This window comes from Meriones unguiculatus, chromosome 6, assembly GCF_030254825.1.
Source record: "Meriones unguiculatus strain TT.TT164.6M chromosome 6, Bangor_MerUng_6.1, whole genome shotgun sequence".
Taxonomy (NCBI): domain Eukaryota; kingdom Metazoa; phylum Chordata; class Mammalia; order Rodentia; family Muridae; genus Meriones; species Meriones unguiculatus.
The window spans coordinates 74212532-74356710 of record NC_083354.1 but is presented as its reverse complement, the minus strand read 5'-3'; the positions used below and the strand labels follow the sequence as shown (position 1 = coordinate 74356710).

The 144179-nt window shown below is 42.8% G+C and overlaps 1 protein-coding gene and 1 pseudogene across 1 annotated transcript; both read right to left on the bottom strand.

Moving 5' to 3' along the window:
* Positions 1-58345: 58345 nt before the first annotated feature.
* On the bottom strand, positions 58346-64586 carry LOC132654527 (baculoviral IAP repeat-containing protein 1a-like). The gene is made up of 2 exons (XM_060384594.1): positions 63909-64586; positions 58346-58507 (listed from the first exon to the last, which is right to left on the bottom strand). The coding sequence occupies exons 1-2, from the start codon at positions 64120-64122 to the stop codon at positions 58371-58373; spliced, it is 351 nt and encodes a 116-aa protein (XP_060240577.1). The 5' UTR covers positions 64123-64586; the 3' UTR covers positions 58346-58370.
* Positions 64587-72898: 8312 nt separating this feature from the next.
* Positions 72899-131438, bottom strand: LOC132654526 (baculoviral IAP repeat-containing protein 1a-like; annotated as a pseudogene).
* Between the last annotated feature and the right edge of the window lie 12741 nt (positions 131439-144179).

Below are 144179 nucleotides of genomic sequence, written 5' to 3'. Positions count from 1 at the left end.
ACTTGATCTGTCATTTCTGCTCTTCAGTTTATCAGCAACTTTCTCTTGTCATGAGACATAAAGTGTACTATCTGCAGCCTTCTGGGTACCAAGATGATTGAAAATTTGGTCTGCACACTGTCCATTCACCACCATTAAACACAGCTTGAAGTAGGCTTGCTGAGGTAGCAGGATGTCATGAAGTTTCCCTCCCTGACCCTACAGAGGTAGCCTGTGACTTCTGAGGATGTCATTCCCTGGAGAACAGCATGACAGAGAGCTTCATCCTGTCCCACTTTGGGAACTGGAGTCCTGTGATAGATGTTGGCTCTGTCTCAGCTGCTGTCACCTATTCTCACAAGTACAGGTGGAGACCACTAGAAAAACACACCTGACACAATTTCTCTCCCACACATGAACACACAGGTTCATCCACAAATATGTTAATGCTTATATCCTAATGAAGTTATAAGGATGAAGTTAGATGAAGAGAGGGAAATCAGTGTCTGTGTCTGAGCAGGGTAGAGTCCGTGAGCTGAATGTCAAGATGGCTGTTTCCAGGAAAGTTCATATGTAGGGCAGCCCGGGAGAAGTTGCCAGGGAAGCACTTCCCTCCCACCTTGAGCTGAAGTATTGGCTGAGGGTGGGTGGGGGAAGTAGTTGGTCTTGAACTTTCTGTGGGCTCCAGCCTTGAGTCTTAGACCAGGTACTCACTTGACAGTTTCTTTCAGAGGACTCTCTTGGCTTTTGTATGGTGGCCTCACCCCGAGACAGTATATACATGGCGCTATGCAGACTTGCTTGTGCCCACTGAGGTTTCAACTTCTTACTAGTTCTCCTGTTGTGTTACATAAGGAACACCTTAACTTCCTTGAGCCTGAGTCACAGCCTTTCTGGTTTTGCTCCTACTATTCCTAGCGTGCCTATGTACCTGAAGGCCCACACATGCACACACACACACACAATTGCACCTAGATATATGCACAGTAAGTAATGTACAACTTAAATGGAAATGTGTAGAGTGTGCTAGCTTAAGTCGACTGCTCATGGTGTATAGGGTTTGGGAGAGTGTTGGTAGTCAGTGATTATACACACCTTCAAATACAGCACTTGAGAAGCAGTAGCAGGTAGATCTCTGAGCGTAAGCACAATCTAGGGCACAAAGAGAGTTCCAGGGCAGCCTTGGCTACACAGAGAAAACTTATCTTGGAAAACAAACAAGAAATGAAATGTATATAATGTACAGATTTAGGTAGAGTGCTAGAGTGCAAAGTCTTATAGAGTCTCTGCCTTCAGTCATGCTGGGGACAACTCAAGGTGGAAATACAAGAGTCCTGCTGGGAAGAAGCTAACTCCCTTCAGAACCCCAGGCAGGAGGACTCTGTGTAGCATCTCCCACCTGCCCTACACACTATGGCTGCCAGAGCTGACAGTTGCCCCTGTCTTGGGGCACAACAGCAGAGCTTCATCCTCTATCTGGCTGTGCTCACCTGGGTGTGGTCATTGCTTGGGCTCATTCTCTGGTGAGTTGTGTCATGTCCAAGTCTTTGTATGACAAGTTCCTTGGCACACTCACTGACACACACTGAACATGTCTACAGCTATAGCACAGGTGCAGTTCAATGTCACTTTGGGAAATTGGGCCTCATACAGTATCACCCTCCACTCCCCACTATAGCACACAGAGGTTAAGTAAGGACTTCATTCCAGGAATGTGTATGTATTTGTCCCATCATAAACCCCAAACTTTTTTGTACACCTGCAATTCAGTCTGATTTTCAGCCCACAATTGTACACAGAGTTCCTTCACACCAACACCACAGCCTTTGCCTTGGCAATGAGCTATGCTATGAGGCAACAGAGGCCTGACCATACCTCTCTCCTGCTTCTTCCTATGTGCCTGAGTGTAGTGTGAGGAATGACCATGCTTTCCCACACTCTGCTGAGCACACAGCAAAGTGGGAGCCTGTACCTGTGGTGATGAGGTCCTCATCATATTAACACAGCCAGAACATAGATTATTCTCTCATGTAACCATGTGAATATTTGTAGAGGAAGTTATGTCATATCGATGTATTTTCACACATATGGACATGGACCTGCAGCCATGAGCGCACATACAATGTGAAAATATGTCTGTCAGTACAGAATGAGAGGGGAGAGGATTGCCATGGTATTTCCTGATACTGACAGTGATGTTTATTTCCATATTGTATCAGGTATCTGAATAGAAATGAAAAGTTTGCTACTGGCCAGGACTGAAGTATCACAGTTCAGTGCTAGGGGTCGTTTATTTTCCCTGGACAAGCAATGTGTGCTGGACAGATGTGGACATGACAACCTCAGTTTATTATCCTTCCTCACCTAGGCTAGAGGATTGAGTCACAGTCCAGATGCACCTGTGTGGCATCATTCTGAGGCCTCTCTTCCTCAGAGAGGAATCAAATGATTCCTCTCCCTGTGGTCTTTAGAGGCCAGTCCACTGCTATGGAACTTCTGATCCCAGCTGTTTCCTGCTCTTCCTATGCTGAGAATCATCCCTTATGATTCAGTTCCCTCATGATCCTGTCCCGATTCATTCATGTCCCTCACCACATTTAGTCTCCCCACCACACAAAGACCCCAGTGAAGAAGTGGCTCACACTGAGAGAGTAACTCACATGATGAATTTCAGGTAGTGTCCATCCTAGGAAAAAGCCCACAGCTATGCAGACACAGGGGCTTGCTGTGAATCTTAGCCCTCCTTGGTGGACTCCTGAGTTGTCTTCAGGCTGGTCTCACAGAGTGTGAACAGTTGTGAACCACAACTGTCCCTGTGGCAGGGATGAACCCTGTGAAGTCACAGACCTCACCTCACTTCATTCTGAGAAGCACAAAGGGCATCCAGGCTTCTGCTAACTCCCAGCTTGGTCCAGCCTTGTTGTCTACCAGCCTGTTACAAGCATCATTACAAACAGTAGCTAGAAGTATTTCTCAGAGACACCTCCCAGGAATCATGTATCTCCTGTTAGCCCTACCCCACACCCATCTTCCCATAGGTACATTCATCCTTTAGAGGAGGAACAGGGTGGACATGCTTCCTCCTCAGCTCAAATGTCTGAACCTCACACTCTGCCTCACCATCTCAGATTCTCTGTTGCCATTGTGGTTTATTGCTGCTCCTTAGCCTGCAGGATGCCATCATCTCCCCCTTGTATCTGACTCCAATAGTAACCATATCTTGTTTCCTCTGTGCACCATTAATCTCAACTTGAGTTAGGCTGTGAGTTATTAGCTATCCATTACCTGGCATGTCTATGACCCTGGGTATTAGAGGGAAAAGTGGTGATGGTGGTAGTGGTAGTGGTGTCCTGCCTGGACTGTACTCAGAGGGAGGGTTGTCCAGGACACTCACAACTCAGAGGCCTGGGAAGGTATCCCAGCTCTGAGGTAGGACAGTATCCCAAGGGAATCCTGAGGCACAGGAGCCCAGGAACCTCTCTGAGATGAGGACTCCTCAGCAGAGACACAGCAGCTCTCATGAGATGGTTGCCCCAACCCTTATGAGTTGAGGAGTTTTGTAGCCTGAGTGCTGCTCCTTTTCTGATTCTTTTTCCTTCTCTTCTTCCAACAAGAGAGTCACAGCAGAACCTGTCTTAAAAGAAATTTATTGGATGGATGAGACCAGCAGTGGCTGCCTTTGCTCCTGTGAGAAGGCAGAAAGGAACTGGGCAGACATAGCCTTTGCCTAGGATTCATTCAGGTGAGGGGTTTTCTTGGGCAGGGTTGTCCAGAGTTTGGATTTGTTGGACTTTAAGTCCTGAGCTTGGAAAGACAAAACAATGAAAACATAAAAAAGGATCAGCTGTGGGCTGGGGACGGGGGGAAGAGGAGTGCCTAAGGGGAGTATAGAAGATTTTCAGGGCTTTAAACCTGGTGAGCACATGTGCTGGATCTTTCAGAAGCAGAATTCCTAATTGTCTAATAAAGCACCAGATTGATTTCCAAAGTGGTTGTACAAGTTTACATCCCCACCAGCAATGAAGGAGGATTCCTTTTTCTCCACATCCTCTCCAAAATGTGTTCTCACTGGAGTTTGCTGAGACTTATAGCCAAACTTGGGGCAGAGTTCAGGGAATCCTATGAAAGAACAGGAAGATAAGAAGACCTTGAGGGGACTGGAGCTCTAAAAGGAGAACAAAAGATCAAAAAAATTCTGGGCACGGGGGTCTTTTCTGAGATTGATAATCCAACCTAGGACCATGAATGTAGATAACATCTGCACAGATGTAGCCAATGGCAGCTAAGTCTCCAAGTGGGTTCCCTAGTGATGGGAATAGGAACTCTCTTTGACATGAACTCAGTGGCTGACTCTTTGATCACCTACCCCTGATGAGGAAGTAGCCTTACCAGGCCACAGAGGATGACAGTGCAGCCATTCCTGATGAGACTTGATAGGCTAGGGTCAGAAGGAAGGGGAGGAGGACCTCCCCTATCAGTGGACACGGGGATGGGCATGGGAAGAGATGAGGGAGGTGGCTACAGCAGGGATACAAAGTGAATAAACTGTAATTTATAAAATTATGAATAAATTTAAAAAATAAGAGACTAGAACATGGTTTGCATCTAAAAGGGGAGATTTCTTCTCTTGGTTCAAAGCCACTACCTCACTCAACATAATAGCCACTATCATCTTAAAAGTTAAAGGTATAATATGGAAGATTTATACACATCAGGCCTGACTTTCCCTGCAAACTGTTTCTTCTCTGTGTTAGTGCACAGGTACTGCTCTGGTCTCCACACTCAGCTGCAGTCTCAGGGAGAGAGGGGTGTCACTCATACCCCAGTTGTCTGCTTAGGCTTTCATTGTAAAAGGCATGTGAACTTGGGACTGGATGGCTGGCTCAGTAGTTAAGAGAGCCTTACAACTGTCATTGTTCCAGTTCCAGGGTATCCAGCAACCTCTCCTGCTTCTGTAAGCTCCAGGGTTTTTCAAAAGGCATATCCACACATGAGGGCAAAACACTCAGAGAGAGAAAATAAAAACAAATGAATAAAAGGAATTATCTGAAGTCAACACACAGGTACACGGAGTATGTGAACGGCTCTTCAGAGAGGAGACCTGGCTCACCCCTTCAAATCCTGAGCCCAGCAGGGAAGTATGCAGAGGCAGAGGGCACCCATTAAGACATTAACACCCCAGATCAGGAATCCACAGGTTCCTACCAAGCCCTGGTAGGGAAGATAGCTCTCCTTTCCTACCCAGTGGTTCACTAAGTGCTGTGGCTTTGCCTAAGTCTTAACATTGTTTGGCTAGCTAGCTCCATGGGTTCTGTGGAGACAAGGTCTACCCAGGTGAGAAAAATTTAAGCCTGCTTCTCCCACACTCTCCCCAGAAGCCAGGGCACCGTGCCCTTTCTGAACTAGAAAAGTTAACACTGGAGGGGCAAGTGTCCCTTTACAACCTGATGGAGGCGATGGAACTTCTCCTAGGAGAACACACATACCCATGTAGTTCTCACAATGCCAAGCAGTTTCAGGAGCTTCTGGACTCCAGATTAAAGACCTCAGCCCTGGGATTTCATGTGCCACCCTGTCGTTACTCGATACAAGTGTGTCTCTCTCCTCCTGGTGTCCTATTGTTTGTGATAAAGATTGCTGAGGCTGAGCCACTTTCAGTCCATCCATCACCTGTTTGAAGTCTTAAAGGTACACCTGATTTGTTGAACCTGGCTTCCCTCCCCAGATATTTCCAAGGCTCCTTTTTTCCTTTTTGTGTCTGCCAGGCTGTGACATTTTAAAACGGAGCTCTCAGCTTAGTCATGGCTCTACTTCACTGTGGAGTCTCAAGGGGAGGTTGGACTGCTGAAGGAATGGTAAATCATTTTCTCTGTCTATCCCAGAGTGAAAGAATCCTGCTTCCGTTAGCCACATGCTGGCCAGGTGATCAGCTCCAGGTAGGTGTCACCTGGGACAGTGAGGATAGAGAGGCAACAGAGCCCAGCACATGGTGCCTGTAGGTCTAGGCAGTGGGAGACGCCACTGGAGGAGTTGTGTGTGTCCCTAAATGAGCAGGGGTACAAGTAGGGGTGTGGATCTTGGCCACTGCTGATCAAAGACTCATATCTTCACATGTGAGCAGGTCAGTTGGAAGCCTACAAATGTTTCCCTCCTTCCCTAGAGTGAACCACTGGTTAGGAAAAGAGAGCGATCTTCCCTAACAGGGCTTGGTAGGAACCTGTGGATTCCTGACTGGGGTCTTAATGTCTGTTTCCCCCATGCAGTTTGGCTTATTGATTCTTACTGAACTGCAATGCCTCATTTTGGGGTCACTGAGTACTCAAAGAGATCTGAGAAAGGGTATGCGCTCCCCATCTCCAGGAGCCTCCATGCTCCTCCTTTCCTTGGTTATCTCATTGAAGCCCTTACCATGGCCCTCAGATAATTGCCCAGCTTGTCTCTTCCCTGCTGTGCCTGGACCATGCCTTCCCCTGTACTACTCTGAAAAGTTCTTTCCCACCCTCAACCCTCCCTTGTTCACCAGAGCTAGGCTCCCCGCCCAGGCTCCTTTGTAGGAGTACTCAAGTTAACACATGGTGTCATTTCTTCTTCACCCCCTATTGAGTCCAGCACAGGGTTGGGATCACAGCTCTCAAGAAGACAGTTGTCAACAGGCTGATGAAACAAATGCTAGAGATTGTGAGGGGGTGGTCGGAGATTGTGTGCAATGGGAGAGTACACATGGGTTAGCTAGGTTGAGTTAGGTTGTGGGCTGACTCCTTGGATCCATAATAGATGTTCAAGGCCTCTGTTCCTTGCATATTGGAGTTGGTAGGAGCAGGGGGGACATCTTACCAGACACAACACACACATCATGGCTACACAGGAGTGCACATGAGTGGATGTCCAGGTTGGATGTTCCTGTGGGACCCCTAACATCAAAAAAAAAAAAAAAAAAAAAAAAGAATGTGACTCACATAAATGTTCTCTTCAGCAGTTGCTATTTGGAGTAGCCCTTAGGGGACAAGGCTGTGGGAGGAAACTGATTTATATCTCAGCCTGTATCTAAGCCTCCATCACTTCTGGGGAATGTTTTATTTAAGGTCCCATGAACTTGGTTTTCATTATTTTGTTATTTCCTGTTTTTTTTTTTTTTTTCAAGACACAGTTTCCCTGTGTAAGAGCCCGGCTACTCTGGACTTTCTTTGTAGAGTAGGCTGACTTCGAACTCCCATAGATCTACCTGTGTCCTCAGTGCTGGGATTGAAAACCCTGCACAGCTACATGTACTTGTTTTTAAAGTGGAATAGTAGCCAATGAGTACAGGAAGTAGATAACAAGCTACAGCAGAGTTAGCACAGGCCTCCTTGTCTAGATAGTCACTGCTGTTTGGGTCTAGCAAACAGATCGCAGCTTGTATCCAAACTGGACAGCCCTTGCTCAGAAGCTTTGAGGTGATTCTCACTTGCATCCAAGAGGAGGGGTGTTAGCATAACTTTTTATGCTATTTTATTTTGGTTTCTTATGCCTCTTCCTCCCTTCACCCCAATCTCTTCCAACACCTCAACACCAGGTAGAAGAGAAGGAACAATAATAGGGAGACGAGGTGGAGTTATCTTTAGCTATTTCCTGCCAGTTAGGGTCATTGGGTTCCTTAGGGCATTCCAATCTTTGTTTCAGGATTTCTTCAACTTATCTCATCCAACTGCATTCAAAGCAACCAGGAGTAGCAAGGGGAGCATCAGCAGCCTTCTTTCTCTGAGCTCTGTTATCTCTCTGGGCCCTGGCATTTATTCTATCTCCAGAGTCTTCAGATTTAAACTGTATGCTGCTGAGAAACAGCCCTCTCAGCCTGCACCAGACAAATAGTTTACTTCTGTGGACAGTCTGAACCAGTCCCATATCCCACTCCTGGGATCAAATAAAAAACTTGTTTACAGCTACAACAGTGGGCCACCAAGTAGATTTGATTCGGGGGATTGGCCTCCAAGGTGGCCATCTCCATTGGAAAACTGGGCCACTCACATCTCTTTTGACTGTAACCCTCACAGATCCTGCTCTCTGTCCTCACAGAGATGTGGTGAGAATGAACAAGTCATACATAATTAATTAAAATTCAGAGCACAGCCTCACCTACATCCTTGCCCTAGGGTGAGGCCTGTCACTGGCCACATCTCCAGAGCAAGTGCTTGAAAGCACCTTGATGTCAGGGGGTAACACCTACAGACACACCAAAGCCCTATCAGGCCTCACTAGTATGTAGGGTATGGACCCAACCCACCTGTCATTAGCCAAGGAGTTGGAAGTCACTCTGGGGTTTGTCTTTGGTGCTTGGCACTAGGGTGAGGGGTGCACTAGGCAGGGTTGGTGTGTTCGTTTCATGTTGCCTAACCTGAATTTGAGAGCAGGGTCCCTCCTTTTCTTCCTCTGTTTCCACAGCTGCCATGGCAGAAGCAGCAGCTGTAGCCCAGCCTCTGTTGACCCAATTCATGCCCCGACCAGTGGGGCTTCAATGTGGGTTCCTAAGGGAGGAGAATGGAAGGAATGGGGGGGAGGGGACGAGAACCGCAAGGAAGGAAGCCAAGTCTGTTTGTCTGATCAAGGCTTCCGTTTATTAGAAATTTTTACCCAACTTATATAGAAAGAAGGCAGAAAAAGGGGGAAGCTGCTGCAGGAGACAGGAAGAGTGCTTTCATGGGTTAAATATTGTACCTGCAAGATACCATAAGGATGTTCTCGTAAGATATCTTACGATGCTCTAACAAAGGATGTCCTCACAATCTATCACCCATGATTTAGGGTCTAGATTACTCTTTCACTACATAGCTTTAGGTCTCCAATAAATGACCTTTCCTCTCTAATTGGCTTTGGCTTCAGTAACTACCTTTGTCTCCACTAGATAGCTTTGACTTTGGCTTCCGTAGATAGCCTTGGCTCACTCATTGACTTTGGCTTCCATAGATAACTTTGTCTTCACTAGATAGATTTGGCTTTGGCTTCTGTAGATAGCTTTGGCTCCCGGCAATTCAGGTTCTGTTTGTGAGCTTCACACAGGGTTTCAGTCCTGGCTCAGCCTAAGCTCTGGCCTGGGGAGGGCATTATGGATGACTGGATGACAACCCTTCACTGAGCCCTACCTGTCAGACACAGTGTGAGGTTGGGAGCAGAAAGTCACAGTTGTTTGGATGGTGGTAAATCCCAGGAGGTAAGCATGTTTTGCCCAGTTCTTAATTCCCCAAAGACCAGGAATAGACTCCACTGAAAATACATGAGGATTTTTAATTGTATATGTGTTCAAACATGGGACACAAACCCCTGTGGAAACAGGTTAGAAATGCGGCACCACAATCTAGGGGAACAAGATTTTTATAGGGCAAAACTACAAGCAGGGACTTACGTGCTTTGGTATTACATGATTGGTAAGAGAAATTGACTTTTGAAATGATTGGTCCACTAAGGCTGCAAGACCACAAACAGTTCTGGCTTGGTTTCATAGGGTGGTTTCCTAACATCTGAATAATTAGTGGGTGGGGGGAAATGCATTAAATCTAGTTGTTTTTTATTTACCCAGGTGGCTGGAACTTTAAACTTTAAAACAATACCCATTGATTCTTACTTCTCTGGTCTCTCATTCTCCCCTCTCCATGATCATTTGAAGACCCAATCTTCAGTCTTCCAGATATGACCCCTGGAGTCCTTCAGATTTAACTTTCCACAATGAGAGCTCATTACCATTACTCCCTTGCTCCCAAACATTACTTTATTAAAGCCTTCAAGTGATTTAAAATACAAGGCCCAAAGATAAAAATCAAAATGAGTAGGGGGGTCCCTTCAGGGTAGATATAGAGGAAGGAAGCCAAGGAGAACTATTATGCCAGGATTTAAACCATCCTCTGGAATCTTTTCTCTCTAGTGTCTCTAAAGGCTGCAATACTAGCTCCTGGTCCAGCTAAGCAGGTTCCCAAGATAATAGCTAATGCCAGGGAGCCCCTTTTGACTCAGCATTTCAGCCTGTTAGGTGGGATTTTGGACTGAAGACTCTTCTTCAGTTGCTTCAGTGCTGACAATAGGATGGCCATCAGGGGCTAGGACAGCTGAAATGCCAGTCATAGCCTGGGCATTGGAGCACTCCTCAGAAGGATCTGGTTAGTTGATCCATATGAAAAGACATGGAGCCATCACATTGACTGGACTGGTTTACTTCAGCCTCCAGCAAGTTCAAAGTTCAGCTGGCAGTCAGTAGCTGATCCTGGAATAGAGTCAACCAGGAAAAATCTGCTGGGACAAATTCAGATTAGAGTCAGAAGTTAATTTTTTTTTTCTATTAAATGGGGAAAGTGAGGAATCCCAAGTCCAGGGGGAAGACTCATCTGGGGTCCATTGAGCTATGCCAGATCCAGGTCTCATGACTTTTTGATTTCCTGAAACTCATATGAATTTTTAGTTTACAAAAGAAATATTTTTTTAAATATCAGAAAAGTAACATGTCAGCAAATCTAATGTAACAACATTCTGAGAGTAACAGATAAAACTGCATCCAACAGAATGTGTACCAATTCTTCTTAATTGTTTTTTTGTAACTTTTATGAACATATGTGTCCAAGGTCTGAAACTAACACTTTTTCTGTGGGCACAGATGTTGGTAATCAGCCACAAGTGGAGCTCAGCCACTTTTTGTACACTCAGCATCTACTTTAGCCCCTCCCTCCACCCCATACTGGAAAGTTAGGCAGAAATGCATTAAGGGCTTTGGTGATAAACCCTGGACGCTTGAACTTCCCTTAACAAAGCAACTAGAAGGAATAGGTTTAAGACATTCCTAAATGCTATGTCAAAGTCCACCTCAGAAATAGCAGATATTAAAAATACCATAGTAAACACTATGGCTTTTGGGTCAGATATACACATTAGACAGATGTTTTTAACATGATGAGATGCACCTTTAAGTCTATCTCAGAAGACAACCAAAGGAAATTAAAAGCTCAAGCTTATGACTGGATAATAAGTTCCAACAACTTATCAACTCTTGTTCAATGTCAAAACTCTGAACTACTGAAATCTTACAGCAACACAAGCACAACCATAGCAGACAGGAGGGAAAAAACTGAAATATTTCCCATTTCTAATATGCCTTAAATCACTTTTCTATATCTTTATAACTCACATTCACATACCTTAAGACACCTACTTAGGCCTTCCAATCTTTTTTGCATTTACCAACTTGGAACAATTTTTCCAGACCATCAAACAACACTCTCTAGATTCTCACAACCTAAACTCCTATATCCTCAGACCCTACATAAATTCCATATCTTTCTATCCAGATATTCACCATAAGACACAGACAACTAACATGAAGCCTGTGAGCAAGGCAAACCTGTTTGCCTTTCTAAATAAAGGATGTAGTACTTACTAGTTCAAACCAGATAACGAACTGACCAATGAAAGAACAGTGGATCTAATTTTCTATTCTTTAGCTGCAAAGCTACCATTAGCTTTGCTTAGCTTAGCTGTCAATGTGATCAGAGACCTGAGAAGGATAAATTATAAACTAAATAAATGTACTAATCAAAATGACAGAGATGACTAGTTAGTCCATCACCTAGGCAGTGTCCCTGTCTCCTGTGGTCTCATAGCACCAGGAGCAGAGGCAGTCCAGCCATCAGGCACTGAAGGTGAGAGACTATTTCTGTGGAGAATGAGATTGACCTCACTTGGTCCTCAGCAAAGTGAAACAATGAATCTCCAGGTGTCCACAGTTTAGGCTGGGCTGTAGCAGTGGAACAGTTGAGGCAATCTTGCCCAGTGGTTGGCATACCACAATCCACAGTTGTAGTCATCTGTCATTGTGCCCAAATCTTCTCAGAGACCTTGGGGTAGCAACTGCTAGGATATTGGGACTCTCTGTCACAATAAGCTTACACATATTAAAATGTCATATTCATCAGATCTCTGACAAGCTTGAGGGCCAGCATATCTGAGTTAATCTTTGTCTATCTTTATAATCTACTCTAAACTGCATCCTATAAAACAGAATGCTATCATCTCTAATTCTGACATATACCTTAGATGCATGTTTTAGGACTATACTTGGAGTAGATCTATAAAGGCAAACTTCATAGTTACCCATCCTAGGCTTAACCTTAAAAAATATAACCAATGAGCCTAGGTAAAGCTCAGTCTTGTACTCAACTGCAGTCCCTAGCATAACTTTAAATCTGTTCTTTCTGAACTAAAATCAAATCAAAATCAAACACAGTTCATAAAAGGGCTATCAAATCTTGTTGATCCTACCATGTTGCATTAAATTGAACATAAGAAAGGCTGAAGGACAAAAGTTGCAGTTAGCACTAATCAGGGAACTGAACATAGCCGGTAGACCTAAACAAAGATGGCTGCAAAACCTTTAATTTTTCCTTTGTTGTGGGCCAATGCTCTTGCCACACAGGTCTGTTTGATAAACACTTTGGGGGCAAAGCTGTGATATTTCAGCAGTGGCCCCTGTTATAAATTTGGAAACTCAATCCCTGTGATGTCCTGTGCTTGGACAGTGGGAACAGCTTGTGATTGTTCTTGATTACACATATCAATACCTTCCACAGAAGCCTCTACCATTTCACCCTTAATTTCACCATTGGCTGTCTCTGGGATTGCAGGAATATTAATTTGAGTACCCCATTGTTGTAAAAGATCTCTCCCCCACAAATGTATGGGTATGTCAGCCACATAAGGTCTCAATTCCCTGGTTGCCATTCTGGTCCCACACATTTAATCTACTGTACAACACTTTGTCTTACATGAGACAATTTACCAATTCCTATAAATGGTGTAGAAATCTTCTGAAGTGGCCATTCTTGTTTCCAAGACTTTTGATGTCAGCTCCTGTATCTATCAAACCTTATATTTCAACCTTGTTCATTTGTACCATTAACCACTGTTGCCAGAACACAAGATTTTTAGTACTCCCAAAGGCGCCTGTTCTTTCTATGGGATCAGTTTTGCCCTTGATGTAAGGATACAGTAAGAGCTGAGCAATTCTACTCCCTGCAATAATTTGTATCTCCTGTTTTCCCTATACCATGATTGTATATTCTTCCTTACACTCACCATCTACAACAACTGATGCACAGTGAATCCTTGAGAAGTTAATCCACTTCTTCCCAAGATCATCCCTTCTGTCCCTGAAGACAAAGGACCATAAACACCAGTGGTTATTTTGTAACATTCAACTCTTGGTGATAATGTAAGAAATGTATCTGTGGCCAGAACCAAAGCCCTGCTGGATTCAGCATGAGTGAGATCAGCAAATTTTTTTTGGGGGGGTACAATCTTTTATTTATTTTTTTTAATTTTTCATCAATTACACTTTATTCATTCTGCATCCCCCCATAAGCCCCTCCCTCCTCCCCTCCCAATCCCACCCTCCCTCCTCCCTCTGCTTGCATGCCACTCCCCAAGTCCACTAATAGGGGAGGTTCTCCTCTCCTTTCTGATCTTAGTCTGTCAGTTCACATCAAAAGTGGCTGCATTGTCCTCTACTATGGCCTGGTAAGGCTGCTCCCCCCCAGAGGGAGGTGATCAAAGAGCAGGCCAATCAGATTATGTCAGAGGCAGTCCCTCTTCACATTACTATGTAACCCAATTGGACTCTGAACTGCCCTGGGCTACATCTGCGCAGGGGTTCTGGGTTATCTCCATGAATAGTCCTTGGTTGGAGTATGAGTCTCTGGGAAGTTCCCTGTGTTCAAATTTTTTTGTTCTGTTGCTCTCCTTGTGGAGACCCTGAACCTACCACAGAGGGCCTCTGAAAGCCTCTGCCCTTCAGACTATCAAAGCAGATGCTGAGCCTGATGGGCAACTGTTGGGCAGAGTGAATGGAATTTTAGGTAAGAACTGGGAAATAGTAAGAGCTGGAGAGATCAGCAATTTTTAGTTTTGATCTTCCTCCTGGCTTGTCATCTCCTGGCTTGCCATCTCCTGGCTGACCAAAGTAGGACAGCTCCTATTTTTTACTATGGGGCCTCGAGGTGACAGGCCCCTCTGCCTGTTTAATGGTGGCAAGAGGTGACCTTCTGGATCCCATTTAGATATACACTCATTATTCCGATGCTTTCCCTTCTTACAATGCCTACATATTCCTGCGAATATGGGCAAATGAACATTGAAGCCAGAAGCAGTTTCTTTCCTAAGAGTTAAATTTCTGTATTTTTCTGATTTAACAAATGTCTGCCATTTTGAGCTTTGAAGCGTCTAGACTTATAATTTCTTTGAAAATTTACCAAATTCATGACAATTAAAACACCAAGCATTTTGATTTTTGAGACTTGTAGGTTCGGCTTCTTCTATGATATTGGCATGATGTTCCTGAGAGGCAATGCCAGTGGTCTCTCTTATCAGTTAGTGTATTTGGGCTCCTCATGCTCTTAATGGTCTAAGTACTCTGTTGCATTAAGTATTCACATCCTCATAAGCCATGATCTTGTCAACACCTGTCTGGTCTTAGGGTCTGGTATGGTCAATTAAGAGCTGAACCCAATCTCTGTAAGAAGTTGGTGAAGGCTTCTGCAGGGCCTTGAATTACCTTAGTATATGAGGTGGTTGTTTTACCAGGATCCTCAGCCATATCCCACACCCTTACCGCTGTAATATGATATTGTTTAATCACTACATCATCAGATGGGATTTGTTCTCACAAGTCAGCATAATGCCTTTCACCAAGCTGTTGATCTTTACCAACATTTATCCCCCTTGTTATATTTTGTTGTTCTATTTTCCTGACTTCATTCTTTTACCATAATAATGATTTTAATTGCTGACCAGCTTCTAATACAGCTTTCACAAAACCTTTCCAGTCTTGGGGAATAAGTCTGTTTTTCATAATCTAGTTATTTAACATTTGTTTAACCAAATTTGAATGCATTCCATACCATATGATAGAATTTTTAAATTGATTTGATCTAACATTTCTACTGGACTCCATGTCATCTCATTGTTACCTCCCCACTATCATTAGCAGGCATATGTTACACAAAGCCTGGGAAAGCTCATGATGCCTCTGTAGTCACAGGCAGGTCCTGTAGTGGAGCCCTTGGCTCCAGAGCTCTTCTGGCCTGCTGGGCTTCCAGTTTTACCTGGCCCCTTGGAGTACTCTGAACACCTGGCTCATGGAGCAGGGCAAGACAGCAAAAGAGGATAAACTCCCATTTTTCAGTGGTGCTCTTTGCTTTCCAAGAGCTTCAATTTCTACCCATAAACTTTCCCCTTGAACTACCAACTCTGTAATCCTTTCCAGAACTACAGAATTGAGTGACACCTCTGTTCTACCGATCTCCTCTGTCATTCTTTAATCTCCAAAAAACAGAACATAGGAAGAAAACAAATCAACAACAGAAAATTCTGTCTGGGAGCATTTTAAGAGAGAACCTCAAAGCAGCCACTGCTATAAACCATTTAGTGACATCGTGAAACATCGCATTCACTCTTTCAGAACGTGTTGTCTCCTGTGTACAGCTCCAAAACCAAGTTCCCCATTACTCTTAAGCCTTGTCTAAGTGTCACTTGTTACCCCTTTTTATCCTAAACCATATTGGGCACCACCTGTGGCAGAATGCCACCTGTAGCAGTCTTTTCAAAACTCTACTTTAATTGGGTGCTTAGGCCTCTACCTCCCTTCTACTAACCCCCCAACTCTATGTAAGAGAGAAAAGAGGTGAGTGGGGAGAGGGGTTCCAGACCCCTTTACTTCTCCCTGATAGTTAGAGTCAAGGGGTTCTTTTAGGGCTCTATAGAAATCTTTGTCACCTGCAGACACAGCTAGCAGGCTCCTCAATGCTGCTAGACCCCAAAGCATTTCTCTCATTCTGTCTGCTCCAAACTGCGACACTTTTCTGGTCTCTTGTCTCGCCAAATGGCTACAAGCCACATGCCAATACCAAACATCACACTGTCTCTTTTTTTTACCTCATTTATACTCAGAGTCCTAGACCACACTCCTGTCTGTGCCCCACAAGGAAGACTATTAGCAACTGGCAAAGATGATGCCCCACAAATGACAATTAAAAGGTATAGACAAACTATAGCCCAACTGAAATCTCACACTTCAGATTAAAACAAAAGCATAGAAACATAACATACAGAGACACCAAAACTTCCATTACATCTACTCTTTTTCTTTTTCTTTTTTTTCCAAAACCTGGGCCCAAGGAAGAAAGGATGTGAGCCTTGGACTATCTCTAACCCTGAAGAAACCCGGACCAAAGGAAGAAGAGATGTAGGCCTGGGCCAGTCCCTAACCCTGAAGAGACCTGGACCTAAGGAAGAAGAGATGTGGGTCTGGGCCAATCCCTAACTGTGAATAGTCATGGGCCCAAAGAAGAAGTATGGGCCTGGACCTATCACTAACCCTGAAGAGGCCTGGGCCCATAAATGAAGAGGTTTGCGCCTCGGCCTACCACTAACCACAAAGTGGCCTGGGCCCTAAGATGAAGAGGAATGGGGTTGGGCCAATCCCTAACACTGAAGAAGCCTGGGCCCAAAGAAGTGTGGGCTTGGGCCAATCCTTAACCCTGAAGAGACGTGTGCCCTAGGAAGAGGAGATATGGGCCTTGGCATACCCCTAACCCTAAATATACCTGGAACCAAATAAGAATATGTGTGGGCCTGGGCCTATCCCTAATCCTAAACAGGCCCCGGCCCAAAGAAGAGATGAGGATCTGGACCTCTTCCAGACCCTGAAGTGGCCTGGGCCCAAAGAAAAGGAATAGTTGGCCTTGACCAATAAATACCCCTGAAGAACCCGAGGCCCAAAGAAAAAGAGATGTGGACCTGGGCCTATTTCTTACCCTGAACAGGCCTGGGCCCAAAGAAGAAGAAGTGATGTGGGCCAGGCCTATCCTTAACACTGAATAGGACTGAGCCCTAAGAAGAAATGGGGACCTGGGACTCTCCATAACCTTAAGGGGCCCAGGCCTCATGTTGAAGAGATGTGGGCCTGGGCCTGCCCTATTACCTGAAGAGGATTGAGCCTAAGGAAGAAGAGATGTAGGCAACAAGGCCTGAGCCAAAGAAGACATGTGGGCCTAGGCCTATTCTATCCCCAAAGATGCCTGGGCACAAGGAAAAATGGTTGCCTAGGCCTGTCCTTAAACCTGAAGAAATCTGTGCCCAAAAGAGAGATATATGCCTGGGCCTATCCTACCCTTGAAGAAGACTGGGACCAACAAAGTGAGGTAGGCCTAGGCCTATGACTAACCCTGAAGAGGTCTGGGGGCCTGGCCACAAAGGAGAGATTTCAGCCTCGGCCACTTCCTAAACTGAAGAGCCTAGGCCTAAAGAAAAAGAGATGTGGTCCTGGGATAATCCCCAACCATAAAGTGGCTTGGGCTAAAAGAAGAAGAGGTGTGGGCCTGGGCCTGTCCCTACACCTGAAGGGTCCTGAGTCTAAAGAAGAAGAAAGATTCAGCATGGTAACGACCTTTGTGAAAGCCATACAGTCAGATGGGACCCTGGCCTGACCTCCAACTCGACTTGCAGCCCTTGTTTCCAGGTGAGTGGAACTTCTGTGCCTCCACTGGTGTTTGCCCAGCTAGCATTTGGATCCCTTCACCAACTGTCACACATGTGACCTATGAACCCCCTACAGTTCCTCACTGAACACCCATGGGTGACCAGTATCACACAGACCTAGCCATCTTCTGTGGACAAGAGCATGGGTCCTACTCTCCAGAGACCTTTTGCTACACAATGAGGCTTCCAGGAGGCAGAGCCTGAAATGGCTCTCACCTGACAGGATGACAGTTATTAGGAAGGTTGCAGAGAAAGAGAGTGTCTGCAAACAGCCCAGGACACAGCCAGGACGACTCAGTATGTCTCATGGTAGACCCCCTTCCACTGAGTTCCCTGGAAACTCTGAGCACAAGACACACCACAGAGCTCCTAGCCTCCCCTGGTCAGCTTCTGGTTACCATGTAGGGCAGGGCTGGGGGGACCCCCAGGTGTTGGAGATTTGTCTGATGCTAGTTACTGGCCCTCTGTGTCAACCTGCCTAAGTCATTATTCCTGATGGGCTAATTAAACAGCCAATACCTGGACATGGCAGAACAGGTTAGGCATGGCTGAGTTTCCCCTGTTTAGAGACTCCCACAAGGAATCATAGGAAGGACAGAAGGACAGGAAGAGAAGAAGGAGGAGGATGACAGGATTGGTTAGCCTATTTACAAGCAAAGGATCACATATCAAACCCCCTGAAAAAAATGATTATCATTACATTCAAAAGTTGACTTGTGAAAACTCTGCACTTAGATGTTCTATGTCTAATTCATGTAGGAGGCTTGACTAGTTCACACTCTTCTGCATAGAGTTGTTATCTGGGAGAAAAGCTGGTGCCATCCCTGCTTCTGTGCTGCCTAAAACCTAGCATGATATCTACACTTTGATCAGCTCCCTTGTATGCTGAGGCAACCATGAAATAGGATGCTGAAACGGGAAGTTAGGAGTACATGTCTATAAACATTCACCACCTTTTATTCTAGCCTCTAGGTTCCTTTTCCTTCCTTTTTTCCCCTCCTTCCTTCCTTCCTTCCTTTCTTCCTTCTTTCCTTTCTTCCCTCCTTCTTTCCTTTCCTTCTTTCTTTATTCCTTTTGGAGATACCCAAATCCCACATTACACTGGGGCTCGTGGAGCTGCAAACTCAGAATCAAATGGAAACTTGTTGTAAATGGGAAACTTGGATCTACTTCAGACCTAGTGAATCAGAATCACTGGGGAGTGAGTCTAGCAGTCTGTTTTAACAAGGCCTTTAAATCAAGCTAATGAATACTAAAGGACACATCTGGAGGGAAAGGGTGGTGAGTGTCCTAGGTTAAGGTCAGGAATTCTTTTATTTCTAGCTCTGTGCAATTGCTATACATAATGACCTGGCCATTTTCTTTAAAGATGTTGGCCTGGTTTGCTTTCTGTTGTTTTGACAAAAGACAGATCAAAACCAAGTTAGGTGTAGAAAGGATTTATTCTACCTACAATTTTCAGAACATCATCCACCAGTGAAGAATCCAGTGCAGGGACTCCAGCAGGAGCAGAGGCAGGAACCATGGAGGAAAGTGGCACACTGACTTGCTCAGCTTGCTTTTTTCTACAACCCAGGGCCATTTCTCAGGGGTGGCACCACCCACAGTGTGCTGTGCCCTCCCACATCAATCATCAAGTAAGAAAGTACTGCTTCAGGCATGTCTATAGGCTTTGAGGCAATTTCTTAATTGGGGATCTTTCTTTCCAGATGACTCCAGGTTTTATTAATTATAAATTATGCAGAACTTATTTAAAGTTCATTGGTAACTTTTGACTGAAAAAATATGATAAATGTTTGATGGGATACACTTACATTTCAACATTATACAATATGTTCCTTTTTAGAGCATAAATTCAGTATTTTATTTCTTTTGCCTTCATTTATTTACTTTTTAAATATGGAAGCTTATTTTTATTTTTATTTTCTTTTTTATTAATTATATTTTATTCACTTTGTATCCCACCTGTAGCTCCCTCCCTACCTCTATCACACCCATACCCCTTCCCCAGTACACTAATAGGAGAGGCCTTCCTCCCTTTCTTCTGATCCCAGTCTTGTCAGATAGCATCAGGAATGGATGCATTGTCTCCCTCTGTGGCCTGGTAAGGCTGCAACCCCTGAGGGGGAAGTGATCAAAGAGCAAGCCAATCAGTTCATGTCAGAGACATTCACTGTCCCCATATCTATGGAACCCACTTGGACACTAAACTGCCATGGGATACATCAGTGCAGGGGATCAAGATTACCTCCATGAATGGTCCTTGGCTGGGGTATCAGTCTCAGAAAAAAAATCCCTGTGCACAGATTTTTTGGTTCTGTTGCTCTCCTTATGGAGCAATTTAAAAAAAGGAAATCATGAAATCTGCAGGCAAATGGTGGGAACTAGAAAAGATCATCCTGTGTGAGGTATCCCAGAAACAGGAAGACACACAGGGTCTATACTCACTCCTAAGTGGATATTAGACATATAATATAGGATAAACATACTAAAATCTTTAAAACTACAGAAAATACTCAAGAAGGAGGTACCTAATCAAGAAGGAGCATCTGGGTAAGATATCAATCCTCATTCAGAAAGGCAAAGAGGATGGACATCAGAAGAGGAGAAAACAGGGAACAGGAAAAGAGCCTACCACAGAGGGGCTCTGAAGGTCTCTATCAAAGGAGATGCTGAGACCTATAGCCAAACTTTTGGCAGAGTGCAGGGAATCTTATGAAAAAAGTGGGAAAAGGACAGGAGCTCCAAGAGGAAAGCAACAGAATCATTTATTTATTTTTATTATTTTACATCATAATTAAAGCTTTCCTTCCCTCCTTTCTTCCAAGTACCTCCTTCTCACCAAACCTCTCACCCATCCTCCCATCCTCCCTTTTTCCAAGGAAAAGGGGAGGCTTCACATGGATATCAACCAGCCTTGGCATGTCAAGTTGAAGTAGGACTAGGACCTCTTCTCCAATTGTGGTTAAACAAAGCAACCCTGTTAGGGGAAAGGGATCCAAAGGCAGGCAACAATCAGAGACAGATCCTCCTTGTGCTGTTAGGATTCCAACATGAAGACCCAGCTGCATGATTGTTACATATGTGCAGAGGGCCTAGGTCTGTCCCCTGCATGCTCTCTGATTGGTGATTCAGTCTCTATGAGCCCCTATGAGCCCAGGTTAGCTGATTCAGTAGGTTTTCTTGTAGTGCCCTTGAGCCCTTTGGCTTCTTCAATCCTTCCTCCTCCTCTTCCTAACCATTCCCCAAGCTCAGCTGAATGTTTGGCTGTGGGTCATTGCATCTGTTTGCATCAGTTCCTGAGTGAAGCCTCTTATAAAACAGATATGCTAGGTGCCTGTCTATAAATATAGTCAAATATCATTAATTGTGCTAGAGGTGGGCTTTCTCTCATAGCATGGGTCTCAAGCTTGGCCATTCCCTCAGTTTCTGTTCCATATTTACCCCTGCACATCTAGCAAGCAGGACAAATCGTGGGTAGATTTCCCCCTACTGGAAGTCTTGTGTGGTTACAGAAGATGGCCATTTCAATTTCCATATCCCTATTGCTAGGAGTCTTAGGTAGGGTCACCCTCACAGATTCCGGCGTGCTCGCATTGTCCCAGATTTCTAGCTTGTCCCATAGATTCCACCCACCAGGTTCCAGTTCTCTTACCCAGTACTCCTTTCCTCTGTCCTCCCCAAACCTAATTCCTCCTGCTCTCCTCCCCAACCCTTCCGTACACTGTCTCCCCCCTTTATCTACCCCTGATGTTGATTCTATTTCCTCTTCTGAGTGAGATTCAAGCTTCCCTCCTTGGATCCTCTTTGTTAGTCAGCTTTGTTGGTCCATCAATTGTAGCATGGTTATCCTATATTTGATGGCTAATATCTACTTATGAGCATATACCCTGTTGTCTCTCTGGGTCTGGGTTACCTCACTCGGGATCATCTTTTCTAGTTCTATTCGTTATCTGCAAATTCCATGAGGTTTTTGTTTTTAATAGGTGAATAGTATTCATTGCAGCAATGAACCACCTTTTCTTTATTCATTCTTCGGTTGAGGAACTTCTAGGATGTTTCCAGTTTTGGGCTACTAAAAGTAAAGCTGCTCTGAATATAGTTGAGCACGTGACCTTAAGGTTTGGTGGAGCATCCTTTGGGTATATGTCCAGGAGTGATAGAATTGGGTTGTGAGATAGAACTGTTACCAAATCTGAAAAATTACCACATTGATTTCAAAGGGGTTCTACAAGTTTGCACAACCACCAGCAAACTGGGAGGGTTCCCGGTGTTCCACATCCCCACCATCATGAGCTGTGGCTTGAGTTCTTGATCGTAGACATTCTGAAGGGTTTAACATGCAATCTCAGTTATTATAATTTGCATTTCCCCGATAACTAAGGATATTGAACACTTCATTAACTGCTTCTCAGCCATTAGAAATTCCTTTGTTTAATTCTATGTTTATATTGTACCTCATTTTTAATTGTGTTACTTAGTGTGTCAATGTTTAGTTTCTTGAGTTCTTTATACATATTGGATACCAGCAATCAATGCAATGGAGGGTATACAATCTGTTTTTATTTCAAAACACCACATCTATAAATATGTAAACATTTTAGGTGTGAGTTAAAATACTTAGAAGATCAACAGGCACATACTCAAGCCATTTATCCCTTTGGCTGTTTTTATGTAGAAGAAGGTAAGTTTAGTGGATTTGTCACAAAGGGTACTGAAGATAGGCTTAAAGCAAGGTTGTATAATTAATGGAACAAGAATATGACATTTAATGTGTCCTCATTACTTAAAGATTTAGACCAATATTTCTGAAGTCTGTTTTGATGAACACACTTCATCAAATGCACAGCACAGAAACATTTGGTTAAACGTGAAATAATGAATGCTGATTTGAGACTGAGCATCAGAAAGGGAAGGTGCTCAAAAGTTCCACAGGAGAAAAGCTGGTTTAATTTGATTTAGCTCAGGCCTGCCCAAAATGTGACTTTCCCCACATTGTTTTGGTCATTTATCCCTCTGAAATCACAACACATTTTTGTGATGTAAATTGTAGTCCTTAGTCGTGTGTTTTAAAATGGCATATTAATGAGTAGTGGAAAGTCATCTATTGAAGTCATGTCTGTCTCTCAAATGTCAGGGTACAGGGAGGCATATGTGTTGACTGTCAAGAGGGCAGTCTCTGAGTTGGGAGGCCTGCAATCCACCTCAGTAAGGTCACTGGGAGAGGAGGCATGAGATATGACCAGGAGGGTGAGGAAAGACATCATGCTTCATGGGAGAAGCACAATAAAATTGTGCTTTTTTAAAGATGTAAGAAGAAAAAGCATTGCAGGCTAAGGAAATTTTAAAAGGCTCAGTGTGAGGATCTTATTAAAATCATTGATTGGTCTTTGGGTTTAGGTTAGGGTTTTGAAACTGAAAGGACTAAGATTTAAACATCTTCATGTCAAAAGGAAACCTCTGCTCCATTTCATCCAGTCATCAAGTCATCCCAGAAGGCAACATTTGTAATATTTCTGTTTTATGCGAAGGTTGACAGTGTTGAGGATTAAACTGAAGCCTCCTGCATGGCAGGTAAACACAACTGACTACATCTTCAGGTTGTAAGTTTTCTAACTTAAAAGTTGAGTTTGGTTTGTGATGTGCATGTGGTGTATGTGCAAAAGTGTGGGCGTTTACTGTGAATGCACACACATGTGGGGAGTTTTACAGGGGTGTATGTGCACACATGTGGGAAGGTTTATTGTACTGAGGTACATCCCTCTTATCCCTAAAATTCCCAATTCTTATTCCCTGAATAGGTGCTGCATTTGGTCAAAAGGCCTTTTCTGCATCTAATGTGATGAGATGATCATGTGTTTTCCTTCTTTCAGTTTGCTTACATAGTGGATTCCATGTTTTGATTTTTGTTTATTGAGCTATCCTTAATGTCAGGGATGAAGCCTACTTGATCATAGTGAATGATCATTTTATGCATTCTCTGATGTAGTTGACAGGTATGTTGAGTCTTTTGCATCTATGTTCATACGGGAAATTATTTTGTAATTTACTTTGTTTGAGATATTTGTGGTTTGGGTAAATTGATACCTTGGCCTCATAAAAGGAATTGCACAGTGTTCCTTCTGTTTCTAATTCTGAGATATATTGAGGAGTGTTGTCATGATCAGTTTGAAAGGATAGTAGACTTCTGTGCCAAAATAAACTTTTCTGGAGTTTTTGTTATTGTTGTTTAGAAACCTATTTTTCAAAATAGGGTTTTTCTGCCTAGATTTGTGTTGCCCTGGAATCAAATTGTACACCAGCATGGATTTGAGTTCAGAGAGGTTTTGAGAAATTTATTTACTGCTTCTATTTCCTAACAAGGTATTGGTCTATTTCAACTGTTTAACATGCCTTTATTTTACTTTGTTAAGTGCTATTTATCCAGAAAATTATTTCTTATAGATTTTCCAATTTGGTGAAAGGTTTTAAAAACATGTCTTAGGATTCGATGGGTTTCCATGCTGTCTGTGGTCATGTGCCCATTCTCAACTCCAATTTTGTTAGTTTTGACCCTGTCTCTCACCATTTTAGTGAAACTGCGTAATGGTTTGTCATTCTTCTGATTTTCCCAAGCAACCAACTCATATACCCCAGGGATATATGTGAGACTATTTTTCACCATCCATGAGTCTCAGAGACCATCTGGAAGAGGGGTAGAAAGATTTTAAGATCCAGAGGTCAGAGAGTTCAGAATAAAGCAGTGTCTCCTGTATCTGCAGTACTGAACTCAGGAACTCACTCTGAGATCAAGGCAGTGACTATAGAAAGGATCTCACTGACCACACCCCAAAGTGAGAAGTTGTTGACAGTTTGGCTGCTTCTAGAGGAGGCTTCAGGATTATAGGATTCCATTGTGAACCCTAAGATTGTGAACTGTGAAAACCTCTTTTTTCAGGTGTGGAGTGGTTCAGGCATAGCACCCACCTTTAATCAAAGAACTTTCTGTTTATTGTGAACAGATAGCTGTGGTGTGGTTCAGCCCTATCATGTAACTTTAATCCAAAACCTTTCTCTAAGCAGGATTAAAGAAAGTTAACTCTGGAGCAATTCACCTATACCAGAAGGCCACCTGTAGAGATCTTTTTAAAACTCTACTTTATTTGGGGTATTTAGGCCTCTACCTTTCTTCAACCAACACCCCAAAATTAAGTAGGACAGAGAAACTGTTAGTGGGTAGAGGGTGCCCAGACAACCATACTCCTCCCAGCAATTTAGGGTCAAGGGTTTCTTTTAGGACTCTATACATATCTCTGTCAACTACAGACACAGCTAGCAATCACCTCCATGCTGCTGTGCCCTGGAGAGTTTATTTCTGTTTGATCCAAACCAGCACACCATCTCTGGCCTCTGGTCTCTCCAAACTGCTCCATGCCAAATGCCCAGACTGACCGTCACCAAAAACAGCACTTCTTCTCTTTCACAGCCTCATATTTACACTGAGTCCTGGAATACTCCACTCTCTGGGCAGCAAGTGGAAGGCCCTTAGCAGCTGGCAAAGATCATACCCTGCACTTGACAACTAAGAGGTGTGGACAAATTATGGCCCAACTAAAATCCCACAAATTTAATTAAAACAAAAATATGAGATTGCAAAGAAACCAAAATTTCCATTCCAGTAACCAGCTGTCATAGACTAACAAAAAAGAGGGACTTTTGATTTCAAGGCTGTTTAAAGCAGTATGGAGAAGAAGGTGGAGAAGGTGCTTTTGGCTTTTGGCTATTTCCTCTGGGACTTGAGCTGAGTAGAAAGGCTTCTTTCTTCTGGGATATCGACTAGTCAGGAGGGTCAGCAGTGTGCTTTCATAGGGCTAGTTGGCTTTGACCTCAGCATCTGGCTCCTGAGTCTGTAGGGGTAGAATCTAATGATTGGGAGTCTTGTTTTTAAAACAACAGCCCTCTGATGCTGGACCAAGTGGATTGCATTCAGGGTCTGCAAGCTGCTTTCCAGGAGTGGAGGCAGTGCCCTGTGACCCGCAGTGAACCTTCTGTTCCTACTCTACTCCCCAAGCCCTTCATCAGCATTCTTTATCAGTTGGTGCTCATCTGATATCAGCACTGGAAGGGGTAGATAGCAGCCCATCCAACAAGGAAATTTTATCTTGGTGAATGTAAGAGTAGATGAGGGTTCCTGCCTACTTCACCCATTGCACTATTGGTTGTTGTTGTTTCTTAAGAAGGGCAAAGATAAAACCCCCAAACAGATACATTGATCTTGAGAATGAGGTCTGAGCATACAGATATTTGTCTTACTCGTGGAGCCTCCTATATTTGTGAGCAACCATCTCAGCCTGTTCTTAAGTAATTCAAAGATTGAAAGGATCATTTATAAACATAGGAAAAGAGCCAAATTAAACATTTCAGGATGATCATGTTAGCATATGAAACTTGTATTTATATTATATACACAGTGCTAGGACATTTCCAAGAAAGAATGATAGAAGATAACAAGTCTTCAGAAATTTTAAGAGTGGCATAGAAATCGATATATAAATTTGGACACTTCTAGGTAGGCCCTGCAAGGGCTTAAGGAATCTTTGGCAATTCTGTTGGTGAGCATGTCCACAAACATGGCTTCAGAGGAAGATTTCAGGGTTGTTCATTACACATCTGCACTGAAGTTGTGTCTGGGTCATCACTTTGTTAATCCACAGATGACTTGATGTTTCTGGTCAGGTCAGGTTGAGGACCAAAGTCACCAATGAGTACCCAAGGTGTCAGGCAGGACATGAGGGTTTGAACCATAGTCTGGAAGTCTGTGAGGGTGATGTCACACATCAGACACCAGATTTGGTTGTTCTGTCTACAGTTTCCTTTGAGATCTTGTCGTTCACTAACACAGAGAAGATCTCTTGTCTTGGATCTCTTGAAAACAGCTGGAGCCTATAACATATCTGGGTGGGGTCCACACACCCAGCATGCCAAAGTTGCCCACATGGTTTCTCTGCTGTGGTCCAGACATGATGAAGGCCATGTATTCTGTTTGTGGTTCTAAACTGGAGCACAACTCCTGGGTTGGATGAAGAGAACCATTGAAGTTAAGCTGGACCCTGTGGACTCGGTAAACAAGGAGTTGGCAGGACTCATTTGATGTCACTTTATGGCCTTTGTCATTGTGTCATTCTTCAGACATCCACCTCATGAGGTTAAAGTGTGTCCATCCTCTCCAGAGTGGTGTGTTACCTAAGTCAGAGTTGAGGTCAATTTGTTGTCCTTCATTTGTAGTGTTCCAGATAAGAACAGGACAAAGAAGGTTCCCTGGGTGCGGCCCACACACCCTTGCTCCCACAGTGTCCCATGTTCTCTGATGTTTATATGTGGTCCAGATTACTTAAAAGCCATGCTGTTGTCTTGACACACTTGAGGTGAGAATGTTGCCTGTGTTGTTAGAATGGCAGGTACAGCCCACAAACCACACTGTACCAAAAGGATCGTCTAGGTTACTAATGATTGGCATTCATGGCCATGGTCTGATGGCACTCATCAATGGTGAGTCCAGATTTCTGTTAACATTGCATGAAATTGGTCACTAATTAGGCTGTGGTTGGTTTAAGAAAATCAATTAACATAAAGATAATGCCTGGCTTTACACCAGGTCGGGGTCATGGTTTTGTCCATTTCAACTGGTCATTCAGATGAGGGTAGTCTCGTTAAGGCCTGCCTCCTTAGTGGTGAAATGCATCCTGGGTAGGATAGAAAGGGTCAGCCCGCACACCCTTGTTGACAATATAGAATGAGGCTACTTGGTGTTCAAGGAGCTGCCAGGTTTCCTTGGAGGTCATGCATGGTACTACACATGTGTTCATAATCAGGTCATTATCAATGTCTTGCTTCTTGGAGGATAAAATGTTTCCAGATGTCAGTTCATTGGAACAAGAACAAGAATGAGCCCATGGTTCTTCAGAAATACAGAGAGGCCCGAGGGCCATATCAATTCTTATTTTGGCCTAAGACAGTTCCAGGTTAGGGATAGGCTCTGGCCCATTTCTCTTCCCCTTTGGGCCCAGGCCTCTTCTGGGTTAGGGATAGGCCCAGGCCCACTTCTCTTCTCTTTTGGGCCCAGGCCTCTTCAGGGTTAGCAATAGGCCCAGGCCCTTGTCTCTTCTCTTTTGGGCCCAGGCCTCTTCAGGGTTAGGGATAGGCCCAGGCCCTTGTCTCTTCTCTTTTGGGCCCAGGCCTCTTCAGGGTTAGGGATAGGCCCAGGCCCCCTTCTCTCTTCTCCTTTGGGCCCAGGCCTCTTCAGGGTTAGGGATAGGCCCAGGCCCTTGTCTCTTTTCTTTCGGGCCCAGGCCTCTTCAGGGTTAGGGATAGGCCCAGGCCCTTCTCTCTTCTCCTTTGGGCCTAGGCCTCTTCAGGGTTAGGGATAGGCCCAGGCCCTTGTCTCTTCTCTTTTGGGCCCAGGCCTCTTTAGGGTTAGGGATAGGCCCAGGCCCTTGTCTCTTCTCTTTTGGGCCCAGGCCTCTTCAGGGTTAGGGATAGGCCCGGGCCCCCTTCTCTCTTCTCCTTTGGGCCCAGGCCTCTTCAGGGTTAGGGACAGGCCCAGGCCCTTCTCTCTTCTCCTTTGGGCCCAGGCCTATTCTGGGTTAGGGATAGGCCCAGGCCCACTTCTCTTCTCTTTTGGGCCCAGGCCTCTTCAGGGTTAGCCATAGGCCCAGGCCCTTGTCTCTTCTCTTTTGGGTCCAGGCCTCTTCAGGGTTAGGGATAGGCCCAGGCCCTTGTCCCTTCTCTTTTAGGCCCAGGCCTCTTTAGGGTTAGGGATAGGCCCAGGCCCTTGTCTCTTCTCTTTTGGGCCCAGGCCTCTCCAAGGTTAGGGATAGGCCCAGGCCCCCTTCTCTCTTCTCCTTTGGGCCCAGGCCTCTTCAGGGTTAGGGATAGGCCCAGGCCCTTGTCTCTTCTCTTTTGGGCCCAGGCCTCTTCAGGGTTAGGGATAGGCCCAGGCCCTTCTCTCTTCTCCTTTGGGCCTAGGCCTCTTCAGGGTTAGGGATAGGCCCAGGCCCTTGTCTCTTCTCTTTTGGGCCCAGGCCTCTTTAGGGTTAGGGATAGGCCCAGGCCCTTGTCTCTTCTCTTTTGGGCCCAGGCCTCTTCAGGGTTAGGGACAGGCCCAGGCCCTTCTCTCTTCTCCTTTGGGCCCAGGCCTCTTCATGGTTAGGGATAGGCCCAGGCCCTTCTCTCTTCTCTTTTGGGCCCAGGCTTCTTCAGGGTTAGGGATAGGCCCAGGCCCCCTTCTCTCTTCTCCTTTGGGCCCAGGCCTCTTCAGGGTTAGGGATAGGCCCAGGCCCTTGTCTCTTCTCTTTTGGGCCCAGGCCTCTTCAGGGTTAGGGATAGGCCCAGGCCCCCTTCTCTCTTCTCCTTTGGGCCCAGGCCTCTTCAGGGTTAGGGATAGGCCCAGGCCCCCTTCTCTCTTCTCTTTTGGGCCCAGGCCTCTTCAGGGTTAGGGATAGGCCCAGGCCCCCTTCTCTCTTCTCCTTTGGGCCCAGGCCTCTTCAGGGTTAGGGATAGGCCCAGGCCCCCTTCTCTCTTCTCCTTTGGGCCCAGGCCTCTTCAGGGTTAGGGATAGGCCCAGGCCCCCTTCTCTCTTCTCCTTTGGGCCCAGGCCTCTTCAGGGTTAGGGATAGGCCCAGGCCCTTCTCTCTTCTCCTTTGGGCCTAGGCCTCTTCAGGGTTAGGGATAGGCCCAGGCCCTTGTCTCTTCTCTTTTGGGCCCAGGCCTCTTTAGGGTTAGGGATAGGCCCAGGCCCTTGTCTCTTCTCTTTTGGGCCCAGGCCTCTTCAGGGTTAGGGATAGGCCCAGGCCCTTCTCTCTTCTCTTTTGGGCCCAGGCTTCTTCAGGGTTAGGGATAGGCCCAGGCCCCCTTCTCTCTTCTCCTTTGGGCCCAGGCCTCTTCAGGGTTAGGGATAGGCCCAGGCCCCCTTCTCTCTTCTCCTTTGGGCCCAGGCCTCTTCAGGGTTAGGGATAGGCCCAGGCCCCCTTCTCTCTTCTCCTTTGGGCCCAGGCCTCTTCAGGGTTAGGGACAGGCCCAGGCCCTTCTCTCTTCTCCTTTGGGCCCAGGCCTCTTCAGGGTTAGGGATAGGCCCAGGCCCTTCTCTCTTCTCTTTTGGGCCCAGGCTTCTTCAGGGTTAGGGATAGGCCCAGGCCCACTTCTCTCTTCTCCTTTGGGCCCAGGCCTCTTCAGGGTTAGGGATAGGCCCAGACCCTTGTCTCTTCACTTTTGGGCCCAGGCCTCTTCAGGGTTAAGGATAGGCCCAGGCCCTTCTCTCTTCTCCTTTGGGCCCAGGCCTCTTCAGGGTTAGGGATAGGCCCTGGGCCACTTCTCTTCTCCTTTGGGCCCAGGCCTCTTCAGGGTTACTGAAAGACCCAGGCCCACATCTTTCCTTCTTAGCCCATGCCTCATTAGTATTAGTAATAACACAAGCCCACATCTCTTTTTGTTAGAGCCCTGTGTTTTTCAGCTTTGTGGATAATTTCATGCCCACATTTTTTTTAAGTCTTCACTTCTTAAAGTCACAAATCTTTCTAGGCATACCCTTTTCTTAATTTTCCTAAATTGTTTCTTTACTTAGACTCACCCATGTAGCTTCTTATATTTGTATTTTTGCATACTGTCATCCTTTCAGACAGAATACTTGTTTTTCCTAATGATTGAGGTTCTGAATCCTTATGAATCCTCATATAGATGTAAACATATTTCACCTTCATATATAGTCTATATTTTGGGGAAAAATAAAAGAGACATTAGATGATTAGAAGCTTTGTTTTCCTTGTATGTTATATAACTATGCTTTTGTTTTTAATCGGAAGTGTGAGATTTTCGTTGGGCTATAATTTGAGCCCAAATAGACAAATGGATAAGACAGACCACTGGCATTGCCTCTCAGCAACATCATGCCAATATCCCATGAGAGCTGAACCTAAAAGTCTCAAATATCAAAATGCCCAGTACTTTAATTGTGGTAAATTTGGTCAATTTCCAAGGAAATTATAAGGCTGGAAAATTCAAAGTTCAAAAAACCAAGAGTATTAACTCAGAGCAAACAGGCTGATTTTGGCTGCAATGTTCAAATGCCCAGATTCCCTGGAACTTTTTGGCATTGTAAGAATGGAAAGCACTGGAGTAATGAGTGTATTCATTAGGTCATCCTAATGAATGATTAGAGTGATTCAGAAGGTCATCCCTCTTGCCACCATTAAACAGACAGAAGGGCCTGTCAGCTCGAAGTCTAAAAACAAACATATACAGTTTATAAAAACAACTAATTGAATTTTTCCATGTATTGTAAAGGTGTTCGAAATTAATAACAAATATCCTAAAAGCAAACATATACAGTTTCTGAAAATAACTAATTGGATTCTTCCATGTATTGTAAAGGGAACACCAAATCCAGAGCCACCAACATTGTATACTGACGCAAACAAGATGGGAATGGCAGGTTATACATCACACAAAATAAGCAAGGTAATCAAAATCCCATATTCTTCATTTCAAAAATCAGAATTGTATATAATATAATGGTATTATTAGATTTTCCTAAACCTCTTAATATATTTACTGACTCTCAATATGCAGAGTTGTTTTGCATATAGAAACTGATGAATTTGTTCCTGCTAACTCATAGTTAACTGTTATTTATGCAATTGCCCCAAGCCATCAGAAGCAGAAACTATCCAATATTGATTACTCATATTCTGTCTTCCACAGGTTTGCTAGGTCCATTAGCACAAGGAAATGAAGAAATTGACCAGTTACTGATAGGAAATGTATAAGAAGCTTCAAAATTTCATGGAAAAGGAAAGCCATGTTAACAGTAAGACTTACAGGTCTAGAACTCTGGGAGTATAAATATGCAGCAGAGTAACACAGGGTGTGGCATTGAGTGTTGGTGTGTGCAGTGTAGCAGTTTGGAGAGACCAGAAGATGGAAACCAAAAACTGGAGACCAGCGATGCTGTAGCGCTTTGAAGCAGAGAGAGGGAGAGAAACCCTTCAGGGTGCAGCAGCATGAAGGAGACTGCTGTGTCTGTGGTTGGCAGAGATTGGTACGTAACCCTTAATGAACCCCTTTACCCTAAATATCTGGGAGAAAATAAGAAGTCTTGGTCTCCTCTACACATGAAACATTTCTATCTGCTACTTAAGTTTGGTTGGTTGAAAGAAGGAAGGAAGAGGCCTAACAACCCAAATAAAATAGAGTTTTAATATAGAGCACCACAGGTGGCGTTCCACTACAGTTAGACCTGTGGCTGTGCATACAGGAAAACTTGGCTATCCTTTTCTGTCATCTCAAATGTTCTCAGAGCATCACAGACACTTACTACTGAGAGTCCAGATGAAACAAGTCATACATCCAATATTTAGCGGAGAGAATGTTGCGAACGATCCTCTCATTTTCATGAGACTGTCCATGGGATGGTTGGGCCCATGGCACATGTGTAAAGACTGATGATTCTAATTTGTGAGTCCCACGAGAGAGTCTCCACAAGGTAGCACCATGAGGCATTTCCTTCCTTCTTTGAGATACCATGACGGAATATCACAGCTAGTTAGAGAAACAATAGATGTTAGGCCTCCAATGTCTAGAGGATGCCTTGCTAATTAATTGGAGGCTGTGTCCATCTTCACATGACCTCTTTCTGCTGTGTGGGCATACTGTCCCATCTCTCCAGTTATGTTTGACCACGCTCTACCAGGGAGTCGCTGTGGTCCTTGCTACTGACCCTCTTCTCAGGTTCACATCTGTCCTGTATATTAGAAACCCTCAGACCTTGAACTATGCTGTTCTCACCCTTCTTTAAAGGTGTTTGACAAGTTCATACACTGATTTGAGTCACTTCTTCACCCACAGAATTTTCTCCACTGACTTACCTGAAAGGCATCCCTGCCGACCTTGTCCTGGTTCCACTCCAAGCCCTAGCCCACTCTAGGAGGCTCTGATGCTTACAGACCTGGGACACACCCACAATCATGATAATGACTTTCATGTGAGGTCACAGAGGCCAAGGCTCTCTCTGTTTGGGAAAGCTGAAAGGCTGTCCAGGCACACAGTGTCTTTTGGACTAGTATTTGGGGACAATAGATGAAGGCTTCTCTTATAATCATTTCCTATTAAGAGACTCACACCCAGTCCTCTTCTTCCTCCTAGGAACTTTACTTTTGGGTCAAGCAAGGTCAGAGGGATGGGTCATCCTCACTCTAGTGAGCAACACTTAAGACTTGATCTGTCATTTCTGCTCTTCAGTTTATCAGCAACTTTCTCTTGTCATGAGACATGAAGTGTACTATCTGCAGCCTTCTGGGTACCAAGATGATTGAAAATTTGGTCTGCACACTGTCCATTCACCACCATTAAACACAGCTTGAAGTAGGCTTGCTGAGGTAGCAGGATGTCATGAAGTTTCCCTCCCTGACCCTACAGAGGTAGCCTGTGACTTCTGAGGATGTCATTCCCTGGAGAACAGCATGACAGAGAGCTTCATCCTGTCCCACTTTAGGAACTGGAGTCCTGTGATAGGTGCTGGCTCTGTCTCAGCTGCTGTCCCCTATTCTCACAAGTACAGGTGGAGACTACTAGAAAAACACACCTGACACAATTTCTCTCCCACACATGGACACACAGATTCATCCACAAATACATTAATGCTTGTTTCCTAATGAAGTTATAAGGATGAAGTTAGATGAAGAGAGAGGGAAATCAGTGTGTATGGTTGGGCAGGGTAGGGTCTGTGAGCTGAATGTCAAGTTGGCTGTTTCCAGGAAAGTTCATGTGTAGGGCAGCCTGGGAGAAGTTGCCAGGGAAGCACTTCCCTCCCACCTTGAGCTGAAGTGTTGGCTGAGTGTGGGTGGTGGACGTAGTTGGTCTTGAACTTTCTGTGGGCTCCAGCCTTGAGTCTTAGACCAGGTACTCACTTGACAGTTTCTTCCAGAGGCCTTTCTTGATGGCTTGTGTATAGTGGCCTCACCCCGAAACAGTATATACATGGTGCTCTGCAGACTTGCTTGTGCCCACTGAGGTTTCAGCTTCTTACAAGCTCTCCTGTTGTGTTACATAAGGAACACCTCGACAACTTCCTTGAGACTGAGTCACGGCATTTCTGGTTTTGCTCCTACTATTCCTAGCGTGCCTATGTACCTGAAGGTACACACATGCACACACACACACAATTGCACCTAGATATATGCACTGTAAGTAATGTACAACTTAAATGGAAATGTGTAGAGTGTGCTGGCTAAGGTCGACTGCTCATAGTGTACAGAGTTTGGGAGAGTGTTGGTAGTCAGTGATTGTACACACCTTCAAATGCAGCACTTGAGAGGCAGTAGCAGGTGGGACTCTGAGCATTAGAATAATTTAGGGGACAAAGAGATTTCCAGGGCAGCCATGGCTACACAGAGAAAACTTATCTAAGAAAACAAACAAGAAATGAAATGTATATAATGTACAGTTACGTAGAGTGCTAGAGTGCAGAGTCCTATAGAGTGCCTGCCATCAGTCATGCTGGGGACAACTCAGGGTGCAAATACAAGAGTCCTGCTGGGAAGAAGCTAACTCTCTCCAGAACCCCAGGCAGGGGGACTCTGTGTAGCATCTCCCACCTGCCCTGCACACTATGGCTGCCAGAGCTGACAGTTGCCCCTGTCTTGGGGCACAACAGCAGAGATTCATCCTCTACCTGTCTGTGCTATAGCACAGGTGCAGTTCAATGTCACTTTGGGACATTGGGCCTCATACAGTATCACCCTCCACTCTCCACTATAGCACACTGAGGTTAAATCAGGACTTCATCCCAGGAATCTTTATGTATTTGTCCCATGATACACCCCAAACTTTCTTGTACACCTGCAATTCATTCTGATTTTCAGCCCACAATTGTACACAGAGTTCCTTCACACCAACACCACAGCCTTTACCTTGTCAATGAGCTATGCTATGAGGCAACAGAGGCCTGAACACACTTCTCTCCTGCTTCTTCCTATGTGCCTGAGTGTAGTGTGTGGGACGAACATGCTTTCCCACACTCTGCTGAGCACACAGCAAAGTGGGAGGCTGTACCTGTGGTGAGATCATCATTTATTAACACAGCCTCAACATAGATTACTCTTTCATGTAACCATGTGAATATTTGTAGGGGAAGTTATGTGACATTGATGCACTTTCACACATATGGATGTGGACCTGCAGCCATGAGCACACATACAAAGTGAAAATATGTCTGTCAGTACAGAATGAGAGGGGAGAGGATTGCCATGGTATTTCCTGATACTGACAGTGATGTTTATTTCCATATTGTATCAGGTATCTGAATAGAAATGAAAAGTTTGCTACTGGCCAGGACTGAAGTATCACAGTTCAGTGCTAGGGGTTGTTTATTTTCCCTGGACAAGCAATGTGTGCTGGAAGATGTGGACATGACAATCTCAGTTTATTATCCTTCCTCACCTAGGCTAGAGGATTGAGTCACAGTCCAGATGCACCTGTGTGGCATCATTCTGAGGTCTCTCTTCCTCAGAGAGGAATCAAATGATTCCTCTCCCTGTGGTCTTTAGAGGCCAGTCCACTGCTATGGAACTTCTGATCCCAGCTGTTTCCTGCTCTTCCTATGCTGAGAATCATCCCTCACAATTCAGTTCCCTCACAATCATGTCCCTATTTATTCATGTCCCACACCATGTTTAGTCTCCCCAACTCACAAAGACCCCAGTGAAGAAGAGGCTGGTACTGAGAGTGTAACTCACCTGATGAATTTCAGGTAGGTTCCTTCCTAGGAAAAGACCCACATCTATGCAGACACAGGGGCTTGCTGTGAATCTCAGCCCTCCTTGGTGGACTCCAAGTTGTCCTCAGGCTAAGACCACAACTGCTCCTGTGGCAGGGATGTACCCTGTGAGGTCACAGACACCTCACCTCATTTCATTCTGAGAATCACAAAGGGCATCTAGGCCTCTGCTAACTCCCAGCTTGATCCAGCCTTGTTGTCTACCAGCCTGTTACAAGCATCATTAGAAACAGTAGCTAGAAGTGTTTCTCAGAGACACCTCCCAGGAATCATGTATCTCCTGTCAGCCCCACCCCACACCCATCTTCCCATAGGTACAATTATCCTTGAAGGAAGGAACAGGGTGGACATGCTTCTTCCTCAGCTCAAATGTCTGAACCTCACACTCTGCCTCACCATCTCAGATTCTCTGTTGTCATTGTGGTTTATTGCTGCCCCTTAGCCTGCAGGATGCCATCATCTCCCCCTTGTATCTGACTCCAATAGTAACCATATTTTCTTTCCTACCTTACCTCTGTGCACCATTAATCTCAACTTGAGTTAGGCTGTGGGTTATTAGCTATTCATTACCTGGCATGTCCATGAACCTGGGTATTTGAGGGAAAAGTGGTGATGGTGGTTGTGGTAGTGGTGGCCTGCCTGGAATGAACTCAGATGGAGGGGTGTCCAGGACACTCACAACTCAGAGGCCTGGGAAGGTATCCCAGCTCTGAGGTACGACAGTATGCCAAGGGAATCCTGAGGCACAGGAGCCCAGGAACCTCTCTGAGAGGAGGCATCCTCAACAGAGACACTGCAGCTCCCAGGACAGGGTTGCCCCAACCCTTATGAGCTGAGGAGTTTTGTAGCCTGAGTGCTGCTCCTTTTCTGATTCTTTTTCCTTCTCTTCTTCCAACAAGACAGTTACAATAGCACCTGTCTTAAAAGAAATTTATTGGATGGATGAGACCAGCAGTGGCTGCCTTTGCTCCTATGAGAAGGCAGAAAGGAACTGGGCAGACATAGCCTTTGCCTAGGATTCATTCAGGGGTGGGGCTTTCTAGGGCAGGGCTATCCAGAGTATGGATTTGTTAGACTTCAAGTCCTGAGCTTGTAAAGGACAAAACTATGAAAACAGAAAAAAGGATTAGCTGTGGGCTGGGGACAGGGGAAGAGGAGTGCCTAAGGGGAGCATAGAAGATTTTCAGGGCAGTAAACCTGGTGAGCACATGGTGCTGGATCTTTCAGAAGCAGAATTCCTAATTGTCTAAGAAAGCACCAGATTGATTTCCAAAGTGGTTGTACAAGTTTACATCCCCACCAGCAATGAAGGAGGATTCCTTTTTCTCCACATCCTCTCCAAAATGTGTTCTCACTGGAGTTTGCTGAGACTTATAGCCAAACTTGGGGCAGAGTTCAGGGAATCTTATGAAAGAACAGGAAGATAAGAAGACCTTGAGGGGACTGGAACTCTACAAGGAAAGCAAAAGATCAAAAAATTCTGGGCACAGGGGTCTTTTCTGAGACTGATAATCCAACCTAGGACCGTGAATGTAGATAACATCTGCACAGATGTAGCCAATGGCAGCTCAGACTCCAAGTGGGTTCCCTACTGATGGGAATAGGAACTCTCTTTGACATGAACTCAGTGGCTGATTCTTTGATCACCTACCCCTGATGACGGAGTAGCCTTACCAGGCCACAGAGGATGACAGTGCAGCCATTCCTGATGAGACTTAATAGGCTAGGGTCAGAAGGAAGGGGAGGAGGACCTCCCCTATCAGTGGACTTAGAGATGGGCATGGGAAGAGATGAGGGAGGTGGCTACAGCAGGGATACAAAGTGAATAAACTGTAATTTATAAAATTATAAATAAATTCAAAAAATAAGAGACTACAACATGGTTTGCATCTAAAAGGGGAGATTTCTTCTCTTGGTCAAAGCCACTACCTCACTCAACATAATAGCCACTATCATCTTAAAAGTTAAAGGTATAATATGGAAGATTTATAGACATCAGGCCTGACTTTCCCTGCAAACTGTTTCTTCTCTGTGTTAGTACACAGGAACTGCTCTGGTCTCCACACTCAGCTGCAGTCTCAGGGAGAAAGGGGTATGACTCATACACCAGTTTTCTGCTTAGGCTTTCATTGTAAAAGACATCTGAACCTGGGACTGGAAGGCTAGCTTATTAGTTAAGAGAGCCTTACAACTGTCATAGTTCCAGTTCCAGGGTATCCAGCAACCTCTCCTGCTTCTGTAAGCCCCAGGCTTTTTCAAAGGTCACGTTCACACATGGAGGCAAAACATTCAGAGAGAGAAAATAAAAAGAAATGAATAAATGAATTATCTGAAGTCAAGCACATGAGTACACGGGGCAAGTGAAGGGCTCTTCAGAGAGGAGACCTGGCTCACCCGTCCAAGTCCAGAGACCAGCAGGGCAACATGCAGAGGTAGAGGGCACCCAGGTTCCACTAAGTGCTGTGGCTTTGCCTAAGTCTTCCCATTGTTTGGCTAGCTAGATCCATGGGTTCTGTGGAGACAAGGTCTACCCAGGTGGGAAAAACCTAAGCCTGGTTCTCCCACACTGTCTCCAGAACCAGGGCACCGTGCCCTTTCTGAACTAGAAAAGTTAACACTGGAGGGGCAAGTGTCCCTTTACAACCTGATGGAGGCGATGGACCTTCTCCTTGGAGAATGCACATACCCGTGTAGCTCTCACAATCCCAAGCAGTTTCAGGAGCCTCTGGACTCCAGATTAAAGACCTCAGCCCTGGGATTTCATGTGCCATCCTGTCCTTATTCCATACAAGTGTGTCTCTCTCCTCCTGATCTCCTCTTGTTTGTGATAAAGAATGCTGAGGCTGAGCCCCTTTTAGTCCATCCATCCCTTCTTCGAAGTCTTAAAGGTACACCTGATTTGTGGAACCGGGCTTTCTTCCCCAGACATTTCCAAGGCTCCTGTGCTTGGTTCCTGTTTTCCTTTTTGTGATGGAGCCCTCAGCTTAGTCATGGCTCTACTTCACTGTGGAGTCTCAACGGGAGGTTGGACTGCTGAAGGGATGGTAAATCATTTTCTCTGTCTATCCCAGGGAGAAAGAATCCTTCTGCCATTAGCCACATGCTGGCCAGGTGATCAGCTCCAGGCAGGTGTTACCTGGGATAGTGAGGGGAGAGAGGCAACAGAGCCCAGCACATGGTGCCTGTAGGTCTAGGCAGTGGGAGATGACAGCAGAGGAGTTGTGTGTGTCCCTAAATGAGCAGGGGTACAAGTAGGCATGGCCCATTGCTGATCAAGGACTCATATCTTCACATGAGAGCAGGTCATTTGAGAGCCCACAAATGTTCCCCTCCTTCCCTACAGTGAACCACTCGTTAGGAATAGAGATTGCTCTTCCCTACCTGGGCTTGAGAGGAACATATGGATTCCTGACCTGGGGTCTAACTGTCGGTATCCCCCATGCATTTGGGGTTATTGATTCTTACTGAACCCCTATGCCTTTTTCTGGGGTCACCAAGTATTCAAATAGATATGAGAAAGGGGAAGCGCCCCCCATCCCCAGGAGCTTCCATGCTCCTCCTTTCCTTGGCTAACTTACTAAATCCCTTACCATGGCCCTCAGGTAATTGCTCAGCTTGTCTCTTCCCTGCTATAACTGGACCATGCCTTCCCCTGTACTGCTCTGAAATGTTCTTCCCCACCCTCAATCCTCCCTTATTCACCAGGGCTAGACTCCAGGCCCAGGCTCCTTTGTAGGAGTACCTAAGTTAACACACAGTGTCTCCCTAGATGGTTATGTGCTGTTTAGTCCTGTGCTTGTCTCTTCTGTATGTGTATGTGTATGTGCTTTGTGTACTCATGTGCACCTTGAGTCCCCAACTAGACTGTGAGCTCCATGAGGGCAAGGGGCTGTCATTTCTTCTTCACCCCCTATTGAGTCCAGCACAGGCCTGGGATCCCAGCTCTCAAGAATACACATATCAACCGGCTGATGAAACAAATGCTGTAGGTTGTCAGGGGTAGGGGGGTTGGAGATTGTGTGCAAGGGGAGAGTACACACGGGTTAGCTAGGTTGAGTTAGAATGTGGGCTGACTCCCTGGATCCATAATGGATGCTCAAGGCCTCTGTTCCTTGCATATTGGAGTTGGTACTAGCAGGAGGGACACCCTACCAGACACAACACACATCATGGCTATACAGGAGTGCACATGAGTGGATGTCCGGGTTGGATGTTCCTAGGGACCCCTGACATAAAAAAAATGTGATTCAAACAAATGTTCTCTTCAACAGTTGCTATTTGGAGCAGCCCTTAAGAGACAAGGCTGTGGGAGGGTCCTGCCTTATATCTCAGCTAGTATCTTAGCCTCCATCACTTCTGGAGAGTATTTTATTCAAGGTCACATGAACTTGGTTTTCATTACTTTGTTCTTTTTGGTTTTTTTTTTCCCAAGACACAATTTCTCTGCGTAACAGCCTGGCTCCTTTGGACTTTCTTTGTAGAGCAGGCTGGCCTCAAACTCACATAGATCTACCTACGCCACTAGTGTTGGGATTAAAGGCCCTGCACAGCTACATGTACTTGTTTTAAAAGTGGCACAGTAGCCAAAGGCTACAGGAAGCAGATCACAAGCAACAGCAAGGGTAGCTCAGGCCTCCTTGTCCAGATAGTCACTGCTGTTTGGGTCTAGCAAAAAGATCGCAGCTTCTGCCCAAACTGGACATCACTTGCTCAGAAGCTTTGAGGTGATTCTCACTTGTATCCAAGAGGAGGGGTTTTAGCATAGCTTTTTATACTATTTTATTTTGGTTTCTTATGCCTCTTCCTCCCTTCACTCCAATCTCTTCCAACACCCCAACACGAGGTAGAAGAGAAAGAATAATAATGGGGAGAGGGGGTGGAGTTCTTGTTAGCTATTTCCTGCCAGTTAGGGTCATTGGGTTCCTTAGGGCATTCCAATCTTTGTTTCAGGATTTCTTCAACTTATCTCATCCAACTGCATCCAAAGCATCCAGGAGCAGCAGGGGGAGCACCAACAGCCTTCTTCTTTCTCTGAGCTCTCTTCTCTGTCTGGGCCCTGGCATTTATTCCATCTCCACAGTCCTCAGATTGAAACTGTCTGCAGCTGGCAAAGAGCCCTCTCAACCTGCATCAGACCAATAGTTTCTGCTGTGGACAGTTGGAAGTAGTCCCATATCCCACTCCTGGGATCAACTCAAAAACTTGTTTCAGCCCACAACAGTGGGCCACCAAGATTTGATTCAGGGGTTTAGCCTCCAAGGTGAGCCATCTCCAGTGGAAAACTGGGCCAGTCACATGTCTTTTGACTGTAACCCCCACAGACCCTGCTCTCTGTCCTCAGAGAAATGTGGTGAGAATGAACAAGTCATACATAATTGATTCAAATTCAGAGCAGAGCCTCACCTACATCCTTGCCCTAGGGTGAAGACTGTCACTGGCCACATCTCTAGTGTAAGTGCTTGACAGCACCTTGATTCAGGTGGTGACACCTACAGACACACAAAAGCCCCATCAGGCCTCATTAGCATGTAGGGTATGGCCCCAACCCACCTGTCATTAACCAAGGAGGGTCATGAGAGGGAAGTCACTCTGGGCGATTGTCTTTGGTGCTTGGCACTAGGATGAGGGGTGAGGACTGCACTAGGCAAGGTTGGTATGTTCTTTTCACATTGCCTAACCTGAAGGTGACAGCAGGGCACCTCCTCCTCTTCCTCTGTTTCCACAGCTACCATGGCAGAAGCAGCAGGTGTAGTCCAGCCCAGTTCAATTTGTTTGTGAGATTCAATGAGGCTTCAGGCCAGGATCAGCCTGAGCTCTGGCCTGGGGAGGGCATTATGGATGACTGGATGACAACCCTTCACTGAGCACTACATGTCAGCCACAGTGTGAGGTTGGGAGCAGAAAGTCACAGTTGTTTGGATAGTGGTAAATCCCAGGAGGTAAGCATGTTTTGCCCAGTTCTTAAACCCCCAAACACCAGGAATAGACTCCACTGAAAATACATGAGGATTTTTAATTGTATATGTGTTTGAACATGGGACACAAACCCCCTGTGGAAACAGGTTAGAAATGCGGCACCACGATCTAGGGGAACAAGATTTTTATAGGGCAAAACTACATGCAGGGACTTACATGCTTTGGCATTACATGATTGAGTAAGGGAAATTGACTTTTGAAATGATTGGTCCACTGTAGGCTCCAAGACCACAAACAGTTGTGGCCTAGTCACATGGGCTGGTTTCCTAGCAACTCTATTAGTGGGAGGGGGAAAATACATTAAATCTAGGTGTTTTTGTTTCTGTTTTATTTTACCCAGGTGGCTGGAACTTTAAACTTTAAAACAATACCCACTGACTCTTAATTCTTTGGTCTCTCATTTCCCCCATTCCCATGATCATTTGCAGACCCAGTCTTCAGTCTTCCAGATATGACCCCTGGAGTCGTTCAGATTTACCTTTCCACAATGGGATCTCATTACCATTACTGCCTTGCTCCCAAACATTACTTTATTAAAGCCTTCAAGTGATTTAAAATACAAGGCCCAAAGATAAAAAGCAAAATGAGTAGCGGGTCACTTCAGGGTGCATATAGAGGAAGGAAGCCAAGGAGAACTATTATGCCAGGATTTAAACCATCCTCTGGAATCTTTTCTCTCTAGTGTCTCTAAAGGCTGCAATACTGCCAGGGAGTCCCTTTTGACTTAGCATTTCAGCCTGTTAGGTGGGATTTTGGACTGAAGACTCTTCTTCTGAAGTTGCTTCAGTTCTGACAATTGGATGGCCATCAGGGGCTAGGACAGCTGAAATGCCAGGCAAAGGCTGGGCAATGGAGCAGTCCTAAGAAGCATCTGGTTAGTTGATCCATATGAAAAGACATGGAGCCATCACATTGACTGGACTGGTTTACTTCAGCCTCCAGCAGGTTCAGAGTTCAGCTGGCAGTCAGTAGCTGATCATGGAATAGAGTCAACCAGGAAAAATCTGCTGGGACAAATTCAGATTAGAGTCAGAAGTTAAATTTTTTTCTATTAAATGGGAAAAGTGAGGAATCCCAAGTCCAGGGTTAAGACTCATCTGGGGTCCATTGAGCTATGCCAGATCCAGGTCTCATGACTTTTTGATTTCCTGAAACGCATATGAATTTTTAGTTTACAAAAGAAATATTTTTTTAAATCTAATGTAACATCATTCTGAGAGTAACAGATAAAACTGCATCCAACAGAATGTGTATCAATTATTCTTAATTGTTTTTTTTTTTGTAACTTTTATGAACATATGTGTCCAAGGTCTGAAACTAACACTTTTTCTGTGGGCACAGATGTTGGTAATCAGCCACCAATGGAGCTCAGCCACTTTTTGTACACTCAGCATCTACTTTAGCCCCTCCCTCCACCCCATACTGGAAAGTTAGGCAGAAATGCATTAAGGGCTTTGGTGATAAACCCTGGATGCTTGAACTTTCCTTAACAAAGCAACTAGAAGAAATAGGTTTAAGACATTCCTAAATGCTATGTCAAAGTCCACCTCAGAAATAGCAGATATTAAAAATACCATAGTAAATGCTATGGCTTTTGGGTCAGATATACACATTAGACAGATATTTTTAACATGATGAGATGCACCTTTAAGTCTATCTCAGAAGACAACCAAAGGAAATTAAAAGCTCAAGCTTATGACTGGATAATAAGTTCCAACAACTTATCAACTCTGTTGTTCAATGTCAAAACTCTGAACTACTGAAATCTTACAGCAACACAAGAACAACCATAGCAGACAGGAGGGAGAAACCTGAAATATTTCCCATTTCTAATATGCCTTAAATCACTTTTCTATATCTTTATAACTCACATTCACATACCTTAAGACACCTACTTAGGCCTTCCAATCTTTCTTGCATTTACCAACTTGGAAACATTTTTCCAGACCATCAAACAACACTCTCTAGATTCTCACAACCTAAACTCCTATATCCTCAGACCCTACATAAATTCCATATCTTTCTATCCATATATTCCCCATAAGACACAGACAACTAACACGAAGCCTGTGAGCAAGGCAAACCTGTTTGCCTTTCTAAATAAAGGATCTAGTACCTCTACTAGTTCTAACTAGCTAAAGAACTGAACATGAAGAGTTTAAATTAGCCAGAATATAACTCCATTTTGAAATAAAGATTTTGACTGGGAACTGAATTCAGGTACCAAGAAATATCACAGAGTATACACCTGGCAGAAAACAAAGTTAATTTTCCTAGCAACAGTCTACAGGAAATATAACAGAATAAATGCTTCATAGAAAATAGAGACAAACTCCCTGGCAATAATAAATGGGAATTCATTGAGAATCGGATGGGAAAATTCTCCCCAATATTTCAGATATGGTTTAGAAAAATAGCCATTGTGATTGTGTGCCTTTGCCATTGTGATTGTGTGCCTCAGAAAAGGTCACCCTGCCCTGCTAAACTTCACCCAATTCTGTAACGCCAAGGCTTGTGCCCCCCTGCTTGCTGCCATGGAAAACCCCTGCTCACAGAATTTCCCTTTAAAAATTCTGTTCACTTAGAACTCGGGGTCCCACTTCTCTACTGCTGCACCAGTGAGACTTGGGTCCCAAGTTCGATTGCTCTCGTAATAAAGCTCTCTTGCAATTGCATCGAGTCATCTCCTGGTGGTCTCTGAGGGTCCCGTGAACCTGGCATAACAACCAATGAATGAACAGTGGATCTAATTTTCTGTTCTTTAGCTACAAAGCTACCATTAGCTTAACTTAGCCATCAATGTGATCAGAGACCTGAGAAGGATAAATTATAAACTAAATAAATGTACCAATCAAAATGACAGAGATGACTAGTTAGTCCATCACCTAGGCACTGTCCCTGGTTCCTGTGGTCTCATGGCATCAAAAGCAGAGGCAGTCCAGCCATCAGGGACAGAGGATGAGAGACTATTTCAGTGAAGAATGAGATTGACCTCACCTCATCCTCAGCAAAGTGAAACAATGACTCTTCAGGTGTCCACAGCTTTGTCCACAGGTTAGGCCGGGCCCTAGCAGTGGAACAGTTGAGGCAATCTTGCCCAGTGGTTGGCATACCACAATGCAGAGTGCTTGTCATCTGTCATTGTGCCCAAATCTTCTCAGAGACCTTGGGTAGCAATTTTTCACTTTGATCTTCCTCCTGCTTATCATCTCCTGGCTGACCAAAGCAGGGCAGCTCCTATTTTTTGCTGTTGGGCCTCGAGATGAAAGGCCCCTCTGCCTGTTTAATGATGGCAAGAGGTGACCTTCTGAATCCCATTTAGATATACACTCATTACTCCAATGCTTTCCCTTCTTACAATGCCTACAAATTCCGGGGAATCTGGCAATTGAACATTGTAGCCAGAAGCAGCTTCTTCGCTAGGAGTGAAATAACTGTATTTTTCTGAGTTAAGAAAATTCTGCCTCTGATGTCCATCCTCTTTGCCTTTCAGGACGGAGACTGAGGATTTTAGATAGGGTCCTCTCTTTTGCTTAGTTTGTTTAGATGTACCGATTTTAGTGGGTTTATCCTATGTTGTATGTTTATATGAGTGAGTATATACCGTGTGTGTCTTTTTGTTTCTGGGAAAACTCACTCATGATGATCCTTTCCAGGTCCCACCATTTACCTGCAAATTTCATGATTTCCTTATTTTTCATTGCTGAGTAATACTGCATTGTATCGATATACCACAGTTTCTGCATCCATTTGAGGGGCATCTGGGCTGTTTCCAGCTTCTGGCTATTACAAATAAAGCTGCTACAAACATGGTTGAGCAAATGTCCTTTTTGTATACTTGAGCCTCTTTTGGATATATGCCTAGGAGTGGTATGGCTGGATCTTGAGGAAGCTGTATTCCTAGTTGTCTGAGAAAGCACCAGATTGATTTCCAGAATGGTTGTACAAGTTTACATTCCCACCAGCAGTGGAGAAGGGTTCCCCTTTCTCCACAACCTCTCCAGCATATGTTGTCTCTTGAGTTTTTGATCTTGGCCATTCTGATGGGTGTAAGGTGAAATATTAGGGTTGTTTTGATTTGTGTATCCCTAATGGCTAATGAGTTTGATCATTTCTTTAAGTGTTACTCTGCCATTTGATATTCCTCTACAGAGAGTTCTCTGTTTAGCTCTGTTTCCCATTTTTTAAGTGGATTACTTGGTTTGCTGATTTTCAGCTTCTTTAGTTCTTTATATATACTGGATATCAGAAGAAGAAAACAGGAAACAACCTAGGAACCTGCTACAGAGGGCCTCTGAAAGCCAGAAGAAGAAAACAGGAAACAACCTAAGAACCTGCCACAGAGGCCTCTGAAAGCCTCTGCCCTGCAGACTATCAAAGCAGATGCTGAGCCTGATGGCCAACTGTCGGCAGAGTGAATGGAATTTGATGTAAGAAGTGGGAAATAGCAAGAGCTGGAGAGGATAGGAACTCCACAAGGAGAGCAACAGAACAAGAAAATTTGAACACAGGGAACTTCCCAGAGACTCATACTCCAAACAAGGACTATTCATGGAGATAACCCAGAACCCCTGCACAGATGTAGCCCATGGCAGTTCAGTGTCCAAGTGGGTTACATAGTAATGGGAAGAGGGACTGCCTCTGACATAATCTGATTGGCCTGATCTTTGATCACCTCTCCCTGTGATGGGAGCAGCCTTACCAGGCCACAGAAGATGACAATGCAGCCACTTCTGATGAGAACTCATAGTATAAGATCAGAAAGAAGGAGAGGAAGACTTCCCCTATCAGTGGACTTGGGGAGGGGCATGCATGCAGAAAGGGGAGGAAGGATGGGATTGGGAGGGGAGGAGGGAGGGGTTTATGGGGGATACAAAATGAATAAAGTGTAATTAATAATAATAAAAAAATTAAAAAATTAAAAAAAATTCTGCAATTTTGAGCTTTGAAGCTTCTAATCTAATAATTTCCTTGCAAATTATTAAATGAGGTGGTTCTTTTACCAGGCTCCTCAACCAAATGCCATGCTCTTCATGCTGTAACACAACATTGTTCAATCACTACCTCATCAGATGGGATTTGTTCTCACAAGTCAGCATAATGCCCTTCACCAAGCTCTTGATCTTTCCCAACATTTATCCCCCTTGTTATATTTTGTTGTTCTATTTTCAAGGCATCATTCTTTCACCACAATAATGATTTTAATTGCTGACCAGCTTCTAACACAGCTGACACCAACCCTTTCCAGTCTTGGGGAATAAGTTTATATTTCATAGTCTCATTATTTAACATATGTTTAACCAAATTTGAATGCATTCCATACCATATGATAGATTTTTTAAATTGCTTTTGATCTAACATTTCTACTGGACTCCATGTCATCTCATTGTCAGCCTCACCACCATCATTATCAGGCATATGATGCACAAAGCCTGGGAAAGCTCATGTTACCTGTGTAGTCACAGGCACTTCTGCTAGTGGAGCCCTTGGCTCCAGAGCTATTTTGGCCTGCTGGGCTTCCCGTTCTTAGTTCTTACCAGACTCTTGCCCCCTTGCAGGTACTCTGAGCACCTGGCTCATGGAGCAGTGCAGAGCAGCAAGAGAGGGTAAAATCCCGTTTTTCAGTAGTGCTTTTTGCTTTCCAAGAGCTTCAATCTCTACCCATAAACTTTCCCGTTGAACAACCAGCTCTGTAATCCTTTCCATAACAACAGCATTGAGTTGTTACATCTCTAGTCTTCCTATCTCATCTGTCATTCTTTAAATCTTTTAAAAAGCAGAATATAGGAAGAAAACAAAGCAGCAACAGAAAATTCTGTCTGGGGGCATTTTAGGAAAGAACTACACAACAGCCACTGCTATAAACCTTTTAGTGACATCTTGAAACCTCACATTCACTCTTTCAGAACTTGCCATCTCGTGTTTACAGCTCCACAACCAAGTTCCCCATCATTGTTAAGCCATGTCTGGGTGTCACTTGTTAGCCCATTTTATCCTAAACCATGTGGGTCACCACCTGTGGCAGAATGCCCCCTGCAGCAGTCTTTAAAAACTCTCCCTTATGTGACATGCTTAGACTTCTACTAACTCCTTCCACTAACTCCCCCAAAGAGAGAAAAGAGGTAAGTAGGGAGAGGGGGTCCAGACCCCATTACTTCTCCCTGATAGTTAGAGTCAAGGGGTATTTTTAGGACTCTATAGAAATCTTAGGGCTCTATAGAAACCTTCAGACACAGCTAGCAGTATCCTCCATGCTGCTGTATGCCAAAGCATTTCTCTCAGTCTGTCTGCTCCAAACTATGACACCGTCTCTGGTCTCTTTTCTCACCAAATGGCTACAAGCCACATGCCAATACCAAACATCACACTGTCTCTTTTTTAACCTCATTTATACTCAGAGTCCTAGACCACACTCCTGTCTGTGCCCCACAAGGAAGGCTATTAGCAACTGACAAAGATGATGCCCCACACATGACAATTAAAAGGTATGGACAAACTATACCCCAACTGAAATCTCACACTTCAGATTAAAACAAAAGCATAGTAACATAACATACAGAGACACCAAACCTTCCATTACATCTACTGTTTCTTTCTTTTTTATCCAAAACCTGGGCCCAAGGAACAAAGTATGTATGCCTTGGACTGTACCTAAACATGAAGAGGCCTGGGCCCAAAGAAGAAGAGTTTTGGCAAGGGTCTATCCCTTACCCTGAATTGGCCTATCCCCAACATTGAGGAGGCCTGGGACCAAAGAAGTGGTGAGGCCTTGGGCCAATCCCTAACCTTGAAGAGATGTGAGCCTAGGCCAATCCCTAAACCTGGAGAGGTATGGCCCCAAAGAAGAAGAGGTTTGGGACTGAGCCAATCCCTAACTATGTTGAGACATGGGCCCAGAGAACGGATGGGGGCATGTCTATAATTCTGAAGAAATAAGTGCCCAAAAGAGAGATATATGCCTGGGCCTAAAGATTAAGAGATGTGAATCTGGGCCAATCCATAACCCTGAAGAGTCATGGGCTCAAGGAAAAAGATATGTGTGCCTGGGCCTATCCCTAACACTGTATAGGCCTAGGCCCAGAGAAGAAGTTTGGGCCTGGGCCCATCACTAATCCTGAAGAGTCCTAGGCACAAAAAAGCAATAGTGAACTTGGCCTGTCCCTATACCTGAATGGGCCCAGACATAAAGGAGAAGTAATGTGGGCCGGGGCCTCCGCAATAAGAAATGTGGGCCCTGGCCTATCCCTAAACCTGAAGAAGCCTGTGCTCAAAGAAGAAGAGGTTTGGCAAGGGCCTATCCCTAACCCTTAAGTTGCCTATCCCTAACACTGAGGAGGCCTGGGGCAAAGAGGAAGAAGAGGTGAGGCCTTAAGCCATTCCCTAACCCTGAAGAGACCTGGACCTAATGAAGAAGAGATGTGTGCCTGGACCATTCCCTAAACCTGAAGAGGCCTGGGCCCAAAGAAGAAGAGTTGTGGAACTGAGCCAGTCCCTAACTATGTTGAGACCTGGGCCCAGAGAAGGGATGGGGGCATGGGCATGTCCCTAAACTTGAAGGAATCTGTGTTTAAAGGAGAGTATATGCCTGGGCCTATCCTATTTCTGAAAAGAGCTGGGTCCAAGGAAGTAGAGATGTGGTATTGGGCCTGCCCCTAACTGAAAAGTTGCCTGGGACCAAAGATTAAGAGATGTGGGTCTGGGCCAATCCCTAACCCTGGAGAGTCATAGGCCGAAGAAAGAAGATATGTGTGCCTGGGCCTATCCATAACACTGTGTAGGCCTGGGCCCAAAGAAGAATTGTGGGCCTGGGCCTATCACTAACCCTGAAGAGGCCTGGGCCCAAAAAAGAAGAGGTTTGGGCCTGGGCCTATCCTTAACCACAAAGTGGCCTGGGCCCAAAGATGAAGAGGGATGGGGCTGGGCCAATCTCTAACACTGAAGAAGCCTGGGTCCAAAGAAGAAGTGTGGGCTTGGGCCTGAAAGGGTTTCTAGGGACCTGGTCCCTAGAAAGAGGAGATGTGGGCCTTGGCCAACCCCTAATCCTAAAGATACCTGGAACCAAATAAGAATATGTGTGGGCCTGGGCCTATCCCTATGCCTAAACAGGCCTGAGCCCAAAGCAGAGATCAGGGTCTGGGCCAGTTCCAGACCCTGAATTGGCCTGGGCCCAAATAAAAGTTGTTGGCCTTGACCAATCAATAACCCTGAAGAACCCTAGGCCCAAAGAAGAAGAGATGTGGACCTAGGCCTATTTCTTACCCTGAACAAGGCTGGGCCCAAAGAAGAAGTGATGTGGGCCAGGCCTATCCCTAACACTTAAAAGGCCTGGGCCCTAAGAAGGGATGGAGGCCTGGGCCTGTCCATAACATTTAGGGGCCCAGGCCTCATGTTGAAGAGATGTGGGTCTGGGTTTGTCCCTATCCCTGAAGAGGATTGGGCCTAAGGAAGAAGAGATGTGGGCCTAGGTCTATCTCAGAATAACGAGGCCTGAGCCAAAGAAGACATGTGGGCCTAAGCCTATTCTATCCCTGAAGATGCTGGGGCCCAAAGAAAAATGGTTGCCTAGGACTGTCCTTAAACCTGAAGAAGTCTGTGCCCAAAAGAAAGATATATGCCTGGCACTATCCTACCCTTGAAGAAGTCTGGGACCAACAAAGTGATGTAGGCCTAGGCCTATGACTAAACCTGAAGAGGTCTGGGGGCAAGGAAGAGGTATTGGCCTCAGCTTATCCATAACACTGAAGAGGCCTGGCCACAAAGGAGAGATTTGGACCTCAGCCTCTCCCTAAACCAAGGAGCCTAGGCCTAAAGAAAAAAGATGTTCGTGAACCTGGGACAATTGCCAACCATAAAGTGGCCTGGGCCCAAAGAAGAAGAAATGTGGGCCTTGGCCTATCCCTCTACCTGAAGAGTCTGAAGCCTAAAGAAGAAAAAAGGTTGAGAATGGTAAAGACCTTGGTGAAAGCCATATAGTCAATGGAACCATGGCCTGACCTCCAAACTCAACTTGCAGCCCTTGTTTCCAGGTGAGTGGAACTTCTGTGCCTCCACAAGGGTTTACCCAGCAATCATTTGGATCCCTTCACCAACTGTCACACATACGACCTATGAACCCGCTGACAGTTCCTCACTGAACAACCATGGGTGACCAGTATCACACAGATCTAGCCATCTTCTGTGGACAAGAGCCTGGGTCCTACGCTCCAGAGACCTTTTGCTACACAATGAGGCTTCCAGGAGGCAGAGCCTGAAATGGCTCTCACTTGACAGGATGACAGTTATTAGGAAGGTTGCAGAGAAAGAAAGTGTCTTCAAACAGCCCAGGACAGAGAGAGGAGGACTCAGTATGTGTCATGGTAGACCCCCTTCCACTGAGTTCTCTGGAAACTCTGAGCACAAGACAAACCACAGAGCTCCTAGCCTCCCCTGGTCAGCTTCTGGTTACCATGTAACCAGGGCTAGGGGGACCCCCAGGTGTTGGAGATTGGTCTGATGCTAGTTACTGGCCCTCTGTGTCAACCTGCCTAAGTCATTATTCCTGATGGGCTAATTAAATGGCCTATAACTGGACATTGCTAAAGTGTTAGGTATGGCTCCATTTCCCCCGTTTGGGGGAAGAATCATGGGAAGGAAACGAACAGTCAGGAAGAGAGGAGGAAAGAGAAGGTAGCCATGGGTTAAGTGAAGAGAGTACCATATGGGCTGGAAGGTAGGACTCCGGGAATGGCTTGGAAAGGAGCACTCCAGATGAAGGATAAGAAAGTATTTATGGAATTATGGATGGGAGGTGGTCCAATTAGGAATGATTATAACAGATGGAAGGGATGCAGGCTGAGATAGTGAAGGTGGAATTATCTGCCTAGCCCAAAGTGGTACAAGGCAATTATAAAACCTGACAGGTATCTGTGTTTTCATTTGATTGTAATAGCAGGTTAGATAATATCATCATAATAATGATGGAGTTAATAATAATGTATTTAGCCTATACCATGTTTTCTCAGCAACAGTCAGCTTCCCCTGCTTCCCTGGCACCAAGACTGAGTTTGTCCAGTGCCATTTACACCAACCTAACTGATCAAGAATGTGCCTTGAATGGTGGGTCATAGGAAGATCAAAAGCAAGATGAAGGAAAAGTCATGAAGATAATGCTGGACGCTGATATTGATGTACAGCAAGTGAGCATGAAGTGCCACCACAGGTAAAGAGTACTGGTCTTCCAGAAAGATCTTACATCTCGACCTGTGCTGTGCACCTAGCTTGAAGATTTAAAAAAAAACTAGAGCTATGAGTGTGAACAAGGTGGCAGAGATTGACTGATTGATTGAATCACTTTTGTGGTGCTTAGGCATGAACTCAGGACCTCACACAATATAAATGAGTACTACTGAGTACATCTCCAGTCCCACAGCTGAAGATTTAAACACATTCTTTGGGATTAATTTTGGTACAAAGATGGAGGCACTGAGCTCCTCCTTTCAGGGACCTGGCTAGGAGTCTGCCCTAAGGAAGGTGGGTTCACCTTAAGACAGTGTGTATTTCTTCTGAGAATTCCTGACCCTGAGTGCAGTACCTACAAGCTAAGCCTCCATGAGGTTTGGTGGGGTCTGCCTGGGTTCTGAGGCGCATCACAGAAAGGTATGACTACTTCTTTTTGCTCTGTTCTGTCTTTTTCTTTCTGATGCTGGTTAATCTGAAAGATATCCATCCCTCTGCTCCTCAACTAAAGCTATGGATTTTCCTATACATGAGAATCATTAGAGTGCCTGCGCTGTAAGGGACTGACAATATCTACTACAGACAGACTGTGAAGCAACCTGTGGTGAAGGGGAAAGGTGCAGAGATTTAGTCCTCTGTCTCTCATCTCATGTTTCCTCACCGTAAAGAGACGTGTTCCTTTGTTTCCTTGTTTGTGGTCAAAGTCTCCTGTAACCCAACCTGCCATTGAGCTTGATATCTAGACAAGGAACCCTGGAACCTCCCCAGTGTAGACTTACAGGCATGTGCCACATCCAACCAAGCAGGTTTTAATCAATCTATGTGAGATCTCAGAAATTCCAGCCCCAGAATACCTAAATGCATACATTGTATGAGCATGCTCTTAGAAGCACCCATAGTAGCCAGCGTCTAGAAACAGCAAACATGTGGTCAAATAAGAATGGTGCACAGCAGTGAAATCAATACATTCTGGTCACATGTGTTACTATGAATATAAGGCACAAACAAAACTTTGGGGTATGTATATGTAAAGCAGTCCCTATTGCAGAGGATTTCCCCACGGGCTAAGTCCAGTGGCAAATGAAGCGATGGTGAGAAAGAGCAGTACAAGGGAAACTCACCAATTTCCAGCACACTGTTGTTGTCCAAGGTGTCGTGAAGGGCAAGAACTCGGAGACGCTGGAGCTGCAGACACTGCTGGACAATCAGTCTGGCCACTTGGTGAATCCCGTCCCCAGTGGGAAGAAGCAGTTCCTCCAGGTTCCTGAGAGAACCCAGAGCCAGCACTGTGGGTGACACAGCAAGCCATCCTCTGTCCCTGTTCCACCATGAGCAGCTGTGACCCAGGCATTCCGTACTCAGGCCCCACCGCTAACAGTTCCAAGACATCATGTTGTATTAAATAAAAATGTCCTCTAAAGTGGGGGCCTCTCCTACGGGTCTCCCTCCTAGCTGCACAGTGCCTTCGCCCATTCCCCTTGCCATCCCACCTCCAGCCATCACTCTGCAGATACCCATACTTCTCAGTAAAGCACCATCTACCACCATGACAGCCTTCCACCACACATCAGTCCTCCTTAGCGTGACACTCTGCACCGATGATCTCTAAGTCTCAACATTTGTGGCCTCACAGAAAATTTAAAAACCTTTCCAGCATAAACCATATTCCATATTTATCTTCAACTTTCCCCTTCCTAGTTCTGGAATAAAACATTTCTACACAGTCCTTAGTTACCACAGGAAAGATAATATTTAGAACTCAAGTCCAGGGATTTAGGCAGTTGGCTCAGTGATAAAAGTCTTGCCTAGCATGCTGGATACCATGGCACCACACATACATGTACACACACACACAAACACACACACACACACAGAATAAGCTTTGTTTTGCCTCCTTGTTCATCTGAAAGCAAAGCAGGGTGCACTGTTGGCAGCTCTACTGTGCCAGTCATGAAAACTCAGCTATGGGTCTTGCTCTTGCCACATCCATTTAAACCAGCAAATCAGATCTAAAATTTCAATCTCAGTGTGCACCACAGACAGTGGTTATGTGAGCGTGCCCAGGAAACAGGACCATTAATTTGCACTAACTGGTTGGTTGGTTGTTTGTTTGGTTGGTTGGTCTTGGCAATCTCGGAACAGAGTCTCAGCTTGTAGTCCAGACCAGAATGGCTAGAACTCATAATCCTCCTGCCTCATTCTCCCAGTACTCCCAACACATCATAGGCATGTGTTACCACCACTCTCAGCTTCTAGGTGATCTGTCATGAACAGGTTACTTCAGATATCTAGCCACTGAAAGAAATCACACTAGTTCTCTGTAAAGAAAATGGTTGCAAACCGTTAAAAAGAATGGACATCTGAGCACCTGTGTGTTCGTTACTACAGCCAAGCTTCCAGACTCTCTGGTGGCTGTGTGAGGAGCGTGCATGTGTACGACTGGAGATATGGATGACTTGAAACGTATTCAGAGCTCTCTCTCTGTTCATGGCTCAGAGCAGGTGAGACAGCTCAGGGGGAGAGGCATCTGCAGCCAAGCCTGACATCCCAGTTAGACTCCAGGAATCCATATGGTAGAAAGAGAGAACCAACCGATTCCCACCTGCTGTTCTCTGACTGCCACACCCATGCCACAGCACAGCCACACACAAACACACACAATGAACCCCTGCAAACAAACCATGCACAAAAAACTATGAGCCCACACCAACATTTCCACTTTGCTTTTCTCTTTCTGACATATATTTTTCTTGCCCAATTTGCTGTAAGGATAGAGCTTCATAAACAAAGCTTCCCAAATTTAGATCATCACAATGTGTATACAGTAATTTATTTTTAAGGGAACATATGTGGGGCTGCGGAGAAGGCCCCGAAGTTAAGAGCACTTGTTGCCTTTGTAGCAGTCCCATGCACAGTTCCCGGCCTGCACACTGTGGCTGATAATCACCTGGATTCAGGGGACTCAAAACCCTCATCTGACTTCTGTGGCTACCAGGCACACATGTGGTGCACAGAAACACAGGAGCAAACAGAATACCAGAAATGTCTTAAAATTTAATTAATTAAATTTAAGAAGGAGGAAACACACTTCATGAGATGGACTAGCTCTCAGTCTGGGCACAGGAATCTAACACTCACTTCCTCCTGACAGGGTCTGGTGAGGCCTGAGGAGTGGCCTCTCCCTGAGGCTCTTTTTGGTTGACATTCATTGACTTACATCAGGTCAGTGTTGGTGTGTGGGCACCCACATATCACAGAGCATGTGTGGGGGTAGAAGGCAACCTTGTAAGTGCTGCTTCTCCCCTTCTTCCATGTGAGTCCAGGGATCTAAACTTGGTCCTTGGGCTTGGCATAACCCCTTTACCAGCTGAGTCATCTGGCTGCCCTACCCTGCCCTGTCAATGCTTGTAAATTCTCTCTTCAGCAGCGAGGAGACTTGGCTCTCATTATACTCAATGTCTGTTTTGTATAATTGACATGTGATACATGCCAGCCATCTTGGTGCCTGATCCTGATCCTGTTCCTGCTGTTTTAGCACACTGAATTACCTATCCACTTCTACAAACAAAGAAAACTCAGGCTCTCTTTATGCACAATAAAGGCTGAAAAGCATTATGAAGACATAGCTCTCTACCACGTAGCTGAACTCTCTCCCCTCCCTTTATTTAACCTTTTACAGTATTTACCATAAAATCTGATTACTTTCTCAATCATTTCTTAAGTCAAAACTATTTAAATTTGGGGCTAAGGAGATGGCTCAGCAGCTAAGAACACTGGCTTTTCTTCTAGAGAACCCAGGTTCAATTCCCAGCAGATCAAAACCCACCTGGCAGATCACACCTGTTACAGACAGGTAACACCGACAAACATGCAGTCAAAACACCAACGCACATGAAACAAAAATAAATAAATCATTAGAAAAGTATTAAAACTCTGCCTATACTTATCATTGTGTTAATTATGAGTCATAATATAATGTTTTCTTAACATTTAATAAAAATACATATAAACTCCAGAAACATTTGAAACCAAAACAACCTATCATTGGCGTAGATGCTGGAAAATGAAGTCACACAGTGCCATCATGACCGAATTTTCTCCTAAGGTATCAGTGAGTCTAAGAACATTTCATTTAATGAACTCAAGCATGAGGATGAGTGGGCCCCACCTTGAGGGCATCTGGGGATGAGACTGAATACTCTATGATGTCTTCCTAAGGACCCGTGTAGCTCATGCAGCTGACCCTCTGTATCGGCATGTCCACCCACCACAGCTTGTATATTTTTATTACATTTAATTAATTATGTGTGTGTATGTGTAGGTCAGAGAACAACGTGCCTTTCCACTATGCACGTCACAGGGATAAAATTCCAGGCTTCAAGCTTGACATCACACTTTTGTAGTGCTCTGAACCATTTTGCCAGACATGAAATATTTTTAAAGTTATGTCCATGTTGAGCATGTATAGACTTTTCCCCCCTGTCCTTGAAGAACACAATGCTGTTTACATAGCTCTTATATTGTACTAGGTATTGTAGGAACTAGAGAAGTTTTAAACTATTTGGGGTCATATGCAAATACTTAACCATTTTGTATCATAGACTTAAGCATTTTCCAGTGTTGGTATCAGAAGGGGTGTCCTGGAACCAATTGCCATGGATGTTGTACTGGCAGTGTTATGTCGACTTGACACAAACTAGAATCATTTTGGAAGAGGAAACCTCAGCTGAGAAGATGCCTCCACCAGATTGTCTTATGGCCAGCCTCTGGTGCATTTTCTTGTCTGATGATTGATGTGGGAGGACCCAGCTCACCGTGGGTGGTGCCACTCCTAGACAGGTGGTCATAGGTGCTATAAGAAAGCAGGTTGAGCCAGCCACAAGGACAAATCCTGCAAGAGGCACCCTTATGATTCAGTTTCAGCCTTCAGGTTCCTGCTCTGCCATCCCACAGTGATGTAGTGTGACCTGAGAGTTGTGAGATTTAGCCTTTCCTCCCCAAGCTGCTTTTGGTCATGGTGTTTCATTACAGCAACAGAAACCCTAACCAATAGTCAAAGGACAATTGTTCACAACTTGCTTTGTTGTGGGTTCACTGAAGGAGGAAGAGGAGGAGGAGGTAGAAGAGGCGAAGGACAACAACCACACAATGATGACTACGATGACAACAATAAGGAGGAAAAAGAATATATTAAGAAACGCTGATTTACAGACTTACCGAACTTTTCCGACATTTCCTTATCTGGAAATTGTTCGCATTTAAGATTCAACATCTTCAGAGAAACAAAATTTGGCAAGACGGTGACTAAGAAAGGGAAAATAAAATTGAGTTGAGTTAGATAAATTTCCTATGACACAGAGGACCACTGAAACAAAGAGTATTTCAAAAGTGATGAAAGGTGACATACTACTCAGAATTACTATGACTAAGTAGAAGACTCGGTTCTGGAAATGAACCGAGATGTAGAAAGATGTACTTCACTTTTGTGAAAGCCTCACTGAAGATCAGGTGTCATCACAGTTCCCACAACACCAGTTGCATTTTAATCCTAGAGTATTGAAAGACTGTGCACAGGAGCATTTGAGGTCAACATTATACAATTCTTACCAAATGGTGTGGTTTCAAAGCCTTGTCCAGAAAACTCAATCTCTCTGAGTTTCTTGCAGGAAGCAAGCGCAGCCATGAGAGACTCACAATTCAACAGTAAATCACATTTCAGATGGAACACATGAAGATTTGAAGAGTTCTGAATCAATTTAACTGCAAAAGATGAAGGATTTTCAGAAATTAGAGGCGGCCACAAATTTCTATCAGAATTGGGCACTCCATCCATCAGTCCCAGCCACACTGATTAAACGGGCAGTGACACAGTGACGTGGTAACACATGGTGTTCAGTGCAATTTCTCAGTGTCTAGAGCTCAGGCCATGTTGGCCTTGTGCTCAGCTTCTGGAACTGACCTGGGACAAGTTCCTGACTCTCTGGATTAATTTTCTGTTCTCAGAATTCAACATCAAGGCTTGCCATCAACTAGCACTGGCTGCTCTTCCAAAGTTCCTGAGTTCAATTCCCACCGACCACATCGTGGCTCACAATCGTCTATACTGTGATCTGGTGCCCTCTTCTGCTGTGCAGGCATACATGCAGGTAGAATACTGTGTAAATAATAAATAAATAAATCTTAAAAAAACTTTACAGATAATTTTGGAGAGGAAGATGAAGAAAAAGTGAGAAAATATGTGCTGTTTCAGTTACGCTGGTATGTTCAACAGTGGAAGGCAGGACTACGGCAGACCAGCAACTGCACAATACTAGGTTAGGGTGAGGGGGTTGTTTCAGAGGGCTAGGAAGGAAGCCCAAGTATCAGGGAAATCGTGCTTGGTAAAGAGGTAGGAAGAAGAGAAAGAAAGGCTCTGCTTCCTTGAGTGAGGGTGTAGAAAAGCATCAGGCTTATCATGGCAACATGGCTGTGGCTGCGTAAGCAGGCTGTAGTAGCTGAGAAAACTTGCGGAAATCGCTTAACATCTTTCTTTCTGCCTTAATTTCTCCAGCTGCCCAGTGGCAATAATCGCAGTACCTCAGCTCACACACTGAGTGCAAAGAGTGAGTTAATATTTGTCAAGTGCTCAGAACAGATCTTAGTATATTGTAAAAACTCAAGGTTCACAAATAAATCTCCAAGGAAGGTTAGTATTCCCACAGTTCATGCTGTGAAGCCCAGGGAAGGTTTAACTAATGATGATTTAATGGTTCTAACAATTACTAGCCAAGTAGCTTTTCCAGCTGAGACATGAGCTGGAGATCCAAGCACCATCCTTACCTAGTCTGGAGAGGTCAGACTCTGTGGAAGTTCAGATGGATAATTTCTCCATGTGGTGGAGGTTTGGGAAATCTCCAGGAAGGACTGAAAGCACATCTGCTTTGCCATCTAGTCTCACAGACAGTTCTTTGAGGCTGGGAAACTTGTCCAATTTAGCAAAGAGATGATCTGGAAAGTAGCACATAGTTCCCATCACTCAAGGTCCCCAGTGGAAGTTCTCAAGTGTGCTGTGACCTTCAACCATTTTCATGCTTTCAAGATGAAGTTTCTCAGACTTCCTAACATCTAGGAAGCACATCCAGGAAGATACTGCCAGCTGCAACATCTACTGATCACAGAATGTAGGGGAAGCCCTGTGCTGGTCTCTAGATTCACAAAATAAATGAGACATCTCCCCAACCAACAGCATGGGAACAACTGTTTTTGCATATGCAAAAGAACACAGTTGGATTCCCACTTTCAACTCATAAAAAGGTTAAATTGGATTGACAACATATGTAAGAGCTAAAACTATAAAACTCTTAGAAGAAAACAGGTAATCTTCATGACCTTGGATTTCACAATGGATCCTTAGATATGCTATAAAAGCAATAGCAACTTTGCTGAAGGTGTTTATCAGCTGAAGGAGTTCTCTGGTTGAATTTTTGGGGTCGCTCATGTATACTATCATATCATCTGCAAATAGTGACACTTTGACCTCTTCCTTTCCAATTTGTATCCCCTTGATCTCCTTGCTCACTTACTAGAATATGTCTAAGATAAGCAAAACAAAGGGAAAATGGGGTGCAAGATGTAGAAAAAGTGGAGGCTTGCACATTGCAGTGGGAGATATATGGGGTAGCCACCATGGAACACAGTTGGGGAGTTCCTCAAAGGTTAAGCACAAAAAAGATATGGTGGCTCACAGATCTAACCCCAATGACTGGGAGGCTGAGGCTGAAAGATTCCTGTGAGTTCCAAGCCATTCTAGCCATAGAGAGAGACCCTGTTTCAAAAACATAAGAACTATATAAAGCAACAATTCTACTCGTGGGAATATATAAAAACCAATACAGCAGAGCTCAAACAGACACTAGTAACACAAATTATAACTGCAGCATTAAAACTCAGTGTCCACGAACAGATTAATATATAAACAAAATGGCACGTGCACAATTTTAAACCTACACACAAAGTAATATTATTATTATTCACTTATAAAAAGAAATGAAAGTCTAATATATGCTATGCCATGGTAAACTTTGAAAACATTATATGAAGGCAAATGAGCTACACATGGGGTTAATTATTATATGATTATACTTATATAATATATCTAGGTAGATAAGTTTGTTGGGACAGACAGTAAAACAGATTCTACAAAAGACTGATCGAACTATCCCTGATTTTAAGCTGTACTACAGAGTGACAATGATAAAAACTGCATGGTACTGGCATTGAAACAGACTGGTGAATCAATGGAATTGAGTTGAAGGCTGAGAAAAAAACTCAGACACTTATGGACACTTGCTTTTTGACAAAGGAACCAAAACCTTACAATGGAAAAATAATAGCATCTTCAACAAATGACACCGGTTTAACTGAATGTCTACATGTTTAAAATGTAAATAGATCCATATTTATCACCATGCACAAAACTAAAGTCCAAGTGGATCAAGGATCTTAACATAAAGCCAGAGATACCAAATCTGTTAGAAAAAAAGGTGGGGAAGAGCTTTGAACACATTGGCACAGGAGACAGCTTCCTGAACAGAACACCAACAGCTCAAGCTCTAAGATCAATAGTCAATAAATAGGACCTCTTGAAATTGAAAATTTTCTGTAAGGCAAAGGACACTGTCAACAGAACAAAATGGCAGCCTACAGATTGGGAAAAGATCTTCACCAATCCTATATCTGACAAAAGGCAAACATCCAAAATATATCAAGAAATTAAACACCAACAAAACAAATAATCCAATTTTTAAAATGGGCACAGAGATAAAAAGAGAATTCTCAACAGAGGAATCTCTTATGTCTGAGAAGCACTTAAAAATGTTCAACATCCTTAGTCATCTAGGAAATGCAAATCAAAACAACTCTGAGATTCCACCTTACCCTAGGCGGAATGGCTGGGATCAAAAACTCAAGTGACAGAATATGCTGGCAAGGATGTGGAGAAAGGGCACCACTCCTGCATTGTTCGTGGGAGTGTAAACTTGTACAACCACTTTGAAATTCAATCTGGCAGTTTCTCAGAAAATTGGGAATAATTCTACCTCAAGACCCTGCTGTACCACTCCTGGGCATATACCCAAAGGATGCTCTATCACAAAACAAGGATATTTGCTCAACTATGTTCATAACAGCTTTATTTGTAATAGCCAGAAACTGGAAACAACCCAGATGTCCCTCAACCAAAGAATGGATAAAGAAACTGTGGTACATTTACATAATGAAATACTACTCAGCTATTAAAAACAAGGAAATCATGAAATTTGCAGGCAAATATGGGAACTAGAAAAGATCATCCTGAGTGAGATAATTCAGACCCAAAAAGACACACATAGTATGTTCTTACTTATAAGCAGATATTAGGATGCAGGACAAACAGGATAACCATACTGTAATTCACAGATCCAAAGAAGCTAAGTAACAAGGACACAGGGGAGGATGCATGAATCTCACTGAGAAGGGGAAATAGAATAGATAGAGGAAGTGCTCAAAGAGAGGGGACAGGATAGGAGAGAGAGTAATGAGGGACATGCGATAGGGATCTGGTGTGGGGAGAGAAAGAGAGGTGGAAGGAGGACAGAGGGCATGCAGGAGAAGAGAAATCATGGCCTGGGGCATCTCTGAGACAGGCTAGAGACCTACAATAGGGAAGGCTTCTGGGAGGCCTTGGGGGTGACTCTAGTGAGAAACATGGAGACTAAAGAGGCCACCCACTAACCGGACAAGACTCCAAGTAGAGGGAGGGAAACACCAACCCACCTATAAAAACTTGGAACCAAAATTTACCCTGCCTACAAAATGTGCAGGGATAAAGATAGAGCAGAGACTGAGGTATGTCCAACCAATGTTTGGCCACACCATGGGAGAGAGGCAACCCCTAACACTATTAAGGATTCTCTGCCACGCTTGTAGACAGGAGCTAGCATAGCTGGCTTTTGAGAGGCTCCACCCAGCAGCAGATTGAAACAGATGTTGAGGCTCACAGCCAAACATTGGGTGGAGCACAGGGAGCCTTGTAGGAGAGTGGGAGGAAGAGTAGAAGGACCTGGAGGGAACATGATCTCCACAAGAAGACCAACAGAGCCAAATAACCTGGGCACAGGGGGCTTGAGGAGACTGAAATAACAACTAAGAACCATGCATGGAGTGGTTCAAGGCCCCTACTCGTGTGTACATGATGGACAGCTTGGGCTTCATTTGGGTCCCTTAGCAAAAGGAGCAGGGTCTGTCTCTGAAAAAGACTCTCCTGTATGCTTTGTGGGGCTGCCTTGCCTGCCCTGTGTGGTAGAAAATATGCTCAGTCCTGATATGCCTTGATGTGCTGGGAAGAGTAGGTGGGAGGGGGCTCCCCTTTCATAAGGGGGAGAAGAGGAGGGATATGGGGAAGAAGGAAGGAGGGTGGGAGAAGAGGAGGGAGGGGGCTGAGATTGGGATGTAAAGTGAATAAATAAATGAAGAAAGAAAGAAAGAAAGAAAGAAAGAAAGAAAGAGGGAGGGAAGGAGGAAAGAAAGAAAGAAAGAAAGAAAGAAAGAAAGAAAGAAAGAAAGAAAGAAAGAAAGAAAGAAAGAAAATTGGCTAATGAAGGGAAGAGTTACTGTTTAGGGCTGGAGAGATGGCTCAGTGGTTAAGAGCCCTGTCTGCTCTTCCTGAGTTCAATTCCCAACATAAACATGGTGGCTCACAACCATCTATAATGGGATCTGATGCCACCTTACAACATGCTGTTGTACATGCAGGGCACACATATACACAAAATAAATAAATGAATAATTTTTTTAAAAAATCTAAATTAAAAACAATAAAGTTTCTGTTTAATGGAATCAAGTTGCTGGATGGGAGAATTAAAAGGTCCTAAGAAAGGGTAGGGGTGATGGAAGGACAAGAATGTGGATGTTATTTATGCCATTAAATCATATATTTTAAATGGCCAAAACATTATTTTGTTGTTTGTAATTTGGTGTAATAAAATTCAGGCAACAGGACAGGAGCTTAGCACAAAGGGCTGTTGAAAGACTTTACCCAGCAAGGTAAAGGAGATGCTGAGACTCATAGCCAAACTTTGGGCCGAGTGCAGGGAATATTATGAAAAAATAAGGAGACAGAAAGACCTGGAGGGGACAGGAGCTCCACAAAGAGAGCAACAGAACCAAAAAATCTGGGCACAGGGGTCTTTTCTGAGACTCATACTCCAACCAAAGACCATGCATGGAGATAACCTAGAACCCCTGCACAGATGTGGAGCATGGCATCTCAGTCTCCAAGTGGGTACCATAGTAATGGGAACAGGGACTGTTTCTGACATGAGCTCAGTGGCTGGCTCTTTGATCCCCTCCCCTTGAGTGGGGAGCAGCCTTACCAGGCCACAGAGGAAGACAATGCAGACAGTCCTGCTGAGACTTGATAGGCTAGGGTCAGAGGGAAGGGGAAGAGGATCTCCCCTATCAGTGGACTTGGGGAGGGGCATGAAAGGAGATGGTGGAGGGAGGGTGGGAGTGGGAGAGGATGAGGAAAGGGGCTACAATGGGGATACAGTGAATAAACTGTAATTCATAAAAATATTTAAAAATAAAGTGGAAATAACAGTTTAAAATAAAATATTTCTCTTTTTCAAGCAAGCCTGTGGTATTTCTCTCTCTGGCCCAAGCAGCCACTGAACATTTGATCCTCCTGCCTCTACCTTCTACATGCTGGCCTCACAGGCATGCACCACCTTGCCCAGATTGCAACATTCTATAGCCAAACCCAGCTATTTGTGCCAGGCAAGTAATCAACACCTGAGCTTCATCTCCAGCTGGTTTACTTAAAAGTCAATCAACGTTTTTATAATGAGTGAGTTGGTACTTATTAAATTTTGATGCTGTTTCAGAGCCAGGATGTGGTGCCATACCCAGCAATCCTGTAATCTAGTGCTGGGGAAATGGAGGCAGAAGGATCAGGTAGATAACCAGGATAAGGCCAGTCTAGACTACAGAAGACATCATCTCAAAGCATGTCCAACCATGCAACAGGCTGATGAAAAGGAAGCTTTACTATTCATTATAAAATAAAAAAGTTAAATATTTACAGTGATATCAACACGTCAAAATATATTGAAGGAAATAAAATGACGCTCACCTATAATTCAGGAATAAATGGGAAGGATGGGTGGCAATATTTTCCTAGTGTTGTCTGAGTTACTTGAAACCCATTCGAGGATTCAGGGCCTAATACACTGCCCCAAACAGTGAGAGTATTCAGATCTCTCCTATCGAGGCACATTGATGGCTTGTGCCTGAGAAGTTTTACTCATCTAACACTAAGAATGAGAAACCACAGAGTCAGCCAGAATGCTTGTGAAAGCACACTCAGGGATACCTGGTAGATGGTGCATCCCCTCGAACTCAAGAGACTGCATGGCAGGCAGGGTGAGAAGCAGCTCCTGTTCTGCTGTGCTGAGCTCCAGCCTGCACATGGAGCACTTGGTGACAGAGGTCTTATTCAGCTCCAGAGCTGGGCGGATGCTTTCAAGAAAGCCACTGCTGTTGGACAAGCAGAGCTCAATATTCTGTGAAGCTGAGAAAACTTCCATTAGGACCCAGTGCAGTGCTTGGTCTGCTGGCCCATGTTAGCCACTGCAACTTCCAACCTAGGGATCTTGTGTGGCTTGGGTGACAGTTTCCAGTACCCTTCCCTGATGTCTGGGGGGGCCCTGGGTCGGATATTTACATTTTTACTGATGATCTCCTCATTTTCAGTAAATGTTTTCTTCCAATCTTTTATATGTTCAAAAGCACATGTGTAGTCCTTATCTATAGCTGGTGGCTGTAAGTTTTCAAAATATGTCTTGAATGAATAATCTATATGAGAAGACATTTTATTTCCTTTTATGGAAACCTGTAAACTCTTCAACAGTGACAGCCGTTCTGGGTTGTCCCAAAAGTACAGGAAATTCAATATTCTCAAAGCCAGTGTTCTCCCTCGAGGGAATTGCAAAATCAATGGAGAACATGCAGAAACTGTGTTGCTTTCATAAGCAATGTTTAAAGCAATATCTAATAAATGTTCTGAAAGGAATGAACAGAAAGCTTCTGGAGATTCCTGGCACAGCGCCCTAACAAACTCCACCCACTTGAAAATTTCCGGGTAGAGTTTCTTGTAATTCTCATAGTCAGACATGTTCTCCAGCGACTCTTTCTCATCCACCAACTGAAGCAAATGAGACACAACTTCTGGCTTTGCCCTTGATGAAGGGTGGCTAGAGACATACTATAAAAAGTTGTTGTAGGTGGTCAGAGCCTTCAAGGGCGAGTTAATTTGTCTCAAATAATGAATTCCCAGATCTTGGTCTTCCTGTCTGTCTGAACCCAGAGTTCAGTCAGCCTCATGGCAGCAAGAAATTCTTGGAAGAGAGGACTTAAAACCCGGTAGACTGGTCTCAGCCTCTGGGCGGTGAATTTGCTCATCAAGCAGGTGGTCACGTCTTCATCTTCATCCACTCCAGCCTCTGTGAGGTCATCATTGTTGAACTCAAAGCATGAAGAAAAATGCCCCCTCAAGGCCAGCTGTCCACATGAGCACACAGTGGCCTTGAGGGCCTCAGCTGCAGCTTTGTACTTTAAGGACAGGTACTTCATATAGGACTTGAAAACTGCCATATCATGAAAGGGTTGGTCAGAAGGATTTTGAAACCAGTCAGTACAGACTGCTGCCATGAAGAGAGGAGTTTTGTGAATTCCCTGTAAATCCACATTCTGTCCAAAGTAAACCATAAACTCTTGCAGAAGTGTTATACTCTATGAGAAGACTTTCCGTAATACAGAGAATGAATTATAGAAAGGAAACTCTTTGATCTCTAGAATTGTATCCAGGTATGGATGGATAGACCTGGCCCTGTTTGTATGGACAGCGATCAATAAGCAGGTTCGTGACAAGTAGTTTTTGGTAATCAGTGTCTCTAGGGCTTGGGGCGGGGGGAGTCCACCCCATTATAGTCATCCAACAGGAACAGCACCTGGTGTTTTAACTGTTGGATGCTGCTGCTCAGGCACGCTTCACTAACACAGCCTCCTGCATATAGAAGTTGGGCACAGATGATACTGGCCAGACCCTGGTCTGGTCTGGTGGAACTAAGGGAGAGATAGAAGACCAGCTGGAACCTGTTCAACAGGGGACAGCACCCTGATGCCCAGAGAAAAGCTATTTTCTTCAGGAAGGTTGTCTTCCCACTGCCAGCTTCCCCCTCCACACACATGACCAAGCTGAGATTGGCGAAGAACTCGGGGATTGTCAGGGCCCCTTGCACTGGCCTGCTGATGTGCTTTGAAACGATGGATACATCACAGATAAGCAAATGGTCAGTGCCTTGGCTAGAGCACACCTCTGGCAAATTCATGTGGCAGAAAGTGGCTTTGGTGTAGGCGCCTCACAGCTGCTCACTCAGACTCTTTGACTCTTGAAACCACTGAGCTTCCCTCAGAGCCAAGCCTGTGGAGAGAAGGGAGGCAGAGGAAGGTGTATCTTCACATCTATCTGATTGCTTTGTTTGTCTGCTAAGTGTAGATTAGGACTCTCCTTCACTTCCCATGAACCCCCTCCATACCCTCTCATCTTTCCATAGCATCAGAATGTGGGGTACTATGTCTAAGGCCTCTCATTTGACAGAGACTTGGATATCCTGGCACCCTAACTTCCCTTTAGGATCTCAGGAGACCAGCCTGCTGCACGATGCCTTTAACACTGGCTGCTTTGGATCTGGCATGAGGACTGCTGTCAGTAGTCCTGCATTCACTCTCAAGATGCCACGGGAGCACTGACTCTCTCTCCCACAACTCGCTTCACCTCAGTGCTCTCCTCTAAGAGCTCCTCAGACAATTAGAAATATGCTTTCCTGTCTCCACAAGGAGAGCAACAGAACAAGGAAATTTGAACACAGGGCACTTCCCAGAGACTCATACTCCAACCAAGGACTATTCATAGAGATAACACAGAACCCCTGCACAGATGTAGCCCAGGGCAGTTCAGAGTCCAATTGGGTTACATAGTAATGTGAAGAGGGACTGCCTCTGACATAATCTGATTGGCCTGCTCTTTGATCACCTCCCCCTGGAGGGGAGCAGCCTTACCAGGCCATAGTAGAGGACAATGCAGCCACATTTGATGTGAACTGATAGACTAAGATCAGAAAGGAGAGGAGAACCTCCCCTATCAGTGGACTTGAGGAGTGGCATGCAAGCAGAGGGAGGAGGGAGGGTGGGATTGGGAGGGGAGGAGGGAGGGGCTTATGGGGGGATGAGAATGAATAAAGTGTAATTGATGAAAAATTAAAAAAAAAAAAAGAAATATTCTTTCCTGTCCAGTGTACAAATACACAGAATCCCATGTGCTTTCATGATCCTACCAGCCTCCCTGGGATGAACTGGGTCCTCGTGATTGCTTTCACTTGTGATTTCCTTTGAAAGGGAAATCCTTTATTAAATTAAAATTTGCATGACCGTGAGACATAATGTTATCATTGAGAACCCAATGTCTTCTAGACTTCACTCTGTTTGTGGCATGTATTCTACCAACAGAACAACATTTCCAGACCTTGCAACGTTATTTTGAAATTCACAAATATTGTACACATATCACATCAACCCAGAGTTGATTATCTTTTCAGTTTTCACCCATTTTTCTTCATTTTTTTTCTTGTTTGTTTGCTGTCGAGTTTTTGTTTTGTTTTGTTTTGTTTTTAGAGATGGAGTTTTATAGTATAATCCAGGCTGATCTTGTACTCACAGCCATCTTCTTGCCTCAGCTTCCAGAATGCTATATTGTAGACATGAGCCATGATTCCCAGATTTGCTTTTGATTTGTGGGAAGGCAATCATAGCATACCTACCAAACAACTGTGGCATGCAGCAGTTGGTATGCACATTGGATTGACAGTTGTGTCTTCTGTTGCAAAAATAGATTTCCTGATTTACTACTGGGCATTTGGTTTTGTTCACAAAGCACATTCATAGGCCAGAAATATATCTCACTTCAGAGTTATTGTGTAGCACAAAAGGGGTCTTGGTTTCAATACAAGAAACAACATCAAAAGTCAAATCAGCTCGACTTGGGTGCACAGTTGGAACCATAGCATTTTTAAGGCTGAGAAAGAGATCACAAGTTCCAGGTCAGGTTTGGCTACACAGAAAATTCAAGATCAGCCTAAGCTGAAAATCTGAAAATCTGTCTCAAGCAAAAGTCCAACCAAGGAAAATGACACGTGACTTTAATGTTCTAAAGTTCTAGCAGAAGTCAAGCCTAGTGCCCTGCAGGAAAAGGGCAGATGGAATGTGTTTAATCTGCATTTTAATCAAGTTGAAGTCTAAAAGAGTCTCAAGGGTCTGCTTCTTCTGGGAGAAGGGCTCACTGTTCACTGTGACGCCCCATCTATAGCTATCGTGTGACAGTTGCTTCTTAGATTCTCATGGACTTTATCTAATTATGGTACATTTAAAGTTGACAATTATGGCTCAACCCCACAATGATGTGTTGTTGAGTCAGAGAAGGGATGGGGCTCATTACCATGGCTTCCAGAAGTGCATGGTGGCTCTAAAGGGCTTGAATCACTTCTGCAGAGGACTTCAGGTTTTGAAGAAATATGCAACTATGCAGAGAAGAGAAAAGTCATGAAATGATTCCATGCAGTTAAATGTCTACATTAGCTTTATGGAGAACATGAAGATTCAGGACCAGGAATGAGGCAGAAAGTAAACATTCTCAGTGACTCTGTCAGTCTTGCATCCTGTATAACCTTCAGTCTCTGGGTTCCAAAAACCAATGCATGTGGTTTGTAAAGTAATGTTGAGAATATTCGGGGAATGTGTTGGAGTGAGAACAGAGTTAGTGTGTTAGGCCCAGCAAGAGCCTAAATATAAGAAGGTATGAAGAGAACTCAGGAAACTAATCATCCATCCATGCAAAATCGCAAGAGGTTCATTCTTACCATTGGGCAATGGGGTCAACCCTGCTGGTCAGCAAGGAGTGGCACTGGGAGACAAAGACCTTAGGTTTTTAAAAGACAAAAGGCGGGAATCTCCTGGGGATGCTATCTTGGCGATTCATGATTGGATGAGGTGTTTAACTTTTAAAATAATTGGTTAGTTCTGGTCACCCTTATGTCTAGTCAGCCCTGTTGTAAATATCTCCTCTTCAAGTCAGTTTGGAATTTCCTGCCATATGAGATAAAGCTACAGTTAAAGTGGGAAAGTGATTAACTCATCTCAGTTTCCAACCAAAGGTCATCTCACAGGTTCAGCCAGTGATTTATTCTCCATTTAGTAGGGATCTCTGCTTGTTCTCTTCCTTATCTCTGCCCTCACAGATGGCTGATATCAGGAACCTTTACATTCCTTGGCTCTCTGGAGAAGCACTAAGAGGCTTTAATTAACATGGGCCTAAAACTTGAAAATATAAGTTATAAGGCAATTGAAAGAAACATAGGTTACAAACTTGGTCTGATTCTTTCAAGTGCCTGTCTGTGAAATCAGCTAAAATAATCTTAAAGAATAGAAAATAGTGACACAGCACTGTGGGTGCAGAGGCAAGAGGATAACTAGGGCTTGTTGGATGCTACCTTTGCTCCAGGTTCAGAGAGAGACCTTGCTTCAAGGGAACAGGAGGGTGACATAAAGGAGAGGAGACTCCCTGTCTCCATTTGGCCCTATGTAGAAAACACAATGCACACACAAACACACATTAACTAAGTAAACAAGGTAAAAATAAATAAAAATTCACAGATTATAAAATGAGAAAACTCTATATAGTCATGAAAAAAGAACAACAAAGGACAATAAAAAATATTCAACAAAGTGTTCAATTAAGAATTTGGTTAACAATAATTTTTAATTCTTGTCAAACTGTCAGAAACAAATCCACAAGATCTGATTGTGCCAACTACATGAAATTCACATTAAGAATAAAAACATAGATATCACACAGTTAAATAAAATTTAATGCTTGCTGCACAAACATGGAGACTGGGCTCAGATCTCCAGCACCTGTGTAACAGCGAGGCAATAGGGACAGTGTAATCTTAGAGAAGGAGAGACAGGAAGACTGTAGGGGCTCACTAACCAGCCAGTGAGTCTCATTGGCCAGCTCCAGGCTTAATGAGAGACCTGTCTCACAAAATAAGTTGGACAGAACTACAAACCTATTTCTGAATACACAGAGCATGTTGCTTTCAGGATAGAGAGAAATCAAGCTAGAACTGACTCAGAATTTCCTCCCTGCTACCTTTCTGTCACAGTACTGGAAGAGGTTTTGCAGTCTGCTGGGGGAGGAGGGCCTCCTGTATTCTACAACATCACCATCATGCCAGACAAGATGTGGCCAACAGTGAAGAGTGGCCTGAATCTTTGGGGATAACCGACTGCTATTGAATTGGACTTGAGGCTGCTTCACAGATGCTCTAATCGTGGTCAAGCTGGGTGTGGTGGTGCAGGCCTGTAAATCTCAGCACTTAGGTGTCAAAGACAGATGGATCTCTGGGTGAAAGGCCAGACTGATCTACATAGCAAGGTCAGTACAGAAAGGGCAATTCAGTGAGACAAAATGAAAGAAAACAAACCTAAACTAAAAAAAACTAAACTAAACTAAAGAACCTAAACTAAAGAAATTAAACCTAAAGAAAACAAAAACCCAAACTAACCCTGGTCAAAAGCCCATGGCCCAGAAAGTCTATAAAGGTCTTAGCAGGGCAGGGTCTACTAATGCTGTCTGGCTTAATGGACATCCTGTCAAAATGCCTTCTGAATATTTATGTTCATATGCAAACAATTATGCTGCTTTGAACCTTGCTAGGTACGCTTCTCACTGTAGTACATGTTGTGGTGAACTGCAACGTTAGCAGCAGAGTTTTCAGACAGTGAAGTGGGAGTTTGGGGAAATGAAAGCCTGCAGAAAGATACTTTGGGGCAGGTGCTGAGACCCATAAACAAACTTTGGGCAGAGTGCAAGGAATCTTGGGAAAGAAGAGGGAGATAGTAAGACCTGGAGAGGACAGGATCTCCACAAGGATAGCAACAGATCCAAAATATCTAGGCTAAGGGGTCTTTTCTGAGACTGATACTCCAACCAAGGACCATTCATGGAGATAACTTAGAACCCCTGCACAGATGTAGGCCATGGCAGCTAATAAGGGGACAGTCTCTGACATGAACTCAGTAGCTGGCTCTTTGACCACCTCCCAAGGAAGGGGGAGAAGCCTTGCCAGGCCACAGAGGAGGACAATGCACCCAGTTCTGAGGAGACCAGAAAAGCTAGGGTCAAATGGAAGGGGAGGAGGATCTCCCTTATCCTTGGACGTGGAGAGGGGCATAGGAGGAGATGAGGGAGGAAGGGCAGGATTGGGAGGAGAGGAGGGAGGGGATACACAGTGAATAAACTGTAATTAAGATAAAATATGAAATTTAAGTAAAAAAAGAGTACTTTGGTGAAGGAGAGTTAGCTTTGGAGATGTGATATTTCAATGCCTATTGAAGATGTATCTATAGTCTCAGGCTAGAGATGGAGATGGAGGAGGCGGTGTAGACCTGGAACTCAAAGCCATTGAGCTGGATGAGGTGGTCCAGGAAGTGCACTTAACAGAGACAAAGTCAGGAGAACTCAGACCCCCAATTCCTCTGCCACACATGTGGTCATAGAGGAGAAACAGCAGGGGGCTGAGCTGCAGCTCTCTGAGGAAGAAACAGGAGTGATGCCTCAGGGAAGGTAGAGCAGGTGCTTCCTGAGGCCAGTGATGGGCCCCACTGGAGTTACCAGTAATGAAGTAAAATAAGGTACAAAAGGCCAATTAGTAATTACAGATTTACTGATTCCTTTACTGAAAGCACTGCCAGTCCACCTTATTGTCTAGCATAACTACACCTTCCTACCTGGAACAGAGTGACCTGTCATTTCTGTCTACTCACTGGATTCTGTTATAACATTTAAACATTTCTGACAATAAAGTATTACATGTCAAATCAGATAATAAACAAGATAATGTCTGATTTTATAGAGACAAGGTGTCTCTGAGTTTGAGAGACAGGTGAGTTTGAGAGACAGGTCTCTCAAACTTGGTCTACAGAGTGAGTCTAAAAGCAGCCATGACTACACAGAGAAACCCTGTCTCAAAAGAAACAGAGAGAGAGAACAGAAAGAGAAATAGAGATAGACTGTCTTGGAACCAAACATGGGTTCTCTGTAAAAGTAACAAGTGTTCTTAACAATCTCTTAACAAGTGTTCTTAACATCTCTCAAAGTCCTGAATATTTATTTTACACATTAAAAAAAATAACACTCAGAGAACTGTAAGATAAAGAATAATACAGAAAGGGGTAGAATGGAAAGTAAGAATACTTTCTGACTCACTTTACAGATATAATAAAAGATTTAATAAAATTTTAGAGCTGTTTGGAAATATATTTCCTCCAGATTTATTGAGGTATAAATTGACCAATTAAAAGTATATATTTATGTTAAGCCAACACAAGTATCAAGGTAAGATTTTTATACACATATGGAATACTAAATGACTATCAAAGCCAAATTAATATATCCATGAGTCCTTAATGTTTCTGCAAATATAATTTTAACAATCCTAGCCATAGGAGGCAGAGGCAGACAGATCTCTGTGAGTTCCAGGTAGGCCCGGGCCACATATTCAGTTCTAGGCTATCAAAGGCTACCTAGTGAAAACCTGTCTCTAAACAACAAAATGGAAAAACAAAGGAAACCTTAAGACCATTACAGCACATGCAAACTTTTCAAAAGCCTCTGGAATGAAAGCAGTTTTCTCTAAGCCCATTTCCCCCCTCACATTGGCAATGAATGAGAGATGACAGCAAGCATGGCCACACCAAGGCTGGCGAACATACAAAAGCCCTGCAAAGACTAAGCATCTCCTGGAAAGCCAGCTGCATCCTGTGGTGAAATCGACTCTTGTTTCATCATGTGTGGGACAGATGCAATACTAAAACCATCTGTTTCTTACCTCCATCAAATACTCCTTACATGTTCTGGCTTTTATACACTGATGTTCTTTTCCCCAGCCCATTCTTGTTGACCTTGCAATGGAGTGGTCTCTGCATGAACTTGACAAAAGCTGTAATCTTTAGACAGGAGGACCATACAAGGCCTGCCAAGGCACTGTTCATCATTGCTGCTAAGTTTAGTGAGGAACAGGCAGGCTTCTAGAAATTTATCAGCAGCCTACACCTTTAATAAATATGATTTCACATGATGGTTAGTTATGCCTTTATTTTTTTAACTTTTATTAATTACACTTAAATCACTTTGTATCCCCCATAAATCCCCTCCCTCCTCCCCTCTAATCCTACCTCACCCTTTTTCACACATGCCTCTCCCCAAGTCCACTGATAGAGGAGGTCCCCTCTCCTCCCTTCTGATCCTAGTCTATTAGGTCTCATCAGGAGTGGCTGCACTGTCATCTTCTGTGGCCTGGTAAGGCTCCTCCCCCCTCAGGGGGAGGTGATCAAAGAGCAGGCTGATCAGTTAAGACAAGATCTTGCTATATAACACAGGCTGCTCTGAACTTCTTGATTCTCCCACTTCAGTCTCCTAAATGCTGAAAGTACAGAGGAGTACCACCTTGCTTAGCTACAGTAAAATGTTTTAGGAAATCAGATATTTAAAACTGTCAGTAGCCTTCACCTGCATCCTTCACTTCTGAATGACAGGAGAGAATGGCAGTACCCATTTCCAGAAGATAGTCAAGCGTTTGCACTGAGGGTGTCTTTCCTTCATAGCATTCATCACTTTCATGTCCTCTTCATCCAGGAGCCAGCTGAGCATCCCGAGCCAGATGAGGCTGGGCAGTCTCATCACACACTGGCTCAGAGCCTTGACAGTGGTGGCTTGAACTTGGATGCATTCTGAGAGATGCCTGCTGATGTTCAGCTCTTGCAGATTTGGCAGGTTGTCGAGGACTTGAAAGAAATGTCTGTATCCTTCCTCTGTAATATTATGATTTACTGAAAGATTTAAGTTCTCAAGTTTCTGGAAGCCTCCACTGGTTGCTACCTTGGGTAGAAAACAAAACATTTATGAAATCAGACTCCTGAGGCTGTCAATAATGGTGACAAGTTACTGGTACTACTCCCAACCCTGACAATGAAAGTAGGAAATGGTCAACATGATGTTTTAGAGGTCATTCTTTGAAAGCACCAAACAGCTGCCTGGCCGATAGGGAATGACCTTGCCAAACTGCAAAGGGGAAACAGAAACCAGGAGGAAGTGCCAATACTGGTAAAAAAGAAACAAACAAACAAACAAACAAAAACACTGATCTACCAGAAAGATCTTACAACTCTACATGTGCTTTGCACATAGCTTGAAGATATAAAAGAAAACTAGAGCCATAAGGGAGGTAGACAGGTGGCAGAGATCAATAGATTGAATGACTGACTGATTGATTGAATGACTGATTGACTTTTGTGGTGCTTGGGCATGACCTCAGGGCTTCACACAATCTAAATGAGTACTGCTGAGTACATCTCCAGTTTCACACCTGGAGATTTAAACATACCCTCTGGAAGTAATTATGGTGTAAATAATGGAATTTATCTCACATGGAATCATGTCCTTAGCTCCTCTTTTAAGGGTTAATCATGTGGGGCAGGTCAGGGACCTGGCTAGGAGACCACCTTTAGGAAGATGGGTTCACCTTAAGATAATGTGTTTTTCTTCTTAGAATTTTTGAACCCTAGTGCAGTATCCATGAGCCAAGTGGGATCTATCTGGCTTCTGAGGTGCATCTCAGAAAGGTAAACCATTTCTTTTTCCTCTCATGTTTTTCTTTCAGATGCTGGTCAATCTGAAAGATGTTCCTCAACTCCTCAACTAAAGTGGTGCAGGATATTTGATTCCATTATGAACCCCATAATTGTGAACTATAAAACCCTGTTTCTTATCTTGTTTGGTTGAGCTGACAGTAGCAGGCCTGACCCACACCCCCCAAAAGTTACCATTGGGCATAACAAGCCCTATCACACACCTTAAGTCCAAGAATTTTTTATTGTGAACAGGTGATTATGGTGTGGTTCACCCAGCCCTAACACACACCCTTAATTCAAGAGCTTTCTGTACATCAAATTTAATAAAGTTAACCTTATATCAAGAGGCAGAGCAATAAACCAGCTCATAGTGATTAAAGAATAGGAAGGACTTTGCATTGAGGGGTATTTAAGACAGTGTGGAGACATAGAAAGGAGCTATTACCTCAAGCTCTGGCTTTAGCTTGGGCTTCAGCTCCTCAGCTCCATGGCTTTGGGGCTTTGAACTAGCAAGCCCTCAGCCTTGGGATTTTTGGCCTTTGCTTCCTGAGCTGCCACTTGAGCTAGTAAACCTTTTGGGTTTTTTCCATCCAGACCTGAGCTGAGAAGGAATGTCAGCTGGGTCCTTTCTCTGCCTCTTGAAGCTAGTAGGTTTTCATCCTGGCAACTGGCTACTGAGTCTGTATTGGTAAAATTTTTTGGTAAAAAATTGTTTATAACAACAGTTGTCAGGGACCACCTGTGGAAACTCACCAACTTGCCTCAACTTGCCCGTTCCCTTACCTGCGGTAAACATACTGCTTGGCAGCAGCAGAGATGTGCTCACAGAACCGTGGCTTATCACAAAATGTTTCAGGCCCCTGGCCGAGAAGAATCTGTAACTTTTCACCCACCCTACTTCCTCATCCTAAACCCTTTATAAAAGCTTATTTTGCTCAGTAAAGTTAGTCCTTGACAAGCACCTGTTTGCTTGGACTCCTTCTTTTCCCTCATCCATCTTTTTTTTTTCTTTTTTTTTTCTTTTATTTTTATCAGTTACATTTTATTAACTCTGTATCCCAGCCGTGTCCCAATCCCTCATTCCCTCCCAGTCCCTCCCTCCCTCCCTCATCTCCACCGTGCCCCTTTCCAAGTCCACTGATAGGGGGGACCTCCTCCCCATTCATCTGATCCTGTTTTATCAGGTATCTTCAGGACTGGCTGCAAAGCCCTCCTCTGTGGCCTAACAGGACTGCTCCTCCCTTCAGGGGTGGGGAGACCAAAGAGCCAGTCATTGAGTTCCTGTTAGAAATAGTCCCTGTTCCCCTCACTTTGGGAAACCAATTGGTTACTGAGCTACCACAGGCTACATCTGAGTGGAGGTTCTAGGTTATATCCATACATGGTCCTTGGTTGAATGTCAGTCTCAGAAAAGACTCTGTGCCCAGATATATTTGGTCCTTGTGGAGCTCCTATCCTTTCCCCATCAGACTAACTCCCCTTCTTTCTTATGATTCCCTGTACTCTGCCAAAGGTTTGGTCATGAGTCTTTGCTTTGAAAACACTGCTAGTTAGAGTCTTTCAGATGCGCTCAGTAGACTCCTGTCATACGTTCAATGCACATCCCATCTGTCTTTCTAAACGAGGATTGATCATCTTACCCCATGTCCGCTCAATTGATTATCTTTTTTAGGTGTATAGATTTCATTATGTTTATCATATCTTATAGGTCTATATAAGTGAGTATATCCCATGTTTGTCTTTCTCCTTCTGCCAGAACCTGGAAACAACCCAGATGTCCATCAACGGTGGAATGGGTACAGAAATTGTGGTATTTTTATACAATGGAATACTACTCAGCAATCAAAAAGGAGGAAATCATGAAATTTGCAGGCAAATGGTGGGATCTAGAAAAGATCATTCTGAGTGAAATAGCTCTCATCCATCTTTTCACAGGATCAGATCCTCTTCTATCCCCCAAATAACAAGCTCCGCTGGCCGGGGCAAACAGTAAAGCTTTGGATTTTATTACCCATGAGAATCATCAGAGTACCCAAACTACAAGGGATTGAGAATATTTACTAGGGACAGAATGTCAACCAACCTCTGTTGAAGGTAAAAGCTACCACAAAACCATGGAGACTTTTGCTCCTGTTTCTTTGTTTGTGATCAGTCTCCTGTGACCCAACCTGGCCTTGAACTTGCTATTTAGACAAGGAACCCTTGAACCTCCTCAAGTGTAGACTTACAAGCATGTGCCACATCTAAGCAAAAAACATGGTTTAATCAATATTTGTAAGGTATCTCAGAAATTCCATCCCCAGAAATACCCAAATGTGTATATTTTATAAGAATGCTCTTAGAAGCACTTCTCAGTAACCAGCTACTAGAAACAACTCAAGTACCCATTGAATAGACACACAGAGGGCACATGTGGTCAAATAATGAACAGATGCATAGCATTGAAATCAATGCACTATGGTCATATGTATTATTCTAAAATAAGGTACAAACACAATTTTTGGTGAAAAAAGACAAAGCATTGCCTATCGTATAAAATTCCCTTTTATGAAAATTCTAGCTGTAAATAAAGCTACGGTGAGAGAGAGCAGTGCAGTGGTCATTTGTGTATGGAAGTGGAGGGCACTGTTGGAGAATGGATACAACTTGGGCTTTCGGGCACTGGGGAAGCTCTGTGCCCTAACCTGGTTCATTGCCACACTGACTTAGATAGCAAATGTTTCAGTAACATGTGCAGGAAAACGGATGCAGCTCTATATTTCAACTTGCTACAACTTGTTTACATATTGCCAGTATCCAGTTGACTCAAAGGGGATACGGTCAGGTATCTGAAGCAACAAGGGTGGAGACATAGATTTTACCAGGGTGTGGTGCAGTAGCGGAACACTGCTCTGGTGTATGTGAAGTACTGAGTTCAATCCCCAGCACTGGGAAAACAAACCACAGCCTGAATACTTCTCTACCTCCCCTCCCTTACCCCACTACCTTGACCACCTCTAAAGAAAAAAAAAAAAAGGAGAGCATTGACCAAGATAAATCTAAATTTTCAAAAGGGCATGAGAAGCAGCAGCATGATAGTGCAAATGAGGAATGCTTTGGAAGCCTTTCTCAGGTCTAGACATTTGCAGCAGGTAGCTCCAGGGGCACCACTGCTTACACACAGGGGAAACCTTTTTCTCTGAGGGAAGCTCACCAATTTCCATCACACTGTCGTCATCCAAGGTGTGGTGAAAGGCAAGAACTCAGAGACGCTGAAGCTGCAGACACTGCTGGACAATCAGTCTGGCCACTTGGTGAATCCCGTCTCCAGTGGGAAGAAGCAGTTCCTCCAGGTTCCTGAGAGAACCCAGAGCCAGTGCTGTGGGAGACACAGCAAGCCATCCTCTGTAGTTGTTCCATTATGAGCAGCTGTGACCTAGTCATTCTGCACTCTAGGAGGCCCCACCTAACAGAGGCCCTCCTCATCACTGCCCTCTCAAAGAAGAAGACAAAAAGGGTCAGTGCTCCAGGATATTTGATCACACTGTGAATCCCGGGCTTGTGTTGTTTATCAAAATATCCTGTTTCTACTTGTGGTGGGGCTCAGCCTTAGCACACACCTTTAATCCAAGAATTTGCTTGAACAGGATTAAATAAAGTCAACAAAAGTTCAAGAGGTGGAGCAAGCAACCAGTTGATAGGGAGTGAATGTAGAAAAAAATAGTAAGAAAAGGCAGAAGGATGGATAAAGAAACACATGGGAATTAAAAGGGTAAGACACTGAGTTTTGAGGGGTTTTGGAGATGGTATTGGGAAAGAGAGTTTCCCTTTGTCACATAGGTTGAGGAGGAAGGTCAGCTGAATGCTTTCTCTGCCTCTCTCAAACATCAGCCATTTTACATTTTTTATCCAAGCATCTTGCTCCTGCATCTTTATTCGTGAAATTGAGTGATTGAAATTTGTATATATATATATATATATATACAAATAGTGCTTCAACACATGGCACAACCACATGGACAGGGAAATTATGCCAGTGCAGACAAATTGAGAAGCTATAAGATTTGTTAAGTCACCTGGAAGTTCTCCAAGAAAGAGTTAAGATGGGAAATACCATAATACAAGGTGCTAGAACCCTGCATAATCCTGCTTTAGATAGCTTTAAAACAGAAGAAGTAAATGAAAAGATAAATGACTTAACTGAGATTGACATAATTCAGATTATAATTACTACCAGCTAGCAATTAATATTTTATCCTTAATAGCCATAGTAGATTTTTGTACCCTCTCAAAGAAAAAAAAGAAAACTTAGAGATATAGGGAAAATAAAAATATCAAAAGTGGACTGATAGGATACAAGCCTTAGAATAAAAATTAGAGATACTTATAAATAAAAATGAGAACAACACTCAGACAAAGAGAGAGACATTTAGATAAGAACTTACTGTGCCACTGCATGATGAAACTGAAGAGGGGCAGCTTAAGGTTATTAGAAAACCAACCTTAGATGATATATAACTATACAAAAGATGATAGACACCCCCAATGTTCTGAGGAAGTTAAATGGAATCTTATAGGCATATTAAATTTGAGATTTAAAGAAGTAATCATTTTATTTGGTATGCATTCACCCTATGTGAAGTAAATATTAAAGTTATTGGCAACTTAGAACAGAATTATCCTTTGTCTGGAAAGATTTGGCAACAGCAATATTGGAAGCCAGTTCTCAGTTACAATGGCAAACATGGTAGAAAGAGGAAGCTAGGACTATAGAACAATGATATAAGACTAGAAGTATTAATATTTCCCAGGATCCATTGCTAGGTAAAGGTCAGTATGAAGAGTTACAAAGGTAGTTGGAATATGATAATCACACCATGACACTATGTTGCTTAGCAGCTTTAAATGTTTGGTACAAAGTTGAAGAATCAGAAAAGAGGTTGGAGTCATTTACTAAAATCTACAAAGACCAAAATATGCCTATACTGACCCTTTTGCAAAGATTGACTTCAGCTGTGAATAAAATAGTATCAGATTCACAAGTCAGACAAATTTTGATTGAATTTTTGGCTTTTGAAATGCTAATTCAGAGACAGGTGTTGTTGGTACATGTCTCTAATCCTAGCAGTCAGGAGGCTGAGGCAGGTGGATCTGTGAGTTTGAAGCCAGCCTGATCTGCAGAGTGAGTTCTAGATAGCCATGGCTACACAGAGAAATCCTTTCTCAAAAAAAAACAAAACAGAAAAAATGCTAATTCAGAATGCAAAAGTGTGAGCAGTCCTTTTAAGCAGGATTGGCACCAATAGATGAATGGACCAGAAACATGGCTGATATTGGATCTCATGTTTATAATGCTGCTCTGATAGCAGAAGTAATTTCTAACAGTCTTAAGAACAATCAAAATGTGAGATGTTTTAATTGTGGTAAGCCAGGTCATTTTTAAAGGGATCGTAGACAAAGCATTCTTAGAAACTATGGGGGTGTTTTTCCCCTGGAAATTATTGAAAAGGAAATTATCTCAGCTTTGTGGAGTATGCAAAAGGTGTGGCAAAGGATGGCACCGGACTAATGAATGAAGATCAACAAGTGAGGAAGGGGAATGGGAGAGGTGAGACTGAATATCACTATGGTGTCCTCCAAAGGACCAGCATGGTTGATGCATGACCCATACTTTGGTGGATCATGCACAGCCACCCAACACAGACTTGAAATAAGTCAATGAATGTAAACAAAAAAGGCCCAGGGAAAGGCCACTCCTCAGGCCTCATAAGACCCAGTCAGGAGGAGGCAAGTGTTCAGATTTCTGTGCTGAGTCTGAGATCTAGTCTCATCAAACAATGAGCATTTATGGGAAACACTCTTTAAAAAAGCAAGACGATGCCAATATAGGATAGAGAGCTTTCTCTTCACATTTCTTCTCAGATTCATTGTGCATAAGGAGAGCCTGAGTTTCTCCTTGATCCCTTTTGTTTCTTTTAGGTAGAGATAACAACTCTGTGTGTGTGAATGTGTGTATGTGTACGCATGTATGTACATGTGTGCTTTGTGGGGAGATTGGATAGATGAGTCATTGTGCTAAAGTATGGGCACATTCCACAACCACAGGCTGAATTTTTAAACATTGTGTCTGTACCAAACACATACAGACTCTTCTCCCTCTTCAATATTCCCAGAAGAACACAGCAGAACATTTCTTTACAGGGCGATAGGTGTTGTAGGCAATGGAGAGATGGGTTAAAGTACATGGAGGATGTGTGGAGTCATGGGCAAACATGGCACCATTTTGTATCATAGAGGATCTTCTAGTGTTTACAGCAGCAGCAGGCTTTAGACCCAACTGCCATGGGTGTCAAGGAACAACTATACACAACTTGCTTGGTTATGGGTTCATTCTAGGAGAAGGGAGAGGAGAAGAAGATGAAAAAAAATTAAGAAATGTTGTTTTACAAACTTACCAAACTTTCTTGATGTTTCCTTATCTGGAAAGTGTTGGACATTAAGATTCAGTATCTTCAGAGAAACAAAATTTGGCAAGACGGTGACTAGGACAGAAAAAATAAATTTTAGTTAGGTCAGACGCGTTTCCTATGAAAAAGAAGAGTACTGTTGAAATAAAGAGTATTTCAAATGTGATGAAAGGTGATATAATGTTCAGGTTGAATTACTATGACTAAGTGGAAGACACTGCTCTGAAAATGAAAGATTTAAATTGTAGACAGATGTGTTTCACTTTTGTGAAAGCCTCAATGAAGATCAAGTGTCCTCACAGTTCCCATGATAGCAGTTGCATTTTAATCCTAGAGTACTGAATGCCTGTGCACAGGAGCATCTGTAGTCAAAGTTGTCCAGTTCATACCAAATGATGTGGTTTCAAAGCATCGTCCAGAAAACTCAATCTCTCTGAGTTTCTTGCAGCAAGCAAGCACAGCCATGAGAGACTCACAATTCAACAGGAAATTACATTTCAGATGGAAGACATGAAGATTTGGAGAGTTCTGAATCAATTTCACTGCAAAAGATGAAAGAATTTTATTAATTAGAGAAGGCCACAAATTTCTATCAGAATTGGACCCTCAACATCAGTTCCAGCCACACTGATTTAACAGGCTGTGACTCGGGGGCCCAGTGCCTCTGTGACACAGTGGCACAGTATCTAGAAGTCAGACTACATTCATTGGGGTTATGCTCAGTTTCTGCAACTGACTAGTGAGCAGATGACCCGGGGCAAGTTCTTGACCCCCTCTGGAAACAGAGAACTGAAAAAGAAAACTATTTCTGTTCACTATATTCCACCCCCAGTGTCAGCATCCTGATGTCTCTATGTTTGCACCCTTTACTAACACAATAGGAATTCTGTGCAAAGTAACATAAAAAAAGAGAACAACTCTGAAACACAACTTTAAAAACATGTAAACCTATTTATTTTGTCTATGTGTATGTGGTGTGTGGAGATCATCCATGTGCCAAGCACATGTTGGGAGGTCAGGGGAAAACTGGGAGAACTCGATGTTTCCTTTCACCACACAGATCTATGGGACTGAAGCCAACAGGACTGACTTAAGCACATTTACCTTCAACTTGGAAAATGTTTTGTTTGCTTGCTTTTGTTTCTTTTCAGAAGGGGTCTCATATTGTATCTCCAACTAGCATGGAAATAACTACATTTACAGAGAGAGGCTGACTTTGATGTGATAATCTTCCTGTCTAACCCTTCCAAATGCTGTTACTATAGGCAGGAGCTTCCATACTCTAGTGACTTTTTAACATGCAAATCTGCCATGTCAGTTCCTAGCTAACATCTCCTTAGTATTCAGTGCCTTAAAAATTAAGGATCTCCACAATAGAGGACAATGCAGCCACTTTTGATGTGAACTGATAGACTAAGATCAGAAAGGGGAGGAGAACCTTCCCTATTAGTGGACTTGGGGAGTGGCATGCATGCAGAAAGGGGAGGCTGGGTGGGATCGGGAGGGGAGTAGGGAGGGGCTTATGGGGGGATACAAAATGAATAAAGTGTAATTAATTAAAAAAAGTCAACTGAAAAAAAAATAAGGATCTGATGTTGCTTTTGTCATTTTGCTAAATGGCATGTTCTAGAAAGATGGCTGCACAGTTGTCTGTCAACAGGAGGCTGGGATAAAGAGAAATGGAGAAAAGGTTCTAACTGCTTCTTGGCTATTCAAGCCAACTCAAAAGCCATGTACTCCCTTTGTAAACTTTGTGTACATTGTAAACCCACAAGGCCCCAGGCTTACAAGCAATAAAATTGTCTCAATCCCTGATCTCATCCCAACAATCAGGCCACAGAATCCCTCTACTCCTAGACCTCCCTGGAAAGCTGTGCCCCTCCAACCGCACACCATGCAACCCTACATAAACTCTGTGTTCCACCCAGTTCTCTGCTGCTTCTTGCTTGAGAAGAAGAACCCCCCCCCCACATCTTCCCTCCCAATAAATCTCTTGTGCGAGGTTTGTTATGTGGTGTGGCTTGGTGGTATTCCTTGGCTCTGGACTGCCAGGATATCTTCTGGAGCACCCCGAAACCCTTTTGGCTGAGCAGAACTTTTGCTGGGGAAACCTCCCCCGCAGAAGCAGAGCTATTACACTTGCACTGGGGAAACTCTCCAGGCAGTTGGAGCAGAACTCCTGTAGGGGAAGCCTTGCCCTTCAGAGCTGCAACACCTACACTGCTCCCAGTCAGATTCCTTCGTCCTCAGTAGACAGATCTGCACTTGCCACTCAGACAGCAAAAGAAGAGGACTCCACACACTGCTTTGGAGAGGAAGTGTTAGGAGTGTAAAGCTCAGGCTGTGCAGTCAAACCTTCTGTTTGGAGACACATTTCCTTAGCCCTGAGCCATCTCTGACCTCATTTCCCAAGCTGACAATCAGCAATAATCATCATACCTTCTCTCACACAGGGGCTGTGAAGACTGAGACAGCGGTTGTGAAGGGCTCAGAATAGTTCCCCACATGTTAAAGACTCGGGTAACAAATAAATCTCTGCTCTCTTAAGGAGGAAGAGCACTGTTCCCACACCTTCCCATGTGGGAACAATTCACACTGTGAAGCCCAGGGAAGGTTTAACTAATGATGGTTCTACCAATTACTAGCCAAGTAGCTTTTGCAGCTGAGACATGAGCTGGAGATCCAATCACCATCCTTACCTAGTCTGCAGAGGTCAGACTCCATGGAAGTTTGGATGGATAACTTCTCCATGTGGTGGAGGTTTGGGAACTCTCCAGGAAGGACTGAAAGCACATCTGCTTTGCCGTCTAATCTCACAGGCAGTTCTTTCAGTCCCGGGAACTTGTCCAAGTCAGCAAAGAGTTGATCTGGAAAGCAGCACATAGTTCCCATCACTCAAGGTCCCCAGTGGAAGTTCTAAACTATGCTGTCATCTTTAGCCATTTTCATGCTTTCAGAATGAAATTTCTCAGACTTCCTAACATCTGTGTAGGAAGCACAGCCATGAAGATACTGCCATCTGCTGATTATAGACTATAGGAGAAGCCCTGTGCTGGTCTCTAGACTCACAAAATATATAAAATTTCCCCCAACAAACAGCATGGGAAACAACTGGTTTTGCACATGCAAAAGATTATAGTTTAATTTTTAACTCCAACTTACATAAAAATGTAACTCAGAACCTCTCCACCAACCTGATACTGTGCATCCTCTTCCAAAGTCTGTCCAGGTAACTCTCCAACCCTCCTCTCTCATCCATCCCCAAACCGCATAGATCTAGCTTGGATCCCACATCCAGTACCTAGGCCTAGTCCAGCCACCTCTGCCTGTGTCACTGCCAAACTGTAGAATTCTTTTACAATCCACCCTGCCTTCCTTTCCATTCCCAACCTTCAGCCACATCCTACACAATCTCACAATCTTCTCCAGGGTCTAGCTGGGTGAGTTTTCCTGATGCTCCCCACCTCCCACCCTCCCCAACCCCCACAAACTTGGACTAAAATGCACATCTTGCATATCAGCTCAGGCTCCGTTGTCCACCTGAGCCATATCCAACTTGTAGGCCCAATCCAACCCTCACAATCATAAAACTGATGGAATGACAAAGAAAATCCAGGATTTGAAAATAAAATTCGATAAAGATAGAAACACTGAGGAGGACTCAAGATAAATATATATAAAATTGAAAAACCCAATAACTGAACTAAAAAACTCAAAGGACAGACTTACAAGTATAATGAATCAAGGGGATGATTCAGTATGAGGACTGACTTGAAGATAAAGTACATAAAATTAGCAAAGAATATGGGGGGAAACACAGCAAAGAAACATACAGGAAATGTGGGACACCAAGAAAAGACCAAACTTTCAAATTTGAGAAATAGATGAGGGAGAAAAAGCCCGGGTCAATGACATAGACCAGCTCTCCAACAACATCATAGAAGAAAATTTGCCAAAATTAAAAAAAGACATACCCATACAGAAGATATGGGAAGCACAGAGAACGCCAAATAAAAAAGCCTGAAAAGAAACTCTTCATGGCATATTTTCTTTTAATTTCAATAATTTAATTACTAACTACACAATAATGCTGATGTCTTTTTTAACCTTTCAGGTATTGTTGTTTCTTTTCTTCTTATTTATTAAAATTTATTTACTTTGCATCCCAGCTATAGCCCCTCCTTTATCCCCTCCCAATCTAACCATCCCTCCCTCTTCTCCTTCCAAGCCCATCCCCAGCCCACTGATAGGGGAGGTCCTCCTTCCCTTCCATCTGACCCTAGCCTATCAGGTCTCATCAGGACTGGCTTTATTGTCTTCCTCTGTTGCCTGGCAAGGCTGCACCCTCTCAGGAGAAGGTGATCAGAGAGCCAGCCACTGAGTTCATGTCAGAGACAGGCCCTTTTCTCTTTACTAGGGACCCCACTTGGAGATTGAGCTGCCATAGGCTACATCTGTGCAGAGGTTCTAGGTTATTTCCATGAATGGTCCTTGGTTGGAGTATCAGTCTCAGAAAAGACCCCTGTGTTCAGAATTTATGGTTCTGTTGCTCTCTTGTGGAACTCCTGACTTCTCCAGGTCTTCCTCACCCTTCTTTAATAAGATTCCCTGCACTCTGCTTCATGGCATATTTTAATGAAAACATTAAGTATACAAAAAATTTGAAAACATCAGGAGAAGAAACACAAGTCACACATACAGGAACACCCATCAGAATAACAGCTGATTTCTCAATGGAAACACTGAATGCCAGAAAATTCTGTGTCACTGCATATCAAATCCTAAAAAACCACAACAGACAATCTAGGTTAATACTGATAGTAAAACTATCTAACATACGTGATTGGGGGGAAATTCTATGATATAAATAGCCTATGAAAACTATATCCAAAACACCAGCCTAAAGAAATTAAGGGAGACATTATTTCAGACTGAAGAGAGGGGTGAACAGAGCTAAGAGATGAAGGAATTTGAAGGTATGATTACTAAAGTACAAAGTACCACTGAGAGCACAATCAACACCAGAAATCAACAACACATCACTACAACCAACATATGCACTTTAATAATACCTTCAAATATTAATGGTCCCAATTCTCCAATCAAATGATTCAGGCTGGCTGAATGAATCAAGAAATGAAATCATGTCAGGCAGTAGTAGCACAACCTTTAATTTCAGCACTGAAGAAGCAGAGGCAGATGGATCTCTGTGAATGAGGCTAGCCTGTTCTACAGAGCAGGTTCCAAGATAACCAAGGCCAAACAAAGAAACCCTGTCTCTAAAAACATCATCATCATCATCATCATCATTATCATCATCATCATCATCATCATCATCATCATAAATTCATCTATCTATTGTTTATGAGCAACATATCTTAGATTTAAAGATAGGCACTTACTAACTTCCCCTTCTTTCATACAATTCCCTGCACTCTGCCCAAGGTTTGGTTATGAGTCTCAGCATCTGCTTTGATACACTGCTAGATAGTCTTTCAGAGCCCCTCTGTGATAGTTTCCTGTCCTGTTTCTTGTTTTCTCCTACATCCAATGTCCATCCCATTTGTCTTTCTAAGTAAGGATTCATCAACTTACTCTGGTTCCCCTTTTTTGTTTATCTTCTTTAGGTATATAGATTTCAGTATGTTTATCGTATCTTATAGGTCTATATAAGTGAATATATACCATGTGTGTGTTTCTACTTTTGGGATACCTCACTCAGGATACCTCACTCATTTCTAGGTCCCACCATTTGCCTGCAAATTTCATGATTTCCTCATTTTTAATTGCTGAGTAGTATTCCATTGTGTAAAAGTCCCACAATTTCTCTATCCATTCCTCAACTGAGGGACATCTAGGTTGTTTCCAGGTTCTGGCTCTTACAAATAAAGCTGCTACAAACATGGTTGAGCAAATGTCCTTGTTTTGTACTTGAGCATCTTTTGGATATATGCCTAGGAGTGGTATAGCTGGGTCTTGAGGAATCACTATTCCTAATTGTATGAGAGGACAGGAGCTCCACAAGGACCAAATACATCAGGGGACAGGGGTCTTTTATGAGACTATTTCTCCAGCCAAGAACCATGTATGGAAATAGCCTAGAACCCCTCCTCAGATATAGCCCAAGGTAGCTCAGTATCCAAATGTGTACCCTAGTAAGGGGAAGAGGAACTATTTCTGACATGAACTCAATGGCTGGCTTTTCATCCCCCTGCCCTCCCAAAGGGAGGAGCAGACTTGCTAGGTCACAGAAGAGGACATTGCAGCCATTCCTGAAGAGACCTAATAAGCTAGGGGCAGATGGAAGGGGATTAGGTCCTCCCCTATCAGTGCCCTATCAGTGGACTTGGAAAGGGGCAGGGAGGAGATGAGAAAGGGATGGCAGGATTGGGAGGGAATGAGGGATGGGGCTACAGCTGGGATACAAAGTAAATAACCTGTGATTAATATAAAAAAATAAAAATTATTATTAAAAAAAGAAAAAAGCTTCTATGAATATTAAAAAATAAAGATAGGCACTTATATAGAGTAAAGGATACACAAAATACTCCAATTAAATGACAGTAGGAGTCAAGAAGCATTGTTATGCTAATATCTGACAAAATAAACTTTAAACAAAAATGATGTAGAGGAAATGAGGAAAAATACTTCACTCTAATCAGAAAACAGCTAACCAAAACACATTATTATTGTAAACATATATGCACCAAATTCTGATGCATCCAATTGTATAAAAAGTGTACTACTGGAATTAAAGACACATACTAACACCAACGCATTGGTATTAGCTGATTTCAATACCCTTGTCTCGCCAATAGAATAAAAAGTAAGCATAGAAAAATCAGCTTTAAATGACATCATCTATGAAATGAACTTAACAGATGCCTATAGAATATTACACCCAAACACCAAAGAACATACAGTCTACTAAGCTACGCACACAAGCTTCTCTAAAATAGATCATATTCTGAGACACAAAACAAATCTGTACAAATTCTGAAAGATTTAAATAACTCAGTGTATCCAGTATGGTCATAATATAATATATAAAACTTAAAATCAACACATCTCTAGTAAATACACATAGTATGGAGATTAAACACATTACTGAATGATGAATGGGTCAAAGAGAAAATCAAGACAGAAATGAAAGAGAATAACTATAACTAAATAAATACAACACAACACAAAAATCTAGAGACACATTAAATATAATCCTACATGACAATTTTATAGCTCTAAGTACTACATTAAAAAAAAAAAAGCAGATAAAGTACAGATCAATGACTTAATGGTACAACTCAAACATTTGGAAAAATGAAAAGAAACCAAACCCAGATCCAGTTAATGGCAAAAAATAGTAAAACTCAAAGTGGAAATTAATGAACTAAAATAAAACAACACCAGGAATCAACAAATAAGAATTGTGGCTTTTTTGAGAAAATAAACAAGATTGACAGGCCCTTGGCCCAACTAAACAAGTGAGGCAATCCAAACCTAGAAATACAACTGTCACCTGAGGTTCCTGGCTCAAAATCTCAGATATGAGTATATAGTCTGGAATAGCAGCAAAAAACAGGGGGGAAAGGCCATTGTGAGGAGAGCAATAGAAAGAGAAATAGCAACAGAGGGGAAATAGCAGGGTTCAAGATGTAAAAGAGTAAATAGGAAAAACAGAGGACTTTAAACACAGAGGAGAGGAAGGAGACAAATAGAGAAGGAGGATGGAGGGACTATTAACTATCTACTTAAATATACCTATGATACATTTTAGTAACATATAAATCTATACATACATATATAAATACCATAGAAATATACATAATTTAAATGAAAATTTCCCATCCGTGCTGACAATGCTCCACCCAAAAGCCCTAGGTTATCTATCAAAAATCCTGACACCAGGCATGAGAAGCCCTCTTTTTGTGTTGTCAGTCAGGATTGTCTAAGAAGCTCCCAAAACATTAAAGACTATTTCTGATGGCATTGTTTGCCTTCCAGAGGTGGATGATATATCTCTATTGCTGAAGAGAACATGTGCTTCAGACACAGGACCTTAAGATGTGAGCTGGAACTGACCTGAGAGCCTCCTCCCTGAGGACTAGCTTTTGTTGTACCAGAAGGCAGCATGCAAGCTTCCAATGGAGGGAAGCAACCAATTCTTCACAGCTATGGTATCTATGAACCACAGCAATGACCAGCGTGACACAATACCTCTAACGGTGTAATGGTGGCGTTTATACCTTAATGGTAACCAACCATCTCTAATTGGACATAAGTCCCACTCAACAAGAGGGAAGACATGACTGGTACTGGAAACCTAGCCAAGTTCTCAGGGCTTGCAAAGCTTGGATGTTGAAGAACAACCTCCACTGTACTAAACTACTGTACTAAACCAGCATAATCCCTAACTACATTCTCCATATCTGTCCTTGTGCCCACAGACTATCCCTACCCTCATCAAAGAAACTTCTCTTTGCAACAGAGGAAGACTATTACAGAAAACCAAACTGATCAAAATTAAGAATTGTGATGCCTAGTCCCAACTGACACATCTACAACATGACTGATTGGCCTAAGGCTCAGAGATCACTGTGGGGAAAAGGATAGGAAAGATTCTAAGAGCCAGAGGAATGCCAAGATTTACTGAGGTTCTGTCTTCTGGAAATGTCAGAGAATCTACACCCATGAAGTCTCACTGAGAAGGTTTCCTAAACATGACCTGAACAAGATTCACACCAATGGACATGCTAACGTGGACAGGCTGAAGCTCATGAAGCCTCAGACACACGGAAGAACATCAGGCAACTAAGGATGCTAAGACAGGGATTAATACTCTTCCCAGGGAAGAGCACACCAAATGGTTATACAATGACAAATGGTCATCACTCTGTGTGTGTGTGACATCATATGGACTGATATGGATGCAAATATATTTTGCATCCATATGTGTGCGTGTGCAACATTGTATGGACTGAGCAGGTTGCATATGTGTGTGTGTATGTATGTGTGTATAAAACATGTAAAGAAAAAGGTCATTGCTCAGACCCTGAATAATCATTTAGCCAATGTAGCTCATGCCTTAGTTGTACAAAACTGAATTAATGCTCAACTAAAAGGAAACTTGATGGTGTTCAATCAGAGGATTGACCTCGTGCAGGAGCAAATGGATACCCTATGGCAAATCGCTCAACTTGTCTGTCAATGAAAATATGCTGGACTTTGAGTCACTAGCATATAACATGAGAATTTTTCCTGTGCTGCAAATCTGTCTAAACAATTGTCTAGCTATATTTTAGGTAATTGGACTGGAGAATTCGATGCTACGATGGAGCAGCTGAGAGTGGCCATTGTCACAGTAAATTCTACCAGAGTGGACGCAGGACTAGCCACAGGATTATCAACATGGATTGATGCAGCCATGAATCATCTGAAGGAATGGGCAGGCATGGGAGCGTTAGCAGGCCTTCTGGTGTTGGTCTCCTTGGTTTGCCTGTGGTATATATGCAAGATTAGAGTCTCACAACAGCATAATGCAGCCATGACCATTCAGGCCTTTATAGCCATTGAAGCAGGACAGTCTCCCCAAGCATGGTGGGCTACCATAAAAAGCTAAAATGTTACGCTCAGGATGCGAGGCTAAGCACTGCACTCAGGGTCAGCCGCTTTCGACCCAGAGAAGAGCATGTCTGATTGCATGCGGGTTGATGCCCCAGGTCCCGCCTCTGAGAAAAAGGGTCTGATGCTCTTTGGGTGGATGACACCTAAATGAACATCAGTACAAAGTCCCAATTTATTTCTAATATCAGAGATCAGACCTCTACTCTTGCCTGATGCGTCTAAAACAAAAAGGGGGAACTGTAGAGAGCTGCGGAATGCTATGCCTTAAAGATGGAGCTGGTTTCCACCTTCCACCTTCCTGATGGTGAGTACTCTCTGTCACAAACAATTCCACATTTGGCTAAGGCTGAGGATCTGGCTTGCTTCCATGTATGTGGACCTATCTGCATTGCCCACGTGGCACGCCTGGGTTGGCTACCCAGAGGCTATTTAAGTTGTGGGCTGGCTTTCCCCAGGGTCAGATGATTGTTCAAGGTTCCTGAATAAACTGCATTGAAAAAAAAAAAAAAGAAAAAGGTCATAAAATCGATTGAGAGCAAGGGGGATTTCATCAAAGAGGTTGAAGCAAAGAAGAGGAATGAAGGAAAATATAATTGTTTTACACACACATATGTGTGTGTATACATATATTCCCCAAAATATAAATACACCTGATTGGTTTGTCCAATGTTACTTGTGTCTTTGTGGGGGGGGGGATGTTTCTGCCTTCTGTTCAATAAAAAAGCATTTAGTTACTGCCAAGGTATTCATTCCACTGCTGTAAACTTAGGGTAATAGAAACCTGATGGTTGTTTTCTTAGTTCAAAAGCATAATTTTTCTTTTGTGTTCTATGTTATAGTTAAGGATCCATTTTCAAATCTAAGGTCTAAAAGATTACCTGTTATGGTTTCATTCTTGAACTGTCATTGATCTACTTTGAGCTATATTTTTTATCCTATATCTCTTATCTTTAATTTTTAAATTGTTTTGAGATTAAAATAAAATTAAATTATTTCTCACTTTCCATTTTCTTTTACACTCCCTTCCATCTATCCCTCCATCTACATTTTTCTCATTTCTCTTATTTTGAGACAGGATCTCAAGTTCCCAGTCTGACCTTAAATTTAGTATGTAGCCAAGGCTGCCCATGAATTTCTTCTGCCACCACCTACCATGTATTGAGAATACAAACATGAACAACCTTGCTCAGTTTGCACAGTGCTGGGAATTCAACCCAAGATCTTACGAATGTTTATGTTATACAATGCATGTTTATGGCATATCAACATTCTACCAGCTAAGCTACATTCCTACCCTGCTTTGTCTACCTGTTGCATGAGAGTCAACCAGCTCTTCTGGAATCTGTGAGTGGATATTTTTCATCACATTAATTTTTTTTCACGGATGAGATATGTAGAAGCAGAACTGTCCAGCACACGGTGAGTTTAAATCTAACCTGGGCAAGCAAAGACGCTATCTAAACACCAAAACCAAACAGGAGGCACATTTTTAAAAACCAGGAAAAAGTCGTATTTAATGTTTACCTAAAAATGCACATATAATATATGTAAGTATAGGTGTACATATAAACATAACTGAAGTGAAGTTATGCCACCAGAGGTGAAATGCCATGAAAAAAATAAAGTCCAAGTGCAAGGTATAAAAATTTCTCTTCATATTGTGGTCAGGAGACCCTCCCCTCCAATATAACATAGGCTTTTGCTGTTTCCCTTGGTTGCCTCACAGAATTTGATGACAGGATCCTTTTACTCAAGACACCACATACTTCAAGCTCAAGACATGAAAGAATCTAGAACTGTCCTTGGAAGCCTCTTCCCTAAAGACTAACTCTCTCTTTCTCTCTTTTCTCATTAAACTTGTTTTAATGGGTCTCAAAATTCTGTGACAGATTTTTGGTCAAGTTGTGTCCATTAAAAAGTACTGATTTTGAAAACTAATAACTTAAAACTGCCACACACACACACAAAGGTCCAGGAAACATTCTTCTTTTCTTCTGAAGGTTTTACGATGCATTGTTATCATTAACCAGTATTTTACTATTAAACTTAAATGGCCAATTGAGACAAACAGTTCTGAGACCATTTTTTCACCACTGATTAAGACAAAGAAAACAAACAAACAAACAAGATTAACGCTCACAGTACACAAAGGTGCTATGAAAGCTGTCAAGAGAGAAAAGCAATTCACCGTCCTACCCAGCCACAAAGCCTATGAACCATAACAATGACCAGCATGGATGGTATATCCTATGATATATTAATGGCTTTTTGTATCTTGGAGGTAACCGACACCTACCCAATAAAATGTAAAGGCTGCTCAGGAATAGGAAATTCATGCCTGCTACCATAAACCTAGCTAACTTCCTGTGGCTGGTAAGGTCATGGCCCCTAGAAGATAGCCTACTCTTGCCATTTGCTAAACTAGTGTAATTTCTACCTGCATTTTGAATATTTGTCCTTATATCCACAGAGAACTGTAGCTGTCGATCTGCAGCAAAGAAATCAAAGAAGCTTCTTTTTTTTTCTTTTTTTTCTTTTTCCTTTTGTGTATGTGTGTGTGGTTTTTGGAGACAGGGTTTCAATGCATAACCCTGGCTGTCCTGGTACTCACTCTGTGGACCAGACTGTCTCAGATTCACAGAACTCTGTCTGCCTCTACCACCCAAGTGTTGGGATTAAAGGTGTATGCCACCATCACCTGTCAAAGAAGCTTCTTTTTCATAGAAGACAGAGACTATAACAGAAGTCCACAACTGGACAAAATCTAGAGAACAAGCTACCATGGGGAGCCCACCACAATTGATATATATAAGACTGCTCTTATACCCAAGGCTCAGAGAACATGGTAGAAGAGAGGACAGGAAGCTTGTAAGAGCCAGAGGATCAGAATATCTGCTATGAGATATTCTTCTATACATATAATATCTTCTATACATATGACCAGAAAGCTACACCATAAAATCTCAACAATGTGGTTGCCTAAGCAAGGCCTATACAATGACAACACCAGTTAAAAACAATATGGGTAGTTCCACCCTAGGATGAAGAGCTATGTGTGATTAGTGGACGCTGAGAGGGGACTCAGCTTCTCCACAGACAATGCCCAGCAGGTTATCCAATCCCAAGTGGTCAGGCCTGAGCACATACATATACAAGCAACACTAATAGACTCAGCAGTTTGTATTTATATGTGTGTTTATATATACAGATATGTAGACTAGGTTGACAGGGAACTGGGGAACAATAGTAGGTGTTGGAGGGAAGAGAGCATGGCATAGAAAGTATGTAAATACAGCACTCATGTATGACATTGTCAAAAATATAATGAAATAAATGTCAGTAAAAACAATAAAACAGGCAAACAAAATAAACAGAGAAAAAGAAGGAAGGAAAAAAGAAGTAAAAAGGAAAAAAAAAGATTGAAGGCTCATGAGGCCTCAACCCTACACAAAGAACTATAAAAACCTAAGGGATGCTAATGATGGGAAAAACAGTCTTCCCAGGGAAGAGCATGCCAGTTGGTTATGTCCTAACAAATGGTCAGCCCTTAAATCATATATACAAGTAGTAGTATTCAGACTGAGCCGGTATTTAAGTATTGAGAAATGTATACACATAATTAGTATACAAGTATATTAGAAATATATATACGCACATGTATGTATATATGTCAATATCAATATCAACAACTAATTTTAAAAACATGCCATGAATCTGAAAGAGAGCAAGGACGGGTATATGGAAAGGCTTGGATGGAAGATAGGAAAAAAGGACATGATATATTTTATAATCTCAAAAGTAATTCTTAAAAAGAAAAAGGACGGGGCTGGAGAGATAGCTCCGTGGTTAAGAGTGCTGTCTGCTCTTCCAAAGGACCAGGGTTCAATTCCCAACACCGACATGGCAGTTCACAACTGTTTGTGATGCCAATTTCAAGGGATCTGACATCATCACACCAAATGCACATAAAATATAAATTAAATAAATTATTAAAAAAACAAAAAAGTCATTAAAAAAGTTTTTAAAAAAAGTAAAAGGCCAATACAGACAGAGCAAAGAATACTTGAGCATATAGCATGCTGCTAAAGAAAAATCAAAGTTCTGCTACTAACAATAACAAAATTTAAAAATTAAATATTTGCCATGGTATAAAAACTGAGAAATGAACTGAATAAAAGATAGTAAAGTCTAGGAGCTGAAAAGATGGCTCGGCAACTAAGAGCTCCTGTTGTTCTACAGAGGACCACAGTTAGGTTCCCATCACCCACATTAGGCAGCTGAAACAACCTGTAATTACAGCTCCAAAAGATCTGACACTCTCTTCTTACCTCTGGGGGCAACTACACATACAAGCACAGGAACACACAGACACACACACACACACACAGTGAAATAAATATATTTTAAAACACATCATTATAAAGTCTATCCTGAAAACTATCAAACAGCGCTTAGGAGAAGACATAATTATTATTTATGCAGATTAAATGTCTTCTGTGGAGAAGCCATTTCCTCCTCTGGGCAGCGAGAGTGCAGAAGGTTCTCCAGCATCATCTGACACACAATGCCCCATTTACCAACAACAAGCTACTCAAGCACCCTTCTGAGGACCTTGAGAGATGAAATGATGGTGGCAATATTTTCCTAGTGTTCTCTGAGTTACCCCGGGCCTTATACACTGCCTCAAACAGTGAGAGTATTCAGATCTCTCCTATCAAGGCACATTCATGGCTTGTGCCTGAGAAGTTTACTCATCTAACACTAAGGATGAGAAAACACAGACTCAGCCAGACTGCTTGTGTAAGCACACTCGGGCTACCTGGTAACTGGTCTGTCCCTGAGACCTCAAGAGACTGCAGGGAAGGCAGGGTGAGAAGCAGCTCCTGTTCTGCTGTGCTGAGCTCCAGCCTGCACACGGAGCACTTGGTGACACAGGTCTGATTCAGCTCCAGAGCTGGGTAGATGCTTTCAAGAAAGCCACTGCTGTTGGAAAAGCAGAACTCAATATTCTGTGAAGCTGAGAAGACTTCCATTAGGACCTGGAGCAGTGCTTGGTCTGCTGGGCCCATGTTGGCCACTGCAACTTCCAACCTAGGGATCTTGTGTGGCTTAGGTGACAGTTTCCAATACCCAGAATTTATTTTGGGTAGATGGCTGCGTTGGTTATTCAAAAAACTGTATAAATTCTCTTCGTTTTTAGCTAAAATTTCCTCCCATTCCTTCATATGTTCAAAGGCAGATGCTTAGTCCTCATCTATAGTTGGTGGCTGTAATGTTTCATAACACTTTTTCATGACTGAGTAATCTACATTAGGTGACATTTTATTTCCATTCATGGAGACTTTTATACTTGCCAACAGTAACAGGCTTTCTGGGTGGTCCCAAAAGTATTGGAAATTCAATACATTTAAAGCCAGTGTTCTCCCTCGAAGGAATTGCAAAAAAAAAAAAAAAAAAAAAAAAAAAAAAAAAAAAAAAAAAAAAAATGGAGAAGATGCAGAAACTGTGTTGCTTTCATAAGCAAAGTTTAGAGCAATGCCCAACAAATTTTCTGAAAAAATCGAGGAAAAAGCTACAGGAGAAAACTGCCACAATTTTTTAATTGACTGTGTTATCAAGGAAGGTTCTGGTTGGTGCTTTACACGATCCTCTTCTTCAGACATGTTCTTCAGCGACTCTTTCTCATCCACCAACTGAAGCAAATGAGACACAACTTCTGGCCCTGCCTTTGATGAAGGGTGGCTGGAGACATACTTCAAAAAGTTGTTGTAGGTGGTCAGAGCCTTCAAGGGCGAGTTAATTTGTCTCAAATAATGAATTCCCAGGTCTTGCTCTTCCTGCCTGTCTGAACCCAGGAGTTCAGTCAGCATCATGGCAGCAAGAAATTCTTGGAAGAGAGGACTTAAAAACCGGTAGACTGGTCTCAGTGGGCAGTGAATTTGCTCATCAAGCAGGTGGTCAGGTCTTCATCTTCATCCACTCCAGCCTCTGTGAGGTCATCATTGTTGAACTCAAAGCATGAAGAAAAACACCCTCTCAAGTCCAGCTGCCCACATGAGGACACAGTGGCCTTGAGGGCCTCAGCTGCAGCTTTGTACTTTAAGGACAAGGTACTTCATATAGGACTTGAAAACTGCCACATCATGAAAGGGCTGGTCAGAAGGATTTTGAAACCAGTCAGTACAGACTGCTGCCATGAAGAGAGGAGTTTTGTGAATTCCCTGTAAATCCACATTCTGTCCAAAGTAAACCATAAACTCTTGCAGAAGTGTTATACTCTGTGAGAAGACCTTCTGTAATACAGAGAGTGTATTATAAAAAGGAAACTCTTTGATCTCTAGAATTGTAACCAGATATGGATGGATGGACCTGGTCCTGTTTGTATGGACAGTGATCAATAAGCAGGTTCGTGACAAGTAGTTTTTTGTAATCAGTGTCTCTAGGGCTTGGGGGAGCGAGTCCACCCCATTATAGTCATCCAACAGGAACAACGCCTGGTGTTTTAACTGCTGGATAATGCTGCTCAGGCACGCTTCACTAATGCAGACTCCTGCCTCTAGGAGTTGGGCACAGATGATGCTGGCCAGACCCTGGTCTGGTCTGGTGGAACTAAGGGAGAGGTAGAAGACCAGCTGGAACCTGTTCAACAGGGGACAGCACCCTGATGCCCAGAGAAAAGCTATTTTCTTCAGGAAGGTTGTCTTCCCACTGCCAGCTTCCCCCTCCACACACATGACCGAGCTGAGATTGGCGAAGACCTCGGGGATTGTCAGGGCACCTTGCACTGGCCTGCTGATGTGCTTTGAAACTATGGACACATAACAGCCAAGCAAGTGGTCAGTGCCTTGGCTAGAGCACACCTCTGGCAAATTCATGTGGCAGAAAGTGGCTTTGGTGTAGGCGCCTTGCAGCTGCTCACTCAGACTCTTTGCCTCTTGAAACCACTGGGCTTCCCTCAGAGCCAAGCCTGTGGAGAGAAGGGAGGCAGAGGACGATGTACCTTCACATCTCTTTGATTGCTTTGCTTGTCTGCTAAGGGTGAATTAGGACTCTCCTCTCCTTCATACCCCCCCTTCATACCCTAAGACCCTCTCACCTTTCCATAGCATCAGAATGTGGGGTACTATGTCTAAGGCCTCTCATTTGGCAAGGACTTGGATATCCTGGCAAGCTAATTTCCCTTTAGGATCTCAGGAGACCAGCCTGCTGCATGATGCCTTTAACACTGGCTGATTTGGATCTGGCATGAGGACCGCTGTCTGTAGTCCTGCATTCACTCTCAAGATGCCATGGGAGTGCTCTCTCACCCACGGCTCCCTTCACCTCAGTGCTCTCCTCTAGGAGCTCCTTGGACAATTATAAACACACTTTCCTGTCCAAAGCCCACGTACAAATACACAGAATCCCATGTGCTTTCACGTTCTTACGGGCCTTGGTGGGATGAACTGGGTCCTCGTGATTGCTTTCACTTGTGATTTCCTTTGAAAGGGAAATCCTTTATTAAATTAAAATTTGCATGATAGTGAGACATTATGTTATCATTGAGAACCCAAAGTCTTCTAGACTTCACTCTGTTTATGGCATGTATTCTACCAACTGAACAACATTTCCAGCCCTTGCAATGTCATTTGGACATTTTGAAATTCACAAATACTGTACACATATCACTTCAACCCAGAGTTGATTATCTTTTCAGTTTTCACCCTTTTTTCTTCATTTTTTCCAGTTTGTTTGTTGTTGGTTTTTTTTTTTTTTTTTAGAGATGGGGTTTTATAGTATAATCCAGGCTGATCTTGAACTCACAACCATCTTCTTGCCTCAGCTTCCAGAATGCTATATTGTAGACATGAGCCATGATTCCCAGATTTGCTTTTGCTTTGTGGGAAGGCAATCATAGCACACGTACCAAACAATTGCAGCATGCAGCAGTTGGTATGCCGATTGAATTCATAGTTGTGTCTTATGTTGCAAAAATAGATTTCCTGATTTACTACTTGGCATTTGGTTTTGTTCACCAAGCACATTCATAGGCCAGAAATATATCTCACTTCAGAGTGCTTGTGTAGCACAAAAGGGGTCTTGGTTTCAATACAAGAAACAACATCAAAAGTCAAATCAGCTGGATATGGGTGCAGATAGTTGGAACCATAGCATTTTTAAGGCCGAGGCAGAAATCACAAGTTCCAGGTCAGGTTTGACTACACAGAAAATTCAAGAGCAATCTTAGCTGAAAATCTGAAAATCTGTCTCAAGCAAAAGTCCAACCAAGGAAAAGGACACGTGACTTTAATGTTCAAAAGTTCTAGCAGAAAGTCAAGCCTACTGCCCTACAGGAAAAGGGCAGACGGAATGTGTTTAGTCTACATTTTAATCAAGTTGAAGTCTAAAAGAGTCTCAAGGGTCTGCTGCTTCTGGGAAAAGGGCTCACTGTTCACTATGATGCCCCATCTATAGCTATCATGTGACAGTTGCTTCTTAGATTCTCGTGGACTCTATCTAATTATGATACATTTACAGTTGACAATCACAGCTCAACCCCACAATCTTGTGTTGCTGAGTCAGAGAAGGGGCGGGGCTCATTACCATGGCTTCCAGAAGTGCATGGTGGCTCTCAAGGGCTGGAATCACTTCTGCAGAGGACTTCAAGTTTTGAAGAAATACACAATTATGCAGAGAAGATAAAGTCATGAAATGGTTCCATGCAGTTAAGTGTCTGCATTAGCTTTATGGAGAACATGAAGATTCAGGACCAGGAATGAGGCAGAAAGTGAACATTTTCAGTGACTCTGTCAGTCTTGCATCCTGTATAACCTTCAGTCTCTGGGTTCCAATAACAATGCATGTGGTTTGTAAAGTAATGGTGAAGATATTCAGGAAATGTTTTGGGGTGAGAACAGAGTTAGTGCCTGTCCGTGAAACCAGCTAAAATAATCTTAAAGAATATAAAATAGTGACACAGCACTGTGGGTGCAGAGGCAAGAGGATAACTTGGGCTCGCTGGATGCCAGTAGGTTCAGAGAGAGACCCTGCTTCAAGGGAACAAGAGGATGACATAAAGGAGAGGATAATCCCTGTTTCCCTTTGGCCCTATGTAGAACACACAGTGCACACACAAACACACATTACCTAAGCGAACATGATAAAAAATAAATAAAATTTCACAGATTAAAATATGAGAAAACTATAGAGTCATGGAAAAAGAACAACAAAGGACATTAAAAAATACTAAACAAAGTGTGCAATTAAAAATTTAGTTAACAATAATTTTTAACCATTTCAACTCTTGTCAAACTGTCAGAAACAAACCCACAAAATCTGAGTGTGCCAACTACATGAAATTCACATTAAGAATAAAAACATAGTTATCACACAGTTAAATAAAAATTTGATGCTTGCTGCACAAACATGGAGACTAGGCTCAGTTCTCAAGCACCTGTGTAACAGCGAGGCAATAGGGACAGTGTAATCTTAGAGAAGGAGAGACAGGAAGACTGTAGGGGCTCACTAACCAGCCAGTGAGTCTCATTGACCAGCTCCAGGCTTAATGAGAGACCTGTCTCACAAAATAAGTTGGACAGAACTACAAACCTATTTCTGAATACACAGAGCATGTTGCTTTCAGGATAGAGAGAAATCAAGCTAGAACTGACTCAGAATTTCCTCCCTGCTACCTTTCTGTCACAGTACTGGAAGAGGTTTTGCAGTCTGCTGGGGGAGGAAGGCCACCTGCATTCTACAACATCACCATCATGCCAGACAAGATGAGGCCAATGGTGAAAAGTGGCCTAAATCTTTAGGGATAACCAACTGCTTTTGTATTGGAATTGAGGCTGCTTAACAGATGCTCCAAAAGTGGTCAAGCTGGGTGTGGTGGGGCAGGCCTGTAAATCTCAGCACTTGGGTGTCAAAGACAGGTGGATCTCTGAGTCAAAGCCCAGACTGATCTACATAGCAAAGTCAGAATAGAAAGGGCACCACAGTGAGACCCTATTTCAAAAAGGCAAAATGAAAGAAAACAAAAACCTAAATTAAGCCTGGTAAAAAGCACATGGCCCAGAAACTCTCTAAAGGTCTTAGCAGGGAAGGGTCTAGGAATGCTATCTGGCTTAATGGACATCCTGTCAAAATTCCTTCTAAATATTTATGTTCCTATGCAACGAATGCTGCTGCTTTGATCCTTGGCTACATAAGCTTCTCACTGTAGTACAGAGAATACTTGGTTATTGAGTGTTGAGCCATATATACGAGAGGTCTATGTCAACCTCACACCAAGGCTCTGGGAGCATCTGATGGCACAGCCATATCCATTGGAAACAGCAAAAGTCATGAAGCCTGCACAGCTGTTTGACAGGGCTCTAGCATAGGTGAAACAAATGCAGCAATCATTTTCATTCTTTCCCTCTTTTGTAGGTTTTTAGGATCTATGTGTTTTATTGGGGGGGTGCATTCAGCATTATGATTTTTTTCTGTCTTTTCCCAAGAAAATTATGTCTGAGTTATTTCCTTTTAGAAAAAATAACAGTATCTGGCCACTGTTGTAAAGGTTTCTTATGCTTTGGAGATCACTGAGCACAGATTAGGATGTAAGCTAGAAACTATTTCATGAAGCCGTTACTACAGGAATATTTTGTGGATATCTGCCCTTAAGCAAACTCAAACAGTGTAATTGGTACAGGGAAAACAAAGATAAGGACAAGCTCTGACTGGCCAGAAAACCAGGTAACAGATTCAAGGCCTCCCTTTACAATACGCTTAGAACTCTCTGAAAATGTAGTTTACAGATAGGGGGTCATACAGGGTACACCCCTGGAGGAAGAGAACTCAGTAAATAAGACAGATTGACTAAAATAACTTGTTCCTACTTTATAGTGTAGATGATGACACAAGTAGTAAACGGAGTTAGGTATTAATATTTGCTCTTCATTAAAAAAAAAAGTTCAGGTGTTTTCTGTTTGTCTGGAGTGCCTTAAAACTACAAATACTGCCTGCCTAAAAGCAGGCTGTTACATAAGAAATGTGGTTGCTTTGGATAAGACAATCTTTAGATTCTATAACTTGGAGTTATAAGGCTTATAATAAGCATAAATCTGTTCTGTTTATATTTTCTAATCATGACTGAAGTTGTAACACTTCGTAATGAAAAATCAAACAAATCATCTGCACTTCTTGGATAGGTTAGTCTGTCATTAGTCTGTCTTTGTTCTATGAAACCTTTGTAATAAAGAAGCAATCTCATTACTAGTCAATCAGAACTGCAAAATTCCCCTGAGCACCTCTCCTGACTCATTCCTCTCTCCCTTGCCAATTATCTCCTCTGCACACCACTCTCTGTTGCTCTCATTCATCCATAATCGCTGATCAATGTGGCAGAGCTTTCTGAGCCACGATTTGGAAGCCTGTTCTTTTTTAAAAAGTATTTCATTCTTTGGAAATCACAGATGTGTGTACAATGTATGTGGATTATATCAACCCCCATTGCCTTTCTTCAGTTTCCCCAGACTCCTCCTAAAGTGAGGTTGCCTCCCAGCTTCGTATCCTCTTTTAGCTGAATTCAATTAGTGCCGCTCAAGTGTGAGTGGACACGGGGCCATCCAGCAGAGCTCAGGAAATCTCAAGGCCCATGGGCTGAACAAGTGTCAACAGCTCCCCTCCTACGGGGGGGGGGGGAGCTTGGCTTGGCTGGATTTGGCACAGGCTTGTATGGATAGGCAACCACGGCAACTGAATTCCGGAGGGAAGGACCCTGCTGTGCACAAAACAAGACAAACCCAAGACAAAGTCCTCTACAACCTCTGGCTCTTATGACCTCTTGGACTCCACTTCTGCAATGGCCCCTGAGTTTGGGAGAAGGAAGTGTCCTCCTTAGGAATGAGCAATCAATGTCACTTATTGTCTGCACTTTGACCTTGTTGTAAGTCTCTGGAATTCTATTCTTGTTAAGGTCTGAATTTATGTTCATTCCAGACTCCCATTAGCAACTGAGAGCCTTGGGGTGTCCTAGAGAGACACTTGGAAGAAAGGATATGGTCATTGTTGCCAATTGTAAGTTTTCATCTTGCTGTTGTCTATCTAAACAAAAGCTGGGGCTAAAGAGATGGCTCAGTGGTCAAGAGCACTGGCTGCTCTTCCAGAAGGCCAGAGCTCAATTCTCAGTACCCACATGACAGCTCACAACTGTCTATAGCTCTTGCTCCATGGGATCTGACTTCCTCACACATGCAGATGAAACACCAATGTATAAAATAAAAATGAATAAGCTAAAAAACAAAAAAATATTGTGTGTGGTGGAGCATGCCTGTCATCCAGCACTTGGGATATGGAGGCAGTTGGATAAGTTTAAGACCATCCTCCCTAAACACTGAGTTGGAGGTCATCCCGGGTTATCTGGCACTCTGTCTCAAACACCCCTCTACCAGCTGACCAGCCCCCCAACAAACATAGCAGGCAAGCCAGTCGATTATGGTAGCACATGGCTATGCATGTAGTATTCATGAGAGTAAGGTAAGAAGATGTGAGTTCAAGGGAAATCTGAGCTATACTTCAAATCAAGATCAGCTACACAGCAAATTTTTTAATTGTTTTTTTTTTCTGAAACAGGGTTTCTCTGTGTAGCCCTGGCTTCCTAGGACTCACTCTGTAGACATACTAGAATTCTGTCTTAAACAATGTGAGGGCTGGAGCAGTAGTTCAGTGGCAATGTGCTGCTTCTCAGTCATGACACTCTGGATTCAACCTCCTGTCCCCTTTCACACACACACAACAGACATAGAACTAAAATAAAAAGAAACAACAAACAACTGAAGAAGAACAGGCAAAGTTGAAGGTTCATGTAGATGTGTGTGTGCGTGTGTTTGGTAAAAGGACAGTGAACTGAAAATCAAGAATGTGTTTGCCCCTGGATGAGGAGGGCAGCATCCTCAGGACAAGGGAGTGGCAAGGTGGCCTCTGAGGCATTGAGAGACCTTGACTTCTTGACTTTAGCACTCAACTCAGCTCCTAGGCTTTATTGTTATTGTCCTTTAAACTAGATCCATAACTACAGTACATACACATTACGTATGCTAGTTTTAATTAAAATAAAACAAAGTTTGTTGATAGATTCTAGAACAAGTTTTAAGTACAACCAAATTCTCTTCCAATTTGCCACACAGGAATTGAGAAGAAGGACCTGGCATTCTCAACTATTTTCTACATACAACTAAAAAAAAAAGAAAAAAAGTGGGGCCTGAAAATGTTTCCATGGGAGAACAGTCACTGCTCCTGTGGAGGACTCAGGCTTGCTTCCCAACACCCATATCAGGCAGTTCACGGCCTCCTGTAACTCAGTTCTAGGATATTTGATGCCATCATTCTGACCTCTGTGGGTACCAGGCATGCAAGCAGTGCAGATATACATGCAGACAAAACACCCAAAAGTCAAATACTTTGAAAAGTAAAAGAAAAAAGTGACCACTGCTGTCACTCATCTTCTAACTTAAAATGAGATGAAAATGTTCTATGTATTTATTTATTTATTCATTTATTTATTTATTTATTTATTTATTTATTTATTTAAAACCAGGAGAAATCTTGCTATATAGCCCTGGGCTAGCAGAAAACATGTGATTTTAGAAGGAAGAGAGCTGAGAAGAGCTAGAGAGAGATAAGAGAAGGTAATGGGAGGACGGTGGTGAGCATGATTGTAGCAAACTGTAATATATATATAACATATATGTAAAACATAATGTATATATATGCCGTGTTATTGTATGTATTAATGTACACTAAGAAAACATTTTTAAGGAATATTTTAAGTGATTCAGATACTATTAGCATGCTATCTCAAGACCAGATGGTTATTTAAACCTTTACATTTAAATGTTAATAATTAAACTTAAATCAATTTAGAGCACTTTTAGGTATGTGTTGGATGGAAAGAAAACACACTGGTGGAACTGAACACAGACTGCCGAGGTACCAACACAGTTGCAGATTTTCCTGCCTTCCAAGGGAAACCAGATCAAAAGACTCTTGTTTCTTAATTACAAGTGCTGGATTTCAAAACAGATCAACTTTAGGATAATTCATATCAAAGTATTTAATATAAAACAAAACTACATTTTTCGTCATTCAGCTTCCTGAGACCTAGGACTTCATGTGTCAACCACCTTGCCTAGAAATACCCACTTTTCAATCTGCGCATATTGATATTTATCTTTGAAAATTCTAATTACTACATAATGACAAATTTCATTGTGCAAGTGGACCTTTCTAGGGTTTTCTTATGTAGAAGAGGAATAAAAATACATTTGAAGACTGACAGAAAAGGGGTGAGAGTAGCTCTATAGTAAAGTGATTGCCTGGGGTGCTTAAATCAGTTCTTCAACCAACAACACTGGAAAAAGAAAACCACTGAGGAAATATTAGACAATAGAAATAGAAACCCATAAAGCATTCTAAAAGGAGGTGAAAAGAAAAACTAGTTTGTACTCAAAAAAATCAGAAAGGCCTAGAACTGGCAGACATGATGTGCTCTCAGCAGTGGGCTTAGGTGGCTGAGGCAGGAGGATCATGAGATCAAGTCCTACTAGAATTGTTATAACAGTCTGTGCTACACAGATCCTGTTTTTAAAAGTGTGTACATAGATCCAACAAAAAACTATGATCTTACTATGATGAGTAAAAAAGCTAGACAGGGAGAGTATCAAGAGGGAAAAGAAATAAAGATACATGGATACATTCTTCACAGTGGGAACCAGAGAGTGAGCAGACACTACCCACAGATAACAAACCTGGACAGTGAGGGAATAACAGATGAAGTGAGTTCAAAGTCAACAGAATTCACTTTGCTCACTTTGAGAAAAACTTGGTGTGGTCTACTAATGGGTCGTCACCTTCCTCCCACTTCTCCATACATCCTCCACAGGAAAAACACCGGACAAGGTCCTTTATGCCTAGGAAAAGGAGATGGGGTCAGCTCAAGAGCACATACACCTGTTAACTCACAAGAATTCGACACCAGATTTCACTAGTGAAATCCTGCTTGCTCCTCCAGTTGGATTATGTGGCAATACCACGCACAGGAGGCAAGAGTTCACACAGGACTCTTGGTCCTTCCATGGGGTGGTCAGCAACAGTCAGCAACAGTCACTGAAGGTTCCCGTGCACCGTGTGCTTTGATGAAACCTGTCCCAAACCATCATCCTGAAAGATTTGCCATCAGCATCTGGAGTAGGAGCTTCATGAGAGCAGAGATTTCTGTCTGTTCTGGACAATGATGACATATGGGACATTCACAGACATAGGCAACCAACAAGATTGCTTACTGAGTAAATTGGAAGAATATACTTGTAGCTGGGGCAGGATGGAAGAGCAAACTTAGGAGCCTCTATGAAAGGCAGATTATGAAGAACCCCTGTCTCTGCTCACATTATTGCCAGCTCTCCTCCCCTAGAAATAGGAGCACTTCATCGGTGAAACTCAGGCAAGGCTGGCAAGAGAAGACAATGCGGTAAGACAATGTGGGTGGTGAGTTTTGTGACAGTGGAATAGGCCTGTCAGATGAAGTGACCTCAGGATCCCCAAGCTCAGAGGCTGAGTACCGAGGGAACTATGGAAAGCTGAAGGTCTTATGAGGCCCCAAAGAGATCTATGACAAATGAAAATAAAGAAAAGTGCAAGTCCGGGATTAGACTACCTGTCAGACACAAAATACTGACTATTTCAGGTGCTAAAGAGATGCTCAGCATAAAGAGCACTGGCTGCTCTTGCAAAGGAGTCAGGTTTGTTTCCAGCACCACATGCTGGCTCACGGCAACTATATCTCCAGTTCCAGGATCCAACACCCTGGCTAGCCTCTGAGGGCACCAGGCAGGCATGTGGCAAATGTGCTTACATGCAGGCAACATTCACACATAGAAATGTAAAATTAAAGGGGAAAACCCTGACTGACCTGTGTAGAAAAGGCCTGCTTTGACGAGAGCTTCAACAGCCTCAGGTGACTTGTGGGGCCAGTCCTTAAAAGTCTCCTTCATCAAGTCTTTTTTTTTTTTTTTAATTTAATTTTATTTATTTTTTATCAGTTACATTTTATTAACTCTGTATCCCAGCCGTGTCCCGATCCCTCATTCCCTCCCAGTCCCTCCCTCCCTCCCTCCCTCATCTCCACCGTGCCCCTTTCCAAGTCCACTGATGGGGGGGACCTCCTCCCCATTCATCTGATCCTGTTTTATCAGGTATCTTCAGGACTGGCTGCAAAGCCCTCCTCTGTGGCCTAACAGGACTGCTCCTCCCTTCGGGGGTGGGGAGACCAAAGAGCCAGTCATCGAGTTCCTGTTAGAAATAGTCCCTGTTCCCCTCACTTTGGGAAACCAATTGGTTACTGAGCTACCACAGGCTACATCTGAGTGGAGGTTCTAGGTTATATCCATACATGGTCCTTGGTTGAATGTCAGTCTCAGAAAAGACTCTGTGCCCAGATATATTTGGTCCTTGTGGAGCTCCTATCCTTTCCCCATCAGACGCTTTCTAAGACAAATAGGAATAGTGCTTCCTCCAGACCCAGCTATACCACTGCTAGGTATATACCCAAAGTTTGTTCAAGTACACAAAAAGGACACTTGCTCAACCATGTTTATAGCAGCTCTATTTGTAATAGCCAGAACCTGGAAACAACCCAGATGTCCATCAACGGTGGAATGGGTACAGAAATTGTGGTATTTTTATACAATGGAATACTACTCAGCAATCAAAAAGGAGGAAATCATGAAATTTGCAGGCAAATGGTGGGATCTAGAAAAGATCGTTCTGAGTGAAATATCCCAGAAGGAGAAAGACAAACACGGGATATACTCACTTATATAGACCTATAAGATATGATAAACATAATGAAATCTATACACCTAAAAAAGATAATCAATTGAGCAGACATGGTGTAAGATGATCAATCCTCATTTAGAAAGACAGATGGGATGTGCATTGAACGTATGACAGGAGTCTACTGAGCGCATCTGAAAGACTCTAACTAGCAGTGTTTTCAAAGCAAAGACTCATGACCAAACCTTTGGCAGAGTACAGGGAATCATAAGAAAGAAGGGGAGTTAGTCTTCCTCAAGTCTTCATTAGCAAAGACGCTGTCATTGCAGTAAGCTTGGGTAAAAAGATGTGGGTGAGAAGAGCAGGCTTTGATAACAAAGTTCAAGTTAGTTGTGTGTATAGGTGGAATGATGTCATGATCTGTGCTTGTGTCAGAATAATTGAGGGTGGTTAGAAGAGCAGGAAGAAATAAGAGGTACAAGAAAGACCATGTTAGAACTGCTGGAGCAGAGTGGAAAACACTGGGGTATTCCATCCATTCGATTCATTTCTGTGCATGGTCATTGTGTTAAAGTGTAACTTAATACTATCCCCTGGTCATCTAGCATCAGGATAGAAGAATATTGAGAGGAGATTGCTATTTCCAGAGTCAGTGTGAAGATTTGAGAAAGGTCATTTCTCCTGTGGCTTTCTTAAAAACAGTCATTTTGATGGCTTGCTCTTTGAGATCACCACACTGGGAAGAACACTCATCCTGGCCCTGGGCCAGGTCTTCTCCACACGGTGAGGACTTGAAAATTAAAGTGTCCCAACCTTGGTCTGACAAGTTTCTCAAGATGAAAGCTTGCTGTGTTCACACATAATCCTAGATTCCCCCTTTTTTTCCCTTTTGCTTTAAGTATTTCTTTGAAATTTGAAATACTACACTTTAATTTAGCCAGAAAAATATTTTTAGTGTCTAGAACCTTTTATTGACTTTTGCCTTCTATTAAGCCACAATCTATTCATAGCGAATAGATTCTACTGTTTTTCTTTTTTTTTCAACAATGTATCCTATATATATTATTTTTTTAATTTTTATTAATTACATTTTATTCACTTTGTATCCCCCCCATAAACCCCACTTTCCTCCCCTCCCAATCCCACCTTCCCTCCCCTTTCTCCACACATGCCCCTCCCCAAGTCCACTGATAGGGGAGGTCCTCCTCTCCTTTCTTCTAATTCTAGTCTATCAGATCTCATCAGCAGTGGCTGCATTGTCTTCCTCTGTGGCCTGGTAAGGCCGCTTCCCTCTCAGAGGGAGGTGATCAAAGAGCACCTACTAGAATCTGTACACCTAAAGAAACTAATCAAGAGGGAGGACTCTAGCTATAATGCTCAATCTCCATCCACAAAAGGCAAAGAGGATGGATATCAGAAGAAAAAGAAAACAGGAAACAAGTTAGGAGCCAACCACAGAGGGCCTATGAAAGGCTCTGCCCTGCAGACTATCAAAGCAGATGCTGAGACTTATGGCCAACTGTTGGGCAGAGTGCATGCAATCTTATGAAAGAAGTGGGAAATAGTGAGATCTGGAGAGCACAGGACCTCCACGAGGAGAGCAACAGAACGAAAAAATCTGAGCACAGGGGTCTTTCCTGTGACTCATACTCCAACCAAGGACCATGCATCGAGATAACCTAGAACCCCTGCACAGATGTAGCTCATGGCAGTTCAGTGTCCAAGTGGGTTCCATAGTAATGGGAACAGGGACTGCCTCTGACATGAAATGATGGGCCTGCTCTACTGTTTTTCTTAGTTCTCACAAGTATGTTTCTCTGTTTGGAGCAGGTTGGCACTTGTGTCTTTCTTTGGCTTCCTTCTTTATCTGATCATTTCCTTCACCTGTATTAGGATGCTGTCTCAGGACTATGTTGTCCTCTAGCTTCCAACATTCACACATGGACCCATGCATATACATATACATTAGGGAAATAACTGAGTGTAAATTGGGTTTTTTTTTTCTTTGTTTTAGAGACAGATTTTCTTCATGTAGACTTGTCTGTCCTGGACTAGTTTTGTAGACCAGGCAGGTTTCAAATTCAAAGATCCACCAGCCTCTGCCTCCCTGAGTGCTGGGATTATAGGCATGTGCCACAGTGCCTGACTGGGTGTCAATTTTATAAAGATTTACTTTTAAGGATTCATTTATTTTTATTTTTGATGTAGGTGTTCTGTCTGCGTGTTTGACTGTACCACATGTGTGCAGTGGCCAAGGAGGTCAGAGGACGGTATTGGATCCTCTGGAAATAGACTTGAAGAGTTGTCAGCTACTACAAGGTGCTGGGAACCTAACCTGAGTCCTTCTCAGGAGCGTGAAGTACATTAACTGCTCAGCCATTTCCCCCAGCCATAAAGTAAGAAAACAAAAAACAAACTAAAGTCATACCATGATGGAGAAATCACTTATAAAAATATTTTTTGAAGAAAGATGATGAGGGCTGAAGAGATGGCTCAGTGGTTAAAAGCACTTTCTACTCTTTTAGGGGACCTGAGTTCGGTTCCCAGCACCCACATCAGACAGCTCACAAATGCCTGTTACTCCACCTCGAAGGGATCTGATGCCCTTGTCTGGCTTCCAAAAGCACCTGTATATATGTAGCGTATGCACAGAGAGAGAGAGAGACAGAGAGACAGAGAGAAAGAGAGACAGAGACTGAAATACAGACAGAGAAAGAGAGAGAGAGAAACACAAAAAGAAAGAACCAAACAAAGCCTTTGGAATGTGCCTGAGGTTTTACCTGATACCATAGGTAATTCTCTTCTGACCCAGGAATTCACAAAATGTTCTCCCTGGGGAAAGAAATTCAGGTTACTGCCTGATTGGGTGACTTACAAGATATACATCTATCTGTGGCCTGCAACACAAGGTCTTCCCAAACTGAAGTGAATTTTCATTCAAGCAGCAGAATTTGAGCAAAGCAGCCCTTTAATTTTGGTTTGATTTCTATTGATCTTGTAAACTTTTATGCAGTGCCAAACATCAGTGAAATGGAAGCTTCTCAGGTTCACTCTTACCATACACCCTGCTCAACCACAGAACTGCAGTTACATACAGAGGTGTATTTTGACTCATGAGGAACTGAGATATGGGAAGGGAGCCTCGATCAAAAGAACCTCTCCAATTAAGCAGCTCTCCCTCTAAGAAAACTGCACCCCAACTGTCAGCCCATGCCCAGTCACACAATACAGTCTCCTTTGGCTTCAGTTTGAGGTGGGCTCCCACTGCTTGCCACTAGGATGTCCTTACTAGTTTAAGGGTGTAAATAACCAGGTTCAGGAGCCAGCTTTGAGTACCCTGCCCCTGCCATGTACTAGACAGAAAATTGAATCAGACATCCAGATGGAGGTGGCAGGAGATAGCTAGAGTAGTGAGTGGACTCACTCAGAGGGAAGACGAAGGAGGCAGCAGAATCAACCCAAAGCCAGCCTGGAAACTGTCTTAAGTGGTTCCAGCTTCACAAGACAAGAGTTTTTTTCCTCTCTGCAGAGAAGAGGCAGGACAATGACAAGAGAAAGGAAGAAAAATACAGAGTATTTGGGAAAACAAACAAGCAAACAGAAATGAACATCACCCTGATGAATCACATATTATTAGGTAACAAACATATGCTATTAGAAATGGCCCTTGTAAATTACCGTTACATGAACAAATCCCTCGTAGCTTTGAATATACTGGGCAATTTCCTCTGACGATTTCTTGCTTTGAAGAAATTCACATCTATAATTAAAAATATAATTAAAATATACTCCAAGTTCCTGGGGCTGTTCCATTTCCCAGGACCCACATCAATCTGCAGCCCTAGAGACCAGCACAGATCAGGGACCAACAGGTGAAACCTCCCCTACACTTCCCCATCTAGTGGCCTGCCAGTAGTAGTGATTTGGTCTGCCCAGAGTGCTTGAGCTCCACTTCCCTATGAGCACTAAACTTCAGTTTCCCCAGCCTGTGCCATTTACCGGGACCCGCTCCAATCTGTGGCCTTGGAGATCAGCATTGATCAGAGAACAACATCGAGGATCAGGGAGTAGCAGAACTGCATGGATCAGGGAGGAGTAGGACAACCAGAAGACTGAGGCCATCTGGGACCAAGATCTCCACCTATAACTCCAGAGACCTGCTACCATCAGAGACCACCAGACCTGCTAATACTAAAGTCAACCAAATGACTAAGAATTAGTACAAGAACACAAGCAACAAATCCCAGGGCTATGTGACATCACCCAAACCCAACTATCCTACCACAGCAAGTCCTGGGAATACTATCACACCAGAAGCACAAGAAAACAATCTTAAATCTGAGGTTGTGAAAACAAATGATTAAGGCCTTAAAAGAAGTAAATAAATCCCTCAAAGAAATTCAGGAAAATACAATCAAACAGGTAAAGGAATTGAATAAATCCCTCAAAGAAACACAGAAAAAAAAAAGCCAAATGGGAGAAGGAAAAGAATAAAACTGTCCAAGACCTAAAAAGGGAAATAGAAGCCATAATGAAAACACAATCTGAGGCAATCCTGAAGATGGAAAACCTAGGGAAGAGAACAGAAACTACAGATAAAAGCATCACCAACAGAATACAAGAGATGGAAGAGAGAATCTCAGCTGTAGAAGATACTATTGAAGAAATCGATTCATCAGCCAAAGAAAATGTTAAATATGAAACATTCCTGACACAAAACATCCATGAAATCTGAGACAATACCAAAAGACCAACCTTAAGAATAATAGGAATCGAAGGAGAAGACTTGAAGCTCCCAGGCCCAGAAAATATTTTCAACAAAATCATAGAAGAAAACTTCCCCAACCTAAAGAAAGGGGTGCGTATAAATATACAAGCCTACAGAACACCAAATAGACTGGACCAGAAAAAAAAATTCTCCCATAACATAATAATCAAAACAGTAAATGTACAGAACAAAATAGAATATTGAAAGCTGAAAGGGGAAAAGGCCAAGTCATATAAAAAGGCAGACCTATCAGAATTAAATCTGAATTCTTACCAGATACACTAAAAGCAAGAAGGGCTTGAGCAGCTATGTTACAGACACTAAGACACCACATATGTCAGCCGTGACTAATATGTCCAGCAAAACATTAATCAACATAGAGGGAGAAAGCAAGATATTCTATGATAAAAACAAATTTAAACAATACCTAACCACAAATCCAGCCCTACAGAAGGAAAACTACAGAGGGAAAACTGTAACCCCAGCAGGCCAATCACACCCAGAAAAACACAGGAAACAAATAACCCCACAACAATAAACCAAAACAGGGAAGGGGCACATACACACACACACACACACACACACACACACACACACACACACAGCACCACAAAAACCACCACCACCATCAAAATAATGGGAATCAACAACCAGTGGTCATCAATCTCTCTCAACATCAATGGCCTCAACTCCCTGTTAAACATACACACACACACACTCAAACACACACGCTAACAGAATGGATATGTAAACAGAACTCCTCATTCAGTTGCTAACAAGAAACACACCTCAGCAACAATGATAGACATTACCTCAGAATAAAGGGCTGGAAAAAGGTTTTCCAAGTAAATGGTCACAGAAGCAAGCTGGATTGGCTATTCTAATATCTAATAAAATACACTTTCATCCAAAATTAATTAAAAGAGATGAGGAAGGTTACTTCATACTCATCCAAGGAAAAATCGACCAAGATTATATTTCATTTCTGAACATATATGCCCAAAATGCAAGAGCACCCACAGTCATAAAAGAAACATTACTAAAGCTTAAATCACATGTTGAAACCCACATGTTAACAGTGGGAGGTTTCCAACACATCTCTCTCACCAAAGACAGATCATCGAGACAGCAACTAAACAGAGAAATAATGAAACTAATTGACGTAATGAGTCAATTGGACCTAACAGAGATCCACAGAACATTTCACTCAAACACAAAAGAATATGCCTTCTTCTCAGGACCTCTTGGAATCTTCTTTAAAACTGACCACATACTCAGATGCAAAGCAAGCCTCAACAAATATAAGAAAATTGAAATGACACCTTGTATTCTATCAGACTACCATGGATTAAAGCTAGACTTCAACAATAACAGAAACAATAGAATGCCTACAAACTCACAGAAATTGAACAACTCTCTAGCTAATGACTACTGGGTCAAGGAGGAAATAAAGAAATTAAACGCTTTCCAGAATTCAATGAAAATGAAAGCACAACATATCCAAACTTATGGGACACAATAAAAAAAGTACTAAGAGGAAAGTTCATAGCACTATGTGCCTTCATAAAGGAATGTAGAGAGCTTATACAAGCAACTTAATAGCACAATTGAAGGCTCTAGAAAAATGGAAGCAAACACACCCAAGAGGAGTAAGCATCAGGAAATAATCCAACTCAGGGATGAAATCAATAACCTAGAAACAAAGAGAACAATACAGAAAATCAACAAAACCAAGAGCTGATTCTTTGAGAAAATCAACAAGATAGACAAACCCTTAACCAAACTAACTAAAAGACAGAGGGAGAGTATCCAAATTAATAAAATCAGAAATGAAAAAGGGGATATAACAACAGAAACCGAGGAAATCCAAAGAATCATTAGATCATACTTCCAAACATGTATGCCACAAAATTAGAAAATCTAAATGAAATGGATGATTTTCTTGATAGATACCACTTACCAAAGTAAACTCAAGATCAGGTTAACAATTTAAATAGACCTATAACCACTAAGGAAATAGAAGCAATCATCAAAAGCCTCCCAACCAAAAAGAGCCTTGGCCCAGATGGTTTTAGCACAAAATTCTACCAGACTTGCAAAGAAGAACTAATACCAATACTCCTCAAACTACTTCACAAAATAGAAACAGAAGGAATATTGCCAAACTCATTCTATGAGGCCACAGTTACCCTGATACAGAAACCACACAAAGACCCAACAGAGAATTTCAGATCAATCTCCTTTATGAACATTGATTCAAAAATACTTAATAAAATACTTAAACTGAATCAAAAAACACATCAAAAATATCATCCACCATGATCAAGCAGACTTCATACCAGAAATTCAGGGATGGTTCAACATATGAAAATCCATCAACATAATCCACCATATAAACAAACTGAAGGGAAAAAAACAACAACTCATGATCATCTCATTAGATGGTGAAAATGCCTTTGACAAAACCCAAAACCCCAAGGGGGATCCAAGATGGCAGTGACCAGCAGCATAGTATCTGAGAGGCTGAGGACCTGAAACTCCAAAATTGGTGAGTGGAGGGGCAGCTAAAGCCTGAAAATCGCCATTGAGGCTTCCTGAACAAGAGGGGGCATCACATGAGTTGAGACCTTTAGATTCAGGTCACCCAAGGACTTCTCTGGGGACCGAGAGAATTGAACTTTTGAACCCCTTGCACTTCCGTTTTTTGGGCCTCCCTCCCCTCAGAGTTGGCCCACAGTGCCAGAGACTCTCAGCACAGAACTCTGCCTGGGGACTGAGACAGCAGAGGCAGAGCTCCTAGCTCCTCAGCCACCTGGCTGCCAGCCATACCCACCTTCCGAGTCCCAGATCCAAGGTACCATCCTTCCCGGTCCCAGGTCCTGGGTGTGCAAGCAGCTGTACAGACTCTGCAGGGCCAGCTAGCCAGTGACTGTATGGGCCGCCGAACCCCTCAGTGGAGGATAACCGGCCATAGAGCCACCAAAAGAACCAGGTACACCAGGCACCAGGCCACCTAGGTCTGTGGACCACTGTTGTGGTCCCCCAGGACTTCCCAGCAGGCACCTGGACGACCAACCTCCCATTCTGAGGCTGCGGCTGGACTCCCTAGTTCAATGGTTGCAGCACCACTGAGCTGACAGAGCTCATCCTCCCATGTTTGACTCAGCAGGTTCAAACCTGGGAGTAGAGAGCATGGGTACCAAGGTGCTTGCCAAATTGACCTGTTAGAGAGAGAGTGTGCCCTCAAGTCCCTGCAGAGTCCCAGATCCAGGGTCCTTCTAAGATAGCAGCTGGTCATCAGATCCCTCTCACCCATCCATCCACTATGGGAAACAGAGGGATTCTTGGGACATTGAATCCTGCTCTGCGGGGTCCACCAGTGGAGTTCAGGCAAATAACATCTGGAGCTCAGACAGAGCCAGATACCAGTAGCCTGTAGGCCACTGAGGTACTCAGGGAATTTACATAAGCAATTATCACCAGCATGTGTGACACTTTCAGTGCCTGCAACCCCTTTGGTGCCTGCAAGGCAGCACCCCTCCCACACACTCAAGGCTTCTACATTATCTACCTCCCTGTCCCTCAAGGTACACTTCCACCCACGTGCAAACGCACACGCTTGCCCAAACTTGTCCTGCTGCACCCTTGGACTTTCCTCCCACAGGTACATCTGAAACACCAATGCACATGCTGAATCCACTGGACCTCTCTCATCTTCCTGAAGAATTCTCCAGACTCCAGAGAAATACTGTACAGTCTGAACTGCAGAATCCAGGAACAAACAGTGACAGTTACAGATAAGCAAATGGCCAGAGGTCAGCGAAAGAACACATCCAACAAAAATCAGGACATTATGGCTTCACCAGCAACCCCCAAATCAATGGCTATCCAATCCATCTAAAACACAGGAAAATGACTGTAAAGCTATGCTTATCCAGTTATTAGAGGCACATAAAGAGGAAACAAACAGATCTCTCAGAGAAATACCATACAAATAGAGATAGTTAAAGAGGAAATGAACACATTTCTCAAAAGAATTGGCCACACAAGTGGAGGCAAATAAAGAGGAAATGAACAAAACTCTCAAAGAAACACAGTCAAATAGAGCCAAACAAAAAGAGGCATAATTACTGGAATATAGAGAGAAAACGAACAAAAAAATAGAAGCCATCATACAGAGACAGGAATCTACATCCAAAAAGATGAAGGAAATGGTACAAGGCATAAAAACAGAATTAGAATCAATGAAACACACACACACACACACACACACACACAGAAAACTTCTAACACAGTCAAATATAGCCAAACAAAAAGAGGCACAAGTAGTGGCACAGTTACTGGAATATAGAGAGGAAACAAGCCAAAATAATTGAGGCCATCATACAGAGACAGGAATCTACCTTCAAAAAGATGAAGGAAATGGTGCAAGGCATATAAACAGAATTAGAATCAATAAAACACACACACACAGAAAACTTCTAACATGAACTCTATTGCCTGGTTTGGATCAGCTCCCCGTGGCAGGACTGCGTTTCCTGGCCTCGGTGGATGAGGATATGCTCAGTCCTGATGTGACTTGATGTCTTGGGGAGGGCTGATAAAAGGGAAGAGGACTCTCATTTTCTGGAAGAAAAGGGAGAGTGGAAGAAGAAAGGAGGGGGAGAGGAGATTGGGAGGAGAGGAGGGAAGGGTCACCCTTATGATGTAATGCAAATGAATTTAAATAAAAGAAAATTTTCTTTATTAAAAAACTCTATACACAGAGATGTTCTACACTGCAAAGACCACTTGATAAAACCTCTCAAATTATTGGACTTTATACATCACTAATACTGTCAGGAAAAATACTTGCAAACACAAGACCTGAGTAGGTCCCAGCCAGATGGAGACCCAGCACTGAGCAAGGAAGTGGACACAAGGACCCTAACCAAGAAGCTATTTCCAACTGATCCCTGCTGATGAGGGGACAATCAGTCTCCAGTGCAGTGTCCCTGGGTATAACCACACATGTCAGGGCAAGCCTATGCCCAGGAATACTTGCCAACACAAAACACACTCCTTTTTTTTGGGTCATACTAGTTTTTTGATTGTTATGATTTTCTTGGGAAGAGGGGCAAAATCAAAGAATAATAGGAATAGACAAAAAAAGTCCATACCAGGCTCCAAGGTCCAGAAAATATCTTCAAGAAAATCATAGAAGAAAAATTTCCCAACTTAAAAAAAGAGATGTCCATAAATATATAAGAGGCCTATAGAACACCAAATAGACTAGACCAGAAAAGAAATTCCTCATGTCACATCATAGTCAGAACACTGAATCTACAGAACAAAGAAAATATATTAAAAGCAGCAAGGGAAAAAGGCCAAGTAACATATAAATGTAGACCTATCAGAAACACACAAAACTTCTTATCAGAAACTATGAAAGCCAGAAGGACCTGGGCAGATGTCATGCAGACTTTATGGGACCACAGATGTCAACCCAGACTACTATACCCAGCAAAGCTTTCAATCAACATAGACGGAGAAAACAAACCATTCCATGACAAAACAAAATTTAAGCAATATCTACACAGGAAGCCAGCCCTATAGGAGATATTAGAAGGAAAACTCCAATCCAATGAAAACACTACACTCAAGAAAACAGAGGATACAGATAATTTCCCAACAAAAATTACAAGAAAACAAGCAAAGAATCACAGTAAGACCACCAATTCCACAATAAAAGGAACTAACAGTCATTGGTCACTATTATCCATCAACATCAATGGACTCAAATCTTCAATAAAAAGACACAGACTAACAGGATGGTTGCAGAAACAGGATACAACATTCTGCTGCATCCAAGAAACACACCTTTGCAACAGAGATAAACACTACCTCAGAGTAAAGGGCTAGAAAAATGTTTTTCAAGCAAATGGACCCAGAAAACAAGCTGAGGGTAACTATCCTAATATCTAATAAAATAGACTTTCAACCAAAATTAATCAAAAAAGATGAGGAGGGGCACTTCATTTTCATCAAAGGAAAATTCCACCAGGAGGACATCACAATTTTGAACTTCTATGCCCTAAATACAAGACCACCTACATTTGTAAATGAAACATTATTAAAGCTAAAATCATTCATCCATCCCAACACCTTAATAGTGGGAGACTTCAACACTCCACTCTCACCAAGGGACAGATCATCCAGACAGAAGCTAAACAGAGAAATAAGGGCACCTACAGAGCTCCTAAATCAAATGGACCTAATAGATGTCTACAGAACTTTTCACCCAAATTCAAAAGAGTATACCTTCTTTGAACACCTCATGGAACCTTCTCCAAAATAGACCATATAGTTGTTCACAAAGCAAGCCTCAGCAGATACAAGAAGATTGAAATAATCTCTTATATCCCATCTGATCACCATGGAATAAAGCTGGACCTCAACAACAACAGAAATAGCAAAAAGCCTACACATTCATGAAAACTGAACAACTCCCTACTCAATGATAGCTGGGTCAGGGAAGAAATAAAGAAAGAAATTAAAGACTTCCTAGAATTCAATGAAAATGAAGGTACAACATATCCAAACTTATGGGACACAATGAAAGCAGCGCCGAGAGGAAAGCTCATAGCACTAAGTGCCTGCAAGAAGAAATTTGAAACATCCTATACAAGCAACTTAATAGCTCACCTGAAAGCCCTAGGAAAAAAAAGAAGCAAATACACCAGAGTAGTAGACAGCTGGAAATATTCAAGCTCAGGTCAGAAATCAATAAATTAGAAACAAATAAAACAATTCAAAGAATCAATTAAACCAAGAGCAGATTCTTTGAGAAGACCAACAAGATAGACAAGCCCTTAGCCAAACTAAATAAAGGGCATAGAGAACCTAAAAGAGGGACATAACAACAGGCACTGAAGAAACCCAAACAATCATTAGGTCTGACTACAAAAGCCTATATGCAATAAAATTTGAAAATCTAAATGAAATGGACAATTTTCTTGGTAGATTGCACTTACCAAAGTTAAATAGAGATCAGGCAGAAAGATTGAAAAGTCCTCTATGCCCCAAGGAAACAGAAGCAGTCATCAACAGTCTCCCTTCCAAAAAAAAGGCAGGGCCGTATGGTTTCAGTGCAGAATTCTACCAGACCTTTAGGGAAGAGCTAACTCCAATTCTCTTCAAACTATTTGACAAAAAAGAAACAGAAGGAACATTACCAAACTCATTCTATGAAGCCACAGTCACCTTGATACCTAAACGACACAAAGACCCAACAAAAAAAGAGAATTTCAGACCTATCTCTCTTGTGAACATTGATGTAAAACTACTCAATAAATTACTTGCAAACTGAATCCAAGAACACAAAAAATATCATCCATCATGACCAAGTAGGCTTCATCCCAGGCATGCAAGGGTGGTTCAATATACAGAAATCCATCAATGTAATCCACAATATAAACAAACTGAATGAGAAAAACCACGAGATCATCTCCTTAGATGTTGCAAAAGCATTTGATAAAATCCAAAACCCATTCATGATTAAAGTCTTGGAGAGACCAGGGATACAAGGTACATACTTAAACATAATAAAGGCAATATAGAGCAAGCCTATAGCCAACATCAAACTAAACAGAGAGAAACTTAAATCAATCCCACTGAAATAAGGGCCAAGGCAAGGCTGCCCACTCTCTCCATATCGCTTCAACATTATACTTGAAGTCCTAGCTAGAGCAATAAGACAAATAAAGGAGATCAAGGGGATCCAAATCAGAAAGGAAGAAGTCAAAGTATTACTATTCACAGATGATATGATAGTATACATGAGTGACCCTAAAAATTCAACAAGAGAACTCCTTCAACTGACAAACACCTTCATCAAAGTGACTGGATACAAAATTAACTCAAAAACTCAGAAGCGCTCCTGTATAACAAAGATAAAAGGGCCAAGAAAGAAACTAGGGAAACAACACCCTTCACAATAGCCACTAAAAACATAAAAGTACCTCAGTGTGATTCTAACCGAGCAAGTGAAAGACCTGTTTGAAAAAAACTTCACAAATGACATAAGGTACCTCGGAGTAACCCTAACCAAGGAAGTCAAAGACTTGTATGAAAAAAATTTCAAATCTCTGAAGAAAGAATTAGAAGAAGATATGAGAAGATGGAAAGATCTCCCATGCTCATGGCTTGGTAGGATTAACATAGTAAAAATGGCCATCTTACCAAAAGCAATCTACAGATTCAATGCAATGCCCATCAAATTACCAACACAATTCTTTACAGACCTGGAAAGAAAAATTCTCAACTTCATATGGAATAACAAGAAACCCAGAATTGCTAAAACAATCCTCTACAATAAAAGATCTTCAGGAGGTATCTCCATCCCTGATCAAAAGTTGTACTATAGAGCAACAGTTTTAAAAACTGCATGGTACTGGCATAGAAACAGAATGGTGGATCAATGGAACCGAACAGAGGACCCAGAAATAAACCCACACACTTATGGACACCTGATCTTTGACAAAGACGCCAAAACCATACAATGGAAAAAAGATAGCATCTTCAACAAATGGTGCTGGTCTAACTGGATGTCTACATGTAGAAAAATGAAAATAGATCCATACTTGTCACCCTGCACAAAACTGAAGTCCAAGTGGATCAAAGACCTCAACATAAAACCAGACACATTAAATCGGCTTGAAAAAAAAGTGGGAAATACCCTAGAACTCATTGGTACAGGGGAAAACTTCCTGAACAGAAAACCAACAGCACAGGCTCTAAGAGCAACAACCAATAAATGGGACCTCATGAAACTGAAAAGCTTCTCTAAAGCAAAGGACACCATCATCAAAACAAAGCGACTACCTACAGATTGGGAAAGAATCTTCACCAACCCTTTATCTGACAGAGGACTCATATCCAGTATATATAAAGAACTAAAGAAGCTGAAAAGCAGCAAACCAAGTAATCCACTTAAAAAATGGGGAACAGAGCTAAACAGAGAATTCTCTGTAGAGGAATACCGAATGGCAGAGAAGCACTTAAAGAAATGCTCAACCTCACTAGCCATTAGGGAAATGCAAATCAAAACAACCCTGAGATTTCACCTTACACCCATGAGAATGGCCAAGATCAAAAACTCAAGTGACAACACATGCTGGAGAGGTTGTGGAAAAAGGGGAACCCTTCTCCACTGCTGGTGGGAATGAAAACTTGTACAACCACTCTGGAAATCAATCTGGCACTTTCTCAGACAACTAGGAATAGCGCTTCCTCAAGATCCAGCCATACCACTACTGGGCATATATCCAAAAGAGGCTCAAGTACACAAAAAGGACATTTGCTCAACCATGTTTGTAGCAGCTTTATTTGTAATAGCCAGAAGCTGGAAACAACCCAGATGCCCCTCAACTGAAGAATGGATGCAGAAATTGTGGTACATCTACACAATGGAATATTACTCAGCAATGAAAAATAAGGAAATCATGAAATTTGCAGGTAAATGGTGGGATCTGGAAAGGATCATCCTGAGTGAGTTGTCCCAGAAGCAAAAAGACACACATGGTATATACTCACTCATATAGACATACAACATAGGACAAACCCACTAAAACCTGTGCTTCTAAAGAAACTAAGCAAGAGAGAGGACCCTAACTAAAATGTACAATCCCCATCCGGAAAGGCAAAGAGGATGGACATCAGAAGAAGAAGAAAACAGGAAACAACCTAGGAACCTACCACAGAGGGCCTCTGAAAGCCTCTGCCCTTCAGACTATCAAAGCAGATGCTGAGCCTGATGGGCAACTGTTGGGCAGGTGAACGGAATTTTATTTAAGAACTGGGAAATAGTAAGAGCTGGAGAGGACAGGGTCTCCACAAGGAGAGCAACAGAACAAGAAAATTTGAACACAGGGAACTTCCCAGAGACTCATACTCCAACCAAGGACTATTCATGGAGATAACCCAGAACCCCTGCACAGATGTAGCCCAGGGCAGTTCAGAGTCCAATTGGGTTACATAGTAATGTGAAGAGGGACTGCCTCTGACATAATCTGATTGGCCTGCTCTTTGATCACCTCCCTCTGGGGGGGAGCAGCCTTACCAGGCCATAGTAGAGGACAATACAGCCACTTTTGATGTGAACTGACAGACTAAGAACAGAAACGAAAGGAGAACCTCACCTATTAGTGGACTTGGGGAGTGGCATGCAAGCAGAGGGAGGAGGGAGGGTGGGATTGGGAGGGGAGAAGGGAGGGGCTTATGGGGGGATACAGAATGAATAAAGTGTAATTGATGAAAAATTTAAAAAAAAGGGAAAAAATAATTTAAGAACCTTAAATGACTTTCAAAAGTGGAGGAAAACATGGAGTTAGTCAATTGGCATGGAGCACGTCTCGCCCCTGGGGGCAATGGTCTCCTGAACCTACTCAGACCTCGGACACCACCACTGCTAGTTCTAGAACTGACGCAGGATGTTCCAACGAGGGGTTAAGGCTTCTCATAATATTTCCTATAAGCCCACACCTGTTTGTCTATATCCCCCATTTTTATTCATTATTAGCCAGATAGAGCCAAGTAGTTGTGGTAATGATACTTGTTTTTTTGCCCAATGCTGGAGTGCTAGTGAATTTAGGTATGCCCTGGTTACTCGCATGCCTAACTGGGTGCCTGTGCCCATTGATGCCCCTCATGCTATGACTCTCTTCAGACAGAAAAGGGATCTTGGAACAATAGCCACCATTGTTACTACCATCTCATTGGCGGCTGTTGGAGCTACCACCGCGACATTAGCCATGAGTCATACTGAGCAGACTGCTCAGACCCTGAATAATCATTTAGCCAATGTAGCTCATGCCTTAGTTGTACATAAAGGAATTAATGCTCAACTAAAAGGAAGCTTGATGGTGTTCAATCAAAGGATTGACCTCTTGCAGGAGCAAATCGCTCAACCTGGCTGTCAATGAAAGTATGCTGGACTTTGTGTCACTAGCATATAACATGAGAATTTTTCCTGTGCTGCAAATCTGTCTAAACAATTGTCTAGCTATATTTTAGGTAATTGGACTGGAGAATTCGATACTACGATGGAGCAGCTGAGAGTGGCCATTGTCACAGTAAATTCTACCAGAGTGGACACAGGACTAGCCACAGGATTATCAACATGGATTGCTGCAGCCATGAATCATCTGAAGGAATGGGAAGGCATGGGATCGTTAGCAGGCCTTCTGGTGTTGGTCTCCTTGGTTTGCCTGTGGTATATATGCAAGATTAGAGTCTCACAACAGTGTGATGCAGCCATGATCATTCAGGCCTTTACAGCCATTGAAGCAGGACATTCTCCCCAAGCATGGTTGGCTACCATAAAAAGCTAAAATGTTATGCTCAGGATGCGAGGCTAAGCACTGCACTCAGGGTCAGCCGCTTTCGACCCAGAGAAGAGCATGTCTGATTGCATGCGGGTTGATGCCCCAGGTCCTGCCTCTGAGAAAAAGGTATCGGACGGGTCTGATGCTCTTTGGGTGGATGACACCTAAATGAACATCGGTACAAAGTCCCAAGTTATTTCTAATATCAGAGATCAGACCTCTACTCTTGCCTGATGCGTCTAAAACAAAAAGGGGGAACTGTAGAGAGCTGCGGAATGCTATGCCTTAAAGATGGAGCTGGTTTCCGCCTTCCACCTTCCCGATGGTGAGTGCTCTCTGTCACGAACAATTCCACATTTGGCTAAGGCTGAGGATCTAGCTTGCTTCCATGTATGTGGACCTATCTGCATTGCCCACGTGGCACGCCTGGGTTGGCTACCCAGAGGCTATTTAAGCTGTGGGCTGGCTTTCCCCAGGGTCCGAGGATTGTTCAAGGTTCCTGAATAAACTGCATTGAAAAAAAAATGATTATGTAGTGAGACCACTTTCAGGGATGGGAGATTTGCCAGCTTCCATAATATGTGATGTAATTCGATTCATTTTTGTGAGCATATTATTCTATGAATCATGTTATATATTTTTTACTTTATTAAACTTTGTCCTTAATAAAAAAAAAACTTCATATTTCTGAAGAAAGAAATTGAAGAGGATATCAGAAGATGGAAAGATCTCGCATGCTCATGGATCAGGAGGATTAACATAGTGAAAATGGCCAACCTGCCAAAAGCAATATACAGATTCAATGCAATTCCTATCCAAATACCAACATAATTCTTTACAGACCTTGAAAGAAAAATTCTCCACTTCCTGTGAAAAACAAAAAACCCAGAATCTCCGAAATGATCCTGTACAACAACAGATCATCTAGAGATATGTCCATCCCTGATCTCAAGCTGTACCACAAACAGCATCTTCAACAAATAGTGCTGGTCCAACTGGATGTCTACATGCAGAAAAATGAAAATAGATCCATGTTTATCACCCTGCACAATACTAAAGTCCCAGTGGATCATAGACCTCAATATAAAACCAGACACACTAAATCGGTGAGAAGAAAAAGTGGGGAAGGGCCTAGAACTCATTGTCAGAGAACATAGATGTCCTGAACAGAAAATCAACAGCACAGGCTCTAAGAATAACAATCAATAAATGGGATCTCATCAAACTAAAAATCTTCTGTAGAACAAAGGACACTGTCATCAGAATCAAAATGACAGCCTACAGACTGGGAAAGGATCTTCACCATCCCTATATCTGACAGAGGACCAATATCCAGAATATATAAAGAAATAAAGAAGTTAAAAAGCAACAAATCAAGTAAACAAAAAGGAGCTAAAGAGAGAATTCTGTGTAGAGGACCATAGAATGGCAGAGAAAAACCTAAAGTAACACTCAACTTCCTTGGCCATCAGGGATATGCAAATCAAAACGACCCTGAGATTTCACCTAACATCCATCAGAATGGCTAAGATCAAAATCTCAAGTGACAACACATGGTAGAGAGGATGTGGAGAAAGGGGAACCCTCTTCCTTTGCTGGTGGGAATGTAACTTGTAAAACCACTTCAGAAATCAATCTGGTGCTTTCTCAGACAATTAGAAATAGCGCTTCCTCAAGATCCAGCTATACCACTCCTAGGCATATATCCAAAGATGCTCAAATACACAACAAGGACATTTGCTCAACCATGTTTGTAGCAGCTTTATTCATAATAGTCAGAACCTGGAAACAACCCAGATGTCCCTCAACAGAGGAACGGATACAGAAATTGTGGTACATTTACACAATGGAATACTACTCAGCAATTAAAAACAAGGAAATCATGAAATTTGCAGACAAATAGTGGGATCTAGAAAAGATCATCCTGAGTTAGGTATCCCAGAAGCAGAAAGACACAAATGATATATACTCACTTATAAGTGGATACTAAGCCTATAAGATAGGACAAACCTACTAAAATCTGTACACCTAAAGAAGTTTAACAAGAAGGAGGTTCCGGGGTAAGATGATCAAACCTCACTTAGAAAGACAAATGGGATGGACATTGGAAGTAGGAGAAAACAAGAAACAGGACAGGAGCATACCATAGAGGACCTCTGAAAGACTCTACCTAGCAGTATATCAAAGCAGATGCTGAGACTCATAACCAAACCTTGGGCAGAGTCCAGGGAATCATATTTAAGAAGAGGGAGTAAGTATGACCTGGAGAGGATGGAAGCGCCATAAGGACCAAATATATCTGGACACAGTCATCTTGTCTGAGACTGATTCTCCAACCAAGGACCATTCACGGATATAACCTAGAACCCCTGCTCAGACGTAGCCCATGGCAGCTTAGCATCCAAGTGGGTTTCCCTAGTAAGGAGAACAGGGACTGTCTCTGACATGAACTCAATGGCTGACTCTTTGACAACCCCCACCCACCCACCCAGGGAGGAGCAGCTTTGTTAGGCCACAGAGGAGGACATTGCAGCCAGTACTGATGAGACCTGATAAGCTAGGGTCAGATGGAAGGGGAGGAGGACCTCCCCTACCATGGACTTAGGGAGGGGCAGGGAGGAAAGGAGGGAGGGAGGGAGGGTGGCTTTAGGAGGGAATGAGGAAGAGGGCTACGGCGGGGATACAAAGTAAATAAACTGTAATTAATATAAAAAATAAAAATTAGACAAAGAAAGGCAAAAAAAGTAGTGGCTATAAGGATGATTAAAAAAAAAAACTAAGAATGTATTAAAAATATCCTTTATGGATCAAGCCAATAAAATCACTCAATAATCCAGCAAAAAAAAAAATAATAATAACTTTATAAATAGAAAAAAAAGCTAAGTTCGTGTGATTCAAACTTATCACTAGGTGACCACTTAAAAAGTTCTGGGGTGACCCCATATAGGATAGGAGGAAGATCAGAACTCAAGGGAATACCCCAACACTGTGGCTCTTTTATCTCTAGTTTTATTTTGCTCTGTAAAACATTTAAAAGTTTAATCATAAAATACGATCCACTTACTTGGGGAACCACTTGGCATGCTCCTTCCAGGGATTGTCTCCTTCTTCCCAGTTTCCCAGGCATCTCCCGCAGGAGAAGCACTGCACAGTGTCCCTTTCACCTACAGATGTGGGGAAGCAATGGCACCAGGTGTGTCTTGGAGCTGATCATACTGAACCAGAGCAACACAGACCCCAGCATGCATGCTCTTCCATGTCCCCTCTGGCTGAATCGCTGGCCACATCCCACTGCCCTAAATGACCCACTCCTGAGTCTGGACCTCCCATCCCAGCCATGGCCATCCTCCATAGACACAGCCCAGGGCTTTGGAGGTCCTAATAGGTGATCTAGCACTTAGTTACACACTCAGCCCACTGCCGGTACTCTTAAGGTCTATATGTAAAGAAAAGCAACATTTTACTGCCCACAAAATGGAACCTAACCCTTAACCACCACAGAAAACCTCACAAACTGGGACCCAGTTAGTTACCTGTAAAGACAAAGCCGGCTGCGGAGAGTCCACGTGGCGAGGTCCCATGGGCATAAAACGGCCACTTCTCAAAGGACTCCAGCCTGGCCTCCTCTTCTTGGTACTGTGCTTTGCTGCCTCTCAGCGTCTTCTCTGGACTCTTCACCCTTATGTCATACTTGCCAATGTTACCGACATCTTTGCCCAACAGGAACTCACATTCTGGATGAAATTTCTTGTGGATTTCTATGGGAAATTTCCTGAGGCTGGTGTGAAAGAGGATTAAGCTACAGCAAAAGCACTGCACCCCAAGTTTCACCCCAGTAAGGTAAAACCCAGCAGCTGCCATGTCCTCAGGCATCCATGAGCTATATGGGTCATAGGTCACAAAAGTCTTTAATCTCCTGGCTTCACTGCGCATCTGTGAGTTAAAACCTTTCTTCATTTTTATTCGTGCTTTATTCTCTTCTTCATCTTGGCTCTTGGCCAGCTGCACTGCATCCACACCGAGAAGAGCAGAGAGCTCTTGGAGATGATCATAATCAAACTCAGTAACTGGCTCCTCAGAGGCCTCTCCGTGCTCAGCCATCTTCTAAAAGAGAAAAGAAAACAGATAATGGTGATAGCAATGCTTTGCTATAAAGAACATGAATTTCAGTCCCATGAGGTGGCTCAGAAAGTAAAAACACTTGCAGCTAAACCGGGACATTGAAAGAAGAGAACTGACACCCACAAGTTGTCGTCTGACTTCCACATGGACATGGGGATACACACACTCATGCCCCTGCCCCATATGTCAAAACAAAGGCACTAAGAAGAAATAATTGCTGTGTCGACTTGTGTCTCAAGCAAGTGGACTAGGCCATGAGGACCAGCTATGAACAAGACAAATAGGCCTGTTTCCATCCATAAAGGCTCTGCCCACCTTTTGTTTCTTTGTTTGTTATTCTGAGATAGAGTTATGCTATGTATTCCATGCTGGTCTAGAACTTGTGGCCCAGGCAGGCGCCACAGGAAGGTGTTTACCCTGGGACCCTATTTGGTTTGGGTTGTGCACATCTCCCTCTTGTAATAACCTACACATACCACAGTCACCCTGCCACTTTCATTGGGCCACTTTCTGTGCTTTTGGATTTTTTTCTTTTCTCTTTTGGACAGTCAAGTGTAGACAGTCTCTAGTCAAGTGTGGCACCAATTCATTAGGAAGGGAGAATGGACAGGCTGATCTCACCTGCTCACTGGTTTGCGGTGCATATGCAGGAAAGTAAAACTACTTTCTCACGTTTATGGAAAGTTCCCTATTGAGCATCTTATCTTTCACATAATTACTTATGCATATGAAGAAAGTCAGATGTGTTATGTGAAGGACATGCTCAGGGACTAAAGGCTTGGTTAAATTCAGCCTGTCAGACAAAACAAAGAACCTGTCTCCTTTCTTGTAACTCGACTTCTCATTTCCTCAACCCCATGAGTGAAAACACAAGCAATAATCAGGGTGTGTCAGAACTCCCATTCACACAGCCATTTGTGCATCTTGACAGTGTATCCTGCTCTAATCTGTAGCTTCACTTTGCTCCACATAAACTAATTTTGCTTCTTTTGAAAATCTTAGAGCCTTTGTTCTCAGTTGTGTGAATTAAAGGCCAAGAGCTTGAAAACAGACAGACCACATCAGCCTACAGGATGCTACACAGTTTGTATCACCAAGACCTGTCCCAAATGTGAATAATGGCCCCATTGTTGTGATGTGGGCACATATTTGCCATGCATGTTAGAGAAAAATATACACGAAATCCCATAGCCTCGTAGAGACAATGTGGTAAAATTACCCTGTTCTTTAAAACCGTTCTCTTCCGTTCACTTGTCAGGGCTAGTGCTCTGCGTGTAAGTTGTGTTAGGTCCACAGTGGCCCCCACAGTGGTGGTACCAATAACCATTTCCTATCTCAGGCAGGACTCTGGCCAGGGAAACAGAAGTTTATTGAGTAAACCAGAGGGTAAATTCAGCATCCCTCAGGAACCTCAAAGGCACCTTTCTGTTTACCAGGAAAATCACCACTTTCTTTATCCAGTTGTCCCTAAAAGTCACCTACCTGGGGCACAGACATCTAGTTCCTGTTAACCGAACAGCGAAAGCCTGCACTAACTCCCAGGCTGTTTTGAGCCACACCTCTCCTCCCTATTCCCTTAAGATTGACAGGGCTTTTTCTGCACCACTGTTCCCTGGCCTCCAAGTGAACACCTGGCACTTTAATTTCCTAAACAAACTTTTTTTTACCCATGGGTGGTCCAGTTCAGTGGTTTTACTCACCCTTGCTTACAAACTCCAGATGCAGGGGAGGATTTGAGTCTGGCAGGCAGCCACTGAGCTTCCCAAGATCTTATACCTCTTTACAGTGGGTTGTATGAAGCACACCGTTGCTTATAGGCAAGGAGATAGTTTATTAAAGGAGAGATTCTAATCAGCTAAGAATGCTGCCTGGACTGTGACCCAGACCCAAGAGAGGAAAGGGGCAGCTCTGCATGACACTTCACACAACATTTGCCTCTCCCAGTGTTCTCACAAAGCTAGCTCTTCTTCAGCATGCTCCTTTGGTTGTAATGAAGCCCAGGGCTTCCAGTCTCCACTGCTGCTGTCTTTCGTGTTAATCTGTGGAACCTCCTCTACGCTATTCCCTATTCTATTATTACATTAGTAGAACATAATTATTATTATAGTTGCTACAGAATTTATCTTATCAATTATTTTTCTCTAAGTTAAAATGTTGCATTGTCCTATTAGCAGATAGCTATATATATATATATATATATATATATATATAGAGAGAGAGAGAGAGAGAGAGATAGACAAGGACAGGAACAGACATAGATATAGACATAGAGACAGAGACATAGACATAGATATAGACATAGACATAAGCATAGTCATAGGCATACACATACACATAAATACATACCTGTGCTGGGGTGGCTGTTAGGGATCGAGCCCGGATCCTCTATTTTGCCTAACAGGCTTGGACTAACCAAGCCCTTAGTCCCTTCAGTAGTCCAGGGTGGGTGTTAAGCACTGAGCCCAGGACATTTTGTATACCAGGAAAGGCCCCACCTCTGAGCTACCTCAGCCAGCACAGCCATGGGCAGTACAGGAACATAGCAGGGTAATAGTAGAAAGAGAAACAAGTCTCTGGGTTTCCTGCAAGAGTAAACGATTCTCATTTTCCCACTGCGTATTTATTGGTTTGCTAGCTACTAGAGACAGCCCTGTAGTCAGGGCTTGAGCAAACAGGATTTTTATCCTCTTATCTGAGTTCTTCCTTTTGCACTTCCTGCCCTTGTGACTTTCTGATCTGCTCCAAGGATTAGAACATTACAGATAATGTCCCTTGCCAGTTACCCAGCCAAGAGACCATTCCACAGGGAATCTGACTTACCAGAAGATACGCTAAGTTGGGAGGCATAATTATTTCCTCAGAGGATAACATTTGTATTTACAGAGCTTTCACCACTCAGCACTGCTAAGCCTGCCCAGTTTTCTTCGTTCTAACAGGGAAACTGTAGCTTAGGGGGTCGAGGGTTAAAAACACTGGATGCTCTTCCAGAGGACCTGGGTTCCATTCCCAGTAAACCCAAGTCCCAGCTCACCATGGTCTCTACTCCAGTTCAGGGAGATCTAGCGCCCTCTTCTGGCTTCCATGGGCACCAGGCATATACCTTGGTTGCACAGACATGCATGCAAACAAAACACACCTACACCCAAAATAAATGATAAAGAAATAAAATTCTTTAAGCCTGTAACTTTTCCCTTTTTTTCTATTTCTTTCTTCCTTTTTTTTTCTAGACTCCATTTCTCTGAAGACCTCCACTCCCAACCCTCACATTGCTTGTTGAACTCCACTGCTGAATTTGCCTATGTCCTTGGGTCCTAACTCAAAGGTGTAACTTTCTCTCCTCTTCTCCATGTCTCTCCGTCTGGAAGCTGCTGTGATTTATACCTTGCCTGCCTCATCGTTTTTCTCTGAAACTCTAATAAAATGATCTCTGTGCTTCCTCTGATTCTCTACTTTTTTTTTTAATTAACAACACAAAGAACCCAAGAAGGGAACCTTGATTTCCCCCTAATAGGTAGTGTGTGAGTGTTTGTGATTTGTGAGTGTGGGCGACCCAGGCCACAGTGTGTCTGTGAGGCTGGTTTTTCCCTCCACAGTGGAACCCAGGGATTGATCTCAGGCTTGCAAGGCAATGTCTTTTACCTGTGCTGCTTTGGGCTTTCGTTGCTTGTTTGTTTGTTTGTTGTTAAGTTCATTGACTTCTGAATGGCTAATCACTCCCCTACAATGGAGCATTTATGCCATTTTTCTCTTCATAAACAAAGATGGGTTCAAACTGCTAAAAACAAAACCTTTCCTCAAGTTTTCTCAGAGTAAATTCCTGAAATAATATTGCTGAGTCAACACATGCATCCTCTTAAGGGTTTGGGTGTCTGTCAGGCACTGGCTTTGCTAATGGTCATCTGGGCTCCTTTTACCTTCAGTAAGGTCACAGTCCTGCTTCTTCTCAGGTGGTTTCCTGCAATGAGGTTTCACATATCAGAATTCCATGTCTCTCTGTAACAGAAATTAAAGTCTGCTTACAAACCAAAAACTGATTTCCCAAGGGAAAAGCCTGGTCAGGCGTCTCAGTGAAGTCCAAGTCCAGCACCCCAGTGGCCATCCTGGGGGACAGGCATGGGCTCCACGCGTGGCTGTAAGTAAGTGAAACTGAGCTTGTGTGATTCCATCATAATCTATTGGTCAGTGGCTACTTCAAGTTCCCAAAGAACCTCCTGTCCTTCAAAGCCACATATAAAGTTAACTCCAAACACCCACCCAAGCCAACCCCAGTAACTTTGAAAATAGAGGTTTGCAAAAAATTTCAAACATGATATGTGATTTCTCCAGCAATCAAGAAACAAAGCCAATTTTTGGTCTATCTTATCTCCATCTTGTATCTAGTAAAATAATTCTGAAAATTGGGTTTTTGTTTTGTTTTTAGAGTAACCCAAATAAAAATATTTCCCATTTGTTAAGTCCTGTTTATCTCAGCTAACCAGCTCCCCCCCCCCCCCACTGGTTAGCTGATGAACTGGAACTTTCAGTTCAACCTGATTCCTTCCTGCAATGAGGCTGTGCTTCCCAGTTGAATCAAATGGACACTTTTCATCAACAGTTTGTAGCAGTAAGCAAGAGGATTTCCACTGCCTCTGGAATAGCAAGTGCCATCACTCAGGAGCAGAAGCCTGGATTCAGGCTATTCTGGTCTATAGAGCGAGTTCCAGGACAGCCAGAGCTAAACTCTGTCTTAAAACTCACTTCTCCCAAAAGAGAATAATAAACAAATGAATAAATATCCTCTGAGAGCATCTTAAATCCTCTCCTCTTGCATGGCTTAATTTTTACTTTTTTGCTAAAATAGGGGTAATAATACTGAAAGCAGGTGCCAGCTGCTTAGAGCTTATAGCCCTCTTACTATATAGTCTTGGCTAGCCTTAAACTTGTGGTAATCCTCATGCCTTGCTCTCCCAAATCTTAGATAACTTAATAAATTCTTTTTATTACATTTGGAAAGTATGTGTGTATAAGTGCATATCAGGTCTCTCTTTCTGCCAGGTGTATCCCAGAGAGCAAACTCATGTTATCAGGCTTCCACACAGGTACCTTTACTTGCTGAGCTATCTAGACAATACGTTCTTAAAACCCTATCAGTTCAGAATGAAGCAAGTAGAAGGTTACACTTTAGTACATCCACTATCGTCTACAATTCATTTGCTTTATCATCAACTTTTTATCACACCCCATAAAAGATTTTTAAATAATTCATAATGGTTATCAAATATACTGTGTCTTCAATGAAGGCTGCATCTCTTGACATTCCTCAGAGAGCCTATAGATCCATGGTTTTCAACCTGTGGGCCTCGAACCCTTGTGGTCAAAGGCCCCTTTCACAGGGGTTGCCTAAGACCATCAGAAAACACAGATATTTACATTAAGATTCATACAGTAGCAAAGTTGGACTTGTGAAGTAGCAACGAAGATAACTTTATGTCTGGGTCACCACAGGAGGAGCTGTATTAAAGGGTCTCAGCATTAAGAAAGTTGAGAACCACTACAATAGAGTGTTTCAAAGTAGATATGTAAGTAGGCCTCAGTGATTCAAATGTTTCTATTCAGCACCTGCAAACAGCCAAAAAGGAGATATTCATGAACTTTCTTCCCTCAGAGCTGGGGTCAGGGATAGGTTCTCCATTCAGATACCTTATCATCCTTTCTAGTAGTTCAGGTAAGACACAATCATGCAGTTGATCACATAAATTCCTACCTTCAAGCATTTCACTATTAATATTACAATGTTATTGGGACACAATGCACACATTATACATTCTCCTCTTTGCAATGCAGTTAATAGATTTTAGGACATTCACAGACTGGTACAATCAGTGATTTTCAAACAACTTACCACTCCCAAAAGAAAGAACTGTATCTATTAGTACTCGTTGGCTTTCCATTTCTCCTCAATGTCCTTAGCCCTACCAAACTTCTAATTCACTCTATTTTCAGTTTTACAGGAAAAGGTAATGCAGTCATTCAATTATTTGAAAACAGCAACATGAGAAAAATGCCATGTTTCTCCTTACACAAGCCACAGTCCTTGGGCAGAAACAAAGATCCGACGTTCACCTCAGTGGATATCAGTGCTCATGACGGCTGCACACTGAGCCTCCATATGGCATACGTGAGCAACTAATTTTGTATCCACACAGTTCTGTTGATGAACTCGTAGCCTGAAATGCTGGGGTGTGACTGATTTCTGGGAAGCATTCAGCAGCTGTCTGGAGTAAGGAGTACCCATGCTTTAGCATCACCTGCTTGGGATGGTTTGGGTTGGCAATAAATAGCATCAGGAAGATGCTGAGTCATTTCCTTTTCTTATTCCACACAGAGAAGCTGCCATAACTGCCACTCTCTGTAACAGGCAGCTGCTTAACAATCTCCCTGCTAAATGGCTTACAAAGGTGCTCACCTAAAGCAACCCTTCCAGTAGTTGGTGGTATAAAAGTTACTGGCACACAACTTATAGAAGAAAGTATTTAAGTGGCTTCATGGCTCTAGAGGGTTAGAGTTCTTGATGGTGGAGTGAAAGCAGAATGGCAGGAACAGCCTAGAGTTCACATTTCAAACCACAGGCAGGAGAGCAAGAAACAGAGAGTGCACTGAGAATGGTTAGGCTTTTGAAGTCTCAAAGCCCATCCCTGTGTCACACGAAGTCACCTTCTAGCCCTTCAAAACAGTTCCACCAATTGGGGACCAAGTATTCAAACACACAAACCTATGAGTCATTCTCACCCAAACCACCCCATCCACAGCTCCCTTCAATCCATTTTTGCTACCTAAGAGTCTTACTATTGTTTCTACAGTTCCAGGACTCCTGGGTTATGTCACTGAGCACTGAAAAAAAAATATTTTCATGAGCACAAAAGCAAAAACAAAGTTAGGCTGTGTAAATGGCTCAGGAGGTGAATATGCTTGCCTCCAGAACATGATGAGCCAAGTTCAACCTCTGAAACCCACCTAAAAGAAGTGGCCATGGTGATGCATGCTTCTGATCCCAGCAGTACAGAAAGACAATCAGGTGGATTTCTAGGTCTATCTGGACAGACAGCCACGCCAAAGAACTGGTACCCTTAGGCCAGTGAAAGGACCTGCCTGAACAAACAAGGTGGATATCCCTGAGAAATAGCACCAAGGCCCACCTCTAGCCTCTGTACGCTCATAGTGTACACACATGCACCACACACCACACAGAGAAGGAAAATACTAAAAGAAAAGCAAAGTTATTGATGCGTGCAGAATACCTATTGAGTGTCTGTAATTGTGAGAAAAAAAGCCAAAGATATTCTGTAAGAATAGTGTTTCAACTCAGATGTGTATGAGACAGATAAAGAGACAGTGAACCCCATTGGTTCACAGACACGGGGGAAGGCCAGTTTGTCATGTACCTCCTCAGTGTCTCTGGGTCAAAACAAGTCACAGAACTAACTGTTCTCATGAACCCCTGTCTCAGGCCATTTGTGAATCTGGACATCCTCCCCTCTGTCCACCTGTGCAGTGGAGCATCTTAACTCTCCTTTATTACATGTCAACCCATTCCATTGCTCTCTATACGTTGCTCTTACGGTTTTTTTTTATCCTTAACAGGTGATAGTAACTTTACTCTGGGTTCTCATGTAGCCACCAATAGCTTTATATTTCTCCAAAGAATCTCTGGTGAGAGAGGCACAGTGGTGACATAGCGGCATGACTGTTACAGGGGTAGTGAATGGCTTTCTCATTAGATTTGAGGCCTGCTCCACCTGGGAGAAATTCACACCTGGTACTGTGAACCAAGCTAAAAGCCTTTGGTTAAACTGTGTGTGGCATCACCTGTCTTTAATCCCAGCACACAGAAGGCAGAGGCAGGAAGATTTCTATGAATTAGAGGTAAGCCTAGTCTACATAGCAAGTTCCAAGCCATCTAAGGCTGCAGAGTGACAGCCTTTGTAAAAATAAATCTTTTTAAAATGCCTGGAGCTGGGAGGTCATAGACCCTAGGGAGTAACTGCTCTAATTACTTTTCTTCTATGACAGTGTGATAAATACCATGACCAAAAGCCAAAAGCCACTTAGAAAAATTCTAGACTGTGTCAAGGTGACCTCCAAAGCCAACCAGGGCAGCAACCCGTCACTGATGTTTTACATTAGGTAACACCAAACTGCTGTCTGAGTATTAATATTTATTCCCATGGATTAACTCTGCTCTCGGTCTTGGTCAAAGAAGTTCATCTTGCAGTGAACAGAAAATTATAGATTCATATAATATACATATACCTATCAATGTTTAGATTCATATCTGGTCAAAGTGCTCAGAATATGTAACTCTTGAATGTTTAGCCCTAAATGAGATGTCCATATCAACCTCACCCCATGAGGCTTAGAGAACATCATAAATGAGAGGGCAGAAAGAACGTAAGAGCTAGAGAATGAGGAAGAAGCTGAAAATGTTGTTTTTAATGACATGGACATTGAACTCATGAACTCAACAGCACCTGTAGTAAATTGCATAAGACCTTATAGGATTAAGCCAGTCAACATTGTAGCACAGACAAAGTTGTGGGACCTCAGAAGGTCCCACCCCAAATGAATAGCACATTGGCAGTTTATGGGTGCTTTGGGACAGAGTCTTTTTTTTTATTCTCCCTGAGATGTGGACAATTGTAGGTTCTCCATGATATAGAGGATGGCCTCACACCCATACAGACAGCATTAGTTGAATTCAGTTAATTATGTTAAAAAAAAGAAGGAAGGAAGGGAAAAAAGAAAGAAAGAAAGAAAGAAAGAAAGAAAGAAAGAAAGAAAGAAAGAAAGAAAGAAAGAGAGAGAGAGAGAAAGAGAAAAATAGAGAGAGATGGAGGAAAATGAGGATGAGAAAGGGACCTGTGTGGGATGTGTGAGCAAGCTTCACAGTGTGTATGATCCAGACACATTACATGCATGTATGAAATCTAAAAGAATAAATTTTAAAAGCTTTAAAGAAAATAGCCAAAGAATTTTAACTGACAAACTCACAGAATATGTAGTCAATAAATTTTGGAAAAAATAAAATATATATGTATTTAGCATATATAAAAATATATGACATATCTTTATTCAAATGTATATATACTTGACACCCTCAAACAATAAGGCACATACTTAAAAAAAAGGCACATACTGAAACATAGTAAAGGCAATATACAGCAAGCCTATAGCCAACATCAAAATAAATGAAGAGAAACTTAAATCAATGCACTGAAATCAGGGACAAGGCAAGGCTGCCCAGTCTTTCCATATCTGTTCACCATTGTACTTGAAGTCCTAGCTAGAGCAATAAGACAACTAAAGGAGATCAAGGGAATACAAATTAGAAAGGAAGAAGTCAAAGTATCACTATTCACAGATGATATGATAGTATACATGAGTGACCCCAAAAATTCAACCAGAGAACTCCCACAGCTGATAAACACCTTCAGCAAAGGGCTGGATACAAAATTAACTGAAAAAACTAAGAAGGTCTCCTGTATACCAAAGATAAAAGGACTGAGAAAGAAATTAGGGAAACAACACCCTTCACAATAGCCACAAAGGACATAAAGTGCCTCGGTGTGACTCTAACCAAGCAAGTGAAAGACCTGTCTGAAAAAGAACTTCAAGTCTCTGAAGAAAGAAATTGAAGAGGATATCAGAAAATGGGAAGCTCTCCCATGCTCATAGATCGATATGATTAACATAGTGAAAATGGCCATCCTGCCAAAAGCAATATACAGATTCAATGCAATTCCCATCAAAATGCCAACACAATTCTTTACAGACCTTGAAAGAAAAATTCTCAACTTCATATGGAAAAACAAAAATCTCAAAATCTCCAAAACGGTCCTGTACAGCAACAGATCATCTGGAGGTACCTCCATCCCTGATCTCAAGCTGTACTACAGAGCAATAGTAATAAAAACTGAATGGTATTGGCATAGAAACAGACTGGTGGATCGATGGAACCAAATAGAAGACCCAGAAATAAATCCACACACCTATGGATACCTGATTTTTGACAAAGAAGCCAAAACCATTCAATGGAAAAAATACAGCATCTTCAACAAATGGTGCTGGTCCAACTGGATGTCTACATGCAGAAAAATGAAAATAGATCCATATTTATCACTCTGCACAAAACTGAAGTCCAAGTGGATCAAAGACCTCAGCATAAAACCAGACACACTAAATTGGTGAGGAGAAGAAAAAGTGGGGAAGAACCTAGAACTCATTGGCAGAGAACACAGATATCCTGAACAGAGTATCAACAGCACAGGCTCTAAGAGCAACAATCAATAAATGGGACCTCATGAAACTAAAAATCTTCTGTAGAACAAAGGACACTGTCTTCAGAACAAAATGACAGCGTACAGACTAGGAAAGGATCTTCACCAACCCTATATCTGACAGAGGACCAATATCCAGAATATATAAAGAAATAAAGAAGTTAAAGAGCAACAAATCAAGCAATCCAATTAAAAAATGGGTACAGCGTAAATAGAGAATTCTCTGTAGAGGAATATAGAATGGCATAGAAACACCTAAAGAACTGCTCAATGTCCTTAGCCATCAGGGAGATGCAAATCAAAATGACGCTGAGAATTTACCTAACACCCGTCAGAATGGTTAAGATCAAAAACTCAAGTGACAATACATGCTGGAGAGGATGTGGAGAAAGAGGAACCATTCTCCATTGCTGATGGGAATGTAAACTTGTACAACCACTTCAGAAATCAATCTGGCACTTTCTCAGACAATTAGGAATAGTGCTACCCCAAGATCTAGCTATACCACTCCTAGGCATATATCCAAAGATTCTCAAGTATACAACAAGGACATTTGCTCAACCATGTTCATAGCAGCTTTATTTGTAATAGCCAGAATCTGGAAACAACCCAGATGTCCCTCAGTTGAGGAATGGATACAGAAATTGTGTTACTTTTACACAATGGAATTAAAAACAAGGAATTAAACAGCAATTAAAAACAAGGAAATCATGAAATTTGTAGGTGGGATCTGGAAAGGATCATCCTGAGTGAGCTTTCCCAGAAGCAGAAAGACACACATGGTATATACACACTCATATAGACATATAACATAGGATAAACCTACTAAAATCTATACACCTAAAGAAACTAATCAAGAGGAAGGACTCTTGCTAAAATGCTCAGTTCCTATCCAGAAAGGCAAAGAGGATGGACATCAGAAGAAGAAAATGGGAAACAAGTCAAGAGCCTCCCACAGAGGACTCTGAAAGGCTCTGCCCTGCAGACTACCAATGCAGATGCTGAGACTTATGGGCAACTTTTGGGCAGAGTGCAGGGCATTTTCATTTTATATTCTTTGTTGTTTTATTTCATTTTAGAAAGAAAAGAAATTTTTTTGTACACTCCAAAGACAGCAGCAGGCATGGCATTAACAGAAGAACTGCCTACTGGGATCTTTGTTGGTATAATGTTCTTTTGGAATGTACACAATTTACCCTCATTCATTCAAATGTTGATTTCTCTATCCCACTATCTGGGTTCAATTAGGACATTGCATTGTGATGCTTAGAATAAGCATCACAAACTGTCTCAAGTTTGTGTAAACATGCCACGATTTGTTTTCTGTATTGTCAATTAAACAACCAGCCCCAATGCTGTGCAATGGAGAGTATAGGGTGGGACATCCTGGTCCGGAGGAGAAGGAAAGGAAGCCAGGGAGTAGGAGCAGAGAGGTTGGCAGGAGAGGTCTCGAAACTACATGGAGAGATGAACCGCACCTAAGATATGACTAAAAGCAAGTATAGTGGGTGAATCTGAATGGTAGGAAACTACGTCAACTTGGAGGTTTAGGATGGAATAACTATTGCCCAGCATTGTGTTCTAGGTTAATTAAATAAATCACAGTCTCTGTGTGCTGATTTGGGTATACAGCTGGTCTATGACTAACCGCTGCTTAACTAAAAGATATATCAACAATAAATATTAAATAACCACAACAGATCTTTGATTGTTTCTTTCATATATACATTTGAGACAGGAACTGAGCATATAATCCACAAATTCTCCTGCCTCCATTTCCTGAATGCTGGGAAAAATGGGGATTTTCCACCATTTGCAACCATCATATTGCTTTAAGGAAACTGCAAATTCTGCTGTTGTGTCATCAGAAGGTAAGACTGTGATAAATTAGAAATTCACCCTGGTGCTTTGACAGTTGGAGGAGTTGGTGGAACAGACCCTGTATCCAGTCATTGGCATAAATTATCACATCATTTGAAATTTCAGAAGGAACCCCACTTTTTCCTCCTTTCTGGAAGTCATGTCTAAGGATTCACCTGCACATTACCATCTGGCTTACTAGACCTGAGATCTTTTCATTCTCATTGATCATCATACAACACAATTTGTACCAAATGACTAATTTAGCCTACAACAGCCTATCTCATCTTCCCCCAACATCGGACCCATATGTAGAGTTCATCTGCTTAGAGAACTTCTGAAAAATGAATCTTTATTTAAACCAAAGGCTTAAGCCAGAAGACACAATTGTGCAACTGCAGCTTCCTCTTCCACCCTTTATACACATAGACCAATCCTCAGGCCTTGTCTGCATTCTCAGCATTTCAGTATCCCACAGGAGTATCCAGCTTAACACTTGAGCTACAGTTGGACAGACCTTCCTTATCACATGTTTTACACACTCTACCTTGATCTATCTCATCCAGTTGGGAATTTTTCTACTACCCATATTTCTGCAAAAAAAAAAAAAAACCACAGCAAACTGAAGGCTTTAATTTCTTCCATCTGTTTTTATTCTGTTTTGGGGACAGGGCCCTGCTAGATGCCCAAGTTGACCTCACCGTTGACATCATCCTGCCTCAGTCTCCTGAGTGTTGGGATTCTCTGCATGTGCCACCATGCTAAATTGAAGACCTTAAAGGTAATGAAGAGTGCACCGTTTCATTTAAGGGTACATATGGCAACCAACCATGGAGAAATGATCACATTTAACAATACCTAATAAGATTTTTTAAAGACTCCTTATCACTAATGTATAAAATCCTCCAGGAATCACGCCTGTGAGGCCCCACACAGCTACTCACCTCTTTAGTTCTTTTTAGTTGTCCCCCGATGCCCTCTCCTTAAAGTCCCCTTAATGACAATGAGACAAAAGACACACTTGCCCAATTCTGTCTTCCTGTTCCATGCCTCTGCAGAAGGAACTGGCCATGACTTGGCAGCTCTGCTTAGTTACTTCATGTTTGCCCACACAAGCTGCAGTATTCCTTTTGCTGGGACAAGCTATCCTGACAAAAGCAACTAATGAAGACAGTTGAAGTTCTAAATTCCATCGTGGCAGGGAAAGGGTGGGAGAAGGAACAGAGGTTACTGGTCACATTTCATCCTCAGTGAAGAAGGAGAAAAAGAAAGTAAGAAGTTGGGCCAGGCTATAAACCCTTCAGGCTGTAACCAAGTACTCATTTCCTCCAGGGAGGCTCCACCTGTTAAAGGTTCCACAAACTGCCCAAAGGGCAAGAAATATCCAAACCCAGGAGCTGCCTATAAGGACTATTTTATAATTATGTCATAATAATCAAGAACCAGTACCCTCTACTAACTTTCCATATATATGAACAGCTTCCTTTCCCACTCCATCCTTATGCTCCTCTTCCTTTTATAAAAAAGTTTTATTGCATTTTATTTATTTTGCATGTGCTCACAAGGTATACACGTGCCACATAGTGGAGGTGTGTGGTGAAGATCAGATCTCTCCTTAAGCTAGGCAAATCCTAGGTATAGGTCTTTGACAGCTATTGTATTGGATAGTCAGTGGCCTTTTCAATTAGAGCACTTGGCTCTACCATCAAGCATGGGAAATCATTGTCTATTATTTGATTATTTTTCATGTCATTCTTTTTCTATTCTTTTCTCTCTAGTAACCCAATTTTAGGGAAATAAAATTGTTAATTTACATTGTTACCTTTTTTTCTTCGTATTTTCTCAGTATTGTGCTGGTTTCTGGGTTTCTTTACATGGTGAGACAGGATCTGTCACTGACATGGGGCCATCCAACAGAGCTCGGGAAACTTCAAGGCCCACAGGCTGAAGAAGACTGACTCCAGCAGAAACAAGTGTCAACAGCTCCCCTCCTACAGGTGGGGCCTGGCTTGGCTGCATTTGGGGCAGGCTTGTATGGATAGGCAACCACAGCAACTGTGAGTTCCTGAGGGAAGGACCCTGCTATGCACAAAACAAGACAAACCCAAGCTGTTCTCTTCAGCCTCTGGTTCTTATGACCTCTTGGGCCCCTCTTCTGCAATGGCCCCTGAGTTTGGGAGGAGGAAGTGTTCCCTCAGGAATGAGCATACCCTGTCACTTACTGTCTGCACTTTGACCTTGTTGTAAGTCTCTGGAATTCTGTTCTTGTTAAAGTCTGAATTTATGTTCATTCCAGACTCCCATTAGCAACTGAGAGCCCTGGGGTGTCCCAGAGAGACACTTGGATGAAAGGATATAGACAATTGCCATATTGTCAGTTTACATCTTGCTATTCTCTATCTAAACAAAAGGTGGGGCTAAAGAGATGGCTCAGTGGTCAAGAGCACTGGCTGCTCTTCCAGAAACCAGGACTCAATTCCCAGCACCCATATGACAGCTCACAACTGTCAATACTTCTGTTCCAGGGTATCTGACTTCCTCACACATGCAGACAAAACACCAATGTACAAAATAAAAATAAATAATCTAAAAAACAAAGCAAAACAAGATCTGGGTCTGGAGCATGCCTGTTGTCCAGCACTTGGATGGTGGAGGCAGGTGGATAAGTTTAAGGCCATCCTCCCTAAACACTGAGTTTGAGGCCATCCCAGGTTATCTGGCACTCTGTCTCAAAGGCCCCTCTACCAGCTGACCACCCCTGAACAAAAACAGTAAGTAAGTCATGTATTATTGTAGCACATGGCTGTGCTTTGAGAACTCATGAGACCAAGGCAAAAAAATGTGAATTCAAGAGAAATCTGAGCTATACTACAAATCAAGATAGTAAAATCTTTTCTTAAATTGGCTTTTTTTGAAACAGGGGTTCTGACTATTCTGGAATTCTCTTTGTAGACACAGTAAAATCTTATCTCAAACAATTTGAGGGCTATAGCTATAGCTCAGTAGCAAAGTGCTTCTCACTCTTGGGCAAGGCCTTCAATTCCAGGTCAAATATCTTACAGAGGAAATACAGGAAAACCAAGAATTTCAGGAGTAGGGCAGCGGTTTAGTGTGTACTTAGTAATCATGGCACCTAGATTCAATCTCTCTGTCTCTCTCTCTCTCCCACACACACGACATAGAACTAAAACAAAAAGAAACAACAAACAACTGAAGAAGAACAGGCAAAGTTGAAGGTTCATGTAGATATGTAGATGTGTTTGTGTGTGTGTGTGTGTGTGTGTGTGTGTGTGTGTGTGTTTGGTAAAACGACAGAGAACTGGAAGAGGAGGACAGCATCAACCAGGACAAGGGAGTGGCACAGTGGCCTCTAAGGCATTGGGAGACCTTGACTTCTTGACTTTAGTGCTCAGCTCCTAGGCTTTATTGTTATTGTCCTTTCAAGCAAATACGCAATTACAGTAGATACGCATTACATATGCTAGTTTTAATTAAAATAAAACAAAGTTTGTTGATAGATTCTAGAACAAGTTTTAAATACAGCTAGATTGTTTCCCAACTTGCCATAGGGAAGAGGGATTAAGAACAAGGCCTCTATGTTTTCAACAATTCCACATACAAAGAAAAAAAGTAGGGCCTGAAAAATGTCTCCATGGGAGAACAGTCACTACTCCTGCAGAGGACTCAGGTTTGCACCCAACATCCATATCAGGCAGTTCACAGCCTTCTGTAACTCAGTTCTAGGGGCTTTGATGCCCTCTTTCTGACCTCTGTGGGCACCAGGCATGCAAGCAGTGCACAGTTATACATGCAGACAAAACACCCAAAAGTCAAATACTTTAAAAAGGAAAAGGAAAAGAAAAAAGTGACCACTGCTGTCACTCATCATCTAACTTCATCTACCTATCTATCTAAGTTGAGGATAACTCTTGCTATGTAGTTCTGGGCTGGTAGGAAACATGTGATTTTAGACGGAAGGGGAGCAGGAGAACTAGAGGGAGATACAAAAAAGTAATGGGAAGCTGGTGTTGAGCATGATTGAAATAAACTGTAATATATATAATAAACATGTAAAAAGTAATCTATATATGAAATGTTATTGTATATAATTAATGTACACTATTAAAAGGTTTTTAAAGAATTTTTTAAGGGTTTGGGATATTATTCCTGTTCTATCTCAAGACCAGATGATTACTTAAACCTTTACATTTTAAAGTTTAACAATTGTCCTTAGATGCTGACAAAATCCAACATCCATTCATGTTTAAAGTCCCAAAAATATAAGGGATACAAGACACTTACCTAAACATAGTAAAGGCAATATACAGCAAGCCTATAGCCAACATCAAACTAAATGAAGAGAAACTTAAATCAATCCCACTGAAATCAGGAACAAGGCAAGGCTGCCCACTCTTTCCATATCTCATCAACATAGTTCTTGAAGTCCTTGCTACAGCAATAAGACAAATAAAGGAGATCAAGGGAATACAAATTAGAAAGGAAGAAGTCAAAGTATCACTATTCACAGATGATATGATAGTATACATGAGT

What these genes read in the sequence shown, in the direction of transcription:
- LOC132654527 (XM_060384594.1), bottom strand. Translation starts at nt 64,122, where the DNA reads ATGGAAGTTTTCTCAGCTTCACAGAATATTGAGCTCTGCTTGTCCAAC. An exon ending in GGGGATGCACCATCTACCAG is followed by an intron (nt 58,508 to 63,908) that starts GTATCCCTGAGT and finishes GCTACTTTCCAG; the next exon opens with ATCATCTCTTTGCTAAATTG.